At 33.7% G+C, this 144179-nt stretch overlaps 1 protein-coding gene across 1 annotated transcript; it reads right to left on the reverse strand.

The window, feature by feature from the left end:
- Positions 1-1535: 1535 nt before the first annotated feature.
- Positions 1536-56618, reverse strand: LOC126979118 (uncharacterized). The gene is made up of 9 exons (XM_050828330.1): positions 56517-56618; positions 54695-54819; positions 53993-54017; positions 49559-49738; positions 12287-12442; positions 10079-10222; positions 7234-7373; positions 5571-5817; positions 1536-5086 (listed from the first exon to the last, which is right to left on the reverse strand). The coding sequence occupies exons 1-9, from the start codon at positions 56616-56618 to the stop codon at positions 4943-4945; spliced, it is 1263 nt and encodes a 420-aa protein (XP_050684287.1). The 3' UTR covers positions 1536-4942.
- Positions 56619-144179: the final 87561 nt, after the last annotated feature.

The following is a 144179-nucleotide window of genomic DNA, read 5'->3' on the forward strand; positions in this document are numbered from 1 at the left end:
CAAATGTAACTCTAAATAAAGCTCATATTTTACTTATAGCTATTTTAGTGAATATACTGTAGGTACTTATATAGAAAATATATAAGTAAATTAATAATATTATTCAAATAAATATTACGATAACTACATTGCAATTCCTAAAATATATAGGTAATAACGAATATAAATTTACATTAAGATTAATATTATTTAAAATATAAAATGCTATTTTTTCTGTCGTAGTGACATTATTGACGACCTCTTGCCATAGACCACAGTCTATGGCAAGGGGCAAATTACTACATCGGTCAGTCTCCTTGCGTTCATAGTTCAAACGCGACTTTAGCGCCACCACGCGATGTATGAGTTCTCTGTCAATAATATCGTACCGAAATTTCGATGACAGTCATTTAAATATTAGTAACCCGAAGTGAACTTTACTCAATCCATGTTTTAATAATAATATAATAACATTATTTACGCAATGCCACAAAATGCTAACATATTCAAACATAAACATTAAATCCTACCAAAAATAACATAAGTAGGTAATTGACGATTCTTATAAATATAAATAATACAAAATAACTATATACGTTTTTTGTTTACAATGTTATAATTGACAAAATTAATCAAAATATGAACATTATAGTATATAACCTATCTCTTTAAACTCCCGCCTATTTTTGGAGTTTTTATTATAATTCTAAGGTAGTTGATCTGCAGACATACCTACATTCGACTACGAAAGGTGCAAATATTTCTAAAATATATAATATATTTATAAACCATACATTACTTATTTATTATGTGCCATAATATACAATGCACAATTAACACATCAATGTATCGTATTCACTTAAATATTAACATAACTGTCTGACAGTATCACTATACATCAAATTCTATGCATTTGCTAACTATATTCACTTTGGTGTTATTACGCAGTTCAAGCGCTAAGATAATTTTGAACACGTTAACTAAAATTATGTTTTAAACATGGACGAACAAGGTTTAAATTAAGGCGATTTTACGTACACTTTTGTGTAAAACACGATGATTTCTTAGGCCTACTTGAAGTGTAGTTATTTCACAGTGCTAATAATAATATTCTCAATAGAATTTTCAATAGTTTGTAAATCTTTTTTATTGAGTTCTGTCTTTACATCTCCTACCATCAGCCTTCGAAGTAGTCAACAATGTAGATAGGATAGGATATTAAAACCAAAATTACTCATACAAGAAATATTGACGAAGCAAAATAAAAAATAAATGTTAGCACTTTCATCTTTTCACCACCTTGCAATGGCATTCATAAGGCACATCCCATTTGCTACAAATACTCAATACCGGTTTTTAGGTTATGGAACAAACGAATTCTACATAAATAGTAACTGATAATTTAAATTATCGCATTAAGTATTCAACCAATCGACATATTTTTCCAAAATGGAACAGAAAAGGAATATTATAATATAGTACGTAATAATATGTAAACTAACAATATTATAAACAGGAACGTTTGTGTTTTTATTTGTATGTTTGTAATGTTTTTTTTTCCGATTAGAAAGCTGCATCTTCACTGAGTGACATAGGCTGTATCACAATAAAAAAAAAATAGGGATCGCTACTAAAAATGCAATAATATAACCCAAGGTGTGAATAAAAAAAATTGTCATAAAAATCTGTTATCGCGTGCGCTGCGGAAAGTATTGATGAGAGAACAAATAATGTCCTACTGTATAGAACGTATCAATATCTACAAAAAACACCGAGATACCATATGTGCAACCATTGTAGATATGCCACTATAACTTCTTTTTTACATTGTAAAAGTAATAATAAATAAATTAAATAAATAATTTCATTTTCAAACTTCATTACCGAGAAAACAATAAATACTCCTACCTGCCAACTCAGTAATGCTTACAGCAAGAACTAGTATTATATACATTTAATAATATTTAAAAGGGTATATTATATTCCGAAATTACTATCTTCCTGATGTAGCGCATTACCGTATAAATGTGCCTACCTCTTTCGAGATATATGAGTGAGTGAGTTGTTAAAAATAAAACTCACCATGACGTTATTACCAGAAAAACAAAAGGGTTCAGAAGAATACAACGAATAATAATAATCAGAAAGAAATCTTAAATTAAAAAAAACTCAATATATGTTCTATTATTAATAAAAAAAAATTAAAAAAAACTAACTAACACTCATTTCTTTTTCTTTTTATCTAGTATTTTTAAGACCTAAAAGGAGGAAGGAACCTTGCTGCTGTCGACAGGTCGATTTGGTTACCTACTGAAAATCAGAGTTGGAATTAGGGTTATCCTAATCTCAATCCCAAATTTGTTTTTTTAATGAGAATGCCTTAAGACACAAGCTAAAAGCCACATTAGAAAAGCTTATGTCATCATGAGATGGACTGTCTTATGCTCATGTGATTGGAAAGAATCTACAGCTTCAAACCGGGATAAGAGAGCACAGAAATGACTACTCAAAGGCTAACGATAGTAGTTTTTTGTGGCCGGTCGCGACTCCCGCGCTTGAAAATGTTTTAGTGGTGTGCCTTAAAACTATGAAATATTTTATCATAGCATATTAACTATATATATAATTTATAATAATTTATTTTAAATTAGGCGTTACTTAACGGAACTAAATAATTATTTAAAATGTTATGAATATATTTTATCTGAGTGCATCGTGTAGAGGCGAAACAGTAATTGTCAAGATAGTTTCAGCAGGGTTTCACAATGTTAAAGATTCTTCGATGCAGGTTACGTTTGACCTACTGTAAATGAAGAATTTTGACTTTGACTTACTCCATAGAGTATGCATGGCATACTATGACGACGGGCAGGTGGTCCTGGGCACATCCTGTATTATTAACACAAATTAGATTTTACTCTCAATATATTCATAACATTATAAATATACGTTATAAAATAAAATATTGTTAAAAAGAACCTCATCGCTTGAACATTGTATTACTTGGATAGTATAATTAAAATAAAATCAACTCACATACGACATAACACTTTACACATCAGTTAACAATCATTATTGTCTGTTTAAATCTATTTTATGAATTATATATTATTTAAATATAAATTCGCAACTAGTATAGGCAGATTTAACATATAGGTTTACATTATACATTCATTGCTATTTATTTAACAGTTATATTACAGTGCACTTTATAAAATAGCGGTTTCCACGAGTAGTTAATGGAATACTTTTTATAATGCAATATTCCACACGATATTTCTATAGTATTTATTAATCGTCGAACCGAGATTGGTATTTCAATTACTGATTCCATTTCAGTAACAGCTGATATAACTTATAAAAGATTAAAATTATAATACATTGTAGTTGTCGTGAGTTCCATAAAACATATCTTCCTTTCAATCTCACTGTATCTTGAAATTAACAGAATAAGCAAATATTATTTAACACTTGTTATTATATTATTAACTTTGTTGATATTAGCAGATCTTGATATTAGAGAGTGCATCTTAATAATAATAGAATTAGCAAATGCTATTTAACACTTGTTATTAATTATTATTACCTTTGTTAATATTAGCCGCTCTTGATATTAGAGAGTGTATCTTGATATAAACAGAATTAGCAAATATTATTTAACCTTTGTTATTAATTATTATCACCTTTGTTGAAATTACCAGATCTTTTTTGATGGTATCAATTACGAATGTTATAGATCAGCGATATCTGTACTATATGGGCATAGAATTATGGTTGCCATATTGAAATGCAAATAAAGGATCATCCTGAATTAAAAAAAAGAGGTATTATGTATATAATACTCGTATGTCGTGTTGTGATTACCCCCTGTTGCATGGGTCAGTCTAGCCATGACTATGTTGTGTATAGAAATAAACCTTATGTTTAAATAAATAAACCTTATTAATATCAAACGTGAATTAAATTGAAACATCATTACTTTTTGTTAATGTCTCATTAAGTAAAGGCTCATGGTTGTTATCAAATTGACAGTTTTGCTTTTCATTGAACTTACGTAAATTGAAAACATGTTTCCACAAGCGCTATCAATCGCAATGTCAAATGTCTCAAACTGATAGTCTGTTTGATTATGATGATTATGAAATTGCTTTATTTAATATAAAATACAAAATTCACAGCCTTATACGCAAATATTTGTAAAAGCACGATCGAAACGTCTACTGTGATAAGTCTTTTCTTTGGTCTTTTCGACTACTGAACGTTTTTAATTGGAAGCTAAAGGAAAATTGTAAGTTCTCATGGTTTTCATCAAAACTGTCAATTGATAATCGACTTGAAACGCGTTAAAAATAAATCGCAGATTAAATATGTAAGCTTCGTTATTGCTTCAGTGATAATAAGGATATAATAAAGATATAAGGCTGCATTTAGTGCTCGACCGACGGTGAGCGCTGACGTCGGTCGAGCTTAGCGTGTCCCCGTACACGATAACAGAAAAATTTATTGAGTGTGTACAATTGTGAAGAAAAATGAATCCAATTTAACCTCTTTAATATGTGCGTGCGGAAAAGACGGAGAAGACAATATCATGTTTACTCAATTATTATAGAGCGTCATAATGAAGGAGAAAATTATACAATATATTCAAACATGCTAGAACAAGAATTTTTGATTACGATGTTGCTAATGCACGTACGATCGGCTGCTCGGTCAGCGTCACACGGAACGTATAAATTTATCGCCATAGCGCGTCAGCTGCAGCGGACCGACGAGCTCGACCGAAGATTTCCGTATGTGCGACGTAGCTGTACGCGCGTAGCAATTCATCAGCTATGTTTTCATTGTTGTAGCTACGCTTGACCGACGTCAGCGCTGACCGTCCGTCGGTCGAGCACTAAATGCAGCCTAAGTGTGATAACTTGTGTTGTATTCTCCCGTCGATCGCGAGTAAGAAAGAGTTCGACTAGGATCGGAGTTGTGCTGGACTTAGAACTAGTTCACCGTCGGGATCGCCAGCAAAAGAGACGTTTCGGGGCGGCGGCCGTCTTGCAGAGTTTGCCGTGTGAAGAGCTGATGCAGACGGGTGAGGTCGACTTTGAGGATTAGCCTGAAAGTGGGAAAAAAATAATTGAATTCAACTGTTGTATTAAGAATATACAGATTATGTCTAATATGCCTAATTTCATGTTAGATATTACATTGTGTCAGAAGAACTATACATCTATATATAAATCTCTAGGGTCTCTATATTTTTTTTCTAACTTATTTTACTGTTTCTTAATTCTGTTTGTCCTTCTATACCTGAAGAACTTATTATTATAATTTCGGAAGTGATAGATTATATCATATTGGCAAATTTATACATTCAATGTAAATAAATCAAGTAGATATGGTCAGTCTTATTTAAGAGGGTGCAGCTTAGGCTAAACAAATTAATATTTTCGGTGAATAGCTATAATTAGTAACAGAGAGTCCAATGGGAGGCTAGACTTATGTGTTTAGAGCGTTGAAGTTACAGACGTATTTTAACAAAAGGATGATAATAATTGTCCCAGATCTAATATTTTTTTTATTTGCCTTAAAACACTTACTTGCTGTACAACAACAGTGTGCGGTTGCGGTTGTGGTTGTGGCGATGCCTGCGGCTGCGGTTTTATCGGTAGCGCGTTCGCAGTGCGGTACCTCCGCAGACGCTCGTCCTCTTCCCCACTTGAAAGGCTCGACACGTCGCAGGAAGACGCGTCGAGGCGTCGCGCGGGCGAGCACTGTGCGGGGCCAGACCGCCCCGCCCTGCACCCCGCTAACGGCATCTCTTCGCCTTCCACACCACCTGACAGTCTGGAACACCACACACATGCTGCACCAGCCTAAACACATGCACGGATTGGATACGACCGGACCATCGGACGGTCCGGTGGGCGTGTGTGGACGACCTGCACCAATCGGTCCACCGTCTTATTCAATACGGTCCGGACGGTAATAATAATAATTTTGAGCAATAGACAATGCGATATACCGTCGAATATGTTCCGCGTCCGATGGTTCAGTCGTACCAAATCCGATCATGAATTTATAGCTTAATATTTTGACGAGACCGTTAGCCATTACTTCAACTGACGTTAAAAAAGGAGCAGCTGAGAAGAGATCAAACGAACGTACGGGTCACTTGATGTTAAGTGATCACCACCGCCCACGTTCTCTAGAACCCCCGTAGGCACGTGGAATCGGTATTCAGGGCGAAATACTTCCCGTAATAATTGCTTGGCGTTTGATATCCACATCATATCATGGTATTAAATGAAAGGGTATAAAAACTCGCACCTCTCGGGAAACGCCCCAGCACTCTTAGCAACTAAGCCAACCATCCTAATGTCCCCACAACCAGAGAGTTGAACAAACCGTCATCCTGCAACGATCCCGGAACAATCCAGCATCGTTCATAAAATTTGGTACAAATGAGGTGAGACAGATCACTTTAAAATAACAAATTTATTTATACATCACCTACTAAAAGCCGAAAAGTATACAATCAAAACATAAAATGTTATGATTCTAAGATTATAGTACTTATAGGCAAAGAATATGTAATAGTACTAGTACGAAAGTCTCACTCCGCAAAATCATTTAAAGAAATAAGGACTCTTGCAGTCATACAATAAGGTGTAATTCAGATCGCAGAGCGCTGCCAAATTACATTTTTATTCACCTACTAGTTGCCTCTCTTTCTATCGCGTGACTCTTACCTCTTCTACGACATTAGGGTTATCTTCTTTACCTAAAACTGTACTTACCTACTTTTATACTACTACCTACATTAGTTGCAGATAGTAATGTACCTACGCGTTGGAAAACTACAATATAGTCAAAGCAAAATTTCATTACAATAATAATCACTTTAAATTAAATTAGTGTATGAGCGTGTTGAGGACGCTTAAAAATTTAAATTTGGATCGCAGTGACCTTTAATATGTTTTACTCTATATAAGTTTGTCCATTTTTAAAATATCTGTCGGATCTGTGAAATAAGATCGCTCGTGAGTCCCTACTGAATGGCGATACCTACACGGGGAGTGTGACAGGCCTGGTATATGTTAAATGACAATAACTATATTATTATGTTGCTTGACGTTATGTGGTTATATACCTGTTACTTAATATCTAATAAAAAACAATTATGTAATCCAATATATATCTTAAGGGTCTATCTTAATATTTGACTTGGCAATTGTGTCACCACGCTTTATATCAAGTTACCTTCTGTTCTCCTTGTGATTGGCTCGCCGTTTGCAGCATGGCTTGGCGCATACACAGAACATAATACGAAGCAAACAGCAGGCCAGACCAGCTATGATGAGCGACGGACCCACTAGCCTTAGAGCTGGAGTCTTGAAACCCTGAAACAATACAAATAGTTTGTTATATTTCTCTCGGGTTCTGTCCGAGCACTCGTAATAAACTTAGCTAATCGTGCGATTGACACATCAACTGTCAGTCTTGGTATGCTTTGTTCAACTCCCAGGTGGTGCTCCTTCTACAGGATCAAATTTACAGAATATAGCCTGCTCAATTCCAATAATTTCTTAGCAGATTAAAATAGCAGGTGGGTGAAAATAAATATTATTAATAGCTTCGCCAGCCCTCGACTTTGGCTGCGTAGAATTTACTCAATCCGCCATCGAATTCGATTTTTTTCCATAATAAGGACCATCCATAAATAACGTCACACTTTGAGGAAGGAGGAGGGGGGGGGGGGGGGAGGTTCTGAACCAAATTTGATATTGTGTGACAAGAGACAAGAGGATGAAAAGCTTTGTGAGATGCTAACAAGAATAATGACAATATTAGACAAGTCTCAATCTCGCCGACAGGTAGGCTTTCGTAATAACTGGTAATAAAATAAATGAACTGGTAATCAGATAAGTCATTGAAAATGTAATGAGTCCAATCAATCACACTATATAGGTTTCGTCTATAAAAGTAAAGCCTTTAACTCGATCAAACATAAATATATTTGTGATTCATTATATGAACAAGGGGTCCGCAGTAAATATATAAATTTGATAAATAAAATATACACCGGTAGCACGGCAAAAGTTAGGTTGGAAACAGTAGTTAGCGAATTTAAGATACAAAAAAGGGTGAGACTAGGTGGAAACTTACGAAGAAGAACCAAACGGGCAACAGGCACACATAAAAAGTGGTGAAGCAGCCGCCCATGGAATTCGCAACAGCAGGGATCACGAGATGCGTTGCCGGCCCTTAAGGTGGGAGTTCTAATTTTGAAGGTCCCTAAGTCGTATCGGTTCGGGAAAACTGCAGATGGTAATTCTTTTAACAAAGTGGCCGGGCGAGGCAAGAAATTTCTTGAATAATGCGTGGTTGTATTTATACTGTCTGATTTTTTGCCTACGCTACTTTCTGTAACGGTGAAAGCTGATATATTGTGACAATTAAGTGTATGCTTTATCTGGGGGCAAGGTAGTGCCGCAAAGTCTAGAAAAAAAAGCGGCAATTCAGGCTTCGTAATGGATAATAATGATGACGATGATGTCCTCCCAGACGTATCCGTCGACGGCGACACCCTTAGCTCGTTTTCGCCTGGGCTCTTGCATGAGCGCGAGCATGACTCGCAAAACCAAATTTTGTTTTGAAGGTCCTATTGCAAGAAGCGCAGTAAAGAGACCCACTTGAATAGCGAGTATAGTTGTAGGAGGGCTTGGGTCAAGCTTTTCGGATCAGGCGTTTGGCGTCAAGGTCTTCAAGACGGAAACGCTCAAAGTTTTCTGTACCTGTGTTGACAGCAGTTCGCCACTCCGACCTCTGCGTTGCAAGCTCCTCCCATGACTCACTAGACATGCCAATTGCAGTCAAGTGGCGGTTTAAGACATCCCTGTAACGCAGAAACTATCCTCCAGGTGTTCGTTTACCTGAGCTAAGCTCAGAGTAAAATACCTTTTTTGGTAATCTGGAAGACTCCATGCGTACAAGGTGTCCACAGCAGCGTAGTTGGCCTTTCATTAGCATACACTCTATTCTAGCGAGCTTAGCTCGACGTAGAACCTCCGAGTTTGGCACACCATCCTGCCATTTCACCCGAAGAATCGCCCGAAAACACTTCATGTGGAAGGTATCAAGACGTCTGATATCTCCCTTGTAAAGACACCAGGTCTCCGAGGCATAGAGCAACAATGGTAAGGTTATGGCCCTGTAGGCAGCGAGTTTTGTGTGGAGTTTCAGGTCATGTGATTTCTCGCTATGGCGATTCGCGCAGAGATCTCAGACTCGAGACGATTATCACTGCGCAATAAACACGGTATATTTTAAATTCTATTAAATTTGAACTAGTAGTTTGAAAATTATAACTCGTCAAAGTTTCTTAATTTTGTCACTCACTGACTGGCTGACCGATCGTCAGAACAACAGACATGGATCCAAATAGATGCCGCGAGTGTATGTACTTCGCGGGCCAAAAAGAGGAGCAATGCTCTTACGTTGACGCTTTTATTTTATTTTTTATTATGATTTATAATACATTGCCGATTTTAGTAATAAGCAATACCGACTATTGATGTACTGAAAATGTCAACTAACGATGAGTTGAGTGGCTAAACTTTAGGCCAGTGCATCGACTGGCATTTTTAACGACGTCACAGTAGGTACAAAAAAGGGCACGCTTGGTTTTCATACAGACGGAGGGATTTGCGTTATCTACTTGGATCTATGTCTGTGGTCAAAACTCTAAGACACTTCTTACAGACATAGAAGCTTCAAATTTAGAATAGAATTATTGTATAAATCAAGAAAAACCTAAAATATTTCGCAACTTCAGTTATGTATTCTAGATACACCAGCTGCAGAAATAACTGTAAGATGATATAAGGTAAGTTAATTACGTAATAACTTATAAGACAGAAGGATTCTTAAGTAGGGCCTAATAAATTGACAGACTTGGTAGAACATGGATCATACATCTTTTTACGGCAGAAGGAATGAGCTGCAAGACTTTTTTAGAAGATATGTTTTGATGGCATTAGAATTTATTGACAAATGCAATACTCTGACAAAGTCGTGGGTGCTGTATATTATAGTTAATGCTCACCTTGTCTCCTGTGCCAACAAAGTAGACCACGAGCCCCACAGCCAGGATGGCCAGTCCTGCGTAGAGGAGACGAGCCACTCCCCATTTGTCTCCGGGATTCTCGTCGCCATCTGACTCCGAGGACCCGTACGACGCATCGCGCACCTTTATTTTGAATATAACTACTATAACACAACGTGTAACTCAAGTCAAACATAAGCCGAGTTAATAGAGAAAATAATGTAAATTGGCCTCGTCTGAATCATTCTCAACTTGGTCAACTACTTTGTTCTACTGCAAAATATATACAGCTGTGTCTCGACGTCTAATCTCTATATATATAAGAGTGATGTTCATTTGAAAATGAGTTACACTACGTTACGTACGACAAACGAACATACGGAACACCTGGTGTTAATGGATCACCGCCGCCCACAATCTCTTCCAACACCAGAGGAATGACACGAGCGTTGTTGGTCTTTAAGGAAGGTGCACGCGCTATTTTTGAAGGAACCCATGTCGTATCGTTCCGAAAACACCGCTTAAGGAATATCATTCCACAACTTAGTTGTACTTTGAAGGAATTTCGTTGGAAACCGCACTGTGAACGAACGCCGCACATCAGATGGTGGGGATGATATCCCAATTGGTGGCGCGTAGTGCGAGAGTAGAATTAGGCGGCAGAAATCATGTCAAACAGGTCTTCGGAAGGTAAGTAATAAAGTTTTGTTGTGGCATGAGAAGACCAAATGCGTACAACTGATTTCATGTAAATAACATGACATAATACAGGCACCGATTTACATTTGAATGAATAGGTACGCTCGCTGACGCCGCGGGTAGGAGGGGGGCGTGGCCTTCTTTCATACGTACCAATTTTTTTTCTGTCCGATGGCCGAGTTAAGTCACTACTTGTAGAAATTTTACTTATTATGGCTACTGAACTTAAAATTAGTAATAATGTCACAAAATCTTTATGCCATACGAAGGGCAGAATACTAGTCGAAAGCCAGTATTTTTACTGCTGTAATTGCAAGTGCAAACCGGTTTTCTCTTTATTTTAGTTTATTTTTTCTATTGACGAGGCGTAGAAAGTGTCTTAGCATGACCGTTGACATGTTTAATCAAGATTATAATATTGGTTTTTATGGGACAAACGGCCGTTCCCAATATAGTATATACAGATAGAGATAGATAAATTACTATAAGACATTCTTATCGTGTTACATTGGGACGCGTGGATTGCAATTTCCATACAAAGTTCTATCGCTGGTAAGCTATACGTCGTCCCATTGGCAGACAACGTGTACGGATAAGTTGAGTTATTGTTGATAAGTTTATTGGGACAGAAAAGTCAACGATAGTCACGATTTTTATCTCAAGTAAGAGATGAATGAATATTGGGGACGGCCGTGAATGCATTCGTCACCATCATGTAACCTTTTTTGTATCTTCTTCTTCATATTTTTATTCTGTGCTTTAAACTTTCGTAACGGTCACACTATTACACGTTAAATGACTTTGATTTTTTTTTAATCTACGGCTACATTGAAAACAACTTCAGCAAACAGGTAATGCGTTTCTTATTAAGGTAAAGGATGTCTCTAACTACAAGCTACTACTGGCAAAGTACTTCAAGAATAGTAGCTTAAAAAGGTGGGATACAGAAACTTAATATATCTAGTGGATTGGTAGGTAAACATCGTTGATCAGAAAGTCAAAATTTTAATAAAGTTTTTTCAGCTTTTAAACTAAATTGAATTTAATAACTCCGAACTTTAATTGAAAATAAATGACTTTTATTATTTTTATCTACTCGCGTGTTTCTGTTCACCCCATTTTACCGCTATTTTATCACAGTGAAACCACAATACAAATCGCCAAACCCAAGCCAAGCGCTACAACTAGTGTAACATTCTTCATTGCTGTGAAAGAGAACACTCATTAAAAAAGTCATTTCACTTTAACTACTTTTTATCTACCCGCATGTTTCTGTTCCATTTTACCGCTTTTTTAGCTAATTGAAACCAGAATACAAATCGCCAAATAAAAACCAAACCCTATAACTAGTGTAACATAGCTGTGAAAGAAAACTTTCATTGATAAGAAATGACTTTTACTACTTTTTATCTAACTAAAACCATAATACAAATAGCTAAGCAAAAGCCATGCCCTATATAACTAGTGTAACATTCTACGTTGTTGTGAAAAAGAACTTTCATTGGGTACCCGGTTGGTTCTGTGCCACTTGGTTCTGGGGTCGCGCCGAGCTCCAGGGTGGTCTCCGAGGACGGAGCAGCGTCGTGCCGCCCCTCCAGCACCGGCGCCTCCGCCCCCTATGGAAAGCGCTGCGGCTTCTTGCCACGCTGCCCGACCGGCAGCGCACTGTGACATACAAATCGCTTTAAGACTTAACTTTAAACGCACACTAAATCTTAATATATATAAATTACGTAACACGTTGTTTGTCCGCGATGGACACCTAAACTAATGAACGGATTTTAATGTGGATTACTTCATGGAGTGCAGTTTGGTCCAACTTGAGAGATAGGATAATTTTTATTTCGATTTGGACCCATAATTATTTTTATTTTCAATATTTGTTTTGTATGGACATAATATTTTCTATGAGAGAATTTAGTGACGCATGGTTTGACAGTTCCGCTGTGAAACAATTTCACTATTACAACAGGGAGCATATTTTAAGAGATAATTCTTGATGTTTTCAAATATTATTGACAAATTCCTATACAACAGTATTTTTTTTTACTATCTACAGAACAAGGTCTGTCGAGTCAGCTAGTTAATAATAAAATAAAAGACTTACTAGTTTTATTTAAATTATGTAATGGTATCTGGTTTACACCAGATATATTACATCAAATTGATTTCAATATACCCCGCCCCGGTGCAAGGCCTACTTATCGTGAATTCTTTCATCTTGCTATTCCGAGAACTAATATTGGTCTTCATTCCCCACTGTAGCGCTCTATGAGATTATTTTATGAGCTCCTTAATAATAATTTTGATTCAATGGATGTGTTTGGGATGTCGGTGTTACAATTTAAAAGCCTTTGCAACAGTGTTATTTATAATAGTGTTTAATTATATATATATATGGTTTGTTTTAATCATATCGAACAAAAGAAATAATTTGTATTTTTAAAATTAATTAACCTTTAAAGTACTTTGCGTTTTTTGTACAACATTATTTTTAATAATACAACAGAGCTGTACATACCTGTAAGAAAGCTATTCTGTTCATAATATATTGTTCTTATTTTAGTTTAGTTTAGAATAGCTTGTTAGTGTGTCTATAATAAATAAAATTAAAATAATCCTGGCCTGTTTTCATCGGTTGTTTAGCAGCAAGAAGCTATCTATATCTAGACGTATAAATTACATAAGATTATATCTTTATTACTTTCATGGGGCAATGCAGCCAATATCAATACAATTATTGTGCAAATAGCAAGGTTAAGAACATCGAGCAATTAGTATACTAGATAATTTAACATCATATTATCTGTCACGGACGAGTAAAATAAGAAGGACTCCGTGTCACCTTACATAACAGTGAGGCACCAAAACAAGCTGGTAAACGTGTAAATACATAGCCCCACGCATACATTTACACTAATACAAGCCGATCGGCCGCCATTATGAGATTTGCCAACGTCTGTGACTGATCAGTTTGCGTAAATTAATAATATTTTAAAAATACCGTCGTGCGTTGTTTAAAAGTATAAAAACAATACTATAAAAGTATTTGTGGATATATGATTATTTAAGGGAGAAAAAATTATGTATCACACACACTAGCATAAAGGTGCTTCACTTGCTAATATCACGGCTCGGAGTCCTTCTTTTTTACTAGTCCGTGATTATCTGTATGATATGCTGGTACAGAGTGCAGCCAATATTAATACAATTTTTATTTTTTAGAAGAAACTGGTGTTGGGGCAATTCAACTGTTAATTAGGTATAATATTTTTATGCAACACAGCATATGCAATGCTTAACAGTTTGGGGTATCCATAAATGGTATACTTCTATGGGGCAATACTGCCAATATCACTGGCAATTAGTTGACGTACAAACGACTCGCTGCTATATATTCAGCTGTGAAATGCAGCCAATTACAATACAATTCTTGTACAACGGCTAAGAAAATAATGCAATCAGCTGACGTACGCAAGACTCACTTAGTGTACTTTAGTTGCTTTCACAGAAGTATATCCTTATGGTATACTGCTATGGGGCTATACAGCCAATACCAATACAGTCCTTGTGCAACGGTTAAGAAGATCGGTCAATTAGATGACTTACGGCCGGTCCCAATATACTATCTACAGTTCGAGATAAATTACTAACTTCTAGTGTCAGTAATTAGCTGTCAATAATCTGTAGCTGTGCCAATATACCCGATAAGTCATTCTTATCGCCTTATATTTACAGTTTCTTGAGATAAGGTGAGTTACCGTGGATAAGTTTATTGGGACAGAAAAGTCAACGATAGTTACGATTTTTTATGTTAAGTATGCCACAACCGGAGAGTGGCTGAATATTGGGAATGACCGTTAGTTTACCAGTTACTTTCACAGTATTTTATCTTATGACATAATGCCATGGAATGCAGCCAACATGTTTCAAAATTTCTACCAAAACTCGTCAAAACATCAGAGAATTAATTAGATATATCTAACGATGTAAAAATAAATCGCGGCTGAAATCCAACTGTAAATTCAGAGCGTTTAAAATAAAAAAGACAAATAGCATATTGTGTTATATTTATTAAAATAATATTATAACAGATAGAATTAGTGTTTATTATTAGTGTTTAGTGTTATAAGAACACTATAACAAGGTCATCTGTAAACAAAATTTTTCTGTGACCTCCCATTTAGTACTTCAGTGATTTTACCACTAATATTTTATTAATTTTTAAAAATAGCTGGAAACGACATTTAATTAATTTGTGTTTGTTTTTAAAGTAACGCAAAATGTTTACAAAAATCGTGTAGTGTTATGGGACACCGAATAGCAACGAAGTTCCTTATTATAAAAAGTTAAATTTTACTGATTTATTAAAAAAAATGGGCAGTCACCACTGGATTCCACTGTCTAAAATAAAAAAAAGTGTGTGTATACTGATGTATGCAGGCAAGAAGTTATACTTCTTTAGCGTAACAAAACAATTACTTAAAATTATTTATTCGTCGTGCTATTCTAAGTTTGTAGGAAGAACAATATTGTAAAAAAAGGTGAAATAAATTATTTTTTTATTTACGACTACGGCTGTATTGGCTTGAACCCTTTGCTTGTCCTAATAATGGATGAAGAAACCAAAAATGTTAATTAATATCGCAAACGTCAGAAAATCTCTGAAAACTTTTATTTTTAGATGTCGTTGTGCGCGCATAGTCCATTGGCATAGTCAAAGAAATTTATCTTCAATAACAATGACGTTCTATACATGAAAAAGGTATACATAATGTACATATTTTGCTTTTATGTCGATGTAATTTTGCAGTTATAAACATATTTAAATAATAAAAATAAACAATCAATGTAATTTATCAGAAACGTGTCAAATGTTAATGATTGTTACTTGTCAATTATTTATATATAAATTAAATGATACCCGCGACTTCGTCCACACACATGACAAAACTTAAGATTTATCGTTCATAAATTTTTTAAAATTATGTTTATATTTTACCTGCTGAGAAAGTTGGAAAGATATAAAAATTCTAATTAGTTATTCATTTTAAACTATTCTTTCTGATTTCTGAACGGCACATCAAAGGGCAAACAAAATTGTAATTTTACATTAATTCCGATCACTTTCATGTTTATTCACCTTTTAAACCTTCCCTGGACTTCCATAAATAGTTCAAGACCAAAATTAGCCAAATCGGCCCAGCCGTTCTCGACTTTTAGCGAGACTAACGAACAGCAATTCATTTTTATATACAAAGATATATATAGATGTATAGATAGATAATAATAATCTTACGTTCCGGACGGTACGGTTAGGGTACGTCGTTCCAAAATAAACGAATATTGTGCTTATTTTGCAATTGCAATATTTTTTCACATCTAATATCAAATAAATAATATTCTCCGATGAAATACAGTATTTTACTGTTCGCAATATGACATTGAGATCGACCTATGCTAATTTGAAATTCTTCGCATAGGTAATCATTATGTAGGCTTGATTTATTGTTAGAAGGCATCATTTAGCTTTATTCAACCGGGAGTGGCACACGCTATTAAAATAACATACTTGCTATGGGTAATATCATATAATATACAAATTAAAGGTTATTAAGGTCTTGGCTCCGAACATGATTTTGTCCCATTCGGTGTACAGTCCCTTGGTCCGTGGGGTCCTAGCACTATGAGGTTAAGGTTAGCCGACATCACAGGAGACTGAAGAGCTGGCAGCTACCTCGAACAAAGAATTAGTCTAGCTATTCAAAGGGGGAACGTTGCCAGTATCTTCGGAACCTTGCCTAAGGGAACCATTTAATAATATATTTTAGTTATCATATTATATTTTTTAAGGTTTTTAAGATTTAAATTCTGTTTAAATTTGTAATTATTAATATTATTTATTTATGTGCCGTGAAGCAGTAATGTGTAAACATTTACTGTGTTTCGGTCTGAAGGGCGCCGTAGCTAGTGAAATTACTGGGCAAATGAGACTTAACATCTTATGTCTCAAGGTGACGAGCGCAATTGTAGAGCCGCTCAGAATTTTTGAGTTTTTCAATAATCCTGAGCGGCACTGCATTGTAATGGTCAGGGCGTATCAAATTGCCATCAGATGAACGTCCTGCTCGTCTCGTCCCTTATTATCATAACAAAAAAATGTTAGTTATTCAATGAAATGTGCATCTAATTTAATGTAACACTAACAATAATACTATGTCATATTAAATGGTATTGCAGTATATAATAAATATGTACCCAAAATTAATGAACGATGCGGGATGCGAACCGGTGTTTTATAATTTTCCTTTACCTCATGTTAAACTTCTATGATTATTACTACTTTTTTGTGTTTTTTAGTCAATTTCCTAATATGCAAATATTGGGGTTGAGCAGGTTATCAACTGTAAAGTAGATCCTGTAGATGAAGCCGCAACCTGAGAGTTGAACAAAGCAAACAAAATTTTATAACGGTACGTCACTAGAACGGTTAGCTTGCGGCCGTTCCCAATATTCAGTCTATCTCTTACTTGAGATAAAAATCGTAACTATCGTGGACTTTTCTGAGATCTGATGCCTCCCACTGTTGGTAAAAGTTTAATATAGTTTTCTTTCATTTAAAATAACGTGTACATCTAGGGATGCCCGACAGATGTCATAACTTAAATTAATCTAAGTTAAGAGTTTTTTTTTATTAATAAAATCTTTAATTCATTATAAAATAATATTTATTGTTAGTTCCAATACTTGAATATTTGTGTATGTACCTACATTATTTGTATCATTATAATTATTGAGCCTGCTTACCGCTGCCGTATGTGTGAGAGAAAGAAAAACTAGACAGTCTGACGCCGTAACGCGTTACGTTACAAAGCGGCTTCAATAAGAAGTTGTCACTTCAAGAATGTAAACAAGAGTACTGGCAACGTTTTATTTGCCATTTTGTTCTCAATCAAAGGGCTTATTTTATCCGAAGCGGTGCCTTATTTTTATTGATATCATAATGTTTAATTAAGCCGGTTTAAACTCCCGGTTCACCGATTGGAGGTCCTTCGTTGTGAGTGTAGTGGGTTCGCGATAACGTATTCGTAGCATGAATACTGATGAACACTGAGTAAAGCCGATTTTAATGAATTAAGTTAATAATTTCTCACGAAAGTTTTAATAATTTAATTGCTAACTGACATCATAATAAAAAATCAAGGAATTCATTTCGAAAAAATATAAAACTACTAGTTGACGCGACAGTCGTTGTTCTGTATATATAATAAATAAAATAATGTTTTTATATGAATTTGTCAATAATATAATATCATAACACAAAAAATTACTTCGTAAAATATGCACCCTGCTGTCGTAATGAAATTGTTTCACAGCAGAACTGTAAAACCGTGCGTCAACAAATTCTTTCATAGAAATTATTTATGGACACATTAAAGGAAAAACAAATTCGTTGTTTAATTTAGCAGCATTTTCCTATTTATTCACCTTTTAAACTAAAATAATTCAAGACCAATATTAGCCAAATCCTGCCAGCCGTTCGCAACAGCAATTCATTTTTATATGTATAGATTTACCATTACAGTTCAAACTTGATACGACTCATTCTAAGTGTTAAAGCACAGTTATGTTATAGTACAAGCCGTACCATCTAGGTACAAGACACAGATTAAAGATAATAGGCAACGAGTACACAAGGGTTATATTTCCTGAATAATGTATTTACTTCCACTGCGGTAATCGAAAGTGACGAACGAATTAAAGCTATTTACAATTAAGCCGATTTTCCGAAAGCTGAATTACTTTAATTGCCATCACAAAAGACATAAAAAGGCATAAAAAGCATTTATTTTCTCAAAATTGATTCCTTTAGAATTCTTTTTGATGTCATTTCTAATAACTACTAGATACTACTACCGCTTCGGAAACAAATGGCGCTTCAATGGCTCTTTCCAACATAAGGAAAGGTAAGTCGAAATGTATAATAAACTACGTTTTAAAAAACTGACTTCTTTTATTTGTATGTGCCACTTATTGATAGATTTTAAGTCGATGCCAAGCCCTAAACAAAATAAAACTTAGAGCGCTTTTGCACTACGTCCGAGCCAAATCCGATGGAATGGGATGACGGAAGCCGGATCTAGTGCAAAAGCTACCTTAATAATAGTTCTACGACTACTCAGGCCCTTGTTTTCACGGGTACGGATCGGACTCTGATTGGACGTAGTGCAAAAGCGCTCTAAAGATTTTAAACACAATATTAGTTACTGTAATTATTAAAGATGTCTGCCCACTTAGGTTGTTTTGTTCTAGACGAAGCTACTCAAAGTTACGCGTGGAGAAAGTACGTAAGTAAATAAGGTACCTCTATTACATTTGGCTTGGCACCGACTTCAAACCTATCTATAGGTGGTAATAACAATAATATTTTATTAATATTAAGTCGCGTTGCTTAGGAGGTGTATTAAATTAAATCTTTCTTAAGTTATTTTATACTTTTTAGTTTTTGAAGTCAGTTTTTTTTAAATGTAGTTTTTTTATTTTTACTTTTTAGTTTCTCCAATCGGTTGCTCTGGAAACTTATAGTAACTAGTAATAGTATGTTTTTCTCGATTACATCAGGTATCGTCCTCAACTATAATATTTCGTTGTGTTATTTTGACATATATTAAATAGTATTTTTTTAAGTAGCAATGGGTAGGCCTACTACAGGTGCCGCGCGCCTTAAAAATATAGATCAGACTCGGAAAAAATGCTGTTGGGAACTCATTTAAACTCATTTTATTATTTCAAGATCTTGTGAGACAATGAAATATCACGAAGAACGTTTTTTTGTTATGTATGACAGGTAACCTAAGACCCACTTATCGGGACACGGGTTAGTAATAATAGATAATCAACCTAAACAAAAACTCCTAAAATAGTTATACACAAAATAAAATTACATCGTAAACGTAAACAATAACATCATCCACGTAAACATCAATGTTCATAAAAAATGATTTTATCATGAAAACTACTGGGCCAAACTATGTGAAATTTTTATGGGTCCAATGCCAACTATTTCGCATCAAATTATAAAAGAATCCCGTAAACTAAACTAAACTAAAAAATACCGATCGAATTGAGAAACTCCTCTTTTTTGAAGTCGGGTGAAAAGAAATAATATAACAGAAGAAATAAATAAAAGTGTGCAGAGTCTAACAATAAGGTGCAAATACTATTTTGAAATTTTTTTAGGCTTTTAAGACATAATATTTGAAATGTTAGGGTGACTAGCGAAGTAATGGTGCGTAAAATTACCTTTGGAGGAATTGTGTCGGTCTGTAAGGTATACTTTTGCTTACAGTACCCTCCTGGCAGATTTTTGTTATACTATACTATAATAATCAAGTAAATTAACCCATTCCTCCCCACTGTCCTATTTTTAAGACACCATATTCAACATTTTTTTACATGTTAGGTCGTTTAATTTTATTGTTAATGACACAATTCGTATTCCACCACTGTTTTTCCGATGAAATGTTTTTTATCTGCTGTAAAACATGTATTTAATGTATATTTTTTTTGGTGCCTCATAAAGAACCATAATATTATGCTGATTTTATATATCATTATATAAAAACCTGAAACAACTCCAATTTACATAAAACGTATTCATAGACCGTACAGGTCTCAAATATATAAAAAATGAAAATATAAACAAAACATAATTTAAAAACTTGTGGTAATCTTTCAAAATAAGCCGTACTTCAAATATCACACTGGGGATATGTCTATACAACTATATTGGTGTAGAGATGAAGATGCACACGTTCAATAAGTAATTATTGTTTTGATAAAATTAAATCCTTCTTACATTTCAATGACAACTCATGACAGCTTTCAAAATATTATATATATATATATCGCCTATTTAGCGATAAAGCTAATTAATCCTTCCAAAAGTTTCGAATATTTGAATCCAATTTAGCTGTTGATGAAATAATCGTCAAATACTTTGGTCACCATATTGGGATCAAACAACTTATAAAAGGTTCCAGTGAGGGGTGGCTACAAGTTTTTGGCACTGTGTGGAGTCAGTGCTATAACATTTTATATATAGGATTCAATATATAGCCATATTCGTTAATATGGAAATAACAACGTCATATTAAAATGTGCTTACATAAATGAGTCAATATTTTAAAATGTGCGAATGGTATTAATGAATTATAAATAGAATATAAAATAAAAATAATAATCAGTCAAATAAATATGCGGATTCCCAGGAACATTTTACTCTTTCATCAATAAATAAGTATAAAAGAGAAAATCAAGAACCTGATAATGACCACCTTATCTGTAAAAAGTTTAAATTTTTTTTTTCTGATGAATAATAATATCAAAATTTAACATTATATCATTCTTTGTAAAATATATAAAATCTCACTTGATTAAATAATATTATCTATTATAAAGGCATTCTTTTATTTTTAGGCAGAGAAAATGGAATTTTGCTCAAAAGATGGAGTTATACCGTTAGCGTTTTCGAGAAAAAAAATCGAACAAAGCGCCCCAGTAATACGTGAGTGCTTATTTGGTAACAAGGCTTTGTTTAATGTAATATATTAATGTTTCTGTTAATTAATATATTAGTATATAGATAATTCCTTTTGTTAATTATTTAAGTTTTTGTTAAGTTAATTATTATTAAGTTTAACTTCAATCGCGCGTAAAGATTACACGCATACATTTAAATAACACACTTTTAAAGGATTAAAACGCGTGTAATTGTAACGGTTTTACATTAGATGTTTGCGTAAAAGTTACATTTTTATTTTAGTTAAACCGACGTTTCAAGACCTTTCCAGATCTCGTTTTCAGGGGGACTGCAGATGAAGTGAGTCAAAGATAGTGTTTGTCATAGTTGTCATTATGAAGTTTAGCGCCATTTATTCCGTCGGAGGTGGTATTTGCTGTACACAGTCCCCCTGAAAACGAGATCTGGAAAGGTCTTGAAACGCGTTAATCAAAGAAAATACTATACACGCATACACTTTTTTTTTTCTTAGCGTTTCATGATTTGATAAAAAAAATCTAAAGTTTTCGACGCTTTGGAAGTACTGGTTCAATTAGCTGTAGCATGTTCTTTCAAGTGAATGCGAAGAAGCTTGTTGAAAGGAAGTAAAATAACCTCTCATTTCATAACAAATATGTACAAGTAAAATCTAGTCGAACAAGTTTCGAGTTAATGAGCAAATATTAAGTGACTATAAAAATTTAACATCAGTAAAAGCCAGTAGGGAATTTAAGCGTCCACTTACAGAGGAAACTTTCAAAAGCCAAGCAAACTTTGAACATTTTAATTGCGAGATATTTTACCGGCAATAGATCTACGTTCATTTGACTCGGTTGATCCGGGAATTTTCAGAACGTTGCAGAAATATACGGGTTCTTATCAATGATTTTATTTACTTGTTGCCTCACATGCTTTTCGTTTGTATAATTGTGAACAAGTACAATTATGTGGTCGGCAAAAACTGGAATATTTCAATTATTATGAAAGTAATTTATATAACTCGGCTAATTCTCAATTGTTATATTGAATCCCATTACATCAATCAAAGCTAATAGCAGAATAGGAATCACAATTTTGACAAAAGCCATATTAGGTAAGTTATTATTATAAAAAGTTACCCCTTTATTTTTAATGTATTACAGTGCTCACATATTATTCACTTTAATAGAATTGAAGATGATTCCAACCTCATTTTATCCGGAACCATCGATTATGTGTAGAAAATTTTACTGCTGAAACATAGCAAAACTAATTATTCAATTTACCTCGTTGAATAATTTATTTTTTAAGTAACGACACTGGTTATGATTGCAAATATAATTGGCTCCTATTAATGATCCACCTGAATATAGAAATAATTGACAAGAGTTTGCTACCTATAACTGAATGGGCTGTGAAAATTGCCACCTATTTCACATACATAGAATTATAATAATTGGTGTATCGGGTGTTTGTATTGACAGATATCAGAGTTTAAATAAATGCATAATACGAACGTTTAGAAGGTATTTGTAGAAGAAAATTAAGTTGCAGAATGTTTTTCTTCCTCTCTGTATGTTTTTTGTAGCTAACCAAAATGCCATGACACATTTTAACGAGATATTCAACGGCAAATACATAGTTCATGTACGAACATAGGATACATTTATTTTAGAAAATAAATTTGTGATCCTCGTGAAATTGGCAGGTCAGCTAGCTCATTTTGATTGAGAACATAACATAACCTCGAATTTCATCACCTGCATGGCAATACGATATAGCGAAGATCGTATGATCTTCGAGCCAGCGGTGGAGTTTGGTAAGAAATTAGTCAGAATAGAAGATCATAGAGCACCGTGAACGCTTTTAGGAGGCAATCCCGGTATTTATGAAGCTGTGGGTGAACGGTACTGAACAGGACCAATAGTCTTAAGAACCGTAATACAGAACCTATTAAGGGCAGAATAAGAACGAAGGTTTTCGTTCTTTTGCTAACAACCAATGGATTATGGCACCGTGACAATAGTATTAAAAATGTAAAGTGCGGAAATGTTTTTATCTCACTTTATGATTATTTTCAATACTTGACGTAATATAATAGACTTTAATAAGACGCTAATTCCTATTATTGTAAATATGCTCCTATTACTACCACTCGCGAAGAAAAGTAATTTAGCATTCTGATGAGCCGTCAAATTGTGGTCGAGTTTTTGTGTTAAAAAGTGTTCAATTTACATAACAAACAACATTTAACCTGACTTTCCCCTAACCGACTAAATTACCTCTACAGTTGAACTATTTGTTGATGTATCCAGTTGGTCGAGTTTATATTTTTATGTAAATGAGCGCTTGTGTACGATACAGCAATTTTCATGTTCAAAAATTGTATGTTATTAACCTACTTCATACAGGTATAGATTTGAATCAATATTTAGGGAGGTTAGAGGTTGTGCATTGCTGGCTCTATAGATTTTTATATTTCTTTTTTTGCAGATGATCCAATCGATACTAAGTATGATGCTTGTCTTCAGGTGTTTTGACAAACAAACCACAATCTTATTATGAAGAATGTGGTGTTGTTGACATTAGCAGTGATTTTCCCAATGATGATATCTAAAAATTTATTGCAGCACCGGGAACTGAGAATAGTTTTGGCGATAGAGGTTCTCCTTGGCTAACACCTTTTCCTAATCTGAATAGTTCGCGCTTCTTTTCTAGTTGAATCCTCGCAGTGCTGTGGCTGTTTACATTTCTTATTAGATAAATGGTTTTGTGGTAAATGCGTTGTTCCATAAGTGCATCCCATATTTTTTCATGAAACAAAGTATCAAATGCTTTGCACTGATACCTTTCTACTGGTAAAATTAGATCCGTATTAGTACGTTGAAATACATTCAGCTATTTATACGTGAATAGAAACTCATATTTCTAAAACTTAAATCTTTTGTTTCAATGTTCTAGATACCTAGGCTTTATAATGAATCAATTACGAAGGCTTTCGCGCTAAGGTTTTCATTAGCTCGCTTATTCCACGTTTCGTATCAGGGTAATTGTTTTCCTACCCTCATTACGTTAATAATAAAATAGCAGGTTTATGGGGAAAGAAAAATAAAGCCAGATACAAGTAAAATAAATAATATATTTATGTAATAGTGTAATTATGGAATTGATTTATTCAATTTGAACTCAAAATATATCTTTGTCATGACAATCAAAAAGAAAAAATTATACTTCCCATTGTCAAATTTATACATTTATCAACAGTTCATACAAAAGTTGTAAGAAGAAGTATGACGAAACGCATTGCCACAATTTAATGAATTAATATTTACAGCTTCATCAGTTTACATATATTTTAAATACGATATGCAAAAATACTTAACTTTTAACTTACGTTACTGAGAAAAACATTAAAACGATAAAAAAGAATCTCAAGAGTTATTGAGTACAGTACATGCATCAATTCACAAACAAATAGTTATTCAAGAGGATCGTTTGTGTCTAGAAAATTGCTCTAAGAAAGAAAAATGATGCGGTTTTAACAAACTATCCTCCGTTTAGTTTATTTACTACACGGCCTCTGGACCTAGGACCTAGTTGGAACGTAATGCACCCTCCCATTTCCCTTTCACCCCCTTACGCTCGTCCTGTTGCGTCAGTATAGTTTGCAGTTTCATTATCATTAGGTACAACATGTCGTGATATTTTCGTGCTATCACTGCTTTGTGTTTGAAGTAACTAACAATAAAATAGTTAAGTTTTGACAGTTCTGTAGTTTCTGTTGTTCTGTTTTGTCAGAAAAATAAATACTCTTTGTGCTTAACCTCGACGCTTTCATTGATTTGTCATCATTATATTAATATTAATCAACATCACCACACAAAACCTTTGCATCAATAAATAATACAGAAAAAATAAATCGTAGTTTACATGTAAAATATTATTAGGATATTATTTAATGATGCTTGTTTTGCAGACCGTACCAAAGCGACGATGTGACGTCATCGACGTCAGATCCATAGATAATGTAACCTGGTAGTACAAATACTAATTACGTATTAACGTTAATAATACTTTTTTCTTGTCACGTTTTTGTCCGCGATGAACTCCTAAACTACCGAACTGATTTTAATCAAATATTGCACACGGTGTGCAATATGATCGACCTTAAAAGATAGGTTTTATTTTGATTGGTGACCATTTTTTTTTTTTTAATTTCAAATTTTATTTCTCTATGAATAATTCTATGAGATGACGCACAGTTTGACAGTTCCAATGTGACAATATTTCATAATAAGAATCGAAATAGTTAATGTCTTGTAGTAAACGTCAAAAAAAATTGAGTTTGACATTTAACCTCTATTTTGAGTAATGCGTGCATACTAACACAAAGTGGCATACAAATCGCGAGTGTAAGACGTAGCTTGTCACGCACACTATAGTAATAAACCTGGCCTGTGTTCATCGGTTGTCTAGCAGCAAGAGGCTCTATCTAATGTTTAATAAACAAAAAATATTTTAAATTTTGATATCAAATTTTGTATAAATATGCATTTGTTTTGATGAAGCGAAGCTCACTGGTCACGGGTCAGCTATTATTAAGTATATTTTTACATATTTTATATTTAAAAACTATTTTTGCAGCTTTATAGCATCCACGACGATGGCAGACCACGTCGCGGTAAGTACATAAATAAATATTACTTAATAAAAAAACAAAAACTACCACTCATTCGACAAAGAACGCCTCAGAGAGCAATACTTTTGTTTCACAAAAAAATACGGTTACAATGTAATATCCTACAATAAAACTTATTATCAAATAGTCTGAGGGCGTTCGATTCATTCCCAATCTGTGGTATCAGTAAGAATGTCATTTATGTTGTTGAATTTCGTAATACATTTATTTTGAACATTTTCTGGGACCGTGTTGTAAAAGCATATACATCGCCCCACAAAAGACCAACTCGACTTAGCCGAGTAGTAGGCATTATAAGTTTATGTCTGTTTCTGGTGTTAACATTATGGTTATGACAGTTTCTAGCAAATTCACATATGTGCCTATGTAAATACATAACATTATCAGGAATATATTCAGAAACAACACTTAATATATTTATTTCTTTGAATTTAGCTCTCAATGATCCTTGAGCACCTAGGTTGTAAATAGGCTCAGTAAGGTGAGTAAAGCAGAGTTTGCCAGCTAGATTAATGGTACCACATCGGCGCCGATTTCTGCCGTGAAGCAGTAATGTGTAAGCATTACTGTGTTCGGTCTGAAGGGCGCCGTAGCTAGCGAAATTACTGGGCAAATGAGACTTAACATTTTATGTCTCAAGGTAACGAGCGCAGTTATAGTGCCATTCAGAATTTTTGGGGCTTTTCAAGAATCCTGAGTGGCACTGCAATGTAATGGGCAGGGCGTATCAATAACCATCAGCTGAACGTCCTGCTCGTCTTCTCCCTTATTTTCATAAAAAAAAGGCTACAAAAGTAAAAGCGAACACGACCCTTGTATTGTAACGCATGCAGTGGTTTATTCATCCAAGTGTATTGTGTTCAGCCACTGATAGCTTCGTAGTTCATTTCTGTTCGCAATACAAATGAAACGTATTATATCGACCGCACATAGAGCCTGCAAAGCGTAGAGCCTTGACACGCTATTCTTTTCCCTTGGGTGTGACTGGGGTTAATGTTAAACAACAAATTATTAGTTGCCAATTTTGTTGGCACTCATTATCAAACTTAATCTACTTTAATTTATTCAGAATGACCACGCCTCACTGTGGCTTCTTCCTCCAAAACTGACTTACTACCCATTTAGTCAAAGTAAAAAAATATATAAATCATTATTATAAATATTTGAGATATATTACTGAATAAAAGATATAGTAAGAATTAGACCTCGTGCGCAAAACATACAAGAAACTCAACGGCCACTCACTTCACGAGAGGCTCCTTTGCACAGGATGCCGGCTAGATTATGTGAATACCACAACGGCGCCTTCTTCTTCCGTGAAGCAGTAATGCGTAAGCATTATTGTGTTTTGGTCTGGAGGGCGCCGTGCCTAGTAATATTACTGGGCAAATGAGACTTAACATCTTATGTCTCAAGGTGACAAGCGCAATTGTAGAACCAATCAAAATTTTTGGGGTTTTTCAATAATCCTGAGCGCAAATGCTTTGTTATGGGCAGGACGTATCAATAACCATCAGCTGAACGACCTGCTCGTCTCGTCTCTTATTGTCATTAAAAAAAACTCTTGTAAAATCAATGAGTATTTTATAACAGCTGTAATATACATAACGAATTAGTTTGTATATCATGTTTAAAGGTAAACTCCTAAGGGTTGGATAAAATTAATTATAACGCCAATATATTTCAAATCAGAATCCGGATTATTATATATTTAATATAGATTTGTCCGAGACGCTGGAAACACAATCCTTTCTAATTATTGCCAGTTTTTAAATCGCAAACACCAGAGTACATTGTAAATATTTTGTCATAAAGTTAAAAATAAAACTCATAAAGAACAAGCATCTGTAGGCTTCGTTCACACAATTGAAACAATAACAAAGAGAAACGTAAGAAAAGAGAAGTATAAACAATTTAATTTAATTTAAGTGTACAATAACACCATCGACAATAATCGTTATCATGAATTGCTGTTCGTTAGTCTCGCTAAAACTCGAGAACGGCTAGACCGATTTGGCAAATTTAGGTCTTGAGTTATTTGTGGAAGTCCAGAGAAGGTTTAAAAGGTGAATAAATAGGAAAATGCTGCTAAATTAAATAAAAAGAACAAATTTGTTTTTCCTTTGATGAGTCCATACATAATTTCTATGAGAGAATTTATTGACGCACGGTTTGACAGTTCTGCTGTGAAACAATTTCATTACGACATCAGGGTGCATATTTTACGAAGTAATTTTTGATGTTATGATATATTATTGACAAATTCATATAAAAACATTATTTTATTTGTTATATACAGAACAACGTCTGTCGGGTCAGCTAGTTAATAATATTTAAGGCATTTTTTTATTGTCACTATGACGTGATCTGCGAATAGGTCTGATTTTAAAATAGTTTTTTAAAGGAAAAGCACGATTTAAATATTTTTCTAGATAAGTAAGATAAATAAGAGTGAAACAATCAGACCCTTTCATGAAACTAAGCGTTGAATTATTTCTAACGGATTTTTAACTTCTTAGATCACTTATACGTGACGACCTGTATAGCCAAGTGGTTAGCGGTCCTACCTACTAAGCTAGAGGTCCCGGGTTCGAATCCCGGGTAGGTGCAAGCATATGATGAATATGGATGTTTGTTTCCGAGTCATGGATGTTTATATGTATTTATGTATGTTTAAGTAATTATATTGTATCAAATATATTGTTGTCTTGTAACCCATAACACAGGCTATAAATGCTTAATTTGGGGCAAGATAATTTGTATAAAGGTGTGTCAATATATTATTATACGTCTACATAGACTGTGACAGCTGCGAAAACGTCAAAAAATAAATTGAGTCGGATCGTTAGCCTCTAATTTGAGCACGCACACTAACACAAAGTGACATAGAAATCGCGTGTGTAAACACACTAAAGTAATAAACATTTGCTGTGCTACACAAGATAGAGATCTAACTAACTATATCTCTACTATGTGGTGTTTTATAGAGGTATAGAACTTTGAAATCGCATAAAAAACATGTTTTTTTTTTAATTTACACTAAATTGACTTTATTCGAAAGATAATCTTTTTACATTATAATTTAAATATGAGTTTGGCATATCACCGCCACAGTTCGCTCGGACGTAGTTTAATCTGGAGGTCCAATTTTCGATGACTTTTTGCAACATTTGCTTCAACACATATATCGGCAATAATGCAGCGAATATTGTCCTCCAAATGGACAATAGTTTCGGGCTTATTGGCGGAGACTAGTGACTTCCCATATCCCCACAGAATATAGTCTAGCAGCGTTAAAGCGCACGATCTAGGAGGCCAATTCACCGGTCCGAAACGTGGAACTATGCGGTTACCAAACGTTTCCTTCAATAAATTAATTTTGGTACGAGCTGTGTGACATGTTGCGCCGTCTTGATGAAAACACAGCTCCTGTACATTATGGTTGTTCAATTAATGAACAAAAGTCAGTAATATTTTTTTATGAAAATAAGGGACGAGACGAGCAGTACGTTCAGCTGATGATAATTAATACGCTCTGCCCATTACAATGCAGTGCCGATCAGAATTCTTGAAAGACCAAAAATTCTAAGCGGCACTACAACTGCGCTCGTCACCTTGAGAAATAAGATGTTAGGTCTCATTTACCCAGTAATTTCACTAGCTACGTCGTCCTTCAGACCGAAACACAGTAATGCTTAGACATAATTGCTTCACGGCAGAAATAGGCGCTACACATAATCTAGCCGGCGTCCTGTGCAAAGGCGCCCACTGGTAGTAGTCATGGCTCAACTGACATGACTGTAACGTTTTGACCAACATTGATTCATCCATCCAGCTCGTTCGACTAAGGGAGGTCCTTCAGCCGAAGGTGTAGTTTCCTCCGGACATCCGAAAGGTCCACAACTAGTCGGTACCTATCGTATTAACCGTTGTAAAAAGATATAATTTATAATATCTCACGAAAGTTTTAATTAATTAGATGTTGATATCCTTGCTCGGAATGAATATTTTTCTGCTGGAGAGTTTTATATTTGTTACTTTAGCAAATGAAGTTTTCGTCGTTATAAAGGTGATACTTATGAAAAGAGTCAGTGGGCAGGTAGCTTAATATAGAGTTGACCTATTTTCATCGTTTTTCGTGACATTGCGAGACCACTTGTTTGTTTTAGCAAGACAAAAGTCGCTTCCATTTGCAAATTGACAAATTTAATTATTTTTTAGAAATCTTTGCTATTTGCATAAAATAATTATTGTGACTCTAAATATCATTGAGAGATTATTTTCATAGTAATTATAAATATTACTTAAAATATGAAAATATAAAATAAAAACACATTACTTAATTACTGTATATCGACAAGTTTAATAAACAGACCAATATTAATTACTGATCTAAGTGGAAAATTGACATTTATCAAAGTTACTAATTGTACCATTTACAATCCCTTTGCAAAACGAAAGCAATTATTCTAAATTACCTACTTAGCTTACTTTTTTGTAAAAGAAAAAAAATATGATAATTATTTTTATATACAGTTTTTTTTGACTAAATACGTTTTTCCTTGAGCCTCTTGCTACTAGACAACCGATGAAAACAGGTCAGGTTTATTACTTTAGTGTTCGTGACAAGCTACGTCTTATACTCGCAATGTCACTTTGTGTTACTGTGCGTGCATTGCTCAAATAGAGGTTAATTGTGCATATTAATTTTTTTCGACGTTTTCATAGCTATCACAGTCTATCTGTCTATCTAATGAACTAAGGTTTTTTCATTATATTTTGTTAATAATAATCACAAAACCAAAATATTAAAAATTCATTTAGAAGTCATTTTGAATCCAATGAGCTATTTATTTAATAATTATAATCTCATTTAAATAAAATACGTTTTCTGGGGTACTGGTTGTGCATTAAAAATCCATTATTTTTTTTTATTTAAATGTGCAACACTCATTTTAGTCAAAGAAAATACTATTGTTTTTTTTAAAGGAAAATAAGGGACGAGACAAGCAGGACGTTCAGCTAATGGTAATTGATACGCCCTGCCTATTACAATGTCGCTCAGGATGCTTGAAAAACCCCAAAAATTCCGAGCGGCACTACAGTTGCGCTTGTCACCTTGAGACATAAGATGTTAAGTCTCATTTGCCCAGTAATTTCACTAGCTACGGCACCCTTCAGACCGAATCACAATAATGCTTGCACATTACTGCTTCAAGGCAGAAATAGGCGCCGTTTTGGTACCGATAATCTAGCCGGCATGCTGTGCAAAGGAGCCTCCTACTGGTAAAAACTAACTTGTACTAAGTTTTATCTCTATTGTATGTTTTTAAACTTGTTGAACAGACATCAAATCAGTTGTAGCAGTTTAGTCGTTGTTAAAAAGGAGTGGGTAATGACTCTCATAAATTGACCTTGAAATTTGACTTGCGTGTTTCTGGTACACGTTATTAACATCCAAATGCTGTGGTTTCTGTAAACTTGTTACTAACCGATTTTAACATTCGATCGTTCATGTATACTATAATAAAAAGGTAGTTTGTTAGGTTATAGGGGCTAATATTTGGATCTATTGAGCCGATTTTATAAATTATGTTACTAATAGAAAGCCACATTATTTGAGAGTGACAAAGACTATATAGTAACCTCAAAAATTTGAAGGAAAACTGTCGAATGAATACGTTTCTTCCGAACGCTGCGCTAAAGATGAGAGCTTAGATAATTAATACGTCTAGATAGAGTCTTTTGCTGTTTGACAACCGATTAGAACAGGCCAGGAATGTTAGTTTTGTGTGATCGTAACAAGCTACGTTACACTCGCGATTTGTATGATACTTTGTGTTAGTGTTCGTAAATTGCTCAAAATAGATGTTAATTCTAAACTCAATTTTTATTTCTACGTTTTCACAGCTGTCGTAGTATATCGAGACGTAGACATGATCTAAGGATGAGAGATATATCATTGTTTGGTATATATGTGGCAGCATTACTACTAGCAGTGGTAACACACCTACTAATAGGTACTACTAGTAGTAGTAAATGTGGACGAAGATGCTGTTACTAGCCATTTTAAAGTAATTTTCAATTCAACTTTATATCATTCCTCAATTGTGCCTGAATTTGCATTCCAATATCACATTCTTAATTTAAAATTTATATAGTATCGAGAAATTAAATGTGGCGCTGCTTGTGGGGGTGACGTGGGACGGTCCCTGCCCTAAAATATGAATGAATCCTCGTGAATCGGGCGCTACTTGTGGTGGCAGGACGATCCTGTAGCCAGAAACTCTGCTTCACGTTAATTTAACCGTTCATAGATCCTTTATTGAAATGTCAAATAAAGGAAATGTGTCTTGGATAAATCTCTTGTACCACATAAATCACAAAACCATTGCCAACCTTATTTAAGTGATGAATAAACGTACATATAAATTTGAAAACTGAAAAAACATCGGTGCGTGGCGGGCGAGGATCGAACCGGGGGCTCCGTGGTGAGAGTCAACGGTTCAACCTATTGGGCCACCGAGCTACATTATTATTATGTGAGCTATTTCTCTCAGAGATCTGATATTGTAGATGTCTTTCAACGTGGATAGGTCGGTTAATCTTCTATTACCATGTAACATTCCTGCCTAATTTACCCATGTTATAAAAAAGTGTTTTTGAATTTATATTGAAGCTAAATATAAAAAAAAAATAACAAAAAGACATCAAAAAATATATGTATTCCAAAACAATATAATATGCATAAAAATATTTAAAATAATTGCATATTCTTCTACAATTTAATAATCAACATATTTTTTCGAGTTCTTAGTGAAACAAATATAAAATATTGCGACAATATAATGTGATTACAATTATTATTTTTGGAATCGATTTCTTCCCGCCGCGGCCCCGCTCTCGCCTCTCACCTGGTCACGTTGCGCGTACGACACAAGCACATCGCACCTTTAACTTTGTATTTAGTTACAAGCCTACCATGGCTGATCAAACTACCCTTAAAGTAAAGCCTTCCAATAAAAAAATAATACTAAGGTTTTCTCATGGATGTCATTATATCAGAATTAGGCCACATGGGAAGCATCAGCTTTGAAATAAAAAAATAATCGTCAAAATCGGTTCTCCCAGTCGAAAATTCTTAGGTAACAAACATAAATAACTTTCCGAATTTTCGAAAATTTTCAATTTTCTGAGCGGGAAGTTAAAAGTTGGATAAAGATGGAAATAACAATGCCAAAGTACTACTGTAGAGATATTGATAGTATAAGTTTTAGTAAGAAATTGAATTTTCAATACAGGCACTACTTGAAAGCCTACCTGACTTCTTGACTGATATCAATAAAGTTATCAAAAACCTCTTTCAAGCTAAATTTAGCTTTATTCAGTTGAGACAGAGTTTTGAATTGAATGATATATCGCTAAACGTTGCAATGTTCACATGAATTTGAACTTTAATGTGTTACATTATGGCTGAAATTCTATTGAAATGTGTTGATACGAGGTAAGGTTTCTTTTGGTAGCGAAGTGAGGTGAGGGCGGTAATAGCTTCCGTAGTTTTGGTGAATGGCCGCTGACAATGCTTTTTTCGTTAACCTTACGCATACCACTGAAACTTGAATATAACAGCACTAATGATCGATATTTCAGCAAAACGTGGACTTTCTAAGGCTTATACTTTTATAAAATACCTGCTATGTTAAGGTCATTTGATTTTGCTAATAATTTTCTTCAAGCTGTAACAATAACTATCAAGAACTTGAGGCACCGAGTCTTGTACTTTGAAGATTTGTATGATGAATGTGTCGCTTAAATGCCACTGCTTGCGGCGGCGACGTGGCACGGGTCGTTCGTAAAATATGGTCGAGGGAAGGCGATGGCTGGCCGTCATGCTCGTGAACGGGCGCTGCTTATGGTGGCAGGATGATCCTACTACTACAGACTCTATATCATGTTTTCAAAATTAAAGTTACTATAGTTTTTATAATCGTTAATAAAAACCTCGCAAAATACCTTTATTTATTTACGGTGTTTGTGGATTGATTTTCATTTACTTTTATTGACTAACTCGCTTTAATATTCATAAGTGTCATTTCCTCGACCTACATGAATAAAGTGATTTTGATTTGATTTTGTGTTTGTGATGGATGTTTATATTTGTAGGTTGAAGTATGTATATCGTATAAATTTAATGTTATCTGGCACCCATTATCAATTGTCTCGAATATCAATCTTAATTTATATAAATTACGTGACACGTTGTTTGTCCGCGATGGACTCCTAAACTAATGAATGGATTTCAATGGGGATTACTTCATGGAGTGCAGTTTAGTCCAACTTGAGAGATAGGATACTTTTTATTTCGATTTGGGACCCATAATTATTTTTATCTCCAAGAGAGAATTTATTGACGCACGGTTTGACAGTTCTGCTGTAAAACAATTTTAAACAACAACGAGCATACTATACGAAATAATTCTTGATGTTTTGAAATATTATTGGCAAATTCCTATGTCTGTCGGGTCAGCTACTATATTATAATAGCTGACCCGACAGACGTTGTTCTGTGAATAATTAAAAAACTCCTACGAGTGGAATTACGTAAAGTTCTTAGCTGACCTCTACTCGGCGAAAGGAATATTCCTACCAAATTTCAAGTCTCTATGGCTTATGGTTCCAGAGATATCGTGATGAGTATACGTATATATATACGTGGAAATCTCTTATATATATATAGATACATATGCAGTGAACGCATATAAATCATGGAAGCATTACTGGCCTTTTAAAATAGCGCAACTAAAACTATACCGTTAGTGGGCAAGGCTTACAAATTGTACCTGCACGCGGATTAGTTTTGTTAGGCGAGTGAGAGCGATTGAATCCCTATCAGCCGAGATTATAAAAACAGAAAAAACAAGGGGATTTAAAATACATTCATGTGTTATAACGTGGTGCAAAAATTATTGTGGATTATCGCGGTCTCAAGGGAAATTGAATCCCTTTTAGCGTGTAAATAGACCAATTACTTAAAAATACATTAAAATGTATTTTATTTGAGGGATGGCATTATGCATACTGGGGGTATTACCACATATTTACTAACTTTTTATTACAGGACTAAAATAATAAGCTTATATTGCCTACTACTCGGCTAAGTCGAGTTAACAAGTCTTTTGTGGGGCGATGTATATGCTTTTACAACAGGATCCCAGAAAATGTTCAAAACAAAAGTACGACGTTATTCAAAAGAATTGTAAAAAAACGTTTATGTGGTAAAGGTTACTATAACATAAAATACTTTCTTAATGATACCATAAATTGGGAAAGGAGCAACCGCCCTCAGGCTATTAAATAATTAGTTTAATTGTACAATGTTAAATTTGTAAACACATTTTTTGATGAAAAAAAAATGCCCACTAAGTTTGTTGCGCCCGTTCTTCTCAGGCCTAAGGCATTCATGGGTGGTAGTTTTTTGATTTTCAAAAAGTGATGTCACATCCTATTTTGAATAAAAATATTTGAATTTGAATTTGAAAAATATTTATTTGGTAAGTGTATTTTTTGTTTTTCGGTAATGAACCTTTTTTTTTCGACTCTTTCTACTCTTCCTATAGAAAACAAATTGTACAAGCCAGTGTCTTTCTTATTACACGTTATTTTTTATTTAGATTCCTATAAGACTGGAGTCGTAAAGATTATGGATAAAAACTTATCAATTAGAGACATGGAAATGATTACTAATATATAAGATATCTCAAATGTGATCACTCTAAATTAAAAATGAAGATTTCTTAATTTTTCTATGAGAAATTCACGATGTTTTCTAAAAACGCTGTACCAATTTGTATCAAGAGTATTTATTTGGCTCGATGGCAATGCAATTTTGTTCAATGACATCTTTAGAAAGACACACAGTATCAGTTTTCAACAGTTTGTATGCACTCATACAAAGCAAAAAGAAACTGCTTGATATACTCATCTCACCAAAAACTAATTTTACTTACGATTTTTCACGGAATATAAATTCTATGCTTGTAATAAAGTGAGTCATTTAAATATTTCAAATATCAAATTATATTTAGTGTTGTAACAATAAGTCTCTCTTCATTTTTCTTTTTAAACATATCAATTTAGTTTGTAAGTTTTGTATGCATTCATTTTGTGTTTTAAATATATTCTGGTGACAGTTAATTTATTATTAACAATTCATTTACTAATTAAATATAATACTTTATTTATTATTAATTATTACTCACAATGTGACTTAAGTATCATTTGTGCTTATATTCCTCTTAACCAGATACTTCCATCACGGATACAGAAACTCTGCGAGTTATTATCGAAATCATCTAATTCTCACCCTGATGATCATTTTATTCGGGCAGGTGAGTTTAATTTGCCATGTATTGATTGGAAACATCCTATTGTATTAAAAAAGGGAGCATCGATATCCAGAATACTGCCACGGAGTTATAAAACTTAACTGCATTTCTTGGGTTAAGTCAATATTATTTCTTTTTTAATACTCATAACAACCTACTTGACTTAATTTATTCCAATACATCTGTAATAATAAATAAATCAAAATCACCTTTAATAAAAGAGGATATTTTCCACCCTGCAATTGATATTTGTATTATTGATATCGTATTACCGTCAATAAAAAGTACTAATACGAAACGTTATTAATATAATAAGGTAGATTATAATGCTGTAAACTACTATTTTTCTAATTACGGTAGGACTTCGCTTGAATGCTTACCACTGCATGACGCGATCAATAAATTTTAATCTATATTGTATGATTCGATATCGCAATTTGTATCTCATAAAACTGTTTGGCACACTTACACATATCCTATACGGTACACTATGGCTCTCATAAACATAATAAAAGAGAAAGCAAAAGAACATCATCTATGGAAAAATACAATAATCTGAACGATTATGCTTCCTTTTCTAAATTACGTGTTAAAAAAATTGAAAAAAGTTGCTATTGAGAATATATTAGGAACTCTGAGGATAAAATAAAATCTACACCTAAATTAATCTGGACTTATGTTAAATCCAAATGGAATATATTATAAAATCTGCTTACCCTGGAGTGATGCTTTATAAAAATGAGACTCTATCATGTCAATATGATATTTGTAATGCTTTTAATGATTTCTTCTGCAAAAATTTTATTTCACCTGCATCGCAATATAAAGTTTTTTCAGAGGAACAGTCTATTTGTCATGATTCAATCAGCTTTATTCAACTACGATTGATACTACGATACTACGATTGATAAGGTAAAAAAATTTGCTAAAAACTCTTGATTCATCAAAAGGCCCGGTTTGTGATAAGATTCCACCAAGTTTTCTGGTCGCTTGTTCTGCATCACTATCAGCGCCAATAACCTTAATTTTTAATCGCTTCTTTCTTGAAGGATATTTCAAATCCTAATACGTTAGATAAATTAATGGAAAGGGTAGCACACAATTACCTGTACCCCATAATCATCCGTCACTTACCTCTAGAGCAGCATGGTTTCATACATGGTCGCTCCACTAATCTTGCTGTTTTTACTAATTACGTTCAGCGTGGAATGGATGATGGTTATCAAATTGACGTAATTAATACTGATTTTGAGAAGGCGTTTGATCGAGTCGACCATATTCTTATACTTTTACGCAAGTTGCAGGAACTAGGAATTCGTGTTGATCTTCTTCGTTGGATGGAGTCTTACCTGTACAATCGTTCTGACCTTGTGGAGTTTCGCAAAGGTCAATTTTGGGACCATTATTGTATTTATCCTACTTATATGATATTGGTGACTGTTTCCAGTTTGCTTAGTTTCTTATGTATGCTGACGACACTAAAATTTACGCTCACATTAAGACTGAAATAGATTCAATCAACCTTTAGAGCGATTTAATCGTTAATAAATGACAACCGTTTTGGAGTCAGTGTATCTAAATGTTTTAAAATCACCTTTACGTGAAAAAGAAATAAATTAGAATATCAATACAAATTACTTGATGTTCCTTTAACACGAGCAAATAGCATTAAGGAATTAGGAATATTGTTTGATACAAAAATTTCAATGTCAGATCACAATACTGCAATAACTGAAAAAGCTTACAGGAATCTAGGTTTCGTTATACGTGTAACTAAACCTTATTCAAGTTTAGAGTGTATAAAAGTTCTTTATTTCTCATATGTTCGCAGTGTCTTAGAATACTGCTGTAATATCTGGAACCCATATTATAGGATATATATCGATGAAATAGAGAATATACAATCAAAATTTGTAAAGGTATTAGAATATCGCCTTCAGCATTATGGTTCTAGTTATGAGGAATCCTGTAGCCACTATAAACTAATACAATTAAAAGACCGGCGAATTTTACTCGATATGTTATTTCTGTATGACGTGTGTAATAACAATATTGACTGCCCCGAACTTACATCTTTATTCATGCAATTTAGAGTCCCGAATAAGCGTACAAGGCATACCACCAATGACCCAATAACCCACTCTATTTATGCCCAGAATTCGGTGGTCTGCCGTACCCTTAGTTGCTACAATAAACATTTCTTACCAACAGATATATTCGTCCATACTAAAAACTCTTTCAAAAAGGAAATCATTTTAAGTATACTGTAATCGAGGAGTTGATAACGACTTAAGACATACGAACATACACTCATACACACAAAATCTTTATATTTAGATAAAAGTTAAATTTTTTATTTTGATTTAATCATAGTTTAATTAGAGCATTAAATGTTGTACCATAAATAGTGTGAACCTGTAATTGGCAGTCGGCCATCGCATAATATTCTTGTAATTAGTTTACATCTCGTCTCTTTGAGACGCAATTGAGTGAAATAATTGTAAAGCCGCTCAAAATTTTTGGATTTTTCTAGAATCCCGAGTGGCACTGCATTGTAATGGGCAGGCCGTATCAATTACCTTCAGCTGAACGTCCTACTCCTCTCGTCCCTTTTTGTCATAAAAAAATTTTGGAGTAAAATTATCCCCGTATAGTTATCCTCGTATAACATTGTATTTGTTTGTATCCGCCCTAAATCAGACAATATAAATATTTTAAATCGCGTGTTTTGTAAATATATTCGTCATGAATGTCGGGTAATCGCATCAGTTGCATTTTGCACGCTATTCTCCCATGAAAAATTATAAATGATAATTTACCTAATTTAAAAATGATATTGATAATTTATATACTCTGTTAAGATATATTCTGTTAAGCTTTTATAAAAAGTAGGTGCTTATATTATCGAAAAGAATAGATAAAAATAATCTTTTAAAATTTTAATGATTACTTGTTACTTTGAAGACCTGCTTTCGGTGTTGAATTAAAATTAAGAATGAAAGTGCTGAAGTTCCGGGAATTTTTAAAGGAAATTTCCTTTTCTTAAAGGATTGTCTCTCGAAGTTTCTTAAATATAAATAGTTTCTGAGTTATTAACTAAATACGAAATATCATTTTTTGTTATCCTAATTTGTTCTTAAAAATTTATTTTTTATGTGCAAATATCTGAGATATTTAATTATGCTTCTAGATAGAGCCTCTTGCTGCTAACAAACGATGAAAACAGGCCAGGCTTACTTCTTTAGTGTGCGTGACAAGGTACGTAAACGTATATATATACGTGTGCGTGAGTTGCTCAATATAGAGGTTAAATATCAAACACAATTTCACAGCTATCGCAGTCTTTTTAAATGTATTATTATTATGGTATAAATGATTTAAGGCATGATCTAAGGCTATATTCTACTTGCGATACCATTTTCTTGATGTCACTCCAAAACGTAAACCGGGACCTTTTTCAAGGCTTCACACGTTTTTGTTTGTTGATGAGCATACTTGCCAAAAGAATTATTAAGAATTAATGAATCAACAAATCCGACTACTCCACAGCTGAATATCTATGCGATCGTACAGCCTGGGACTAGATAATGATTCTTATTTAGCATGTTAGTGCTGACAATACAATATTGTATATTTTATTTAAAAGAGCGCAAAAAATAATGCTGGGAGAGTTGTTTGCGCCGTTTCTTCTCTCTCAGAGCGCCATTAGTTTCCAAACTGGTGTTGATGTTTGAATAACTGACATCAAAAAGAATTCTAAAGAAATTTTGAGGAAAATAAATGCCTTTTATGCCTTTTAACAAAACAGGGAATCTACCTACAATTTTAAAATATCGAGATATTGCAATTTTGTTTCTAATCTTTGTTTTTATGCGGCGTCCTACGAATATATTTTTTACAATTTAGAAATCCATTTTTTTATATAAGAGGGGGCAAACGGGCAAGATTCTCACGGGATGTTAAGTATAACTCACCTACACCTATCGGTTACCTAGAAGAGATTGCTGAATAGCGAAAAGGTTGCCTAATTGTTCTGCCATAACAATTATGTACTTACTACAAATTGTAACTTTATCTTCATGTATATAAATCCAGTGTCCTGAATATAACTACACTGTCCTAACCTAACTTGAGAGATAGGATAATAAACAAAATAATTGAAGATGTTATGAAATATTACAAATTCATTAAAAACAGTATTTTATTTATAATATGTACAGAACAACGTCCGTCGGGTCAGCTAGTTTTATATATTTCGTGCGAAAGAACTTTCATTCATTCATTCATGAATTAAGAATTAATTTCTCAAAGACTAACGTAGAACTCTAGTTGGTTGTGACAATGTCGTATATTCTCGTGTTAGCCTGCAATTTGCCTAAGATTTAATCAGCTGTTTCGCGCTGTAGAGTGGCAATTAGGTATTTATGTTTTAGCAGGAATGCGGCCGTTTTTGCAATTACGTTCATACTATGAAGGTATTCGTAATGTACTTGGATGCCCCGAGTAAATAGAACATCTTGCCTATTGGTTTTTATTTATTTAGTTATTGAAGATATACTTCTTTTGGCGCGTGAATTTTTACGATGCGCGCCTACACCGTCACGCAAATTCAACACCCTGACGTTTGTTGGTCAACTAGACCATTTGTATCATACTTCAGCTACCAAGCCTCTTGTAACTCAATTGTCTGATGAACTACAACCAATGGACGCGAATTAAATTAATTTCAAAATATAATTTGAATTTATAAAGGTTTAAAAATAAAAATAAACTTTCTCTGTAATTATTTTAAAATAATTTAATTTACAAAATCGGTTCTATAGACCCAAATATTATCCCCTACAACCTCACCAACTCTACCTTCTTATCATGGTCGATGTACATGAACGATGGAATGTTAAAATCGGTTAGTAACAAGTTTACAGAAACCACGGCATTTGAATGTTGACAAACTACGTCTTACACTCGCAATTTGTATGACACTTTATGTTAGTGTGCATTGAGAAATAGAGATTTGTTCTAAACTTAATCTTTGTCGACGTTTTCACAGCTGTCATCTAGACGTCAAATTGATCTATGGTCTATGTGTTAGTAGTATGGTGCAAATGCGCAATATGAAACCATAACGGAAGTCTATTCAAAATCGCCGTATTATAATATGTGCCAAGCCGGTACTCCAGTTAGAAAATGGGGTACATTTCATAGCTTTATGTCACAAATGCAGTACTCGCGAACAATGCGTGTTTGTGAATAGGACGCAGTTCTCTGATGAATTGCTTGTTGCTCAATAGAGGAAAAATTACAACATTAGTGCCACTTTAATGGAAATACTGGTTTGAATAACGTCGCTACTCAAACGCGGGGCTGTTTGACGAACAAATATTTCGTAATTTCGTGTTATGTTATATCTAGGTCTCTTATATGGATGAACAGTGAATTAAACTTCATAACGCACCCTTGACTTGAGTAGCAAGTTGGTGAATGCGCGACAAGAGAGAGAGAGAGAGAGAATCTAAGAGCGGAGTCTACAAACTCAAATTTAAATAGGATTTAAAATCACTTAGTGAACGTCTAAACACCTACCACCCATTCGAAATAGTACCTATGCCTCAGACCTGAGAAAACGGTTGCAAAAACTCAGTGGGCTTATTTTTTTCCTTAATTTAGTTTAGTTATTTATAATCTCAATACGTTAAGAAAGGGTAGAAAATGTGGTATAAGGAAGGTAAATTGAGAAGAGCATAGAAAAGGCTTACATCAAGCTATATTACCTTACTTTTCAATTTGACTGTGTTTGCATCATGTTGTTCTAAACTCAAAACGAAAATTTTGCTCGTAAATACACACTTCTATCTATAAATAGCAAAAATACTTAACTGACCATGCTCAAGTTATTATTCGTAGATTAATAAAGAGTTTCAAGCAACTTATCTCCAACAGATTTCAGCATCGGGTACCAAAGGGGATGAATTGGCAAAACAGCTAAAATAAATAATCAATGAATTAATAAATGCCAGAATAATTACAGTGGCTATGGTGTGTGATGAAGCTTATAATAGAAATGCAATTAGAATTCTTCTACATGAATCAAGGGCTTATTATTTGCCAGTAAGGTGAAGAAGTAATTGAAAATCACATTATTATTATCAACGAAGAATTTGTTCCATTGTATGATCCGCTTCTTTTGATAAAATGTATTATTTTATTTTAATAGGTACATACATAGGTAAACATGCATTACAAGAAATACATAACTTACAAGAAAACTATCAGCTAAATATAAGATAGGCCTCCAAGAGAGTGTGTACACAGCATGTTTAGCAGAATTAAATAACTATTAAACTCTATTAAAATACAATAATAATAGCGATCTTAAAACTAGCTTTTAGCCTTAGAAACAGAGAGAGAAGATATATATTTGGACAAATAAGGGCATATTAAGATAATTTTTATAATAATTTAAACTACTTAAGGAATTTAAACTAACTAGATTTCCATTTCCAAACAGATGAATTGTGAATGTCGGGTACTTCACGATTTTCGAGTAGCAGGGCATTGTATTGACGACATATTGTATAGATAGGGTTGTGGAAGGACACGTTATTATTACAGAACGGAATAGTAAAAGGCTGTTCATGTCTTGACGACCGATTGGGAACTTTTAGATGAATGTCCGACTAGAGTCGTTAGGACATGCAAGTTGTGACGACTCTCAAGGCTCAGTAACTTGTAGTAACATAGCTTTTCCTCATATGTAGTCAGCTTTTAAGAACAAAACTTATGATCAATACGCCTTGAAGACGTCTTAGAAACAATTAATTAAGTGTAAACACAATTCAAAATAAATAATGCTACTGGACTTGCAAAATGGGATCACTTGAAGGATAGCCTGGGATATCGAGCGATAAGAATAATTTCTAAATTAACTGAAGACCATATAAGTTTTTTTTACAAAATTCCAAAGATAAGGCTTAAAATATATGCCACACAAATAGCCAAATTGTTGGAAGGAAAATGGGATCTTGCAAGACCAGTGGGAGGCACCTTTGGACAGGATGCCGCCTATATGGTGGGCGCCATTTTCTGCCGTGCAGCAGTAATGTGTAAACATTATTGTCTTTCGGTCTGAAGGGCACCGTAGCTAATGAAATGACTGGGCAAATGAAACTTAATATTTCAAAGTGACGAGTGCAATTGTAGTTATGCTAAGAATTTTTAGGCTAGAAATTTTTGGGAATTGTAATGGACAGGGCGTATCAGTTACATTCAGCTGAACGTCCTGCTCGTCTCGTCCCTTAATGTCATAATAAAAGGATTTTTTTTCACTTGTAATAATCAAGTTTTGCATTATTTGTACGCTATTTAAGGAAATATTAGCTTAATGTTTTTACTATTTCAAACTTATGTCAAATCACTGCACGATTCATACTAATCAAAATTTCAGTCCGGCTGTCCCGTCTCTTATTACGGAGTATTTGCATCCTCTTTGGACAGAATAGCCAACGTCGTATCTCATTACTTAGTAATGCATTTATGCATTTTACATAGTAGCGATGGGCGTTTAATGAACGGACTAGTTCAATCAACCAGTCGACGATGCGTCGACGGTTCGTGTCTTTCAAATGGAGTAGTTCAATTCATAGACTATGATATTCTAATGACAGACGTAGCCAAGGAGCGCGTTTGTAATAATTGTACTCATTTTCACCATGAGATACTTACTAATTATGTACAAAAAAGTCTCAGTCATTTTATCTTTTAAGTCATGCCAAAATATAATTTCGTATTTTTGTAATAATGCTGTATTTAATTTAGCTAGTTGAATCCTCATTAATTTTACAATATTATAATAATAAAATTTGAATATAACTTATTTATTCAGTATAAATTGATATCAATAGCAAAGAGGATGTTAATAATTACTTTACGTAGTAAGAGGCAGGACTGCCTGAGTAAAAAGTGAAATTTAGTTTAGTATAAAACGTGCAGTGAATTGACATAAGTTTGAAATGGTAGGAATTACATATATGGTGATTGGCGCAGAAGTTGCAGCGAACCGTTGCTTACGTAGAGGATTTCGGCTATCTCCGTTTTTTACAATCAGTTAGAGCTATATTAATGACCACACGTTTCATACAATCAAGTTAATCGCTATTTGTGAAGTTATAACTTCTTTAGGCGCGTTATAGACAAATGATGAGAGTGAAATTTTAACATTTTATTTAATAATTAATTGCCATAGCCATCGTTGAAAGATTTTTACAATATTGTTCTTTTTACAAACGAAGAATAGCACGAGGAATATATCATTTTAAGGACTTTTTGCTTTGTTAGGCCAAAGAAGTATAACTAACGCTTACGTTAAGTACACACATACTTTTTTCTTAGAGAGTTTCGCTAGGCTGAACAATATTAAGAATCAACACAGTCTATTCTAAGCAAGGCGGTCGCGGAGAGCCCATATATTCGATTCGATCGTTCCATCTCGCAAGTCGCAACGAAAACTAGTAATGGACTTTCTTTAATCCTGTCTATCGTCTAAAGCCAACTACAGTCCACGTCCCACGATTTGATAAACCTATTACATCTCAACTCTACATTTAATACAAGAATATATACATAGAGCTTAGATTCTCTTAAAAATAATGAAGTAAATAAGATTCTACAATTGGTAAGTACAAATGAACATTTATATGAACGAATCGCTATTTATTACCGCTGGTTATTAATAACACATACTACACACAGCACACATACTTTTTATGGAGTACAAAAGAGCGTACGGGTCATTAGATGTTAAGTGATCACCGCCGCCCACAGTCTCTTGTAACATCAGAATCACAGGAATGTTGCTGGCCTTTCTGAAAGGCTTACGCGCTTTTAATGAAGGTTTATACGGGCTTATCGCCCTGGAAACACCGCACAAGGAAGCTCAATCCACAGCTTTGTAGTAGGTACATGGAAGAAAGTTACTTGATAATCACACTGTGGAGGATCGCCACACATCCAGATGGTGGGGATGATATCCTTATTTGTCGCGTGACGTGCTAAGGTGGAATTTGACGGCAGAAATCAGATGAAACAGCTCTTCAGAATACTCTCAGGACACACAATGAAGCGACGTCTCTACGCAACGCCAAGTGATCTAGCTGATCATAGAGAGCAATGTATCCCCAACATTTCGAGCTCTGCGTTCCACGGTCGCTGCCGCAGTGGAAATTAAAAGTAGAATTAAGTTAAATAATCCAACCTTTATGATGATTAGTTACTTCTCTTTGCGGTAAGTATATCTGGAATTTATATATTATATTAGGCTAAAGTTAATCTATAATTATTGAAGGAAAGTTTTTATTTTATTATGAAGACACTTCATTAGGCAATCATAAGCTCGTTTGTCCTTCTACAAGAGTAATTGAGTTTAGAACTAACCTCTATTTTGAGCAATTCACGCATACTAACACAATGTGTCATACGAATTGCGAGTGTAAGACGTAGCTTGTCACTTGTTACACTAAACTACTATTTCTGGCTTGCTTTTATCGGTTTTCTAACAGCAAGAGACTCTATCTAGACGTATAAATTATCTAAGTTTTCATAATAATGATTTTCGCTTTCATAAAAGTATCTCAAGATAAACTAGTCTTGCCAGATATTAAATAAAAAAAAGGAATTAATGATATTATGTTATGGTCTAAGGCATACTCTAAATTACTAGATTTTGTTTACGATTGCCTGGTTAAAAACTGGTCTGTTTTATGTGGTCGACCTTAATTCTATTTTATGTTTATGCACGCTGTTGCCCACGACGTCGTCCGCGCGATCATTATAAGCAGCAAAAATACTATGTCTACATCTAATGTGACTGTATGTACCCTATATGTTGTTCCGAGCTCTTGTTATATTTATGCAAAATTTAATTAAATTCATTCATTTATTTATATGAATACCTTTAATAAATACTTTTTTTGTTTTACCCGGACTAACAAAGAAAAACAGACCAAAATTCTATAAAGTACGTTTTCGGCGTCGATGTTGTATCAATTATTCCACATAGTGATGCAAGTAATCAATGATATTATTGTAGTTTGTGTTTTAATTAATAGGTAGAGCCATAATAATTAACCTACCATTTCACATGAAAATCTGATTTATCAAAGCAGGATCAACCTAGAAAACGCATTAGCTATGTACACGTAATATGAATGTACCTTTTTAAAATATATTAAACACACAAGAAAAAAGTTTCCAAACTCAAAACACAGGTGGAGCTTTACCGCGATTCTAATCATACGTAATTAAGTATCCACCCCTACTCTGCGCCAATAATGTGGATTGACTCAATATCAAGTATAACTAAATATACTCAGGGCCCTGTTTAATAAACGATACAAATTGTAAAATACAATTACAGGCTACGTTACTACAAGTTTCTGTTAAATAAAAAATATGCTTTACAAAATAGTCATGGTCGAAGATTTACAAATTTGTTAAATTTATCTACAATTTTGTAGGTTTCTGTTTAATAAACATTATCACTTGACATACATATTTGTAGGTAAAAGTGCTTTATTGAACATATAATTGTAATTATATGTTTACATATTTTGTTGAATATTGGATTGTACGGCAACGGCACCGCAGAACTTTTCGTCAAAGAGTAAATTTTACCTTTAATATGACGAGGACATAAAAGGACACCTACTCAGCATTTTAGAAGTGAAGATTACAATATACAAAGAATTGTACAAAACATCGTCACTGTCTCATCGCAGGGACTTTATTGATCCCTCTTTCCTGAAAAATATACTACATGGAGGAGTGATCGCCCAAATCTGTTGATTAGGGTTAGATTGGCGGTACCAAAGCGTAATGCCACATCACAAATTATGAACAAGCTGATGTTCAGGCCTAGATTGTGTAGAATAGTTGTCACCTACAACAATTTGGCTAAAAGAACTGACATAGATATTTGTCGACATTCTGCCGCATGTTTAAAAAAAGAAGTTAAAAATTGATTAAGGAACTGCGAGATGGTTAGTCATTGTTCATAGTTATTGCTTTTCTTTTCAACATTATCTTTAGCTTTATTATATCTATTTGCTGTACAACATTGTAAAAGATTTTTTAAAAGTGTCCATCGATTAAGATACTTGTATGCACATTGGCTTCCTAATTAATAAATAAATAAAAATGAAGTACCATGTCGACCTGTTGACACCAGACGTAGACAACACGGTTCGTTTTGTTATAAGTGACCTTATTAAAAATGGTAGAGAAAGAGACGAGAGAGAAGCAGAACTTCATTTTTGGTTTCGGTATTGTTTGTAAAATACACAGCAAATATTCTTTAAGAAAATATTTATTCGGAAGTCTTAAGTTTGCTACGGTTTTATTATATATGTAAATTAAGGCCAACGAAACGAAATAACGAATGTAAACAACCGTACCTTTACTGAGCTATATTGTTATAAATTCGCCTGATTCGGACTCTGCCGACGAATCATCTTTGTCTAGTACATACGACAACCATAAGAATAGGTAATCCATAATGTGTATATAGTTTATTCAAATAAAAATGTTTCGAACCCCTGAAACTTTGTTTACATTCTTTATCCCGTCTCGTTGACCTTACTTTAGTAAATATTATTTAAGTGTTAGTCTTGTTGTAGAATGCTTCATCTCATTTGTATTATTCCGCTCATGCAAGGGGACGCTAACATTTTTAAGTCTTGTTTAACACTTAAAACTGGAATTCACGCGTCATGCAATACATAATTATATACATACCCAAGAGGTCGGTGGATATCTTGGAAATGGTGCTATTGTCTTCGTAGCTATGTTGCTGGGTACTTCCTGCTTGATGCCTCGCTTGAGGCGTTGTTTTCGTCTCTCCCGGGATTTTGCTCGTATCATAAGTGCAGCTTGCATACTTGCCAGTTTGTGGCTTTGTTGAGCACAAAATAAGAACGATCCAACGCGAATGGTCGAACACGAACACGTAACTAATCCCTAAATCTCTTATTTACAGACACACTATCACTTATAAATCACAGTTATTAGAAAATCTAGAGATATATTTAGAATTGGATAGGCACAAGAAAAGGCGTTTAAATATGTTTTTATCGATATGTTTTTAATGAACGATTTTGGAAGCAAACGCAATTTGGCTGTTCAGTGTCTGTTTAACGTTCGTTCATTGTTTTTATGTTTCGTTTCGTATGTCCAGTCGGAGTCTTTGATTCTTGAACACCTTCCACCTGACTTTGTCCACGAGATGTCGCTGTTTCATGGCCGGCCTCGTATCATCTCAACAGCCTAACTTATGACCCATCACATTTCTTTCAGTTTCGCTAAGCTATATAACGGAATGTTTTAATTGATTAAAACACCAAACACTGATCTAATTTATTGCACTGTCTCATGCGAATCCTACACATAAACTTTAAGCACTAATTAACATTAAACCATATATGAACCAGTTATTACGCGTAACAGCTAGTTCATAAATATTATTTCTAATGACATACAAAGCCAACAAACATTAATATTAAGACATAAAAACGTTACATGGAGTAACTCCACACAATGTAGTTGGGTCAAGTACTATGAAAGTACTCGACGTCTTAGGCTAACTTAAGTTTAAAAATACACATTTAGCTGCGTTGATAACGTAAAGCAACATGGATTACTTATTTCATTTTCACTGTTTCATACTTACATTTTTGCGCGTCGACCACTAGAAATGACTGCAAAAGACTGAAAATTGTTAACACAACTATTCACCTCGACTTTACTTGATAACTTCGATCAAAATAGTTACACACAGATAATATATTTGAGACGACCAGACAATCCCGTGAAAATTTATTTATAGGAATATTATATGCTGTGATAATCACTGAAATACAAATGGATTGAACAATAGAATACAATATAATCCGTGATGGATCTAATATGCTTTGAATTAGTACAATATAGTACACAAATGGTTGTTTCAAGTTCAATATTATACAGAAAATGACGTGTTTCGGGGAGAATCCTTAGCAACGACACAGCCTTATCACATGCTACACCAAATCATGCCGGACCTATATCTGGGAAAGCAAAGCAATTAGCGACATCGAGCTAACACTTACATGCTTTATACATACGGGTACCTCGACGACGTCGCATGGCAACTGTGGCTCGTTGACGAGGGCGGGGGGGAACCGAGGTGGTGCGAGGAGACGGGACTCCCAGTGCTGGCAGGAGAATGCTCGGACGCCGGTTGGTGCTGGGTGGATGGGGCTGTGTGGGCGCGAGCCCAGCGGCGCGGGCAGGCGGCCGTGTTGGCGCGCCTAACAAACATATCTCTTGTTATCTCACTTTTAAATCTGATAATCTATATATCTTACTATTTTACTTTTAAATCTGATTATCTATATCTCTTATTATCTCACTTTTAAATCTGATAATCTATATCACTTTTAAATCTGTGAATCCAATCGAAGAGATATCTCTTAGAATCTACACATTTTACAATCTCAGTTTTAAATATGATAATATATCTCTTATTATCTCACTTTTAAATCTAATAATGTAACTCTAATCGATCATCACGGTGGGCTAGTGAAGCACGAAGACCAGACTAAGGCTGCCTATCCAATTGAATAATGGATTGAAAATTTTGTCAAATATAATTAATTGCACATAATTTTTACTCTGCTCCTAATTAATAGCTTCACAATATATGGTTTTAGAAAAAAATATTTGATTCACAAGGCATAACGACATAAAACTGGTGGTGGTGGTGGTAATACATAAAAATGGTGACTTCGAATGTATATGTAAGATAAAATAATTCTACTTTAATCAATGAATAACTCGTTATCAAAACTGAAATTAATTCGGGGGTCATTTATAAATGACTGATTCAGTAGTAGTAACTATGTCAGGGGTTGAAGAAATTAAGAATTAAAAATAACGTTTAATATTAATATTCCCTAATTTAATACCATTTAAAACTAAGTATTACTTCCATATGAAGAACCTTTCTATAAAAAATATAAAAGGATCGTTGGTTTGTGTATTTATGTGCTGACTGTACACGTACACACACACACACACACATACGGATGCAAAAACGTCTCTAGAGTCTCTAATTTACCTGTAATTGATTTTAAGTACTCAAATAGAGAGATATTGGCCTGTCACTTGTCATCTGAATTAAATAAATAAAGTATCAAACTGCCACATATTACAAACAAATCAATACAGTTTGTTATGTAGCCTTATAGTACTATCATACTAAAGACGCTTGCCGTTGCAAAAGCATATACATGCTTTACGATGACCGATTGAAAGTTTATAATAACAAATACTTAAATTTCTTCAAAAAATTTTCAATTAGGATTAAGTTTATGCGTAAGTAATAAAAACATAAGGTCATGACTTAATAATAGACGTTAAAGTACGAAATTGCCGTTTTATTGTAATATGTACTTCGAATTGACATAGAGCCTTCATGGTTTGAGATTTTTGAGTGAAACTTTTTTCACATGTTACCTATGTAGTTCTTTACCGCTAACGCGGAAAGAGCGGCAGAAACAGCTCGCAATATCAATGTTGCATTTGGAGAAGGGACTGCTAATGAACGCACTGTGCTATTTTGGTTTAAACGCTTTCGTGGTGGGTTACGACAGCGTTTAAACCAAAAGCAAAACTTTGATTTGAAAAACGAACGTGGAAGACCGCCCGCCCACAAAGGTGAATAAAAATGAATTGAAAGAGAGAAGGGAAGGTGGTAGCCGATCCGAGCAGTTATCGGCACGGTTTAGCGTTACCTTACCAACAAAATTGACTTATTTGCGTCAAATCAATAAAATAAAAAAAAATTGAAAAATGGGTGCCTCATGATTTGATTGATCTGCAGAAAGAAACGCGTGTTGAAACTTGTGTTCTTGATTGACCTTCACCATTCTTGCTCCATGATAACGCGAGACCTCATACAGCATGAGAAACCATTTTAACTCTATAGGAACTGGAATTAGAAACCATTCACCCTCCGTATTTGCCAGACCTTGCTCCAACGGACTCCTATTTTTTTTTGTGATTTGGACTACGTGCGTACGAGGAACTATTTCTTACGGGATAAAAAGTTATCTTCTCAGGAGGCAGTACAAAATGCTTTCACACAGTTTGTCGAATCTAGATCACCACAGTTCTATCGCAAAGGCATAAATGACCTACGTATTAGATGGCAACAACGTATAGATAACAATGCTAATTTTTCAGTACAAATCGGCAACTTCATAGTTTAATCCTTTTTCTTCTTCTTCCGGTTATCGTAAGGCATCATTAAGGTTTCTAAAATACTGTATATTATGTTAAATTACACAAATATTAGTATTACCGCTACGTGCATAGCAAATGAATGTACAATACTGTGTTTGTATTATATATACGAAAATTTGAGTCTAGATTGGTACTCTATTGTCGTTATTAGTTACTATTTCTTTTACCCCTACTAAGAACACTAGTGCAACAGTGAGTTTGATCCGAAAAGTTAGATGTTTCAAATCGAATATCAAAAGATTTAAGATGTTATAACAATGATATTCTTCTAGGATGTATAATACCTAAGTGACTTTACTATTCAGTGTGATATTCAAAGTGCTCCGAATAAATGATTAATTCTTACATTTAATAAGTTTCGTAACACAGTTTCTTAGTGCAGGAAAATTCTTGTTGAAATTGCACCCAAAGAATCTCTGAAATAGCTTACCGGTCATCGTTTTGTGTTTGGTTTTTCCGCAGTATGTTCCCATATATTTTGAGGATATAATTGTGGCCATCACTAATTATAAGTTATTAACACTTTACTTATCAATCCGAATAGATATACAATATTTGAATAAAAACCTTTCCGTGTAGGTTTTGTATTTAATATACAACATGACTGATATGACATTTACGAGACTCGAGATTATTTACACTTGACGAAAAAAAATAGCGGGGCGCGGAAGTAGGAAGCGGTAGGATGGAGTCACGGACCTGTCGGCGCTTACGCTCAACTGACATAAAGGTGCGGTTACATCACCGCATTATTTCACACATCTTTAATTAATATCGTTAGTGTCTCATTAGTCATACTGTACATTAATCTAATGAACTATTATGGAAACTCTCTTAAAATATTATTATTTTGTTATTGAAAGTTTTCGGATATTTAATTAAATTAGACTCAAACTGAAGCAATACAGGTCGTAAAACACAACTCTAGTTGCAGCGTGCATTGATGAAAAATACAAGAAAAATTTGTATAGTTTCTACAATTGATCAACTTTGGCAAAGTGGTTGAATAGCACATTTAATAAAGCTTCGTGAATTTGATATAATGATACCAAGAACAATCAAAAAAGTTCCTTATTCACGATGTATTACTGAAACTATAATATATCACAAAAAGCCACAACCGCATATATGTAGCTGTGAACAACTTTTTACTAGTCTTGGAATAATTTTTGTTCATTTATTATTATTTTTTAACAATATTTCTCTGTTGCATATCTAGAAGTATGTATAATTCACCTGCAGTCTACTTAGTGAGCTGCCTTTAGTTGAGCAATAAAATTTAACAACTAAAAATCTCAATTTTTTTAAGTTAGATAATAGAATAAGTTGTGACGTATTCTTAACTAATTAATATCATTTTTTGTATGAGCTATGTGGTTTTTAGACGCTAATTAAACCTAGTTTTGTGTATACTGTAATTGTTATGAATAAAACAAAATATTATACACTTAACTATATTATATAGGTACAACAGGCTAACGTAGCATAGCCTGTCGTAGTGTAGTAGTTGAAACTCAGCTACGAGTACTCAGTCACGTACTACAATTTAACATACCGTTCATTGCCTACGTAGCGTAGCGCTACGTCATATTATATTGATATCGCCATGTCATATACATACTTTATTAATATAATATTAGATATTAAATTTGTAAGTTATATTTGTTTGAATTCTCTATCTCAATATTTCAATTGTAGAAATATCTGTGGATAAAATGTACATATTCCAAAAACAATAAAAAAAGAATGCTGGGAGAGTTTACTGCGCCATTTTTTATGTCTCAGAGAGCCATTTGTTTCCGAATTGATAATCTTATTTGAAATGACACCAAAAAGAATTCTAAAGAAATCAATTTTGAGAAAACAAATGCTTTTTATGCCTTATAATACGTTTGGTATAACAAAAGGGTTGTAATATAATATAAGATCTGTTTTAACAAAGTAAATATTTTGTATTGAATTCTATTTAACTTCATGATTCATGACGCATTATATTGATGCAACGTCGTTCTATATATATAGGCCAATCACAACGTATAAAAACAAAGCCACCATAGGCTTCGATTATTATATCTTATACATTGCCGCATTTACTTCAGTTGCGTAAAATATCCTTGTTGAATAAGCAGCAAAAAAGTGTGCTTAAATTGTCTTTTAGCACACTTTTGCCGTTGTTCCGCTTTCAGACTGCGAATGATATATTCCTTAGATCACTTATACGTCTAGATAGATATCAGAGCTGTGAGTTTAGAACTAACCTCTATTTTGAGTAATTCAAGCACTCTAACACAATACAAATCGCGAGTATAAGACGTAGTTTGTCACGCACACTAAACTAATATTCCTGGCCTGTTTTTATCGGTTGTCTAACAGCAAGAGACTCTATCTAGACGTATTAATTATCTAAGTTATGTCTTTATATATGAATAGAGTGTCATTATACTGATGTATTGCTTCAATTTGAGTGACATAAGCATAAAAATTAGTATATTACGCACCTACGGAGTAAAGTAGGTCATTCTCACCCGCGGAATATTGACACCCGAGCAGAAGGCGAGTGACAATCGCGGGTGGCAATGTCCTACTTATCTCACGTGGTGCGTTTACAATTTTTTTCCCACCTGGATGAAAAGCTCGGTTTTAGTCCCTGGTAGGAGGGACTCGACTATAATCTTGTAATAAAAAAAGATCCACTACGTTTTATGCAACTGTTCGCTTGCAAACTTAGCCTTCGTGGCCAATAGCGATACTGTAATTACTTCAAACTTATGTCAAATGAGTGCACGTTTTATACTAAACTTAATTTCAAAAGCTAAAGCTCGGTTTTAGTCCCTGGCACGAGGGCCAAAAGTCGTCTTGCCGGGAGAGAATCGGTCACTTTTGTGCCTCGTAACAGGGGCTAAAAGACAGCTTTTCATCAAGGTGGGACAAAATAAGAGTTTTTTGAGTCTCGGGTGTACCTTTCGGCCCGCGAGAGAGGCGCCCCCTGCTGCCGCGTACATGCACCGCGGCCGACCTCGCCGAGCGCGCGGCCAACTAGCGCCGCGTCACCTCCGCAGCCCCGTTCACCATGTGCCCTACCCACCTACAACTAACACTCATTAAAGTCAAAGTCAAAGTCAAGATAACAAACATTAATGATTTAAATAGAAAATATTAAACACCTTTTTGCTATTAATAGTGATTTACATTATTATAACACTAGAAATAAGGGATTGCTTGTAAATAACTTTTATAATAAAGTCCCAGCCAATGTTCAGGCAATATCTATAAATAAATTTAAATATTTTATTAAAAAATGGCGCTGTTGTAAATCATATTACTCCACAGCTAAATATCTAAGTGATTGCACAGCATGGAACTAGTTTATGATTTTTTTATAGCAATAACAATGACAGTACAATATTATGTAGTATTATATTAAATAGAGCGCAAAAAAGAATGCTGGGAGAGTTTCTTGCGCCGCTTCTTCTCTCTCAGAGCGCAATTTGTTTCCGAAGCGGTGGTAGTATTAGAAATGACATCAAAAATAATTCTAGAGGTATCAACTTTGAGAAAATAAATGCCTTTGAGGAACTGATGACGAAGGCCACAACTGGCCACTGGAACAAGTCTCGGGCATTGGAACTCCTTAATAAGTCAGATTCAAATAAACTTTATTCAATTAGGCTTAAACTAAGCGCCTTTGAATCGTCACTATAAATATTTATTACTCAACCTGACAAATGTTCGGAAAAAGTAGAGCTCGTGAGAAGAACATACAAGAATATCAACGGGCACTCTTTTCAATCAATAGAGTATTTTATAATGGCTGTAATATACAAAAAAAAGTATGTTGTAAGGTGCTGCATCCAATATAAGAATCGTGTTCAAACTTAAAAGCGTTTTAAACATCAAATATTTCATAAAAAGTTATAAATAAAGAATAAATATAAATTATTGTATATTGGATGCATCGACCTTTAGAGCTTGAATTCATTGTTTGTGTAAGGATGCTTCGTGAACATGATGGTCGTGATTACTGTCACAATTAGTAATCGCATCCAACAAATATAATTATTACTATACAGAAAAACTCACATATGCAATACTTAAATATAAACCATCGCTTAATACTTAACGGCATCAAAATTAAATGCTTTATTAATCTTTTTCGCAACGCAATATAAAAGATTTGAGGCGTAGTGTACCGCGATACTAGCCCGATCAAATCGCACTGCGCCAATATCCAAACAATATTTTTAGCAAATATCATAAATAGCCAAAATATTAAAATAATTTATATATCTTTTGATTCTATCTGTATAATATAATTATAAATACTAAACATATTCATGTACCAGTCGGAAACTTGAAGGAAACCGACAAGTTTGTAGTACCTACCACAGTCCTACACTTGCCTCCAAGCAGAGCGTATCAGCAATTTTTGTCTTTCCATTTGTCGGGCGCCATAGCTAGTGAAATTACTGAGCAAATGAGACTTAACATCTTATATCTCAAGGTGACGAGTAAAAGCGATGCCGCTCAAAATTCTTAGTTTTATAAGAGTCCTGAGCGGCACTGCATTGAAGGCAGGATATATATATCACTATATATATCTTGCACGTCTAGTATAGATATTTATAACATCATTTTCAAATTCGATTCAAAGTTCAAAACAAACTTAAATTAGTTTATTATGAAAATATAATCATCACCATCATTATTTCAACCGGAATTGCTCGACAAAGGCCTCCCCCAAAGATCTCCTCGACTATCAGTCCTGCACTACCCTCATCCAACCTTTCCCGGCGATCTTGACCAGATCATCGATCCGTGGACTACTAACACTCCGTCTTCCAGTATGAGATCGCCATTCGAGGACTTTACGACCCTAGCGGCCATTTGTGCGTCGAGCTATGTGCCCTGTGCACTGCTACTTCAGTTTCGCAATCAATTGAGCTATATAGGTGTCTTTGGTTCTCCGAGTATAGCCCTATCCATTGCCCTCCTTAGTGGCCACGTCTGCGTTCCATATGTTATCACTGGCAACACACACTGGTTATAAACCTTCGTCCTCAGACACTGTGGTACACAAATAAATAATAACTTGCGCGATGCATTGATCACTTGAGACAGGTGAGGAAATCATAACTGTAATCCTTACTTGATGAATTGATTATTTTATAAAATTGCCCTTCAAATACAATTATATTATCGAAATTTATTAAAACTTAAGTTGGGTTAATCAATATAAACTTGTCGAAAAAGTTGCCATAAGAAAAAGTATATATTTTAAAGTTCTGATTCAAGAAAAAGTTCAAACTTGAGCCACGGTTTCTTTTTAAGTTTTTTCTTTAATACAGCTTGTAACGGCCTTCATAAGTGGAGTAATATATACATAGATCTTATGCAATTCTTATAATTTATATTATATTGTTATTGTTATTTATGTTATATTAGCTGACCCGACAGACGCTGTTCTGTAGCAATGATGTAGTAAAAGAAAAAAAATGTAAGTATTCAGGAATAATGTACTCTAAAGCTACCGGCAATATGTAATCAAAGTTAATAAGCTAAAACATGTTTCTGAAATGTAGTAATAAAATAATAAGGATAAAGAGCGCAAAAAAATGCTGGGAAAGTTTCTTGCGCCGTTTCTTCTCTCTCCTATTTGTTTCCGAAGCGGTGGTAGTGTTTGAAGTTACACCAAAATGTATTAATTATAAATGAATCAATTGTGAGAAAATAAATGCCTTTTATGCCTTTATGCCTCTTATGTATGGCAGACAAACTAAATAATGAAAATAACCATTTTGTTTAAAATTAGTGATATGGTCGACATAAGATTTTAGAATAAGAGGTCAATCAACGGAGTTGCTATGATTTTCTAACAATATGTACTTAAGTGCTTATTAAGAATCATTAATAGAGATTTTTTAAGAAATAAACATTTTGACTGTCGAATCTCAATATATTCTTGATAATGTTCTATATGTTCACAAGCACATTAAGGAATTTGCTAGAAACTGTGACAATCATAATGTTAACACGAGGAACAAACATAAACTTGATATGCCTACTACTCGGTAAAGTCAAGTTAGTGAGTCTTTTAATGGGCGATGTATATGCTTTTACAATATGATCCCAGAACATGTAAAACACAAATGTGTTACGAAATTTAAAAGAATTGTTAAATAACATTTGTGTGGGAAAGGTTATTATGACATAAATGATTTAACCACAGACTGAGAATGAAGCGGAGACCCTCAGGCTCTTTTTATTTTAAATGTTTATTGTACGATAACGATATTACATTGTAATCCACAATTTATCTACATCTATATCATCGAGACAACTATGATGGTGTTCCAATCATGCATTTATGCATATGCATGCACCTATTGCATTTGTGCGTGGGGAGGAGCTGGAAAAACGTTTATGCTTCAGTTAGAACGAGCGCACAGAACTCTACTAAAAACAAATTTCAATAAGCCGTTTAGGTACCCAACCAACCAATTACATGAAGAGAGTAAACTTCTTAGTGTCCGTCAGCAATATATTTATGGAATAATTTCAAGATTGCATGTAAAAAGTAATATAAATTCTAATGAAAATAACAGAATAAACACATTTCGTACCACAATCACTAAAACAGGCTTTGCTCAGTAACAATATGAATTTAATTCGGCATACGCTTACAACTACTTCAGTAAATATAATAAAAATATAAGTAAAATAAATAAATTCTCGTTAACAAAATCTTTAAAATCATGGCTAATAGTATTAAAATACGAAGATACAGAAAATGTTCTTAAAATTAAAACTTAATATTGAATTACTAACATTTATTTAATCTTGTGCACAGTTTGACATACTAACAAATACTTAAAAAAAAAACACACACACACACACTTACACACACACGCACACATACACATACACGCACACACACATACCTCTTTTTAGTGAGTTTGCTAATTATGTTTAATAATGTATAGCCTTTCGGAAGGACCTAGCCTCTGCAACTCAGGGTATCCTATCGCAGATGGTAGGGCACAAAAACATTTTGTACCTCATATTATTAGTTGAATAAAGGATTACTATATATATAAAAATGAATTGCTGTTCGTTAGTCTCGCCAAATCCAAATCCAAAGCCCGAGTAAAACTCGAGAACGGCTGGACCGATTTGGCTAAAATTGGTCTTGAATTATTTGTGGAAGTCCAGAGAAGGTTTAAAAGGTGAATAAATATGAAAATGCTCGGAATAAAATAAAAACAAAAATTAAGTTTTTCCTTTGATGTGTCCCCCGTCGTTCAGAAATCAATTTGAAATAATAGTTTCAAATGAATAACTAATTAGAAGTTTTATATCTTTCTAAGTGCCTCATTTGACTACCAACGGTATGTAGATTGATAAATCTTAAGTTACTAAATTCATAAAAAACAGTATTTTATTTATTATGTACAGAACAACGTCTGTCGGGTCAGCTAGTATTTTTATAAAAAAAGCCCGCTGAGTTACTTGTGAAAATCTGCGCGGTGCGAACGACGAAGCATCAAGCGACTAGATTAAATGTAAAAAACCAATTCATAAGCAAAAATACTACCCGGTCATATTATTATCTCTCGACCTGACTTCGATGACGTCATATCGTCGCTTTGTTACGGTGTGCATAACAAGCATCACTATGATATTATTATTAATAAAAAAACACCGATTTATTTTATCAGTATTATAGATTGATGTTAAGGTGTTGTGTTGTGATGCTATTATTATTATTAAAATGATGAAAAATTAATGAATCAATCGTGGTTAGGTAAAAAAGTATTTATTTTTCTGGCAGTACTATTCTGGCGACACAGATCAACAGAAACAGAATGAAAATTTCAAAAACAAAGCAGTGATAACTGCGTAAATATCTGTAATGCAAACCGTACTGACGCAACAGGGCAGCGCGAGGGGGTGAAAGAGGAACGGGCGGAGGCGTCACGTTCCAGGGAGGTCCAAAGATAATGTAGGTGTGTGTATTGTAAGCATTTCGCATATTTTTGGTTTATTCTCAGGTAAAACTTTATACCCAGTTTATTTCTAAGGCCGATGAAAATATAATAAGATTGCATGAAGTACTTAAAATTAAAGTAATTACTTAAAACAAATAAAAGCTCTTTATTTGTAACAGAAGTTATGGTTAGACTAAGTAAATTATTAGTAAGCACACTATTAAAGGATCAATATTTTTATTAAAATGAGTCGTGCCAAAAAGCACCGACAACACCACACGTTATGTAGCCATTAGATAAATTAATTTTGCTCTATTTTCAGTGGGAAATATTACTTTTAATTTATCTTTTCGTGTTTAGAATGCCTTTGTTATATTTGTTTTAACAAATTTTACTACAAGTGCTGATCCATCAAACATTCTTTAGTTATATAAATTAAATACCCCACGCCCGCTCATTGTATGAATTTTCATATGTAATGAAATGTCATTGATTGACATATTTGTATTGCGAATTGCTATATCAAAAAAATATTGGTTCCAGATAAATAATCAAAACGACAAGACGAAGATGATGTCTAATGTCTATGTTGCACCTACTCCTCGGACAAATGATCCAGTTGGGCAGGTCGAATTTCGGGAAAAAGGTCACTCGTCGAATCCAACTCGGATGGGCAGCGTTTGGTAAGCTCCGTAAAATCTCGTCTAAAATACCAGAGTGTCTGAATACGAAGGCTTTTAATACCGACATAGCGCAGATGGTTGCGAACCTGAAGTGGCGCAGGGCACATAACTCGACGGACAGATGGCAGTTGGGGCAGTAAACTTCTCGTATGGCGACCACGTACCAGAAAACGTAGATAGCTGTATTAGGTTGGATGAGGGCAGCACAGGACCGATCGTCATGACGATCTTTGGGGGAAGCCTTTGTCCAGCAGTGAACGTCTTCGGCTAAAATGGAGAGAAGACCAGATTCATCTGTCCACGTGCTGGTATCCCAATTTATTTTATTTTTATTCAATATTCTTACACGAAAAGTTATTTGAGATATGCTATGGACATTAGCTCCACATATATAAAAAATCGATGTTCGCGTATCCTACGATCAGTCACTAATCTTTGCCTTTTAGGGTAACAGAAATAGATATTGTAATACGTACATATATGAGTTAGGTACATTTTCATCCTGGATTTATTAAAAGCATACACAATACTATCTACAGATTCAAAGCCCAGCGGGTATGAATAAAACCTTTATCCGCTGTGCGAAACTCTATAAGTTTAATGGAATAAATAATGTTTTAGACCGAAACCACAGCCGAAGCCGAGCCCATCAATATAAATTAATGTCGTAAAAGCTAAACTCTGACTACACCTATGCAAATATCTTAACGGCATGATTATATTAACATACGAATTAAAACACCAAAGGATGTGTGTTTTCCGTACAAAACTTCTTTACCTTATTATATCAATTCATAAATACTTTTTAAGCTCTTATTCAAACTTTAAGTTTAGGCTTGTCAAAAATTATTACAAATTTGGATTCAAATATTTTAATTCAAAATAGGATTTCAAAATCACGTACGTCAATTTCTACAAGTTTTTCACAATTGTTGTGACGTATCTTAATTTAATTTTAATTTTTAAAAAGAGAAGCAATCATAACAAAATAAAATGAAATATTATACATATTTTTATTTATCTTACGTTTACCGGTAAATTATAGGATATACTCACATCACTTGGAAAAGGTAGGAATTTATAGTAGAGGGGCGGTTTTATGGGATTTTACCCCTTGAATATACTAATAAAATTTTGTACATGTTTGTCATGTTTTACTGTAAAGATTGACTTATGAGTGACAAAAAAGTAGATCTGAATTGTGCCATTACAACTTCATGCAATACTCCTATCGTGACCTAAAGGAGATCTAAGCCTTTGTCCAGCAGTGGATATCTTCCAGCTGATATAATGATGATGGAAACTGCGGGCAGCCTCTCGCTTTCAAGCAATTTCATAGACAAAAGGAAGTCAACAATTCGACAATTTATTTTGCATTTTATCACCTATATATCCGCCGTTTCCCCGAATTGGTCCTATTGTAAAAACAATTCTAAACTGATGAACAAATATAAACGAAATCAAATAAAGACTCCCCAACATAGCAGAAAAACACAAAGCATCTTTAGTTTTATCAACAATAAAACAAACATAATTTTTCGGTAAGTAAGGTTTTAGAAAACCTGTATCACCCATTCTAAAAAATATGCCTCAGACCTAAAAAAAGACTGGCGTAAGAAACTCAGCGCGTCTCTTTTCCTGTATAAATCTCACGGGCATCAAAAGAGAGAGAAAGAAAAACATTTAAACCACTTCAACCAGAATAATTTAACTAACAAGATTGCTTTAATCCTATTTACTTAAAGTCATTAGAAGAACTGAGAAATCTCGGAATGTTTCTGAAAATTCTTTGAAATGGCACTTAATCAAATATTTTTAAAAGTATTTATAATTATGAATTTCTTTCATCATAGCGAGCTCGTTCGTGACACAATTCGAGTTCACAGAATGCTCCGATTGACCGATAGCACTTGGGCTAACGAATACCGGTGGAATAAAAATATTCACGAGTACTCTTAACTATACTTCTTAAGCAAAATATCGTTATTTTTATGAAATAATATTTTTATTGATCTTTCACTAACCGGTAAATTATACGGCTTTTCCACATTAGTTGTCAGAAGTGGGACGATTACCTTAACGATATTTTCAAATAATACACATACAAATGCAGCGCTCTTCAAATACAGCTCATATCCCTTGTAGTAGTATAAATATTTCCATGTGAACTTTATTCTCCTATTTCATCCCCATATAGGTCAAAGTTTCAAAAATGTTCGAACAAATAAAAATTTTTAATACAAAGTTTCATGGTTTCATCTTCGATAGTAAAAGCGTAACAAGTAAACTTACATTCACATTTATAATATTAGTAGGGATGTACAATAATAATAATATTTTAAAACGTCGAATAAAAATAAATCTTTACTGTCTCAAGGGTTAGCGACCAGACAAAAGGTATAAGAACATCGCAAACCTGTGAGATAAAAGAATTTAAACCTGTATATAATAAAAAACTATAGCCTTATTTATGGATAGGCCTTCGCTCAAGAATCATCGTGGTAAGGTACAAAGGCCCTCTCGAAACCTCTCGAGTTCGCAAGCCGGGCATTTTCGAGATTCTCTTCAAGGTCATATTCATCACCTTCCAGTTCGACTTAAGACGCCTTTACCCGATCTGATAGTTCGATTGCGAAGCTCTAATCTTTTAGACTTTATCTTTGAATGTCAAAGTTGAATATCGCGTGGTTTATCTAGATTTGTATCGCAGGAATTGAAGTCTCTATATCATATGATAAAGTTGTTTTGCTGCCAAGTTTAATCAAGTTGTGGTCAAGTATATGTATCTACATCTTGAAAAATATGTATGTCGTAGGTATATTGACGAAGCCGTGATATTATAATTTCACTAGTAATATTCACGGACTAGAAATAAAAGAAGGACTCCACGCCGTGATATTAGCAAGTGAAGCACCTTTATGCTAATGTGTGTGCGGTTACGGGGTATATCAGTTACACAATTTTTTCTGCCTTAAATAATCAAATATTCACAAATACTTTTACAGTATTGTTTTAACACTTTAACACAACGCACGACAGCATTTTTAAAATATTTTATTGCGACGCATACTGACGATGGCAAATCTCATAATTGCGGCCGATCGGCTTGTATTAGTGTAAGTATGTGCGTAGGGTATTTACACGTTTACCGGCTTGTTTTGGTGCCTCACTCTTATGTAAGGTGACACGGAGTCCTTATTTTTTTACTCGTCCGTGGTGGTATTATAATTAAACGGTAGATTGTCAATCGACATCATTGCTTACAATTTAACAGCCTTGACATTATAATGTCACGGGTACATAATAGTGATATTGTAAAGCAAAGATATTTTGACAATTTTTATTTTTAGTATATGAAGTCGTCTCTGATTGGTCTGTTTCTTGTATTTATTACACAGTCATTATTTTTATCTTATGCATTAGTGTAATCAACTTATTATTGTTATATAAGCGAATCAGCTTTTGTTCACTAATAAGTACCAAAAACAAATATAGACTGTTGACCGCAACGTACGATCCAAGCGTAGCGTGCCGCGGCAGCGGTCGGCGAGTTACAAAATTTGTAAGATGCCACGCACACACGCATCTAATAGTTGCCGTAAGAAAAAACTATTGTTCTTAGGCAGTACGGTAGAGCGCAGCAGAGACCATTCCTTGATCTAAGCCTTGCTCATATTGCAGAGCCGCACAGTGTTCTTGAAAAATCCCAAAATTCAGCATTGTGTAATTGTCATGGATAAAAGTTTATTACACTTTATAGATTTGTAAATTAAGATTGAAAATTATTTTAATAAAATACTTTATTAAAATAATTAAACACGTATTATTTCAATGCCCCGAAAACATGATCCTGCAGTCCGGAAACGTCGTGTTAAATAAATAATAAAAAAAAAATGAACTTTTACGCAAAAAACGAATGTAAACACAGCTTTAATTCATGATACACTTAGTTATACTTTAAAAAGAATTTTATTAAAATAAATGTGTGACACTCGCTTTATTAAAAGAAAATACTATTATTGACATTTTGAAATGCATATTCAGCCTAGTAGAAAGTGTTAACACAATGACGTTCTTGCGTTAAAATTATAAGATATTCAGTATTGATTGACATATCAAGACATAGAATGTGGATTGTAAATAATCTTAAACCAGGTTAGATATTGACTTGGTAAATAAGTATCTTGTTTTTAAGTTTAAGTTAGAGGTATTACTGTATTATGGTGTAATAATGAAAAATAATAAGACTTCTATACAACAGAAAGTTTTACCGCTCGTTGAACAATTTAACCAACTTAATATTTCATTTCGAGTAAGAAAGTCGCGATCTCATTTTAATAGCTTTGCGTCTTTATAATCCTACCTTTTAGTTCCTGTTGGTTTCAAAGCAAAATATTTTTATTATAAGTAAATACATTTTATTACATTCTATAGTAAAGTCCCAGCCACTGTTCAGGCATTATCTATAAATAAATTTAAATGTTTTATTAATAATGGCTCTGTCGTAAATCCTATTATTCCACAGCCTGAATATCTAAGAGATCGGACAGCCTGGAACTAGGTTATGATTATTTTATAGCGATAGAAATGACTGTACAATATTGTATATTTTTATTGAAAAGAGCGCAAAAAAAGAATGTTGGGAGAGTTTCTTGCGCTGCTTCTCCTCTCTCAGAGCGCTATTTGTTTCCGAAGCGGTAGTAGTATCTAGTAGTTATTAGAAATGACATCAAAAAGAATTCTAAAGGAATCAATTTTGAGAAAATAAATGCCTTTTATGCCTTTATACGAGTACGTTGCAATCGTCAAAATAATGCAATGTGTATGTTACAACTGCTAAGATTCACAAAAAACATTTTATACGTTTTGTGAATACAATCAAATTTATTCTTAAATCTTTATAAACCAAATATTCCTTTGACTACATGCATGGGCATTTGAAGGCAAATTTGAACGGACAATGTACTATTTTCTCTTAGATCTCATCCCCTCAATTATTTTTTATTATGGCCCCGAAGTTGTAGGTATCTTTATTGGTTAAATAATATCTCTTTGAATACTTTTTATGCGTAAATATCAACAACTCCTGCGTAGTGAGAATTCAAATTTAAAATAACGAGCAATAAGAAAGGAACTAGCATTAAGGTACACGTTTCATATAAGAAGAGTTGAAAAGAGTAAAAAAAAGTGAATTATTAGAGCTTTTATTGATCTTATTTCTTGTGGTATAATTTTACATAGTTTTACTACGCAACCCCGGCATTTTAGTTTCAACTATCAACGAAGTTTTGTTTTTTTATATTAACTGGCTCCGCCAACTGAATGTCGACGATTGGGCCTACGTCAAGGTGGAGAGGTTTTTTATTTTAATTTAGCTGATTGAAGTATATAAAGAGCTGATTTAAAAGGAAATGATTGGTTGATTCAATAAAGTTTAACAGAACATGTGGCACGTCAACGTCACACATTGTTCGAAACTGGCTCGAGTAAGCCCAATTGGGCGTAGTATTAGTTGCCGCGACTATGTCTGCCATATCTAGTTGGAGCGCTGCGGAGACCAATCCTTAATCTAATAACTATCCATCCCATCTTACCAGTAGGCACATGATCTATCATACCAGTGAGAGGCTCCTTAGCACAGAATGCCAGCTATATTATGGGTACCACAACTGCGCCGACATAGCCCAAATGATTGCGAAACTGAAGTGGCAGTGGCCAGGGCACATAGTTCGACGGACAGATGCCCGTTGGGGCAGAAAAGTCCTCGAATGGCGACCTTGTACTGGAAGACGCAGTGCTGGTAGGCCCCCCACAATATGGACCGATGATGTGGTTAAGATCGCCGGAATACGTTGGTTGAGGGCAGCGTAGGACCGATCATCGTGGAAATCTTTTGGGGAGGCCTTTGTCCAGCAGTGGACGTCATCCGGCTAGTGATGAAGTTAAAGATGAAGAACTTGATAATATTTTATGCTACAGTATAACATATTATCAAGTTATATTGTTGTCTCAGTTCAGATATAAATTGCGCCGAGTTGCATAATACGATAAAACTTTGAAAGCAAAACTTGTTACTGATCGGCTATCATATTGTTTCTAAACTAAATCAGAACTATTCCAAAACTTGTTTACTTCCGGTAGAGCGAGGTTCGCACTACGACATAAGCTACGTTATCTATACATGTAAGATTAGGTTAAGGATTGGTCGCCACTGGGCCTCAACTAGATAGGCGTAGTCGCAAAGTGCGTCAAATAATACCACACCTAAGTGGGCGTACTCGAGTGGGTCTCGAATAATGTGACGTTTACTTGCTACAGGTTTTGTTAAACTTTGTTAATAATTGAAATCTAAATGCCGGGTTGCGTAATAAATGTTTGGAAAAATAGTACTACAAGAAACAAGAAAGACACTGGGATCACATATCACAATAAGTATTTTGTATTTTATTAATTTCAATGTAAAATAACACGAAGCGTATGTTACAAAATTTGAAAGATGCCATTGAGTTTCAAGATGCCACGCAAACAAGCATCTAATAGTTGCCGTAGTAAAAGAGCTTTTGTCCGTAGGTAGTGCGGTATCTAGTTGGAGCGCAGCGGAGACCAATCCTGAGCCTAATCATAATATAATAAAATAATAACACTAACCGTATATTGATTTTTCTTTTACAATTATAATTGCTGCGTATTCTACTAACAATACCGAAGGCAAAAGAGTAATTAGTAGAAAAACTACTGAATGGAACTAATTCATTTTTTGCAAGGATATGAACAAGAGCTCGGAACAACATATTAAAGGCAAAACAAAATATTATGTTAATTACAAGCATAGTATTTTGACTGTTTATAGAATACACGCAGACGATGTCGCGGCGAGTAGATCATGATCATCATCATCAGCTGGAAGACGTCCACTTCTGGAAAAAGGCCTGCCCAAAGATCGCCAAGAAGATCAGTCGTTATCAGTTAAAATTTTCTTTATATCTGTAATAGTTTACCAGTGGGAGGCTCCTTTACACAGGATGCCGGATAGATTAAAGCGACTGCTTAACAGCAGAAATATTAACATAAATCAATGTAATCAGAATGTGAAAACATTACTGTGTTTAAGGTCTGAAGGGCGCCGTAGCTAGTGAAATTACTTTGTAAATGAGACTTAACATCTTATGTCTCATGGTGACGAGCGCAATTGTAGTGTCACTCAGAATTTTCGGATCAGAATCTAGAGCGGCGCTGCATTGTTATGGACAGGGCGTATCAATTACTATCAGCTGAACATCCTGCTCATCTCGTCCCTTATTGTCATAAAAAAATTACAGAATAATCGCCTGGTCACACTAAACTATTACATCCTATACAGTCTGATTATTTTATACACCAAAGAATAACTTTCAAATTAAACATAAACTTATATAAACATAACTATATAACAACAGCAGAAGAAGTATCCCAAGAGGCCCTTTGAAATGAGGTATTTTAATTAAGGTTAAAAATTGTGTGCGGTATTAGTGAAAACATGCTAGAAGTAATTATGAAATTTTATACTCGCATGAGATTCTTGTGGCAAGACCGTATCAACTTTCCTGAAGGTTTAGCGCTAGTAATATTAGGAAGATTATTCAAATTAGCCTATTGAAATTAGTTAAGATAATTGGAAAAAGGATAAAAAAAAATACGGATTGCACTCCGGGAGGGCCGGCAGAAGTGAAAACTTGAACATTAACGTTGTGTATTTTTGAATGGTTAGGGAATCATTTCGCACGAATTGTTTTATTTATCAGTATAAAAGAGTTTTTATGTGATTAAATTCATAGTCGAGATTGTAAGTTTTTTTTTGGGGTCATGATTTTATTATTACAACATGATCCCAGAAATTTTTCCAAATAAATGTATAACGAAATTGAAAAGAATTCTTAAACGACGTTGATGTGGTAAAGTAACTAACATAAATTACTTTATTAGTGATAGCATATTGGGAATGGAGCCACCACTTCAGGCTTTTTTAAATTATTAATTGAATTGTATCGAAATTTTATTTTAATAATAAGAAGAAGCCCGCTGAGTTACTTGCACTCGTTCATCTCAGGTCTGAAGGATATATTTCCTAATAGGTGGTAGTTTTTGTCTTTACCTAGCCTTGTCTAACCTAGTTCAGGCACAGTGTTAACTAGCAAACGACTTGTCTTTTCAACTTTTTTCTTAGATATTTTTATAGACAATGAACTTCAATGGACGTTACATATAATAATAATATTATTACACAAATTATCTCGCCCCAAGTTAAGCATATATAGCCTCTGTTATGGGTTACAAGACACTGATATATTTAATACAATATACTTACTTAAACATATATAAATTCATATAAACATACATAAATACATTCAAACATCCATGACTCGGAAACAAACATCCATATTCATCATATAAATGCTTGCACCTACCGGGATTCGAACCCGGGAATAAAATAAGGTATGTGTTAAAGTTATTTAATTTGTTTATGCCCTGAGGCGTCTGCGAAAACTTATGGATTTCAGTACCATTCTGTCAACATACCACGCTCATTTTGCATCTATCTTACGATATGGTTTTATAACTTGGGTTGATGGCGTATATCTAAACAGCATTGATTGCACAAAAATGTATTCATGCGATTTGTGGGATAGGTCCGTACGAATCGTGCGAACCACATTTTATTAAACTCAAATTGTTAACCTTGCCGTGCCTATACAATTACGAAATAAGTATTCTTGTAATGAGGCATAAATATCTTTGCACTACTGTCAACGAATGTATGACCGCGACCACCGACATCCAAATTAAATCAAATTAAATTACTAAGTGTAATCAAAGGAAATACTATAATAATCGCGTGTATATAATGTAACAAGTAAACGAAAAAATCTTAAAAATAATTATTCTAACGACTCTAAAACTAAGATTTATTTTATGAACTTTCAATCGATTTCAACTACGTTTTAATCGGAACATGTAAGTGAAAAAACATTTTGGTCACCTTCCGATAATGCCCTTTTAATAGCTCTCAAACAATCAACATTAGGAAGGGTACTCGTGATTATCACTTTCGATAAAGTTTTATTTACTCTGAATATATTCGAATTACAATCACACTGAAGCAAACTTTCTACTAGGTATGAATGAGGAAGAAAAACACTTATAAGATGTGGCTTAGTAGTATTATGTTAGGAATATTATGACTGTATAATCAGATTCAAAAGTTAATAGACGTTTATGCTATAAAGGTTCATTATTATCAGCTGGAGGACGTCCACTGCTGGACAAAGGCCTCCAAAGATCTCCACGACGATCGGTCCTGCGCTGCCTTGATGAAGTGATAGTAGGCAGGGCACATAGTGCGACGGACTGATGGCCGAACCAGAAGAAACAGAATCTTTTCGGATAATATCTGCCTACAACTGATGACTATTCTACTATTCTACTAAAACCTATTTTTGCTACACATTCGTAGCTCACCGATACACGGGGAGTACTAGTATCCTTAACACAGGGTAACTTAGTAAGGAGTTAGAGCTCAGCCATGTACTCGTAGATTGTTATCATAATGTACACTACCTACCTACATTCCAACAAAATAGCTACATATTTAGTGGAATAAGGCACCAGCTTTTATGTCTGTTTCACATAAACCTACTGTCTGTATTTCAAGTTTAATAAAGGAGTCCTAGCTATATGTAGTAGTGTATGTAGACTTCATTTTATATTAACTGTACCTAGTGGTTGTGATGTTTGTTGTGTGATAGGTATCATAAGTACCTATGTAGTAAGATGTGATGAGATTAAAGCAAGATTCTCAGAAAAAGCGTCTAAAACTGATCAAAAAATACACTCTGTATTGGTTTACTACGATAACGCTGAGCCACACACATATTTTAGACACTCTTCAAAACTTAAGAGAGGCGCCGATCCGCTGTCCAACCCTGACCGTCACCGTTTTCTGAATCACCTTTTACCGAACCTTCAGATTTTTCTGTTTATATTTTACTGCGGAAACTCTTCCACAACGTCTAAATCATCATCATTTATGCCGGATAAAAGCCTTATGATTGCCATTATGATCGGTCCTACACTGCCCTCATGCAATCTATTCCGGCGATCTTGACCAGATCATCGGTCCATCTTGTGGGGGACTTACCAACACTACGTCTTCAGGTGCGAGGTCGCTATTCGAAGAATTTACTGCCCCAACTTCCATCAGTCAGTCTTGCAATCTCTAACGTACTTTCAGAATCTGTTTAAAGTGTTTGGATATCTGTAATAGTTGCGGAATAATTGCCTGGTTCCTCTAAACGAATACATCCTGTTTATACAGAGGTAAGCCGGCAAAAAGCTCATGTACATCCGCACCATCAGGAGTCAGGATCAACGTCAAGAGATTGGTTGCCATCGTTTGAGTTGGAGGTTTTATATATGTTTGAAGGTCCCTAGGTCGGATCGTTTCAGGATCGTTGCAGTTAAAACTAAAATATTATGTATATCAGTCAATTTTAAATACAATACATAACAGTAAAATATAGATAACAATATATATTAAAGGATTTGTACTGTTATAAACCTCTACAGCCTTACAAATAAACTTGGTATACATTTATACCTAAGAATAATCCAAGAATATGCAAAATGTTGACTATATCGATGACAACACTGTCAATACAATGATAATTCTGAAGTTTTCCGAATTTCAAAGAGCCTTGCAAATATACGCGAGAATCGTCTATTAGTAAACATTTTATATAATCTTTGTTTATGCTCAGGTATAACTTTATGCCAATTTATTTGCAGGCCGCTTGAGTCTAGACAAAAAACTAAAGGCATCTGAAATGATATATCATAATTTGAAAATAAAAAAGAATTGTCACAGAAAGTATATCTTGGAACTTTTATTTCCTTCAAAATACACAGGAATGCTATAATGTATCTACATTTTAGGAAAGAAGTTTCATTATGAGCTCGACGCTCACATTAAAACTGTTGGAATTGCTAATCGATCCTAATCCAATCTACAGAAGCTTGGGTTCGTTGGGTCTAACGACCTGATCACAAAAATTACTTGGCAAAATGACCTTGATAATGCCGACTGCTATTGTGAGAATCTATGTATGTTTGTAGCATGTATAATAAGTTTTTGTGTGAATTTTTGCTTAGCAAATATAATGATAATAAATAAATAATAAACATAAATTTATTATTTATATTTCACTGTAGTCTTATTTCGGGAAAGAGGTCACTCGTCGAATTCAACTCGGATGGGCAGCGTTCGGGAATCTCCGTAAAATCTTCTCGTACAAAATACTTCAGTGTCTGAAGACGAAGATTTTTAATGATGACATACGGAACGCAGATGTGGCCACTAAGGAGGGCAATGGATAAGACTATACTCGGAGAACCAAAGTCATCGACATAGCCCACTTGGTTGCGAAACTGAATTGACAGTGGGCAGGACACATAACTCGACGGACAGACGGCAGTAAAGTCCTCGAATGGCGACCGGAAGAAGTCGTGTTGGTAGGCCCCCACAAGATGGACCGACGATCTGGTCAAGATCGCTGGAATACGTTGGATGAGGGCAGCGCAGGACCGATCGTCATGGCGATCTTTGGGAGAGGCCTTTCTCCAGCAGTGGATGTCTTTCGATGAAAATGATGATGATGGTGATGATGATAGTATATTATGATACAGGAGAGCTAAGTTTAGTAGTAGTAGTAGTAGTTTACTAACTTATCATACACGTGGCTGTGTGTTGCAGCCCGCGCCGTAAGCGAGGGCGTATATCAGCCGAATATCAGCCTAGTATATCATAATCAGTATATCAGCCTAGTGAGCAAGTTGCTCACGAGTTTCATATGCACTTTTGCATATAAAACTTTTATTTATTTTGCACGCGCCAAATGTGCGATAATTGATCACATATAGCCTACTTCAAAATTATAATCTTCCCTTTCTTGGCATGTGTCCGTGCAGAATATGCCAACTAAATCGCTGACAGGCTTGCCCTTCAGTATGACAACTCAATGATAATTGAATTAGCAGACGCCTCTATTTATGACATGATTATTCTCATATTAAACATTTTATAATACTAGTTTAAGTGATAAAATCCATATACTTCATAACAAATTATTGTGAATTATAAGTAATTAGATAATTATAAATGTTTATTTGTCTTAATTAGGGACACATTTATTTATTCCAAAATTGTGATTGGATTCTCAGCGGCATAAAACCTCTTTGTCGTTAAAATAACTGTATTACCCGGTTAAATTGAATATGCTCTGTTTACTCTCATATATTTTGCAGTTATGTACTAACTTAAGTTTGTAGGGATAATTCAATTATGCAATAAGGCAGCAAGTATGTTTAATTTTTTTGTACGAGAAGAAAAGGCGAGTATATTCATGGCACCTAATGGTAACAGAAGAGCATTATCGACCTTAAACAACACCGAATAAACTTACAAACTAATTTGATAGCCGAAAACACAACGTTATACCTAAATAACATATAAAATAATGAATTAAATATAAAACGTTTTCATCCAAACAATAGCAACTAAAGTTAAATCTTTAGTAAAATGCGTATTAATTATGAGCACAATTAACATATAATAACTTCAACAATTTGAAAACTTTCATCACTCACTATAAATTAAAACAACGTTTTAAAAATTGCTGCATTTTTAATACGCGAAAGCGAAACCGAGAACAATAATAACGAAAGAGAAATATTAATGACTTTACGAATATTTTGTTTGAATTATTTTTACACACTACTGTATTAAGAGTAGTTTTAGTATCCGAAGGGATTCGGATGCTAGTTAAGTATTAATAAAAATGTTAGCTAGTTTCTTCTCAATATATTATATTGATACTGTTGATAATCAACGGTGATAATCATAATACTTTTCAGTCGGTGCCTCAACGGTGATATAGATATATGATTGTTTTTGTATATTTGCATGTGGCAGCACCAACCCTTAATAAGGATCCACTGGTAAATGTGGAAGAAGTGGTCAGTAACAGCTAGTATAATTATATATCTCCCTGTGCTTCCCCGGGGCATAAAAAGAATAGGGAAGTCCCAGGCCCAAGGGTGTCCTAAAAGGCGACTAAGAACATTCACCAGTGGGAGGCTCGTTTGCACATGATGCCGGCTCGATTATAGGTACCACAACGGCTCCTTTTTATGCTGTGAAGTAGTAATGTGTAAGCATTATTGTGTTTCAATAAGAAGGGTGCCGTAGCAAGCGAAATAACTAGGCAACTGAGAACTTAACACATCTTATGTCTTAAGGTGAAAAGCGCATTTATAGTGCCGCTCAGAATTTTTGGGTTTTTCAAGAATTCTGAGCGGCACTGCATTGTAATGGGCGTGTCAATCACCATCATCTGAACGTACTGCTCGTCTCGTCCCTTATTGTCATAAAAAACTTTACTTTCATCATTAGTATGTTTACAACTCCTACAAACCTAACAACAGGATAAGTCTATCACCTCATAGCTTATATTTAGAGCACCTAAGGCCAACAACGCCAAAACTAACAGAATTACGTCACAATTACTCGTGTAAAGGCAGTGATGCACCACAAACGCAATTAAATTGAATGTAAACTACCCTGAGAGCTTTATTAAATAACTGTTATTAGTTTTCCCGTCAAACAATTTCACAACAGTGATACGAGGTCTCGAAATGGAACAATTATATCATGCATTGTGTATTATTTTGTGCTACATAATATGTTCTCGTTACCATTAATTAATTATCTGTGTAAGCACAATAATTGTTTTACACTTTTTGAAGTGAATTTTCTTTAGCCGGGTAGGCCAGTTTTTGGTAGGGGAAAATCTTATGGGTTCGCGTCACTGACATGCTCATGATTACACGATAAATATATAATTAAAAAAATACATATAAATATATATATATTCAGACACTTTTGTTTAGTCCGCGTCACCGAAATGCTTAAAGCAGTATATCTGTAGCTATACAGCTGACATATTGTGAAACATTAGTGCTGTATATATCTCATGAAATTAAATGGATTTAGTGAAAAGTTCAATGAGTATATACTGTGCATTGTTGAAATTGTGTTTTTGTTTGATTAATATATTCCTGAAAATTAAGTGTTAAAAATAAATTGAAATTAATAATTCAATTTTTAGTAATTTAAGTTAAGTTACGTTAAGTTTAGTTAGTAAAAGTTCTAAGTTTTCACTTCCATCGGCAGTCTCTACGACTGCCAATTTTTTTTAAAACAAATATTTACTGTATAGGATTGGGATTGTATTAGGATTATAAAAATAGGATTTGATAATTAGATTTATAGTAAATTTATTCGGCATAAATTTAAACAACGGCTGGTTTCGACTTTCTAAAGCTAACTAAAGTGCATACATAAAAGAACTGTTTCCTTTTGAATTCTTTTTGGATGTCATTTCTAATATACTAGACACTACTACCGCTTCGGAAACAAATGGCGCCCTGAGAGAGAAGAAGCGGCGCAAGAAAATCTAGATAGATTTGTGACATAGACTTACAATATACTAGCGTATAGACAAACAGAGCGCGCAAGAGAGAATCACATCTCTAACGGACATACAGCAAGGTAGAAAAGGAAAGCGAAAAGGAAAGCGAAATCTATTGTTACTGTAACCGACTTTGATTGGCAAGTCGTCAACAGTCAGCCACGCCTGGAACTAGTTAACATACGCATTAACAAATCAAAGTCACGGATTATCGGTAAGTCAAGTCGTCTTTACAATAGTATATACCAATATAGAGTTATACTTTATGGATTTGTGTGACCTGTCATCGAAGTGAGAATTGAAGTCTATATTCAGATGATTAATTGTATAATTTAAAGCATAAACAAGGCTTCGTCCGTTAAATTGTTGTAGCAAACATTGTTAGGCTTTGTGAGCTCTGCCCGTGTTAATTTATTTACTATTGGCGCTTTTCGTTAGCAATCAACGAACCAACATTATCGATTCCTTAATTTGTTATGTTATTTTAACTTGCAAAATTCGATTCGCCTAATGTTATGACAATTTGTTTAATTTAATACTTTTTTTTAAGTACACAAGTTATGTAAAGTACAATTAATACCATTTTTGTTATTAATTATGTATTTATAGCCATTCCCAATATACTATCTACAGATAAAGATTACTACCTTCTACTGTCAGTATTTAGCTGTCAATAATCTGAAGCTGTCCCAAAAAATCCCGATAAGTCTTTCTTATTGCCAGTTCACTGTTGCATTTTCCACACAAAATTCTATCCCTGGTGGGCTCTACGTCGTCCCATTGACAGACAGCGTGTACGGATAAGGTGAATATCATCGATAAGTTTATTGGTACAGAAAAGTCAACGATAGTTACGATTTTTTATCTCAAGTAGGCCACAACCGGAGATAGACTGAACATTGGGAATGATCTCCTTGCACAAAGTTTACGAACCTTAATTTTTCCGCAAGAAAGTAATGTAAAAATACATATGACGATTCCTATAGCCTAGTGGTTAGTGACTCTGCCTACTGAGCTAGAGGTCCCGGGTACGAATCCCGGTGCAAAAATTTATATGATGAATATGAATGTTTGATTCCAAGTCATGGATGTTTATCTTATATCTTTAAACGAGCAATTCTTGTATATATATAATCTGAATCTCGGAAACGGCTCCAACGATTTTCATAAAATTAAGTATGCAGGGGATTTCGGGGGTGATAAATCGATCTAGCTAGGTTTCAATATAAAAAAAATGGTTTTATCCATGTTTGAATGAGAAACAGCTACAATAACATTAGAATACAAAGGTAAATTTCGCCACTATATACAAGACTATTATAGCTCTGATGGGACTATTATTGGGTGATCCGGAAAGCAGAAGACCCCGGTTCGAATCCAGATGTCCTATTAGTTTTTTTTTTGTTCAAGTTTTGTACATTCTTAAAAATCCGAGCAAGGCTCGGTCGTCCGGATATTAAGTATTTATGTATGTTTAAGTACTTATTTTATTAAATATATCGTTGTCTTGTACTCATAATACAGGCTATGCCTAGTTTGGGGCAAGATAATTTGTGTAAAATTGTGTCAACATTTATTTATTTTATTATTTATATACACTTTAAAACGTATTTTGTTTAAATAAATGTGTAACAAAAGGAAATACAATTTTCTTTATGTCTATGTTTTGTGCACAATTTATTCCTATTAAAGTAAATATTTTTTAATTTTTATGTACTATGAAAATAAGTAATTAAGTATTATTTTTCACTTATGTCATTAACTTCCATGTTTAATGTAATATTAAATTTTAAATGGGAATTTAGTTTCACTGTGGGCTATACTGAGCTATGGGTGTGAAGTCACCAACTTATACCCCAAATGATTGAGAAATTGAAGTGGCAGTGGGCAGGGCACAAAGCACGATGGACAGATGGCCAGTGGGGCAGAAAAGTCCTCAAATGGCGACCATGTACCGGAAGACGCAGTGTTGGTAGGCCCTCACAAGATGGACCGACGATCTGGCCAAAATCGCTGGAAAACGTTTGATGATGGAAGCACAGGACTTATAGTCGTGGAGATCTTTGGGGGAGATCTTTGTCCACCAGTGGACGTCTTCAAATATATAATGATTTTGATGAGGATAGCCCTCATCCCTGAGCTTAATATTTGTAATATACTAAAATTGAAAACTTATTGCAGTTTATATTATATGCAGCATACAAGTTCTGTGGTTATGCTATTTACAGCATATGCTTATGTAGTTATAAATTTATGATGATTTTTTTAAATAAGTTTTTATTAGTAGTGATTGAGGTGCATTTTCTTAAATAATTATTTGCAATAGTATCTTCGCTGCATGATAAATGTAAATTAAGTAATGTTATGCATACCTTTAAGTTAGTTATGTAAACATTAATAACTGTTATTGTAATCTTATTTCTGAAACATAAAATTATATATCTAGCCAAAATAAAAAATTCATATATAAATATTACAATATTGTACATAATATATTCGATGCGATCTAAATATAAATATACATTTATACTTATGTTATAGATTATTTTGTAAAAAAAAAATCCTTTTTATAAACGAAGCATTTGTTCTCAGATTTTTTTATTGTAGTAATAGCAGATTTTACAATAAAAAATTCATTTCTAGATTAAATGACTGGCATTAACAACAGTTTTGCATTTCAACTTTGTCGATCGTTTAAACACAAATCAATAAAGACTAGGCATTACTTACAAACGACAGTCTGTCCTTCACAATAATTTCTTAATGAATAATTATTAAATTAATTCGTGAGACAGTGCAATAAATTATAATATAATCGTCAACCTGTATCGGCATATTAAACGCGGATATGACGTCACCTTTTAATATAAAACGCACAAAAACTCAACCTGAAAGTTGACCTACGACACAAATCGCCAAACCCATATTTACTTTGCACTGCACTTTCAAATGCAAATGATATATTTTTTTTTGAAAGTTTATTTGAGATTTCGGATTCAGTTTCGCGGTTTATTGTTCAAAGGTCGGGCGAGCGCGGGCGCTATTTGCGCGTTGTTGCGCCGCGCCGCCTCAAACTCGACTGCCGGCATGGAAATTCGATTTTCCTGACTTTTCTTCCGCGCCTTAGTTCACGATCGAACTGAACGCCACATGAATATTGCCTTCAGTGATTTGGCTCGTCTACACGCGGTATACCATAGTATAGGAGTCAGGAGGCATTCATAAGATCTGAACACGCACTTCGATTGTTTCCCTATACGACCTTCATGCTCTTTACCTATATTCGATACTATCCTGTTTATTTTCGATTTTGACTATTACGTAGGCAAGTCAATAAGTCTAAAAAATTTGTTATTTATACAAATTATATTTTAATGGGTGGCCGGCGACCGGTTGGCTCAGTTGGTAAGAGCGCTCGGACTGAATAAGAAAGGCGCGGTTACAAATTTATTTTAACTATAAATCAACAAGTTCAACAATAAAAATAGGATTTTATATAATTTATTCAACTAAGTACCACATTTTCGAAATTTTTTGTCTCAGACCTGAGAAGAAACGGTGCAAGAAACTCAGCGGGCATATTTCATACATATTCCAATCTGTGGTACCATTAAGAATGTCATTTATCCTATAGTTACCTTTACCACATAAATACTTTTTTTCAATTCTTTTAAAAAACTTGATAAACGTCCAAGAATATAATTTCATCCCCTTTTTATCTGGCTAATATTTAATGTAACGTTATCATTTTTTTTTTCAAACTTTTTCTGGGTGCAGAAGTTCAGAGACGAGAGGAATACTTAATGTATGGCCATATAGAGCGGTACAATGTGGGCGGCTATGTACCCTAGTTTCTTCGTAGACAACTTAGCATTGCTTTACAGATGACCGTAGAATTGCAGGAATCGAATTTTGGCGAAGAGGCGACAACTAGAATTTTCTTAGTAAAATCAAAACAATACCGGGTTTTTAAGGTTTGTTTTATATCTGTATATCAAACTTGTGAAAACCCCAAACTTAATGTAAGTAATAAAAAAACGTAAAAAATAAATTTATCAAAACCTACCTATATGTTTTTTTTTTAATGAAAATGAGGGACGAGACGTGCAGGACGTTCAGCTGATGATAATTTATACACCCTACCCATTACAATGCATTGCTGCTCAGGTTTCTTGAAAAACCCCAAAAATTCCGAGCGGCACTACAACTGCGCTCGTCACATTGAAACATGAGATGTTATATCTCATTTGCCCAATAATTTCACTAGCTACGGCGCCCTCCACACCGAAACACAGTAATGCTATTACATATTACTGCTTCACGGCAGACATAGGCGCCGTTGTGGTTCCCATAATCAAGCCGGCTTCCTGTGCAAAGGAGGCCCCCACTGGTGCATTGTGTGTATAAATTAGCGCGTTTATTAAGTTCATTAAAAAAAAACAATACTCTTAAGCTTATTTGTATACTCGACAAGATTTATACAAATACTATTTATGAACTCTACAACCGAAAAGATATGTGTTCAGCTGTTATATTGTACTTTTAAGATGGAATATTTCGGCAAATATATTATACCTGCTTCAATCGTGTAACATAATAAAATTAACGTTTATAATATCATTTGATTAAATTAAAAAAATATATATAATTAACCATTTTTAGAATCCTTGTTTTAAAATATATTTGGTATTTTAAGAAGCAATGTTTATAATTATAATTAATAATGAATAAATAAATAAAAACTAAATGTATCGAGTTTTTGACGTCAGTTTCTCGGAAATAAATAAATAATAAAATTCTCGTGTCACAATGTTAGTTACCTTACTCCTCCGAAACGGCTTTACTAATTTTTACCAAATTTTATATACAAATTCAGTAGGTCTGAGAATCAGCTACTATCTATTTTTCATCCCACTAAATGGGGGGGAAAAATAATGTAGTCCACCCCCAAAAAATTATTTTTATTTTTTGTAAACATTTTTAATTTTTATTTAACTATGATTCAGCATAAAAAATACGTGCAAATTTCAATTTTCGTTTTTGTATCACGATTTTTATATTATTCTGTTCCATCCACCAAAACCGATATAGGGTTGCAAGTGGCAATCGAATACAATAATTGTAGTACGATATTTGGTAGGTTTGAGAATCGCTTGCATCAAAATTTTAAAGATTGATTTTTTTAATATGTTATATGTCAATATGACGTTTGCTGAGTCAGCTAGTAAATAAATATTATTTCACAGTTTTTAAGTTACGACGCAAATATAGGGACTTCAAAAACGATCGTTAATAACAGCCCAGTGAAACTCTCAACGGAAAAAGCTATTCGCTCGATTGTATGAAACGTGCACTCATTGATATCCACTACGTTTTCAGAAACTAATCGCTGTCATACTTACGGCAGTTCCCAATATAATATCTACAGATAGAGATAAATTACTACCTTCTATTGTCTTTAATTAGCAGAAAATAATCTGAAGCTGTCCCAATATACTCGATAAGTCATTCTTAACGTCTTATATTGTGACGCGTGAATTGCAATTTCCATACAAACTTTTATCGCTGGTAAGCTATACGTCGTCCCATTGACAGACAGCATGTACGGATAATGTGAGTTACCGTCGATAAGTTTATTGGGCACAGAAAAGTCAACGATAGTTACGATTTTTATCTCAAGTAAGAGATAGACTGAAAATTGGGAACAGCCGGCCGGCCGGATTATACTTCGTAGCTAATCGCCATACTACGTAATTCTTACATTTCAAACGTATGTCAAATCACTGCACGTTTCATACTTAACTAAGTTTCAATTTTTACTTAGACAGCCTCTTATTACGTAGTATTTACATCTTCTTTGGTTATTATATCTTTTGGTTATAAACTAACAGCTTAATTGTAACGCGAAAAAATAATAATAATATAATATTGACACACTTTTTACACAAATTATCATGCCCCAAATGAGGCATATATAGCCTGTGTTATGGGTTGTAAGACAACGATATATTTAATACAATATACTTACTTAAACATACATATATACATTTAAACATCCATGACTCGGAAGCAAACATCAATAATCATCATATAAATGCTTGCACCTCCCGGGATTCGAACCCGGAACCTCTAGCTTAGTAGGTAGGATCGCTAACCACTCGGCTATACAGGTTGTTAGTAATATCATTGTAATCAATATAAAAGAAGCACTGACATCATTTAACTAAATTCGTTTTATGCTATTTTATATTCCGACAATACTCAGTAGTACAGTTTAATTTATGAACGTGTAAAATAGATGTAATGTGATAAGAATCGCGAAATGCGGTATGACCCCGGTGAATTTCATTTTAAAAATTATATTATTTTCACTTTTAGTAATAAATTAACATCAAACGGATTTATGATACAAAGTAGCTGTTTCGCTATGTCCAAGTTTTTTTTATGAAAATATAGGACGAGATGAGCAGGACGTTCAGCAGATGGTAATTGATACGCCCTGCCCAATACAATGCAGTGCTGCACAGGATTTTTGAATAAAACCCAAAATTTCTGCGGCACAACAATAATTGCGCTCGTCACCTCGAGACATAAGATGTAAAGTCTCGTTTGCCCACTAATTTCTGACTGATACACAATAATCCTTACACATTACTGCTTCACGGCAGAAAAAGGTGCCGTTGTTGTTGGTACCCATAATCTAGCTAGCATTCTGTGCAAAGGAGCCTCCCACTAGTCTTAGAATTTATATTTTGGATATTTTTGGGATGTATTTATTAGGATGCGCTTTGTTAGTCTCATTGGCCCAGTAATTTCACTAGCTACAGCTTTACACCAAAAAAGTAAGGTAGCAGTTTGTTATAGGCTAGACACTGGCTACATAAAAGTACAAGATAAAACAGATTGCCTTTCACAATCACTTCACAGCTATATTTTATTAGTAGATGACTCATCTGGCAGATCGGTCTGGTAACTTCGCATTCAACAGTTCCGTTTAACGCAAATGTTTAAAAAAAAAACTGTTTTACTTTTACCACTATTTTCACAATAAATTAAATCATCACAATATTGTATTCCGCTTTAGTGTAACGAAATTTGAGAATATCAACTAATCAATTGTCATGAGCCTTACATAATTATTATTGTCAATAAGTTATAACATAAATAAACCATTATAGTAATAAAAATTGCACCTTGTGAAGTACTACCAGTATACCTGAGCCCTGTATAATGTAGAGTCGAAAGTCTAGCGCAGCCAATCAGATTAGTACAAAAATCGATCGTTGGAACAACTCGAGCGCGTCAGATTGGGATAAGGTAAGCTAATTATATGCAGTAAAGTGTGCTTTTCAATAATCTAATAATTTGATCGTTACTTAAGGAAATTGGAAAGTCACAAAGTTGCAAACCCAAAACCTGACGGTTTGAAATTTTGTTTGAATTCCTCCACATAATTGTCGGATTATGGTTTGATTTTCACGATGTCATAGCGTATCAATTACCATCAGCTGAACGTCCTGCTCGTCTCGACCCTTATTTTTATAAAAAAAAAAAACTATTCGCATAGATTCTATTAATTTTCCTAATTTGTATTGTTTGCCCGTACAAAAATTTTACTATTATGAAGTACTAGGACTCTCCTTTATGTATACCAATGGCAAAATAAGAAGAGTTATTTTGTACATATATCTACATGAATATAATGTATGCTAGAAAAAACATTACTGAATCCAAGAAAAATTGTAATTTCAATTTATTCAGTTCAAGAAGAAAGAATAAAGAGTGCCGAGTAATAACTTAGCTAGAGTTAAGGGCTCTTTCAAAGGTCTTGGTATTGAAATTTACAACAAAATACTACATCTTATACGAGGACCCACTGAGCATACATTTAAAAAATATATTAAAGCTTCTCTGACAAAGAAGGCTTACTATAGTATAGTAGATTAAATAGTAGGTAAGAATGCATGGTCTTTGTTTGATTCTGTGCAGGCCACCTAAAATTAGATAGTACTATTATTAAGTATGCTTACCAATATAGTTATTACAAGATTAAAAAAATGGCCTGGGAGCCCCTTTACGCTTACAATCTGTAATTGCAATATGTTATGTTATTGTCACTCCCTATGGTAAATAAATATAATTCTTTTTTATTATAAAGTTTATTTTTTTATAGTTAGTATTCTTAACTAATTATTAGCGTTAATTGCAACCTATGTGGTTTTAAGAAGGCTATGTAAACCTAGTTTTGTTTATCGTTTCATTTAATTACAATTCTTTAATATCGTTTAATTTAAATACTGGCCACGACAAACTGAGGCACTAGATATGTGTACATGTTTGTGTATCCAATGCCTCAATATTGGACAGTCAGGCTTATCAAAAACAACACTCAACATGGTGTTGGCGCTCCCCCGCACCCTGTGCATGACCGATGCGACTCGTTTCCGCATGACTGCATAAAAGTCGTCTGTATGTGCGTTCGCAAACATCGCTGATGCGCTACGTATGAATGCGTTATTGTATTGGATTCGAAGAGCGTTGTACGTCTTCTGCGCATATTTAACCCACAGGCTGCACGTGTATAGCGTTTGACAAAACGCTTTAAAAAGTGTGACTTTAACGTTTGATGTACATCGTGCGAACCTGCGAGCCAACATATTACATCGGACCGCAATGGCTCTCCTTTCCCTCCCTATGTCTAGGTCGTACTTCAAGTCCTCGGTAACAATATGGCCTAGGTATTTAAATTGCGACACTCTTTTAAGTTCCACTCCTTCCAGTGTCACTTGCGGAAAATGAGCTGGTTTTTGTTAGTTCACCCGAAACACTAGGAGTTCACTCTTCTTCACATTGTATAATAGGCCGTGCCTCTTTGCATAAGACTCACAAATTTCCAGAAGCCTTCGAAGTGCACTAATTGTTGGACTCAATAGCACCATGTCGTATACTGTAATTGTAATATGATAAATAAAAAAAAAACTAGGGTACCAATTCCTTTATCCTTGATACTTCAATTTATTTCATAGTCTATGTTTTATTATTAACTAGCTGACGCGACATACGTCATTCTGATTTTAATAAAATAAAACGTTTGCGGGTGGATTATTGTAAAATCCGTTTTTATCTAACTGAAAGAATAACTGGTTCCAGAGATATCATGAAAAGTCAATATAAGTGTGAATAAATGGAAATTTTAAGAATAAATTTGTAATATACCTTCAAGAACCAAAGTAACTGATATTTGTAAAGATAATTTAAAAGCTCAGATTCAATTCAGCATAAGAAAGCAGTAACCACGGCCGGAAACCCTAACTGTATTATGCAGACCATTCTCGAAGCAATTCCATTCCTATTGTTCGTAAACAGAACCATATTGTAGAGAATGAACAAATCTCTATAACATAATGATATTAAAAGTTGTTCTAGAAATTTAATCTCAACTGGGACGCGTTGTATTTTTATTACTAGCGGTGTCGTGGGAGTTTATTTATCATTCGCGATGACAATTGTTATAAAATTCTTCTATTTCTACCGTCTGTCCCCGAGATTGATTGTAAGAAAGTAGATCGGATGTAACAATGCAACATGCTATAGATATGAATTCAGATCTTATATTTGACAATGGAAGGGAGGCATTTCAATGTTTTTTAAATTTTTTAGCTTATATTATTAGAATGTTTGTTTGAGAAGTTTTTTAAAGGTACCTAGCCTGAGTTACTTCTGCCTTAAGATAAACATTTTGTTATTTTTAAATGATTTTGTTATTTTACTTCTGGAATGAAATATACATTTTAATTTTAATAAAAATCATGGACCATGCGGGACACAAAACCGCGCCTCTCGGATTCCGTCCGAGAACGAGAATTTGGTAAGTACCAACTGAGCCAACCTTCCGAGTGACGCATACGCCTTAATTTTCTGTAATTTTTTTATTGTGATAAGCTAGTGACCGGTGCGCTTTGTTTTGAAGAACCTCAATCACAATATTTAATTTTTTCCTATTCTGTGATTAAATAATGTAACAGCAGAACTGTCAAACTGTGCGTCAAAATTTATCTTAAAGGATTATTTTTACAGAAATAAAATATTATATAAAGGGTCACAAAATAAAAAATATACTATATATATCTCTCAAGTTGTGTCAAATTGCAGACAGTGTGCAAAATTTAATTAAAACCTGTTCAGTAGCTTAGGACTTCATCGCGGATAAACAACGTCACATGAAACTTAAGTATATATCGCAGGTAGGTATATTGTCAATATTACAATTTCACTAGTAATCTATATATATATATATATATATATATATAATGAAAATGGTCTTGGTTTGAGGCTCTTTCAAGCCTAATCCACTGATCGTATCGACATGAAACTACCACCATTCGATGCAAAATTTATCCTAGATGGTTTATGGCTATTATTTTTTTATTGTTTAATTAATTTCCTTTTAAAAAACGGCTAGTAGAAAATAATAATAGTAGATTATCAATCGACTTCATTTCTTACAATTAAACGGCCTGGTTTTAGTGACATTTTAATATCACTGGGACAGTATAGTGATATTCTAATAAAACTAGTTATATCATGAACGAAGTTGGCAGTGGGAGACGTCAAGCGGGAAAATGGCCGCATTATAATATCATACGCAGACAATATACCTGCGACATACTATAAATATAAGCTTTAATAATATATAAATGGTTGTTTAAAGTCTATTGGGTATTAAAAAATATCCAGTATCATCACTGTACTTCAGATACAAAAAAAATCAATTCAATTTAGAATACTTACAGACAGAATAAGATCTTGATGATATTGCAAAGCTACATGCGAAAAACGAAACCAAAATGACGCTGTAGGATGTACGTAATAGGTTTTTAAACATCGCTGAGCGAGAGCCAAATCGGTGTAAAATGTTGATAATGGACAGATATGAGGCTTGGCACCGCTCCCCACGCGCGATACACCATTTACGAGACTTACACTTTCATTCACTTCTGTTTACAGCCTTAATATTATATTTTATACAGATTTAATCATGTACTGTAAACGTTTGTTTGTTTTTTGATATGTGACATCTTTCCTCTCTTGCATGTGGAGTGAATTTGTGAAATGTGACGGAAATGGATTACCAGAAACCGGGGAAGCGCGCGCTATATTATTTGACCAATGAGCGCGCGCGGTGGCGGAGAGATGGCTATAAGATAGTGCAAACTCATATTGCGTGGGGTTGGTACCACGACGTATAATCGGCCAACATAGTGTATGTTTGGTGTGCTGAAAAGGAGAAAGGGAAATAGAGAAGGAGAACGCACCAGCTGCAGTTTACCGTGTGCATTCCTACTATTCCCAAAAATCGCTAATTATGAGATAGGTCACTTTTGTTCTTAGCGTGCAATTTAGACAAACAAACCATGAATAAATATTGTAGTTGATCTTATTTATACATAGTTAAAGTCTAAAGAGAAACAATTTTAATGTCTTGCATTAAAATTCTTATATAATGACACATAACGCAAGATGAAGTATATTGATAACGAAGTGAAAAACGCGTAACCTAAATTGCGGCTTTAGCTAAAGTTTGAATACAAATTTTAAATTGCCTAATGATGAAAGAAGTAGTGCTAGTTTTGCAGTTCGTTTTAAACTGAATCTCGGCTAAGCTATAACGCAGCTGTATGTCGTTGTGACTTTAGAAGTACTGAGCAATATATATATCTGTGTACTTGACATTCTTAAGGCCCGAGAAGTACAAGACAAAAGGGGTCCTGGTACAAAAGCTTATTTGCCGGACGAAAATGGGGCTTAAAAGTTTATTTACCAATCTTCCGTAGAAGATAAGAGATTGACTGCACATAGTATAGATCTTAATATAATATAATATTTACCAGCTCCTTTGCACAGGAAGCCGGCTAGATTATGGGTGCCACAACGGCGCCTATTTCTGCCGTGAAGCAGTACATTACTGTGTTTCGGTCTAAAAGGCGCCGTAGCTAGTGAAATTACCGGGCAAATGAGACTTAACATCTTATGTCTCAAGGTGACGAGCGCAATTGTAAGCCCGCTCAAAATTTTTGGGTATTTCAAGAATCAGGGGTATTTCATTTTAATGGGTAGGGCGTATCAATTACCATCAGCTGAACATCCTGCTCGTCTCGTCCCTTATTTTCATAAAAAAATACATACATCGAATGTAAATACAATGAAAATGGCCTAGGCCTTTACATTCTAGTGCCACATGTGTGATATAAACATCAGAGAGAAGGTAAAGAGTAAAAAGAATTAGACAGTTAGTACAAAAGAGTTGATGGGAGTAAAAGAAGAATTGAATAAGAATTTGTAATAATCTGTTATGAAAAGAGCAACCTTTGAGTTTCTTGCTCGTTCTTCGTCGGGGAAATATGCATCCGAAAGAGCTGTATTAAAATGAGATATTTCAAATGTAATTTGATTTACCTACGAAGTAAAATATTTTTAAGCTATTGCATAGCTTCTATCGCGGGCCATGAGCGTGGAGACCGAATCCAGAAATTCCGTAACGAAAGTAACCTAACACTTAGTGTATATAGATATTTCGCCACGGTCATTAGACTTGCCGTGGAACAGTGATTATCACGTATGCTTTTTGTGCAGAAGGTCCTAGGGTCGAGCCTGGGGTACGTATTGATTTTTTTAATTTCTTAATTTTATTTATCACGTTTTTTTTTAATTTTTATTATTATGACAAGCATTTTTCTTTAAGTTAAATTTTACTCAATTCCCGTTTGCTTTTTTTTTAAATTAATTTTATCAAAAAACATACTGCACATATAAAATAAATAAATAATTATAATTGCATAAGTTGATAAAACATGCTATGCAATAGCTTTACCGCGGCAGTCCCCGAGTACCACACGTCTTTTTTTATTGATTGATTGAAGATCATGTCAAATTCAGGTCCATAATATCTACCTACACCTCTGATACTTTTTTCGTGAATGATATTATAAATTAAAAATAAATATAAATAAATGAATCTATTATTCCTACTACACAAACTAGTGATATGTGTCAGGACTACAGGATTTGGAAACAGTTGTATAACACGCAATAGAAATTTTGATGCAAAGGTGGAAAGAAGCTTATTGCAAATCAGCTGCAATAAACAAACACGAGCCGAAAGCGAGGGCCTTAAAAGGGAAGAATAATATAATATAATGAAAATAAATAACAGAATTAAATAGATTTTTTCGACATACTTTCAGAAAATGGCGCGTTTTTGCAACTGCACTTTTTTTACAACAAAACGCGAGATAATTAAGTTATGATATGTCATCACTTAATTCATTAGTATATTAGCATTCCACTCTACTAGTTTGCCGCGGTGGTTCTAGGGTCCGCATAATCAGTAGTAATTTGCATCAAAAGCCCAGCTAACTAAATTCATATGAATTTAAATTTGATTCGTAAATTCTAAACATTTTAACTAAATGGGTATACTTGCCTGTCTTCACTTCGGATAAGGTTGTGCTTTAATGAAAAGAATTGGCATGAAACTTATTGCCACTTTCTTTAATCAACATTTACAACTTTATAGTTTGAAATATTATTTTATTTTTAAAATTACAATAGGTTTAAGTAAAGTGATGCTCATGTTATGTTACGTAAGTGAAACAAAAATACTCAAGCATCGATGATATATTACTTAACGATAACTTATTGAATAAGTTTCATGAGTTGTTAATCTATACTAAAACATAATATTATGAGAACTAAAGTCCTAAGGATATTAATAAATTTGAAAAAAAAATGCTTTAAAAGGTCAGTTTCATCTATCAAAATAAATATATAAATTATGAAAGTATGTTATTTATAGTGTTTTGCTATAAGAAAAACGAATTCAATACTAATTTATCATAAAAACATGAGAGTTATTTATATTTTCAAAATGAAAGTCATAGTTTATTATTTGTATGGCACGTGACTCAATACGCCGACCACCATTTTGTGACGTCACCATAGCAGAAACAATTTGATTTTAACAACAGATATACGATACGGACTATGAAAATACATTTTTATTAAGAGAAAAATCAATAAAGATTGCACTGCACATTAATTGACGTTTCTTTGTTTAATTTATTATGACGTCACGATTATGGCTGCCTTTTTGGCGCGACTATTTATCATTTAAATTTAGAACATTTTTTTTAGCATAATGTGCAATTATTTTGAAGAAATAAAAATACCAGTTGTTATTCGAATTTTTACGATTATTTTAGAATATAATTAAAAAAAAAATGAAGAATAGCCTATTGTAAGATCAACTAGATACAAGATTACTTGTCTAAGTAAGACTTAATATTATAAAGAACATCAATATGAGAATATATGATGAAAGGCATAAAAGGCATTTATTTTCTCAAAATTGATTCCTTTAGAATTCTTTTTGATGTCATTTCTTATAACTACTAGATACAACTACCGCTTCGGAAACAAATGGCGCTCTGAGAGAGATGAAGCGGCGCAAGAAACTCTCCCAGCATTCTTTTTTTGCGCTGTTTTTAATAAAAATATACAATATTGTACAGTCATTTCTATCGCTATAAAATAATCACAATCTAGTCCCAGGCTGTCCAATCATTTAGATATTCAGCAGTGGATTAATAGGATTTACGACAGAGCCATTTTTTTATAAAACATTTAAATTTATTTATAGATAATGCCTGTATTATAGAAGTGTATACATTTACCTTTAAAGCTATTATGAATAAGTGACTAAAGAAAAAAAGAAATTAAATATGAAGGAGGAAAAAAGGAGAATAGAAAATTATATAACGTAATAATTAGGGCTCCAAGGCCTGCCCCTGGCTGACAAGGTTGTGACTGCAGCTCGTTAGTAACGAATGAATTCATATTGTGTTCCTACAATTATACTTGCGAACATTAAAATATGTCTCCGCTCTGTGAGACTCACAACGATGACGTCAACGTCATTTAATTTCTACGTGAGTTTTGTGTGTGTGTGTATGAATGAACTGGATACAGTATGATCATATGATGCCTGCAGGGAAATAGAGGGAGTTGAATTTAGAAATCAGACATATTTGCCATTTTCAAACTGTTTAACATCGTTTTCTCTTTTTTTTTATTATTTTTATATCATAGTGTATCTAATAACCATGAATACAAATATATATATATAAGTATACATAGGTGCCAAATAAAAGCCTCCACAAATAGGTATTAAATACTTTTTTAACGTTTTTACAAATTATTTTCTGCTTTTAAACGAATTAAAAGTATTAATACGATGTAGTAGGTAGGTAAAGAGCTTACACATTTTTGCAATTTAAGTTGACCTTACTTAAGTTTTACACTTATATTGTCATTATTTTATTTTTCTGTGACCAGCAAATAATCTTGTATAATATGTTTTTACACTACGTAAACTGGAACAAAAAAGAACATAGGTTGTTATAATTAATCAAGGTACGTGGTACAAAGGAGAATGATCTATAGTTTGTGCGCATTAGTGGAATATGGAGGAGATTCTTTTTTACGGTACGGAATATTGAGGTTTAATTTAGATAACAAGGTTGGAAAGTCAACCTTACATTGAGCAATTTTAATAATAGTCGTAATATCGGCATTGTGTTGCATCTACAGAGTGTTAATGGTAGGAGATGAAGTCGAGTACACCGAATTTTGTAATCTGTTTTGAGAATTCAAAACTTATAATATAAAAATCAAGTACATTTTTTCTGTTTCTGTTCAATTATTTTGCTTTGTACCATATATACAGAATTGCAAATTTGACTAGCATACTCTAAGTGACTACAAATATGAGCGCAAAAAAGAATTTATAATGTTTTCATTTTCTCTCTGATTGAGATGCCTTTTTTGCAATATTATCGATGTTACATTCGTAAGTTAGCTAACATTGAAGTTGAACCTAAATCTCGGACTCATTTTACCCATAGCTTCTCACGGGAACAACTTATAATAAGACATTTAGGTTTATTAAACCAAAGCTTATTGTTACTGCAATATGTAGCTAGTCTATTGCGATCTTCCTAAAGGAAATCGACGTCATGGATATCGTTAATAGACCGAAATAGGCCGTTGGCGTAAAGTAAATAATTGGAATGATGGAAGTATTTATCGATGTCATTCATGAAACATATAATTAATAAAGGACCTATTATTGAACCCTGGCGAACTCCAGAAGGTATCGTGCAAAGAGGATGTAAATACTACGTGTATATCTAATGCATGCATTGACAAATCAGAATTCATCATCATCATATCAGCCGAATGACGTCCACTGCTGGACGAAGGCCTTCCCTAAAGATCGCCATGACGATCCGTCCGGGGCTGCCCTCATCCAACCTACTTCGGCGATCTTGACCAGATCGTCGGTCCGTCTTGTGGGGGGCCTACCAGCACTACGCCTTCCGGTACGTGGTCACCATTCGATGACTTTACTGCACCAACGGCCATCTGTCCGTCGAGCTATGGGCCCTGCCCACTGCCACTTCAGTTTCCCAATCATTTGGGTTATGTAGGTGACTATGGTTCTCCTAAAATTCAGAATTGGTCACGTATGATCGGGATGTCAGGTTGTCTAAAAAGGCCGGTATATTCTATGGGCCAAACTGTTTATAGCTGTAGTATTTTTACAAATTGAATTGTATTAGATCCGGTCCCAGTATTTATTAGGGTTCCTTACTGTGCGAATAAACAGTAGCGGAAACCGTTCGCTTTTATATCTTGTTGCCTTTATTATCTTTCAAATGGCTTTGGAGAATCACAGTTTCCGTGATGTTTATACGTTTTAAGAGTATTTGTGGAAATAATTTTGCGATCTACAATTTAAGGCCTGAATTGACTTTGTAGACTGAAAATTCACTCTAGTTTTAACTGTTTTTCTCTAACTGTTAGCAGTTCTAAAAAAATGTAATTGTTTATAACAGGTCGGATATTGAGGCCTACAAGTGTAGAAGGTGCACTCTCGAATGCACTCCGAAATATAAAAGACTTTTAGTTCTCCCAACAATTTTAACTGAATTTTTAACCGACTTCAAAAAAGGAGGAGGTTGTTATATGATCCAGATTATTGTAATTTTTGGAGTCGGTGTCATCCATGATAGGTTAGTAACTACAAACATAGTTATAGGCGAGATGTGCTTGAGTCGTGAGGAGGCGAGAGGTTGCGGCAGAAAGACACCGATTCCAAAAATAACTATCGTAACTAGAATTATATAAATTTATTTGATTGTATAATATTATTTTATACTTTTTGTGCATATTATATCTATTATTTTGGAATAGTGTTTTTGAAGTCAATTGTTTTTTGTTACAATTTTTTTATAGTATAAATTATTGTTTATTAATGAGTTAGTTGTCTTATTATTAATCGGAACTACTTTAAACTAATATTAATGTTAGTTTAGGTAGTTGAATAAGTTTATTTATTTTTTAATCAGTGTGAACCCCATGCCCATTTTGCTCGATTCTTTGCTACTGGGCAGCAGATTGAGTCTGTGGTATGTTTAATATCATATCCATCGAGACGGTGGTACTTTCCACGAGGTTGACGTCTTGTTTCATCTCTCCTCTGTAAGCTGGCTACAGGAGCTGCCCATTTCCACTTTTGTTTTAATACATAGCTCAGTGCATTGGTTAATGATTGCCAAACAATGTGAGGCTCGTTTGCACAGGATGCCGGCTAGAGTATGGGTACCACAACGGCGCCTATTTCTGCCGTGAAGCAGTAATGTGAAATCATTACTGTGTTTCGGTCTAAAGGACGCGTAGCAAGTAAAATTACTGGGCAAATGAGACTTAACATCTTACTTCTCAAAGTGACGAGCGCAGTTGCCTACAACTCAACCTGTGGTTGCCCTAGCCGCTCAGATTTTTTGGATCTTTCAAGAATCCTGATCGGCACTGCATTGTAATGGGCAGGGTGTATCAATTACCATTAGCTGAACGTCCTGCTCGTCTCATCCCTTACTTTCATAAGAAAAACCTCCGATAGGAGATGGCAATAGAAGAAGAAGAATTTTATGTATATATCAATGATAAAGTATTCTTAAATCACTTTGGCAGTATTAATTAAAATCAACGATGCAGCATCGGGGACGCTTTGCAAACGCATTTTGTCGGGCTGAAATTGAGTTTGCCATTTAAAAGTTTTTACTGAATCAATTAAAAATGTTTCCATTTTTAAAGGAGCTTTTAAAACTTTGTACCGATCAATTAAAGAAAATAAAATGCTGGGAACAGCAATTTTTCCAGCATTTTATTTCAACCGAAGCTCTATCGATGCCGTGTGTTTTTTTCTAATAACTGTAAGCTTATTTAAATTTATCTGTTTCATACTTCGACAGATCAGTATGCCACTGTACTCCTTAATGGCTCAGCTGATTTCGATGAATTTTATAACTTTTCTCATATCATCACTAAAAAATATTATAAAATAAAGTCCTCGGCCGCGTCTGTTTATTTGTCTGTTCGCGATAAACTCAAAATGGTCTACACGGATTTTCATACTGTTTTTACCAATTGATAACATAGTTTGAGAGGAAGGTTTTAGTGTATAATTTCGTAAGCTTTTGTATACATTAACGAAATTTGTTGGAGGTGAAGGAAAAAATAAGCGTCTAGGAGATTTCCACGAAAACGCTGGAAAACCCTTTGAGATATTAATGTATGGTGGAATTGTGTTACTTATATAGTCTACAGAAAAGTCCGCGATTGTTAACGTATATCTCTTAAGGATAATAGATACTCTATCAATTTAAATACTTAAAAAAAAGCGTGTGTGCAAGAAGATATACTTCTTTAGCCTAACGAAGCAAAAATCTTTAAAATGATTTATTCCTCGTGCTATTCTACGTTTTTATAAAGAACAATTTTGTAAGAATCTTGCAGAGATGGCTTTGACAATTAATTGTTAAATAATGAATATGGGCTTGAACCCATTGACTTTCCTAATAATGGACGAAGAAACCAAAAAAAAAACGAATGATATGAACGTCAGAAAATTTTAGGAACCAACTTCATCCTGTTACTTTTGTGTTACAGTGATGCGGTCGCATCTTAAAATTTCACTCTCATCATTATTTCATAAAGCGCCTAATGAAGTATGACTTAAAAAATTTGCAATTATAAATCGGTAATTTAGAAACTATTCACACAAACACGATATCAATCCTTATCATTTTATTACTACATAATATTATAAAATCATTCATAAAAACGTTGTTGTTTCAATCTTAACTCATTAAATTTTATCACACATTTCAATATTACTTAATTTTGTAGAAAATAGCCACAATGAAACGTAACCATAGAAACTAGTATTAAAACGAATGCTAGTTTCTATTCAAAAGCAAATTACATACTCAGTTAAGAAAGGAAGGGTTAATTCCTAATGCAGTTTTATGAATATCTGATATAAACTATAGTGAAATCCCTTTGAATTCCATGTAAACTTGCCCACAAGTCAATCAGCTGTCGAATTTATGTTTGACTTTGTATAAATGCTAAGCATTATTGTAAGTGATAGTTATATAGCCCCTATGCACACAGATTAAAGGTATAATTTTGAATGCAGAAAGAAACCCAAGGCTAGCTCTAGCCACATACATTTTTAATATGGCAAGAAATAAAATACACAAACCACAGAGTATGAATAATACGATACTTACGCATAAATTTTAACATAGAAGTCTTATTAATTATACTATAAAAACAGAATTTTGATCTCGAAGTCAAAAAAGTACTCATATCATCATCACGACGTCCACATTTGGATAGAGGCCTCCCTTAAAAATTTCCACTACGATAGCTCCTGCGCTGCTCTCATCAAACGTATTCCGGCGATCTTGACCAGATCCTCGGTCCATCTTGTGGGATCCTACCAACACTACGTCTTCCGGTACGTAGTCGCCATTCGAGGACTTTACTGCTGCATTGGCCATCTGATCGGCGAACTATGTGCCCTGCTTAATATAGTATAATACTAATATGTTGCCAATTAATGTATATATTAAAAAACTGTAAAAGGTTGCATTAAACGCATTTCTAGTAAATACATTTGAACAAATGCAATCGCAGCTGTTGAAGATCCGATTGATTCTATAATGATATAACCACTTTCCTATAACTAACTATAACTTTCCTTTGCCATACGTATATTTTTTATTTATTTATTAGTTTTTTTAATAATTCCACTTTGGATATTGTAATCAATTATATACTTGGCAATTTTACCAGTTTGTTGGCAAGTTATTGCGCTTAAAAACATTTAATAATGTGTATGTACATAACTATAAAAAAGAAACGATTTACCAAAGCTAACCTAACTTAGGAAGATAACTTAAATAACTTTTCTAGGAAGCATTTTATATTTAAATATAGGTTTTGAAGTAACATCTTTTTACCGAATGCACATTACCAGTGGGAGGCTCCTTTACACAGGATGCCGGCTAGATTATGGGTACCACAACGGTGCCTATCTCTGCCGTGAAGCAGTTATGTGTAAGCATTATTGTATTTCGGTCTGAAGAGCGCCGTAGCTGGTGAAATTAGTGGGCAAACGAGACTTCACATCTTATGTCTCAAGGAGACAAGCGCAATTGTGGTGCCGATCAGTATTTTTGAGATTTTCAAGAATCCTGAGTGGTACTACTGTGCTGGGCGTATCAATTACCTAGTCCCTTATTGTCAGAATTTTATTTAATATTCGCTAAAAAATCTCGTATGAAGTTGTTTTAAAATATTAACGTAGAATATTTTTAATATATGTGCTTCAGAAACGAACGGCAATGAAATGCAATTGTAAATAGAATAAGCAAATACGCAGGCACTCGTTCAGAGTTTGATTCAACATTTGATTTTCATGAACGTAGCAAAATGTAAACGAATCTTTAATACTTCAGTGTGTAAGATATATTTGTACGGATCAATGCTTCAATGTAAGTATCAGCATTAAAATTGCCGTAAGAGCGCATTCACACTACGTCCGATCAGATTCCGATCCGTATCAGTGAAAACACGGTCTGAAGTAGTCGTAGAACTATTTCTACCGGAAGCCGGATCTAGTGCGTAGGCTACACTGACCTCTACTATAATATACCACCGGACTGGCGACTGTCAAAGTGCTTTTGTGCCTGTTTGATATTCATCATTTTGGCGCTGTTGGCCATGTAGCGAGAGTCTGCGGTCATCACTAGATTTAGTAAAATCTAGTGATGACAACCTCAGCAAACATCGATAGATGATGGGAAACTATTTACAAAAAAAATGTGTACTATATTACGGTGATTCTTATAAATAACACGGAAAGTGAACTAAATTAATTCAAAACGCAAAAATACTTCAGAGTATTGTACGTTCCTTCGCAGACATTTGTATTATACGTCAATATTAGTTCTCTGGACGCTCGCGAGTGGCGCTCCAAATAAGCACATAAAATTTGCTGTCAAACATATGGAACAGCCTGTCCAGTGGTATTTAAACAGGTCAATGGTAAACTACCATAGAAATAGTTTTACGAAAACTCCGGGCCGTGTTCTTACGGATACGGATCTTACTCTTATCGGACGCAGTGCAAAAGCGCTCTAACAGTCATTTATTTGCTAAAATTGATGCTTTGAGAATCCTTTTTAATGTCAAATACATCGCTAAAATAACAAGTGGAGATGTGAAAGAATGAATAAATAACGTGAAAATAGTGTTTTGTTTATGAAATAATATTTGAACATTGTCATCAATGAAGTTATTAGCTCTATTATTAAATAACAGAAATATTATATGAACTATTTAAATTTTAAACATAGAACTATTTTATTATATATAGTAACTAGGTGACCCGACAGACGTTGTTCTGTTCATAATAAAAAAAACTCTTGCGGATGGAATTTTGGAAAATCCGGCCTCTATTCGGTGAAAAGAATATTCCTACCAAATTTCAAGTCTTTAGCTCTAATGGTTCCAGGGATATCGTGATGAGTGGCTATATGCGTGGAAATCTCTTATATATATATATATATATAGATTTAAAATGGCACATGTAAATAATCAAAATAATTTAAATCAATGAAGAATATTGTAAGAACTAAAATAGAAATAAAATCATAAAATAAATCAACATGCTCCGTAGATATTAAATGTGAAACATATTTTCCCAGCAGCATTTAGTTTTTCATTCCATTTTTCTCGGAAATTTTGAACACTGTATTACACACACAATAACGTATTTGACCTTTTTGCAGGAGGCTCTGATAAATTCAATTTATTAAAGATAGTTCCCCGAAGTATTATTCTGTATGCGCAGTTCGTTTGGAAATTTCCGATTTTATTTTGCTTTTTGTTTGAATATGAAAGGTTATCACAACAGGTTTTTGTTTATTTCCAGTTGCGGGATCAATCCCTTTGTCGTATTCTAATGAAGACATCAGTTATATTATATATGATTATATTTGATATATATTAACACTAGCTGACCCAGCAAACGTTGTATTGCCGATATTAAAATCGCGATACAATAGTAACTGTTGATCATAGATGGGTGAAAAGCTGTATGTATTTTTTTACGCTGACTAATAATCAAAAAAATATAAAAAGATATGTAAAAAATAATTAAAAAATAATCGTGTGGACCACCCTTAACATTAAGGGGGATGAAAAATATATGTTGTCCGATTCTCAGACCTACCCAATATGCAGTCAAAATTTCATGAGAATCGGTCAAGCCGTTTCGGAGGAGTTCAAAGTTTAACACCATGACACGTGAATTTTATATATTAGATGAAAAGAAATATGATATTCTTCATGACAATTTTCCGAAATTTTATTAAACCTATCAATTATAACTTAGCCGATAACATATATATATCTTTATATATAATTCTTCTGTACGTGTGTTGACAGTGAACTCCTCCTAAACGACTACACTGATTTGAACCATTTTTATTGTGTGTGTTCCAGTAAATTTGAGAATAGTTTAGATTCTCAAGTTAGTCCATATAATTCGTATCTTGAGCTGTACAACGCAAATTATTTTCTTTTTAATTTTTTTTTTATTTTTTTTCTTAAATTTTGTTTGATTATGAGTCAGCATCAAAAAATACATATTACTTCAAATTTTCACCCATCTACAATCAACAGTTACTTTTGTATCGCGATTTTAATATCGGCAATACAACGTTTGCTGGGTCAGCTAGTGCTAATATATAATTATAGAGTATATAATTTTATAATTAAAGTTCGTCTTTCTAGCAAAACTAAAAAAGCTTAAACAGAATGTTCCCTTAATAATATTGTATAAAACTTAACATAAAACGATAATGAAAACTAAAAAGAAGATAGCTTTATAAAGAGCGTTGCAAACAATTTCCGCACAAAGACAACACTCTACAGCAAATTACATATTTGCCAGGAAAGATGAAGTGAATGCAGAATTGATTGAGTGTCAGAGGCAAGCGGGAACACGCGCCAAAGCCACTCCATTGAACGCTCTTGATGCCACAAAGGCTTCGATAAAATATATTAATACGTAAAGCAAAAACTTTGTACCAATTTTTTAACGAATTGCGCGAACGGGTGTACGTGAATTTAACAAATTCAAATTCAAGTATTTTTATTTAAAATAGGATTTAAAATCACTTATTGAACGTCAAAATCTACCACCCATTCAAAAGAGACTGCCTCAGACCTGAGAAGAACGGGCGCAAGAAACTCAGCGGGCTTTTTTTTAATATAAAATATGGATTACAATGTAATATCGTACAATAAACATTTATAATTAAAGAGCCTGAGGGTGTTCGCTTCATTCCCAGTCCGTGGTGTCATTAAGAAAATCGTTTATGCTTTAATAACCTTTCCCACACAAACGTTTTTTAACAATTCTTTTAAATTTCGTAACACATTTGTTTTGTACATTTTCTGGGATCATATTGTAGAAGCATATACATCGCCCAACAGAAGACTTACTAACTCGACCCAACCGAGTAGTAGGCATAACAAGTTTATGTTTGTTCCTCGTGTTAACATTATGAATGTCACAGTTTCTAGAAAATTCCTCAATGTGCTTATGAACGTACAAAACATTATCAAAAATGTATTGAGAAGCAACAGTCAAAATGTTTAAAATAACAGTAACAGCAAAGTAACAGCCTTGCAACTAAGCCTCGTATAGATGACAAGATGATTTGAGATTATTATAATAAACATTTCAATTCGTTTATTCTTATCTGAGACAGTTTTCACCGTTTCGGCTTCATAAATATTCATCCAATTCAAACCCTATTCGTTCCCATTTAAATCATATTATTAAGTTGCTAGGATTACAAAATTTAAATCATTTTACCGTGAACGCGAGTTTTGACGGATTAATTTTTGAGTAAAATAAATGAAAAGCAATTTATTCATTAAGGCCAAAGAAATGACAATAATAAATATTAAAAGTAATTTTTTTTCTTTATCAATTTACCTCCACCTCGGAAAAGGTTGAGCTTTGATGAGAAGAAATGGTAATAAAGTGATGCAATAAAAATGATCTAATGTCAAATATGCAATGCATTACGCGAGTATTATTAGGTAGTATTTACATCCAATTTGACGATGAGTATGTAAAAAAATGGATGTAAATACTTCTTTATTATAATTGTTATTGTAAACTAAAAATTAAATACGGGTTGCACTCTGGGAGTGCCAGCAGAAGTGAAAACTTAAACATTAATTTTGTGCATTTTTTAATATTTTGGAATGGTTAGTTAATTTCGCACGAATTGCTTTATTTATGAGTACAAAAGTATTAGCATTTATATGGTTATATACAATATTCATATATTGCGCTATCGAACACAAAATCGACAATTTATACTAGGTTAGGTTTAACGTTTACATCTCAGAAAAATCAAATTTCATCCATAATTTCAACGAATGTCCTACGAATTATCGATCAGAGGGCCATCAACTTTTATTATGCGATGCGATTCCGATGCAGTCCGATTAAGGTACCTAAACTGAATCTCTAAAATTCGTACCATGAAGTGCCTTTTACTGAATGGCGTTTGGATCCCTTAAGAAGAATAAAAATAAATTTGACTGTGATGAGAAAGAGATGTTGCTCTACAGTCGTTGCATAAGTTTGTCTCTCTTATTTGACCGCGTGCAACGCAGAGCAACTCAGAGAACAACTCCAATTGTCGGGGACCCAGTGCTCTGTGAACGGCTGGATCACTTAGCGTTGCGTAGAGAGTTGCGTCGCTTCATTGAGTGTCTTCTACCGCATTTATCACGGGGAGTGTTCCGAAGAGCTATTTAACGTGATTCCTGCCGCCGAATTCCACCTTCGCACGACACGCCACAAGTTAGGTTATCATCCTCACCATCTGGATGTGTGGCGGTCCTCCACAGTGCGGTATTCAAGGAGCTTTCTTCCACGTATTGTAGTACGTGGAATGAACTTCCTTGTGCGGTGTTTCCGGGACGATATGACATGGATACCTTCAAAAAAAGCACGTACACCTTCCTTAAAAGCCGGCAACGCTCCTGTGATTCCTCTGGTATTGCAAGAGATTGTGGGCGGCGGTGATCACTTAACAACAGGTGACCCGTACGCTCGTTTGTCCTCCTATTTCATAAAAAAAAACCATATGCGTTGCGTTTCGAAACCTAAAATGATATGATTTTAGCGGTTGTTTTGCGTAGAAAATACAAAAAAAAACATTTTAAAATTGCCCTTTATAGCTTCAAATTATAAACAATTAAGCCTTTTTTGTACTTATTAAATAATATGAATATAAATAAATATTATAGTTCTTTGAATTACAAATTAAATGTTTGCTTAGGTGTTTTCGTATGTTTGATTTGACAAGACCACAGAGTACATTTTTTTTTAATTTGTTCTTGCGAACAGGCCGTTTTTTGTTCGTCCGGGCCCTTACTGCCTCGTCTGTAGTATTTTCACTTATGGTATTTATTTTCAGTATTTTGTTTTACAAAAAAGTTCGATAAAGTATTCTCGCCTTATCTTTCATCAATTAAGTTTTCCGTTTCTGTATGTTTCACTATTTTTAAAAGTTATTAACAACACAATTCCTCTAAGGAAGTAGGACCTTTTTTCGAATCGCTCACTTTGACACATAAGCTATCCAGTTTAGCTTGAAATATTACCTCATGGTACGAATGAATTAACGAACTAAATCAATTTGCGATTCAGTTGATATCATTTTTGACATTCAATTGACATCATTGCGATTTTATCAGTTGATTTGACGTCAACCTAAATTAGATAGCTCTAATCACGTCGTGGTACGAAATAGCAAAGCAGTTCATTTTAGGTTGTCAATTGAATCGCAATAAGAGTTCATGGTAGGCCCGCAGGTCACGTGCCCTTACGCGAGTTTAACATTTTATACACATTCCAAGAAAAGTGCTCAACGCCGCTAAGTCAAAAAACGAATGACAATTCCACGTAAAAGCTTTAAAACCATTTTGATTAATTTACGCGAGAATACTAGCGGCCTGCGCTCGCTTCAAATTAAAATCCTTTATGTAATATTATCAACATTATATTCGTACTCAGAAATTCAATTAACCGGGATTATTATAATTACGTTACGAGTGCTACTTCGCTTGAAACGCTCTGCTCGAAACTGGATTTAAGTGCCAATTAATTATCACATTCAATTAATAATATGTAAATATATTGAATTTGACAGGATGCTTACACACAACATTATATTATATAATAACAATCCAATGTGGTGGAGTGTTGATTAAAAGTGTAAAACGTTTACTTGTAAAAAGTTTGCTTGCTTTTTTTTTAAAGTACACAATCATGTCGTGTGGTTGTGTCACGTGCATGGATATAGTATAGACGATCCGGCAGCCCGTTGATGTGTGATCAATTTTGATTTGTCAATGTGTGCGTTAGAACAGTTTAATATAAAAAAAAGCAATTGTGTGGTTTTATGAAACCACGATGCAAGTGAAACTTTTTCGCAAAATAACATAGGTATTAATATCAGCATAGAAAAAAAACCTTTATCAAGTGTGTGGGGTTCGAACCTACTCTTCCACCCGAACGCAATTGCATCCAATATGCGAACTATAGGCGCCGCCCGACCGTCACGCGACATGCAACACACAGACGAAAAAGTTTGAGATGATGTAATAAAATTTTCACTTTAAATACTAAGTGAAACTAATACAAAGTAAAGTGATTTTGATATGATTTGATTTGTATTCACTTGAAATATGTATCTATAAAGTGAAACTATCAGCCGATTATCGCGCTAAGTTGCCAGGGGATAATCACTTGGAAACGCGGCATCGGTATATCGTAGAGTGATTGATAGTCGCACATCAACTGTTGAATCTTTTGACTTCTGAACTTCAATCCGGCAACGTCACATTAATCGCTTCAATTTTATTCACTTACTAGTTGACCCGACAGACGTTGTTCTGTATATATTAAATAAAATAATGTTTTTATATGAATTTGTCAATAATATATCATAACATCAAAAATTACTTCGTAAAATATGCACCCTGCTGTCGTAATGAAATCGTTTCACAGCAGAACTGTCAAACCGTGTGTCAATAAATTCTCTCATAGAAATTGATTTTTATGTAGATATTCAATTACCTGGAAATGTTTGTTCACATTTTCTGATTCATAAGATGGTATTTTTTTAGTGAGAATACGTGACGACACGAGCTAGACTTTCAGCTTATGTGGTTCAAATTCAAAGTGAAAAGACAAAAAAGTTTTTTTTAACACAAAATCAACAGATTGCTCGTCAACATCAATCACTAAAAATAGAATGCTGGTTTCACAAAAAAAAATATAAATATATTTTATTATTTTCATTTTTTATTATATTTTATTGTCAATATTGAAACAATTTTTAGTTTGTTTATTTTATGCCTAAGATTGGTTTATTTAAGTATAATTTATGTTTTTGTTAAATGTGCGTAAAAGCATTCTTATCCGTTGGAAGGAGCGGTCTTCCCTAACACAGGTTCTGCGAACTTAAAAGGAAAGTCCTTCAAATACTTTTGACTAAAATGCTAAATAAATAAATTTTTGACTTGATTTTTGATTTGAAACATAATGTAATCTAGCTCAATTATACAAAGTACCATACCAAATATAAAATACTAATTCCCTGTTATAATGTCGTTTACGTAATCATTAATATTGTAATAAGCCTTCGACATGAGTCTGCGTTTAATATATGATTTAAATTTATTTATTGATAATTCATTTATGCTTTTGGGTAATTTATTTTAAAATTGCAGAATTGAACTATCAGCTTGTAGTTATTTCTAGTGTTTAAATTATTATTATTATTTTTTTATTTATACTATTAATCATTTACAGAAAGAATCTTAAAAGCTAACATAGTCCCGTAAAACTGTTTGGACCGTTTGTCTGCAGGATCAAGTCTCTTGTAATACATTAATGAATATTAGAACATTGATTTTGTACAAGTGTAATTAACAAATATTGATAAAAATATAAAAAAAATCTAATTTTAATTTTAAGGCAGTGTTGGCAATAAATATTTCTTAAGTTTAGTTTTAAATTTTCTTTTAATAATAATGATTGTCGCTCATTTTACTATATAAATTAAAATGTTAATTTACGTGCAGGAGATTGCTATAAATATATTGGCAGGACATGGCCATAATTTGAATTACTTTGAATTTTTCCGTAGAGATTCTAAGTTGAAACTAAAATACTGAATGGCATCGCAATTGGCCTGTCAGCATGAGATAATATTAGATGTTATGTCTCTATATTACATACTATTTTAGCAAAGTAATTTGAGTTTTGACTAGCTACGGCGCCAAAATACAATAATATTTGCAATTTAGACACTTCCATTGACGTACAATAAATAACTAAACTAACTAAAACCAAAACTCTACCTACGCGTATGTTACGCAGAGTTTTCGTACAGTTGAGTTTTGACCGCGCTTTGAATACAATGCCACGCAATGATAAAGTGTTAAGTGAAAAACTATCTAACAGTAACAGTATCTCAAAACTTAATAACGATAATTGCCGTATTTTTTTATGAAAGTAAGGAACGAGATGAGCAAGACGCTCAGCTGATGGTAATTGATACCCTCTGCCCATTACAATGCAGTGCCACTCAGGATTCTTGAAAAACCCCAAAAATTCTGATCGGCACTACAACTGCGCTCGTCACCTTGAGACATAAGATTTTCATTGAGTCTCATTTTCCCAGTAATTTCACTAGCTATGCGCGCTTCAGACCGAAACACAGTAATGCTTACACAATACTGCTTCACAGCAGAAATAGGCGCCGCGCCATTGTGTTACCCATAATCTAGCCGGCATCCTGTGCAAAGGAGCCTCCCACTGGTTTAAAACATTTTGCTAAATAATTACATTCATTAATACATCCATATATTAAGATATTTAAATTAGTTCTATGTTAGATTAGGTTATATGTTCAGCAAATATGTTGTTAGTTGTTTACTATTATTTGTATAATCAATTGAGAGGACGTGCAAATTGTCGGTAATTTGATTATTCCGACGAGCTTACATCTGCAGCAGACTTTAATGAATTGGATTCAATATGAATGTTAATTAGATTGTAATTGTAATCTCATTAGCATTGCATTACTCATGGTAATAATAAACCGCTTTAACAACAAATAAATAAACGTTATAAATCGTAGTATTGTCTTTGTTTGACGTTTTCACGTACATTTGTGAGTCCCCCTGAGTACCTACTTACTCCAAACCTTATATAAGTCTGTTCATTACCGACGTTAAAGAAACGAAAAGTACAGTCGCAAAAAGTATGTAATATTATATATTGTACTATGCGACGGTACTCTTCGTTTCTTTAACAGTCAGTGATGAACAGACTTACCTAAAGTTACGAGTTAGTAGGTACTGAGGGGATTCACAAAGGTAGGCTAAAACGTCCAAAAAGTACTTCAGGGCGCTTAAATTGGTGAGCTTCGATTCGAACTTCATTAAAGTTGCGTACCTTAGTACTCTAAACGTAATGATTCAACTGCGTGTATATGAGTTTTTAATTACTTTCTCTTTTGACTGGTTAAAATTAGAAGCTTGATTATTTACAAAAGTTTTTAAAGTGATTTGACTTCTGGGATTAATTATATAACTTATATTTGTATCTGAAATTTATCTCTCGGGTTCAATCCGACATCCGACATGGTTCTAGGTGCTATCTTATGGAGAGTTTTATAATTGGATTTGGCTCCATACCTACATTGTGTAATGCAATCACAGCAATTCGGGTCTCCCACTCCATTTTAATATCGCAAGATATTGTACAATGTATTGGCGCCAAAATGAGTCTAACTCGATGAAAAATCATATAAAAAATGATAGATTCCAAATTCAAATGTATTTTTTTTTTTTTAATTGTTACAGTTTTTATGCCAAGACTAATTATATAATAGTACATCATCAATTATTCACATCGAATATAGCTTCTGTTTTCATTATTAATTAACCTAAGGACCTTAGCACTCAACCAAAGAAAACCTCAATTATAGATAGGTGAAAGATCAAAAGTCTAGCGTAAGAAAAGTGTGAATTATTATCAAATAGAACGACAACGACCTCAAGAATACCTACCCACTACCCTACCCTACCCTAACCACCGGGAGTACCAACCGTATAAAGAAAAATTGTGACAACATTTTATGAAATTGGCATCACTGTTTTTAAGCTAGATGTACATAAGAATTGAGCGGCGCGATAAGCATAGCGATTTAAAAAAAAATTACGAGTTAAGCATAAACAAAATAAAATTATTGATTCAGCTTTATTATAAATACATATCATACTAAAGATTTGTCCTTGGTACTGCCCTGACATAACTTATAAGCAAGGTTTTCAGCAGGCCCATTATAAATGTAAATTACTCTTGATTTTTCTCTACATTTGTAAACCGGTAATCTTATTTGACTAAATATGCTACTAAACTAAATCGCTTTTATAACTCGCTCGATTTAATATTTATATTTTGTTGCACTTTTTCTTTCTATTTTTTTGTATCTATTAATTTTTTAGCTTTGTAATATAATATAATATTTAACTTTAACAATTTTTGTAATTATCTGTGGTTAACGATACTGGTGACACATATAGTATTTTTTATTTATTTTTTTACTGTTCAAAATATACAAGATAGTAAGAACATTACAATTTAAGTCATTCTCATGAAACTTTAGCGTTTATGTGAGGAATAGCAAGTTCACTTGTTCTAAACTTAAAATAATTATGATTCTAAAGCTATCCAATTAAAGTCGAAAATAAAAATCACATATAATAACATGACTGAATTAAATAGCAAAGGAGACAAAGCAATAAAGAAACAATAGAAATAATGAGACACCCAGGCCATGCTCATGTAATAGGCATTTCCTAGAGATTGTGGCCATGATCAGCGGCACTCATTCCCAAGAAATATCTCTAACATCGCCCTAAAAACAATGATTTTGTATTACAGGTATCTCTAATAGAGTGTGGTAAGTAATTTACGTACGCAGTACCATCTTATAATATATTTTAGTGAGTAAAATCTAATGTAACACTGTAGTGTTCTAATTTATTTTCCATTTATGTAGATATATATACAAACATAGATTTTTATAGTATTGATTTATAGTACTAATATTAATTATTACAATAGTTATACTATTCTGTATGTATTATCCATAAGCTATTAATTTAGTTTATAATAATTTACAATTAGTTTACAATTATTATACTTTATAATAACATGATAATATTTTTGTTTTATTTGTAAAACTTGCAGTGTTACAATAATTAAACATTTATCCATATGTATATATATATATATTACTGCTTGCTTCTGAACAAACAGTTTCTTTAAGAAAATCCATCTTTATAAATAACTCAATTAAATGCTCTTTATAAATACTTTTTTTTCGTATCACTTCCATAGTATGTAATTATTAATTTAACGGCCGTCTTCAATAACTTATCTATCCTTAGTTCAACTAACAAGAGGTAGACAAATCTATCCTTTTACACTTACTTACATTTCAATAACGTATTGACAAATAGCATTGGACTAAAACTATATTGTACATAACTATGGATAGATAAGATCTTGTCATTAAACGGTGACAGCAATGTATCCGTAAGTTAAACTAAGGATAGATAAGTTATTGGAAACAGCCGTTATATAAGATGGGTAAAGTCTGGACAGTTAGTGATGATTAAATATGACATTTGAATTACTGATTTATAATCCGCTATAACAGCAGCTCCGCTCATGAATGGTGTTAGCCTGTTTCTAGAAACGGACATGCGCAATACCGCTCCTCCCCAATCCTCACACCTAGTAGATACAAAGTCGTTACAGAGAGTATACGCTTTCTATACCTATATTATGTACATTTAAAGGCGGACTTATTTTTATTATGATTCTTAAAAGCGTTAGGAAAGCGAATTCTGATAATAGATATCAAAACTGTGTCTCTATATTACTTCTTTTTAATTTTTCGAGGAATCATACCCGTATTAATTTTAGGGATTATTTATAACTGATAGGGAATCGTATTAGGTTATGGCAGTACAATTAGATTATGCTAATCAGGTATCTAATTGTGCTACCATATCTACCACATCTCTTCCAGGTAACTTAAAGGTGTACGAGATTTTAATTATATTAATTTACTTAGGCGATAAATTTACCATCACACATTTATATAAATATACTTATATTTATGTTATTAGATATACCATCGCATCATAGAGCAGAAAAATAGGATTTAACAACTACGAAAATAATAAAATATTAAAGTACTTTTATAAAATTAATACTATATAATGCTCATATTATACAATTTTATTAAACGAATTGTTTATAGAAATAGCTTTTATTAAATTTTTGAATAAATTGAGCGTCTGATATTTACATATTATATAAATCAAATCAAATCAAAGTGAAGTTATTCATGTTGGTCACGGAAATAACACTAGGAATGTCAAAAAAAATTTTTCTTATTGAATCTACTGCTGCTTCGTAAATGGTTGACCTAATGAGAAAAAGTAGAAAGAAACTCATTGCCACTCTTTTAAATCAAGATTGACGTTTCTATCGTTTTACAAATCATTTCAATTACAAAATAATATGTAAAGTGATGCAACAAACATACTCAAACGTCAAATAGTCAATGCCTTACACAAGTAAGTCAAAAAAGTAAATGTAAATTAGTACAAAACAAAAGTTATTGAGTACAGTAGCTGCATCATCCACACACACCGTAAATAAATAAAAGTATTCTGCGAGCATTTCATAAGCGATTATATATAAAAAAAATATTATCAGTCGAGCACTCCACAGTCTGATAGCTTCAACTACAAATTAATTTCAAAAAAGGTGGTAGTATGATGAGGAACACATAAGGTTCCGTTCAGAAAATAATACGTAGATATATACTGGGTGTCACCAGACAACCTTTTTTGTTTATAAAAATAAGGGATAAGGCGAGCAGGACGTTCAGCTGATGGTAATTGATACGCCCTGACCATTACAATGCAGTGCCGCTCAGGATTCTTGAAACCGAAAATTCCGAGTGGCATTACAACTACGCTCGTCGCCTTGAGACATAAGATGTTAAGGCGCGGTCATACCTCAATATCCAAAAAAAATGGTGTCTTAGAGAGTCGATTACAACATAACGCAATGAAAATATTACGACGCAAAAAATACATTACAAAAAGAAGGACTTAAGGAAATATTTGAACCGAATAAAAGATTTAGATATAATTTGGAATATTAAAAAAAATATTGGAATTTGCTTCCCAAAAATAACCTTTGGAGTTAAAAATCTCTGAATTTTCAGTGATAACAACATTCTTTTGTTAAAGAATTTAATAGAATTAGACTTTGTTTAAAACTTAAACCAAACAATTATTCAATTTAATATGTATATTTTGAATAAACAAAAGAAAACCCGTAAAATAAAAGCCGATTTGCAGCTGAGCCACATGATCAACACAAATTTTGTACTATTGTTGGTAGCGTTTACAATCATAGTCAGTCCGCGCCTTAAGTCTCATTTGCCCAGTAATTGCACTAGGACTATGGCGCCCTTCGGACCGAAACACAATAATGCTTACACATTACTGTTTCACGGTAGAAATAGGCGCCGTTGTGGTACCCATAATCTAGCCGGCATCCGGTGCATAGGAGCCTGCAATCTCCGAATACGGAAGCGTTCCGTAGAGCTGTTAACTGAATCATATCTTGGCATTTTAGCAAGAAATTCCTGTAGTTGCAAAAAAAAATCATAATTATAATAAGCTTTTTGCTTTACGTAATAAGGGTCAATAGCATTGCACAACGTTTTTAATACTATTGCGACGAAATACATCTCTATTGATATTGATTTTTTATAATATTAGGTACTATTATTGAAGTTAATTAGTTAGTTCTGATAAGTGATTGAAACAAAATATTCCACACAACTTTTTTTTAATTTGGGATATTTTCAGTCAATCATGGTCCAATTATTTTTGTGATAGAATTTTATTATAACAACAGGGAGCAGTATGTATAGAACAACGTCTGTCGGGTCAGCTAGTAATAATCTATATATATATATATATTATATAAAAATTAACAGCTGTTCGTTAGTCTCGCTAAAACTCGAGAACGGCTGGACCGATTTGGTCAAATTAGGTCTTGAATTATTTGTGGAAGTCCAGGGAAGGTTATAAAAGATGAATAAATGGTGAAAAATGCTAATAAATTAAATAAAAACAACAAATTTGTTTTTCCTTTGATGTGTCCATACATAATTTCTATGAGAGAATTTATTGACGCACGGTTTGACAGTTCTGCTGTGAAACAATATCATTACGACAGCAGGCTGCATATTTTATGAAGTAATTTTTGATGTTATGATATATTATTGACAAATTCATATAAAACATTATTTTATTTATTATATACAGAACATCGTCTGTCGGGTCAGCTAGTATAAAATAAATCCAGTGTCCTGATGTTAATTCCCAATGAACTCCTAAAGAAATGAACGGATTTTAATGGGGATTAACTTCATGGAGTGCAGCTTAGTCCAACTTGAGAGCTAGGATAGTTTTTATTTCTATTTGGGACCCATAATTATTTTTATTTACAATATTTGTTTTGTAAGGACATACTATTTTCTATGAGAGAATTCATTGACGCACGGTGTGACAGTTCTGCTGTGAAACAATTTCATTATAACAACATGGAGCATATTTAACGAAATAATTCTTGATGTTATGAAATATTATTGACAAATTCATAAAATACAGTATTTTATTTATACCTATATTTTATTGTATATTTTATGTTATATTAATAAGCTATGGAAGAGCGGGGTCTTCCAACACAGGCGCTATAGTGCTTAATAGGACGCTCAAAAAATGCTGGGAGAGAAGAAGAAATGCCTTTTTATGCCTTTTTTATGCTCCAATCATGAATATTGATATGTGTACATACTTAGTAAAGAAAATAAACATTTTGTATTTATTTGTAGTTGTAGTTTCATAATAAATGCAATGTTATGTGTAACCATAGAACAGATTAATTATTCTAAGTGTGTGAAAAATAATATCTAATAATTATTATGTTTTCAACGGCGAATAAAGCCTAATTAATTATTAGCATACATATATTTTATAGCTCAAACTGTGAAAATCTCTATATCCGTGTCTATGTTTACGAGAAGTATATTTATTAACATAAGAAAACCATGAGAAAACAAAGCTTATAACTATATTTACAATACTATAATTACATTAATTTGAAACGATCATTAATGGGGGTGTACCAAGAATCTGGGCAGCATCTCCGCGATGAATAGCTAGGCTAAACCGTTGACTGAAATAGCTGCCAGCGCTTGGGTTTCCAGGTAGTCCTATTGAGCCGCGAAGATAGTACTATGTACATTCTTCGTGCCTTTGAACCCCACAGGCCAATTAGTGTCTCGACACCAAACGGCACAAAGATGTAAGGCTCACTGAGACCGACATATTTACAATGTTTGCTGTTTTTTTTTTTATGGAATAGGAGGACAAACGAGCGTACGGGTCACCTGTTGTTAAGTGATCACCGCCGCCCATACTCTCTTGCAACACCAGAGGAATCACAGGAGAGTTGCCGGCCTTTAAGGAAGGTGTACGCGCTTTTTTTGAAGGTACCCATGTTTATTATATATATTTTTCTTATTTATAATCGCTTAATAAATGCTCACAGAATACCATTATTTATTTATGGTGTGTGTGGATGATGCAACTACTGTACTCAATAACTATTGTATTAATTTACATTTACTTTTTTGACTTACTCGTGTAAGGCATTGACTATTTGACGTTTGAGTATGTTTGTTGCATCATTTTACATATTATATTGTAATTGAAATAATTTGTAAGTTGATGGAAATGTAAATCTTGATATATAAGAGTGGCAATGAGTTTCTTGCTACTTCTTTTCATTAGCTCAACCCTTTACGAAGTACCGGTAGATTCAAAAAGAAAAATATTTTTTTGACATTCATAAGTGTCATTTCCGTGACCAACATGAATAAAGTGATTTTGATTTGGAGATGAGAAGAAGCCACAAGGACACACATAGCATAAGATATTTATATAAACTCTCTCTGATTTACGGATTTGAGAATATTCGAAGACTAATTCAAATACCAAAATGCAGCAATTATTGGTTAGGACAACCCAATCATTGGTTCTGTATTTGGGTCGTGAATCAATACTATTGTCTATCGCATTATGCCCGCTTCTGATAAAATATTGATTTTATTTAGGGCAAGTACCTTTAGTTACGAACCTAACTGCTTTTAAGGTTAAGTGAGTTGATATATTTACGGTGTGTTAACATCATTCTTTTATTGAAATGTCTTTTATAACACCCACTAGTTATTATACATAATAACTTATTTTTTTTATGGAAAAGGAGGACAAATGAGCGTACGGTTCACCTGATGTTGCCGCTCACAATCTCTTGCAACACCAGAGGAATCACAGAAGCCTCTCCGGCCTTTAAGAAAAGTGTACGCGCATTTTTTGAAGGTATCCATTACGTAAAAGTTCTGGAAATACCGCTGCTCATTCACTCATTCTAGCTCATTCCACAGCTTGGTTGTACGTGAAAAACTTTCTTTCACGAAAGCCGCACTGTGGAGGAACAACATATGCAGGTAATGGAGATGATATCATGATATCCTAATGACGTGTCAGGTCAACAGCTTTTTGGAACACTCCCCGTGATCATTGTGGTATAAACACACAAATTTATTTAATTTAGGTTTAAATTTATTAAATTATTTTTGCCAAGTACAAGTGTACTTAAATACCCAAGTGCTGAATAAATATCATTGTTCAATTGTTTACAATGAAATGACGTCTCTACGCAGGGCTCGCGCGATCGAGCCGTTCACAGAGCATTTGGTCCCCGACAAGTCGAGCACGCGGTCCAATTGTTCAAGCTGATGATACTGGAGTGCGCCAGACCAGATAAAACAGCAGTACTCCATATGTGGATGGACCTGCGCTTTGTATAGCGCTACAAATAGTGGCAGTAAAGCGACAGCTGTGTTTTGATTTTTTAAGAAAATAAGGGACAAGACGAGCAGGACATTCAGCTGATGGTAATTGATACGCCCCGCCCACTACAATTCAGTGCCACTCAGGATTCTTGTTAAACCCCATAAAAATTCTGAGTGGCACCACAACTGCGCTCGTCATCATGAGACATAAGATATTAAGTCTCATTTGCCCAGTAATTTCACTAGCTACGGCGCCGACATAGAAGCACAAAAAGTAAGAAAAAATATTTAGCCTACTCTAAACTATTGAGGGAATACATATGTAAGACTCAACGTAATTCAGCAGGTAATCTTCTCAAATCAAGTAAAAATATAGCCAGAACATCTAGGTCTATTATAAAAGAAGAAAGCACTGTTATTGATGTTTCCGTCTTGAAAACCTCAAATGTTGAGACTTATGGTCCATCTATGATGGTAACCGAATTTAATAACAATTATTGTAATTTACCAATCAAACCTAAATTCTACCAGTGGGAAGCTCCTTTGCACAGGATGCCGGCTAGATTATGGGTACCACAACGGCGCCTATATCTGCCGTGAAGCTGTAATGTGTAAGCATTACTGTGTTTCAGTCTGAAGGACGCCGTACCTAGTGAAATTACTGGGCAAATGAGACTTAGCATCTTGTCTCAAGGTGACGAGCTGAGTTGTAGTGCCGCTCAGAATTTTTGGGGGTTGCAAGAATCCTGAGCGGCACTGCATTGTAATGGGCAGGGCGTATCAATTACCATCACCTGAACGTCCTGCTTGTCTTATCCCTTATTTTCATAAAAAAAAAAATCCAAAAGTCCACCAGCTGATGCTGCTAGCTGTAGACTCAGTGTCTAACTCATTCTTTTTTATGCCATTCTTTGATCTAGAAATTGCTGAAGTAGTAAAGTCACTAAATAATACTAATGCTTGTGGTGTGGGCTAAATTAAATTTGTACAAAGATCTTAAAGAAGTCCGGAATTGCGATCCTAATAATCCTGCGTGTTTTGACTTATCCGGTGAATTTGTCCTGTGAAACAGGATAAACTTCCCCGGATATGTTAAAAGAGTACACACAATACTTTTTAAAAAGGGAGATAAATCACATATATCTAATTACCGTCCAATAACTCCTATCTCTATCTTTGCTAAAGTTTTCGATAAATGTAAGTACTTAAGACTAATAAAATACTGTTTAAAATTTAATATTATTTCACCAAATCAATATGAATTTCAAAAGGGTAAATCCACTTCTCTTGATATTTTTAACCTATTGAAGTCAGTAGCTGAGAATCCTGATTGCAAAAAACTATATCTGCAACTGTTCTATTTCTTGACATGTCCAAAGCTTTCGATTTCAAATGTGACGATTTTTAGCAGTTGAAGCATATTAAGGTGTAATTTGTAGGATAGTTCCACATTTTGGCTTTGTTTTATACAACGCAATTTGTCTATTTGTACAGAACGTCTTTGAAGGAATAAAAAAAAATATATCTATCTTTTTTTCGATATACAGGACATTCTCTAAATCAAAACCAAAAGCTATATATTCGGGTAAAAATTACAGAAATATCCTTTATATTAATGATAAAATTTTCACAATTGAGGATCAAAATGACTAAGTTTAGGCCTTAAGCTCCAAAGAAACTGCACAAGTAGTTGGAAAAATAAAATATCTATGAATTACAGAAATATTAATGAAAAATAAAAGATTTTAAAATGATTTCTATCGAGTTAAGTTGGTCTCGTTTGAAGAACTAACCAATTAGAGATTCACGCATAGGGTTGTCGCTATCAAAGCAGTTAAATTATTATTTAATAATAAGCAATGAATAAATGGTCGAATAAGATATGAACAAAATTTTATGTAAAAAATACAAAAATACTCATATTATTTGATTCAACGGTTTCAACCAAAATATTCAAAGCACATAAAATTCTCACAAGCACATAATATGGATTTGTAGAGATTTTCTGTACGCTTTTAAAACATAATGCATCTTAAATTAAGAAGCCGTAATTATATAACAAATATTGATTGTAAATACTAGTAAATATATAATAATAATAATTACATAGTAATTTTAAATTATCAAATTCTTAAGGTATACTTTTTGTGAATAATTGTATGGGCTATTAGGAGCTAGAAAACGTGCCCTGAAAAGGTCTAGAAACGTCGGGTTAGCTAAAATAAGAACAAAAATGTTACCAGTCCTCCTCCGACACAGGCTCCTTTGCACGGGATGCCGGATAGATTACGGGTATGAAAACAGCGCCTATTTCTGCCTTGAAGCAGTAATGTGTAAGCATGACTGTATTTCGGTCTGAAGTGTACCGTAGCTAGTGAAATCGCTGGGCAAACGAGGCTCAACATCTGTTGTCGCAAGGAGACAAGCACAATTGTAGTGCCGCTCAGAATTTTAGGGATTTTTCAAGAATCCTGAGCGGCACTGCATTGTTATGGGCAGGGCCATTGCCATCAGCTGAACATCCTGTTCGTCTCGTGCCTTATTGTCATAAAAAAATATTTTACACAAAAACTAATGTAAGGGCACAGTTACAATTACACGCGTATTAATCCCTTAAAAAGTATTTTATATTTAAAAAAAATCTCTAGAAGTGACAGCCCTATTGGTTTCAATAGGATCGCACCTGAACGAATGACGGACGCGGCGCAGTAGTGAAGAGGACTTAATTTTCCCTCGTTTTAATGGTAATGGAATGCGCTCGAGATATTGTTCATCAGCGTAATTGGTTTGAAAATATTCACTTATGCAGCTTAATTCAATATAGTCCGTGTTATTTTGCCTTATTGTGATGAATAATATATTATCATTTATCACTGTTATAAGCAGTGTTAGCATGTGGCAATAAAACCAATACCAATAATGTATACAATTCTGTGTCTTGTCTGTTATTTAAGTGTATGTAAATATATTTTTACAATATACTAGAGTATAGACTAACAAAGCTTTATTTTATGAAAATAAGGGACGAGACGAGAAGAACGTTCAGCTGATTGTAATTGATACGCCCTGCCCATTACAATTTAGTGCCGCTCAGGATTCTTGAAAAAACCAAACATTCTAAGCGGCACTACAATTGCGCTCGTCTTTCCCAGTAATTTCACTAGCTACGGCGCCCTTTAAACCGCAACACAATTATGATTACACATTACTGCTTCACGGCAGAAATAGGCGCCGTTGTGGTACCCATAATCTAGCCGGCATCCTGTGCAAAGGAGCCTCCCACTGGTAAAGCTTGCGAGAGAGCAGAAGATCACTATAGATAGAAAACGTAAGCCGATACGTTGTTACTGTAACCGATTTTTATTGACAAGTCGTAAAAAGTCAGCCACGCTTGGTATCAGCTCGTATATATTTTGAATACTAAGCCCAAAGTTCGTACATACTAGCGTATAGACGAACAGACCGCCCGATAATACATGACCAATTTTGATTTGCCACAATAAATTATTTCTTCTCTAATCTAATCTATCTTTAAAGATGTTCTTCTCTCTAGCACTCTCTGTTTGTCTACACGCTAATATAATGTAAATATACGATTTAACTCCACCCTTTTGCCCAATTTGCCTAAACTTCAAAATTGTTTCAATAAAAATAGTATTGAAAAAGTGTATATTGGTTTTTGAAAAAGTCAGAACAAGAATTTTATTCCAACACGATTTTTTCACGTTTCACATTTTTTCATTCGCTTATTGCTACGCCGTTGCCGAACTGACTATTTGAAAACGACATTTTAATCTCGCTTGCACGAGGTTTAGTAGATCCGTGCTTTGTTCCAATTAAAATCCTGTTCGAATTGCTTTTGCAGTCTTCACGTATCTATCTACGAAAAAAATCCATTTTATCACAATTTTTTGAAGTGTCCTTTAGCCGTGTTTGACAGGAGTTTTTCGTAGGGGAAAATCTTATTGGCTCGCGTTACATACGCACTTTATAAATAAACTAGCTGACCCAGCAAACGTTGTATTGCCGATATTAAAATCGCGATACAAAAGTAACTGTTGACCGTAGATGGGTGAAGTTGTATGTATTGTTAGTGCTGATTCATAAACAAACAAATTAAAAAAAAAAAAAAAAAAAAAAAAAAAATTCGTGTGGACCACCCTTAACATTTAGGGGGATGAAAAATAGATGTTGTCCTATTCTCAGACCTACCCAATATGCACTCAAAATTTCATGAGAATCGGTCAAGCCCTTTCGGAGGAGTTCAATGTTTAACACCATGACACGAGAATTTTATATATTAGAAGATAAATTGATTAATATAATTTTATAAAGTTGCACAATTTTTGGATGGCTGAAATCTCGTGAATTCGCGTTACCGGAATACTTATAGCAGTATATCTGTAGCTATACAGCTGACATATTGTGGAATATTAGTGCTGTGTATATCTTTTAAGTTGAATGGATTTAATGAACTGAATACTATGCATTGTTAAACTATTGATTTTGTTTGATTAATGTATTTTTAAAATAAAGTTTTAATAATAAATTGAAAATTTAATTGTTATATAACATTATGAAAGTTCAAAATTCACTAAAAGTTCTAAGTTTTCACTTATATCGGCAGTCTCTAAAATTGTAATTTTTTTATTTATCCTAGCTTCATTTAGCTACTTATTAATACGTTCAGATTCACCCACCTAACCTGTTTCTAAAATACTTAACATTTTTTATAGTAATATTACCATAAATATAGAATTATTACTGATTTATAGTGAGCTAGTGAAATTACTGGGCAAATGAGACTTAACATCTTACCTCCCAAGAACCTCCTGAACGACACTGCATTGTAATGGGCAGGGCGTATCAATTACCATCAGCTGACCGTCCTTCTCGTCTCGTCCCTAATTTTCATTAAAAAAAATGACATGTTAGCACAAATTTATGATATGCTTATGCTATGTGCATATTTTAAACTATATATATCATAAATTCTGGACATTCAAAAGCAGCCACGATCAGTCAAATCATTTTTTTTATTTATCCACTTTTATTTAACACCACATCATAAACAATATAATTTTCTTAATCTTATGTTACAATTAGTTGTTCTAAAGTATAGGACAATATTATGGTGAACATAAAAATTAAAAAATATACTCACTAATTACTTCTGAAAAATAGAATTAATACTATGGCTACAATAAAAACAAAATAAGATATGAAAGTATAAATTATAAAAGTAACTTATTAATTCAGAGAATGGAAACGAAAAAAGAAAAAGAAAAACTACTTATTTGACTAATGCAGATTGAGTACCAGCTCAGTGCTTAACAACACTTTCTTCGAATCTGACCAGCCCACTACCTTATATATCAATCTGAATTGGTATTGTCTAACTTATACTACTCGCGAAGAATTCGAACATCTTAATATAATATCAAACTAACAAGTTCTTGGAGAAAATTAAAAAAGAAACGCTGATTCACAGACGAGTAAAAAAAGAAGGACTCCGTGTCACCTTACATATCAGTGAGGCACCAAAACATGCCGGTAAACGTGTAAATACATAGCCCCACGCATACACTTACACTAATACAAGCCGATCGGCCGCCATTATGAGATTTGCGATCGTCTGTGACTGATCAGTTTGCGTCGCAATAAAATATTTTAAAAACAATACTATAAAAGTATTTGTGGATATATGATTATTTAAGGGAGAAAAAATTGTGTAACTGGTATACCCGGTTACCACACACACACACACTAGCATAATTGTGCTTCACTTGCTAATATCACGGCGCGGAGTCCTTCTTTTTTTACTAGTCCGTGCGCTAAATATAAGTACTATATTTAATTAATATGCACTCTTTCATTTTATCCCTGAAATAGACGATACCTTCGTTTTCCAGACAAAGACGTCATCCATGCTGTGTGACGATTGTGGTGCGAAGATGACGACAATGCTAGAAGGCCAGCAGACAAAGTCGCGGTTACAGCTAGTATAGTAAGATAATTGTAATAAATATTTAGAGAAATGCTGAAAAGTTAACAAGAACTTGTTCATTTATTTATAATTCACTTAAAATACAAAAAGTGATAAGCTCTTTACTTGAATCGAAATTGCTTTGAAAAATTTTAGATTTGAAATAACAAGATTGCAATATTGAACAACCTATTTTAAACCTTAAGTCGCCGTATCAAGAATGGATATATAATTATTTTAATAAGTCCTCTTATACTTTTAAGTGGCCTGCGGTAAGTTCTTGTCACAGATTCGCGTGGAGCCTTCAGTAAAGTTTCTTGAAAAGACATAAAGTACTTTACAGTACATTATAATATTATAAATGAGTTGCTTTACGAAAATATCATTATAATATTATAAGTAATAATAATACTCACACTTTTACACAAATTATCTTACCACCATTAAAAATTGTTTAGATTTGAAAGAGCGACATCTTATCTTATCAGATGTAATTCTTAAAAATACGAGCAAGGATCGGTCGTCCAGATATTGTATATTTAAATAAGAATATTGTCTGAGTTATATCGTTGTCTTGAACCCATAGTACAGGCTATGCCTAGTTTGGGGTAAGATAATTAGATCCTACAGAGTCACTAACCACTGGGCGAAACTTATATTTAAAAAAAAAGAAGCCCACTTTTATTTTCAGTAGATTTGCACGACAAACAATAAAAGGCATTTATTTTCTCAAAATTGATTCCTTTCGAATTATTTTTGATGTCATTTCTAATATACTAGATACTACTACCGCTTCGGAAACAACTGGCGCTCTGAGAGAGAAGAAACTCTCCCAGCATTCTTTTTTTTGCGCTCTTTTCAATAAAAATATACAATATTGTACGGTCATTTCTATCGCTATAAAACTATAATAATCTAGTCCCATCACTTAGATCGGCTGTCCGATCACTTAGATATTCAGCTGTGGAGTAGTAGGATTTACGACAGAGCCATTTTTAGTAACTTAAAATTTAAAATATAAAGGTAATAGAATAGCGTTCTCCATGAAAGTTATACCTACGTCGTAGAGGAGGACTAGGGTTGGTATATACAAAAAGATTGGCGTCACAGACACAGAAGACAGAAGACGCAGTAGCGTGACACGTCTTAATAGTTTTGTCTCCCCAAGATTGCTTAGCGACCGTGTAAATCTTGTGTATATGTGCATTTTTTATGACAGCAAGAGACGAGACAAGCAGGACATTCAGCTGACGGTAATTAATACGCCCTAACCATTACAATGCAGTGCCGCTCAGGATTCTTGAGAAACCCAAAAATTCTGAGCGGCACTACAATTGCGCTCGTCACCTTAACACACATGTTACATGTACACATGTTTAATCTCATTTGCTCAATAATTTCACTAGCTACGGCGCCCTTCAGACCGAAACACAGTAATGCTTACACATTTCTGTTTCACGGCAGAAATAGGCGTCCTTAAGGTACCCTTAATCTAGGCATCCTGTGCACAGGAGTCTCCCACTGATGCGTGCGTCGATTCGGGCGCACTAGCATGATGTTAAATTACTGTATTGTGCTTCAACCTTTAGATTAGATTATAGGCGCGTAGCGGACGGTTGGCTTAGTTGAAAGAGCACTGTGACGTTAGCCGAGAGACCAGGGTTCGAATCCCGCATCGTCTATTAATATTTATTTCACCTCTCCAGCACGAAAAGGGCGCTATTGCTACGTGAAAACTTGCAGCAAGAACGCTTTTTGCTGCGAGCGTGAGGCAAAGTGATTTAAATTTCGAACCCCACGTGACATCCGGGAATTACTCGTTCCAGAACTCATTTCAGCCTAGCGTATTATCTCATTGTCATAAAAATTTATTAACTTAATTGTTTTCTTACTATAACCTAGAACAATTTTCTCGCTATTCGAGTATATTAGAATCACTCGCTACCAATTCGTGATTTAAAGTCAGCACTCGCAGCAAAAAATAACTTTGCTCACTTGTTGAACAAATAACTATTCCCAGATGTGAGGAATACAGTAATATTGCTCACATCTGGTTTATTTTTTTAGTAAAAAAAATAAACTGTTAACATATTATAAATATTAAATTAAAGATTAGTGCAGCGAAAACATGCAGTTCTCTCACAATTCGTGCAATAACAATGCCAACAGATCGTGAATAATTCAAAATGCTAGCCCAAAGTTATAACAATGCAGTGGTTTTAGTTCCGGTCTTAGATAACTTTCAGTATTCATTCTAGGCAAAGCAACCATTGTGCTTTATAACTCAAGCTTCATAAATGGTATTATTTAATGCTCGGCTTCATTCTTTTAAAATCACAGACAGAGATTCTCCCGCTGTAAACAGAAGTAGAACTACCGTACAACATAATATTACTACATATTATAAAATTAAAGTAGTTTAAAAAAAACTAAATTAGAAAAATTATATAAATCAACAAAATCATATTTGGCAAATTGAAAAATGGAATATTTGTTTCAAATTATATGTATTGTCATGGATCCTTGACAAATCTACGAAGTTTGAACGAAATCTGGCCGTTTTCAACAACGTATCTCTAGTTACATTGCTGTCACCGTTTAATGACAAGATCTTATCTACCCAGTTATGTCCAATGTAGTTATAGTCCAATGTAGTTATAGTCCAATGCTTTATATCGATAGGTTATTGAAATGTAAGTAAGCGTAAAAGGATAGGTTTGTCTACCTCTAGTAAGTTAAACTAAGGATAGATACGTTATTGAAAACGGCCGGGAGAGGGTCAAAATTGCGCCCAAATAAGACGGTTACAAACAGGTGAAGCTAATAAAAAGCGTGTAGCAAAGTTCTTCGCCGCGTCTTTTTATTTGTCTGTTCGCGATAAACTCAAAAACGACTTCACTGATTTTCATGTTCTTTTCACCATTGGATAGATCTTGAGGAAGGTTTTAGTATATAATTTGTTAACTTTTTGTATACATTAACGACATTTCTTGGAAGTGACGGGAAAGAAAGCCGTCTTGGAGCTTTCAACGAAAATGCTGTCTAAGCCCTTTGCAATATAAAAAAAATGTATGGTGGAATTTTTTATCTTATATATGTCTACAGCAAAGTCAGCAAGCGCATATTATGTCCATCTCTTAAGGATAACATACTATATCTAATACTTTAAAAAGCGGTGATGTATGTTTACACAAATACGATAGTAATCCTAATCATTTTATATAGGTTAAAATTACGGATGCGAGAATAAAATTCATTCGCTTTGCTTGATGCGATGCGACCCTCCCCCGGACAGTTTTAGCCTACTATAAATAAGGAACGGAATAATACTTGTACCATAAGATGCAGCGTGTTTCGGAGAAGGTTTTAATATTATATGATAGGCACGATCCGGCTTCGCACGGGTATAAAATATATAGCCTATGTCATTCACTGAAAAAAAATAGGGAGAGCCGCGACCTCCGACGCGCTATTTATAGGCACGCTCCCGACGCGATGGCCGGCCGGAACCGCCGCAAACGCGCAATACGCCTTTTTCCCGCAATTTTTTAAATCTGTAATATCTTCTGTAAAATATTAAATTAAATCATATACTATAAAGGGCCATATATATCTATATTAAATCAACAATGTATTTACGGTATTTTATTAGATAAGGATTAATGCTGTATTGATTAAAATCGCTTCGAAAATTAGCCATTATTTGTCGTAAAAAGTAAATGACAAAAAAATGTTATTGTGGAATATCCATAAAAGATGGACATATACCATTGCAGAGTTTTCTGTAGACCTTTTCAATGTGTACAATACTTAGTACATTATTTTATTAATCTCGTAGGGTTCAGCCTGCGTTTGCAATGTAAGCGGAAAAAATGTAATTATTTACAACATCACATTAGAAACCTCAAGAATAACAGTATTTCTCTACTATATAATGGATTTTATTATACATATAAACCTTCCTCTTCAATCACTCTATCTATTAAAAGAAACCGCATCAAAATCCGTTGCGTACTTTTAAAGATTTAAGCATACATAGAGATATAGGGACAGAGAAAGCGACTTTGTTTTATACTATGTAGTGATGTTGGTGATTAATTATCCGGTAACTTTATTATTTTAACATACAAATATCTGTACATTCGTCATACAAATAATTCAATCAATGACATTTCATTACATATGAGCGGACGCGGGGTACTTCATTTATATGGAAAAACAACGTTTGCCGGCTAAGTACGCATTTATCACGGGGAGTGTTCCGAAGAGCTGTTTAACCTGATTCCTGCCGCCGAATCCCTTCTTCGCACGACACGCCACAAATTAGGATATCATCCCGACCATCTGGATGTGTGGCGGTCCTCCACAGTGCGGTTTGCAAGGAGCTTTCTTCCTCGTACTACTAAGCTGTGGAATAAGCTTCCTTGTGCGGTGTTTCCGGGACGATTCGACATGGGTACCTTCAAAAAAAGCGCGTACACCTTTCTTAAAGGCCGGCAACGCTCTTGTGATTCCTCTGGTGTTGCAAGAGAATGTGGGCGGCGGTGATCACTTAACAACAGGTGATTTTGTGAGCTTTGCAAATAAACTTGGTATACATATTCTATACCTAGGAATAAGCCAAGAATTTTCAAACTGTTAACTATATCGCTGATGACACTGTCAATACAATGATAATTCTGAAGTGTACCGGATGTCATACAGCCGTGCAAATAAACGCGGGAAACATTATACGTCCGAATAAACAAATCGAAAGCCAAATGTCTATTTGTAAACATTTTACATATTCATAGTTTATTGTTAGGTATAACATCAAAGCAAGTTTATTTGTAAGACCGCATTAGTCGTAAATTTACTATTTTTTGGGATATAATGGAAAAACGATCATGACCTGATGATGATGAAGGTATACACCATATCCATTAGAATGAGGATTCTTGATTACTTATCCCAAATTTCAGAGTGGCAAGTACCGTGACCTTAGCAGAGTACGTTTATGGTGGGACTGCCTTAATTATTTAATTGACTACTTAGTACACTTAACCGCAAGTTAAGTAATTAATAAGTCACCGCACAGACGCAGGCTTCGCTAACTTAGCAGATTTAATATTAAACTTTGGTTCAATACGATTTATAACCCTCCATTCAAAAGCATTTTATAAAATACCCCGAGTAAAAGAAAAACTAATATGGCAATACCGGGGAAATATTAAAAACTTAATTAATATATTAAAAACATGTATTTTTTATATTAGATTATAGAGCTTTATAAAAGCAGAGTTGATTCATTCTAAAATTGACAAAATATCTTTTTACTTTATAAGGGGATGGTGTGGGCTTTACTCAGATTTTTTTTATGAAAATAAGGGATGAGACGAGCAGGACGTTCAGCTGACTGATAACTCTGAACTCATAACTCCAAAAAGAAAATAAAGATTATTACATTACTTACTTACTTAAATAGATTAGATAGTAAAATGTAAAATTATGAAGTTGTGGATGTTGGTTTAAAAGAGTGGCAACGAGTTTCTTGCCACTTATTCTCATTAAAGCTCAACCTTTTCTGAAGTTGTGGTAAATGGTAAGATTAATATTCGACATTTATAAGTGTCATTTTTGGCCACAGTTAAAAACCAGCCAAGTGAACTCTCTAATAAACAAAAAAAAAACATACCGACGAATTGAGAACCTCCTCCTTTTTAGAAGTCAAAGTTAAATTAGTTAATGAAGTCACAAGGCGATTCACTAGATTTTATAAAACGTGCAGACATTGACCATTGTTAGACAGACAGACGGCGGCTATAATCTTATAAAAACAGATATAGCCGAAATACACTACGTTTTGAGCAACTGTTCGGTTTCAAACTTAGCCGGATTATACTTCGTCGCCAATCGCCATACTGTAATTAATACCATTGTAAACTTATGTCAAATTACCAGTGGGAGTGGCTCCTTTTCACAGGATGCCTGCTAGATTATGGGTACCTCAACGGCGCCAAATTCTCCCGTGAAGCAGTAATGTGTAAGCATTACTGTGTTTCGGTCTGAAGGGCGCCGTAGCTAGTGAAATTAATGACAAATGAGACTTAACATCTTATGTGACGAGCGCAGTTGTAGTGCCGCTCAGAATTTTTGGGGTTTTTCAAGAGACCTGACCGGCACTGCATTGTAATGGGCAAAGCGTATTACAATTACCATCAGCTGAACGAGCAGGAGCTCGTATCGTCCCTTATTTTCATAAAAAAATCACTGCAAATTTTTAATTTTACTCAGGCAGTCCCAGCTCTTATTACGTAGTATTTACATTCTCTATGTTAAAACAAATGACATAAAAACTAAAATGTAGGCCTAGGTACTCTCGGAGTATTCGATTTTCAAATACCGTATTTTATTTTAAACTAGCTGACCCAGAAAACGTTGTATTGCCATATAAGTTAATAAGAAAAAAATAGATAATTAAAATTTTGGGGTATAAAAATAGATGACGACCGATTCTCAGACACCAAATATATCGTACTACAATTATTTTATAAGATTGCCATTTTGCAACTCTATAGCGGATTTGTGAATGGTTGGATACCAAAATAGTTGTAGATCGTAGAAGGGCGAAAATTTGAAGTTGTACGTATTTTTCAATGCTCAATCATAGTGAAAGAAAATTGTTGTTTTTATTTTATTCCGAGCATTTTCATATATATTTGGATTTCCACAAATAATTCAAGACCAAAATTTGTTAAATCGATCCAGCCGTTCTCGAGTTTTAGCGAGACTAACGAACAGCAATTCAATTTTATATATATATAGATTATTATATTATCACAAACGACCAGTCCACGAACTCTCAGCACTGCGCACTTTTGAAATGCTAAATTAATAATTGCCTTAAGATTTCACGTGTTTCATTTTCATTCATAATTCACTGAAAATATAAAGTGTGATAATTTGATTTCTGGATGCGACTTTACTGCTGGAGATGTACAGTACAAATAACGAGATAGACTGCCTTGACAAGCAATTTGAAACCATAATGCTTCAGTAATAAGGGTGGTTAGATAATCATTTTAATAAACCCTCTCATAATTTTTGAGTGGCGTGATTCTTGTGGACTCTTCAACAGACTTCGTTGAAGAGACATAAAGTAGCAATTTTACGTAGAAACAAAAAGTTATTATGTTTTGATTTCAATTCCATATTCAATTTATTTTAAGCCTTCAAGCCAATGCAATTTTCAATTGTAATTTCGAGTTTCAATAAAAAAACTAAATTATTCATTTTAATTAATTTAATCTATCTATCTTCTATATTTTATCTTAATATATATATTTTTTTTTGTGCGTCTTTTGTAACTGAACTCCTTCTAAACGGCTGGACCGATTATAATGAAACTTTCTGTGTCTTCAGGTGGATTCGAGAATGGTTTAGATTCACAATTGAACTACCGGCTGAACCGATTTTGATGATTTTTTTGTGTGTTCCAGTGAATTTGAGATTGGTTTAGATTCTCAATTAGGTCCATATAATATTATTCTCCTGCTCATATGTATGTTAGTGAACTCCTCCTAACGGCTGGACTGGATTTTTCAAATTTAAGACGTGTGTACAGGACAACGTCCGTCGGGTCCACTAGTATATATTATATAAGAGAATTTATGTTTGTATGTTACCTAATAACACCTAAACTATTCGACCGATCTCAATGAAATCTTTTGTAATAGATTCGTTGAAGCTCAAGGAAGGTTTACATATATAATTTATATGGAAAAACAACGTTTGCCAGGTCAGCCAGTTATTTAATGTATGGATTCATTAGTAACATAGCTTTTTTAAGATAATTAATGTTCTAACCATATATGGACCAATATTTTATACCGTTGCGTCTCTCTCCAAGTGAGTGCCCTTTAGGCCTTCACCAAAGGCGACCTATGGTGAAGGTCTAAAGGGCACTTGCCTAAAGCCAACCTCAAGTGGTGTTTAGTGGGTAGGCTTTTAGGTTTTTACGTGAGTCCCACATAACCAACGCAGACATAGGCTGCGTTGGTATGCATGAGCGTTCACCACCTCCCGTCGTTATCCCTGAGGGTAGCAAATTATCTTTGTCTGGACGCAAAAAAAAAGGATAAATATTTAGTCTGATATAATTTATTTTATATTATATATTTTTACTACTATTTATTTTGGTACAATATTTTTTTAATATTTAAACTAAATAATTAATTTTAGAGTGTTCTAAACTAAGCTAAAGGAATTTTTTAAGGTTTTACGACCTTAAAGTAAATAAAATAATAACAAATAAAATCAAATATTACTAAGCTCAAAAATTACGATAATGTCGTAGTTAAAGATACATTTTACAGTTTGTGAGTACACCAATTCTGAATATTTGAGCTTTAAGAAGATGAAGTGGCAAGAAACTTAACTTATCGTACATATAAGAATTTTTTTAGAAAACTAACGCCACACATTCATATAGTAAGTATTTCATTTAATATTTTCTTTGAATTAACGCAAATGTTACACATTTAAATAAAATACTATACAAAAAATTTAAACGCTTGTTAATAAAACTATATTTTTACATTACGATTTTGCGTCAAAATTTAATTTTTTTTATTATTTTATTTCACCCGACCATTGCAGATCATGTTTTCAGTGGGACGGCTTTAATTATTTAAGTAAACTTTACCGAAAGTTAAGTAATAAATATATATATAATAAGTCACCGCCTAGTAAATATTAAAATTTATAAATTTTTCGAAGGGAAGTTGTGATAGTTAATAAAAAGTAAGACCACAGTAGACATAAAATATATATAAATCTACTGTATAAAATGGAGGTTTATATTACAAAAGATATGCCTATAAACTTAAAGGGGCTTCTTCTCATCGAGTATATTGAAATAGAATTTAATGCAACAGTTGCAATAATGGGCGGTAAATGAATTGTTTGGGTATACATACTTATCTCTGGTGAGTTGTTTTATTTATACTTCAAGGAATGGCAAAGATACATACATACAGCCAAAGCACCAGCATCTTGGCAAATTATATTAAAAAGGTTTTTTTTCTTAAGTTGACAGTTTGGTCAAATGATTTAAAGATGTAAATATTATGAATGTAATGTAACGGCGCCTATTTCTACCGTGAAGCAGTAATGTGTAAACATTACTGTGTTTCGGTCTGAAGGGCGCCGTAGCTAGTGAAATTACTGGGCAAATGAGACTTAACATCTTATGTCTCAAGGTGACGAGCGCAATAATTGTGCCCAAAAATTCTGAGCGGCATTGCATTGTAATGGGTAGGGCGTACCAATTACCATCAGCTGAACGTCCTGCTCATCTCGTCCCTTATTTTCATAAAAAAAAAAAAAGTATGTACTACGTGTTACCTAATATTTCTACGAACCTCCCATACCTAATCTCTGGCTCCAAAATATCTTTGTTGGCCGGCTTTGAAGTATGACAAACAATGGTTTTTTAAGCCAGAAGGTATAAGAATTATTGAAAAACTCATTAAAGTATGTGTGTATACAAAGAGGAGTAAGGGTGTAGAAAATAAATAATGAAATTTAGAATACCTTAATCTTAATATATATAAATTTCGTGACACGTTGTTTGTCCGCGATGGACTCCTAATCCAATAAACGGATTTTAATGAGGATTACTTCATGGAGTGCAGTTTGGTCCAACTTGAGAGATAGGATAGTTTTTATTTCGATTTGAGACCCATAATTATTTTTAATTCCAATATTTGTTTTGTATGGACATATTTTCTATGAGAGAATTTATTGACGCACGGTTTGACAGTTCTGCTGCGAAACAATTCCATTATAACAATCGGAAGCATATTTTACGAAATAATTCTTGATGTTATGAAATATTTTTGACAACTTCATAACAAATCTGTATTTTATTTATTATATTCTACAGAACAACGTCTGTCAGCTCAGCTAGTTTATATATAAATCAATAAAAAAATTAAGTTTTAACAGCTTAATTCAGTCATAAAATTACTAGGGCGCCAGAAGTTGCTAGCGCACCGCTTTTATTTTTATAATATGTTGTCATGCTTTTTGCTCTTAATGGTGATTTTCATTATTATAACACTAGAAATAAGGGATTGCTTGTAACTACTTCTAGTAGGCTTCATAAGATACTTAATAGCTTTAAGGGTAAATGTATACACTTTTATAATAAAGTTCCAGCCACTGTTCAGGCATTATCTATAAATAAATTTAAATGCTTAATAAAAAAATGGCTCCGTCGTAAATCCTTTTACTCCACAGCTGAATATCTCAGTGATCGGACAGCCTGGAACTAGGTTATGATTATTTTATAGCGATAGAAATGACTGTACAATATTGTATATTTTTATCGAAAAGAGTGCAAAAAATAATGCTGGGAGTGATACTTGCGCCGCTTATTCTCTCTCAGAGCGCCATTTGTTACCGAAGCGGTAGTAGTATCTAGTATATTAAAAATTTACAGCAAAAAGAATTATTCTAAAGGAATCATATTGAGAAAATAAATGCCTTTTATGCCTTTTCGTTTCACACCATAAACATATGTTTAACTGGTATTAATGCAGCCGGTAATTACATACATTCTCTAATAAGTGAAACTTTGTAACCAATACATTAAGGTTGTTCATGGAACCACTTAGCATATTGGTCGTTAGCACGACAGTGTTACTGTAAAAAGACATATGGGTACAGGTTCGTATTACGGAAAGTTTTCATTACTTGGCCTGATGATGTTTGAGGAATAATTCGTAAGAATTATTCCACATAAAATGCCGTATATAATAAAATAATTATAATAACCCTATGACAATAACAAATCAACCATTATATTGACGACCTGTATAGCCGAGTGGTTAGCGATCCTACCTACTAAGCTAGAGGACCCGGGTTAGAATCCCGGTAGGTGCAAGCATTTATATGATGAATATGGATGTTTGTTTCCGAGTCATGGATGTTTAAATGTATATATGTATGTTTAAGTAAGTATATTGCATTAAATATATCATTGTAACCCATAATGCAGGCTATATTATATGCTTAACTTGGGGCAAGATAATTGGTGTAAAAAGTGTGTTAATATTATATTATATATTATTATATTATACAGTTTCTTAATCTATACAATTCAACTAAACACAATATTACTATTATTCAAAGTTAACTTTAATTATTGTAACTAAGTGACTGTCATTAAACTGATTCACTTTATCCTTTCGTACTAGTAAATAATGTATCGAAAAGGATAGTAGTGTTCCTCGTCCTTAGATCAGCGATACTTTAGGTGAATTTATTTTTTTATGACAATAAGAGACGAGACGAGCAGGACGTTTAGCTGATGGTGATTGAAACGCCCTGCCCATTACAACGCAGTGCTGCTCTGGATTCTTGAAATACCCAAAAATTCTAATCAGTACTACAATTCCGCTCGTCACCTTGAGACAAAAGATGTCTCATTTTCCCAGTAATTTCACTAGCTACCGCACCCTTCAGACCGAAATGCAATAATGTTGACACATTACTGCTTCACGGCAGAAATAGGCGCCGTTGTGGTACCCATAATATAGCCGGCATCCCGTGCAAAGGAGCCTCCCACTGCAATTAATTAATTTAACAAATTCATACTAATACTGAAAATACTATTAACTTGGGAACAATGTCTGCCTCTGCCAGTGGTCTATAAACTTGTAAATGAATTTTTGTTGGAGAATATCTATCATCGTTTACGTTCCGCACCGTATAGGCATATCAGCGATTCAAACATCACATAAATAAAATATACATTGCTTTAATAATGGTCCGTTAATAATAAAATAATTTTGTTTTAATCTGTACCTACGACAAATGTCAAATTTGTTTTAAAGCGACATTGTTTTCTACATAACAATGTAGGCAGGTAGGTGATAGATGTTAAGTCATCGAATATTCATTTAAAGAGTATTTAAAGCCACAGAACTTTATAAGATATAAGCGAAACTACGAATAAAAAATATCGACCGAAGATTTGTTAGAAAATGCGATGTTAACATTCGTACACACGTCTCGCGGTAATACTGTCTGAATATATATCTATCTATATCTGCTTACACATTACAGCTTCACGGCACAAAAAGGCGCCTCTTACGACACCCTTGGGTCTGAAGCTTCCCTATTCTTTCTATACCCCGGGGAAGCACAGGGCATTCCATTGAGTTATTATTTTTGTTGTCATGTCGAGAGAATGAATGACGAACGATTGACGAAGAAAGTGTATAAGGCCATTGTGAATGAAAGTGTTGGAAGGGGTAGACCTAGGCGGACATTTCGAGATCAAATCAGGGACGTCTTGAAAAAAGGTTAGGTCAAGAGTACCCTAAACCGAAGAGCATGTGTAAAAGGAATAATGAAAGTGGACGAAGCTAAACAAGTATGTAAGGACCGTAGCAAGTGGAAAGAAGTGGTCTCTGCCTACCCCTACGGGAAAGAGGTGTTATTGTATGTATGCATGTATTTTGGTTGTCTACAGTATACGTGACGTCAGCACTACACGTCTACTGTGTATTATTTAAAAACGCAACAAAATACTTTCCGTAAACCAGCCATCTCCATACTGTGAATTATCTCGACGATCATGAGTCACGACGTTTGTATTCCGTTTGTGAATTTCTGCTTTGCATTAATTAGGGAAGCGTGCCAAGATTTTTTGAGCGTAAAATATATGATAAAATCTAAGGAACAGTTGATATATTTAAAGTATATGAACTAATAATGATAATGCAGTGTATTTTATTTTATTAGAATATTAGTATATGTGAATAAAATCTAGTCATTAGCACGTATCGAGAAACTAGCAACATGAAGTGGCTAACATCAAATAAATACCTATTTTTAGTTTTGTCGTGATCAAATCAAATGCCGGACTATTGATAACGAGTCAAGGTTGTATTATCAAGTTTAAGGATATTACGGTAGTCGCACACAAGCAAAAGGTGAGTTATTTGCAAATCAAGGCCAATCCTCAGACCGTACCTCATCTCCGATCAATCATCTGATAAACATATCGATACCTATACCGCCTAGTAGTAACTCTAATAATTCACTTTAAATCCTATTAATATTATAAATGTGAAAGTTTGTATTTCTGGATGTATTTTGCACTTCTTTAACGCAAAAACTACTCAATGGATTTTGATGAAACTTTACAATAATATAGCTTACACACCAGAATAACACATAGGCTATTATTTATAAGACTATCGCGTGAATTATACTTTATATGTCAAAACAACATTTGCCGGGTCAGCTAGTCTATAATAAAATTAGTATTTTCATGCTGTTACTATATTACGAGTATATTTAATTCCTGCCGCCGAATTCCACCTTCGCACGACACGCCACAAGTTAGGATACCATTCCCACCATCTGGATGTGTGGCGGTTCTCCACAGAGCGGTATTCAAGTAGCTTTCGTCCACGTACTGTTTCCACTGTTTCCGGGACGATACCACATTCGACGACTTTCCTTAAAGGCCGGCAACGCTCCTGTGAACCAGGTGACCGTACCTTAACACCGTACGCTCGTTTGTCCTACTTTTACAAAATAAGCTTAATCCTTGGTGTCGAGACACTTGTCCCGTGGAGCCCAGAGGTGCGGAGAATGTACAAAGTACTATCTACGCGCCTCAATAGGGCAAGGCTTCTGGAAACACAAGCGCTGGCAGCAAATTCGGTCAACGGATCAGCCTAGATATCCTCAGCAGAAATACTGTCAGTATTCTTGGTACACTTCCCCGTGAAGATAGTTCTTATTAATTTTATGTAATCATAGTATTCTATCGAAAGGCAAGACATAATTACCAATGTAAATAGTAATTACTTACGACTGAAAATAAAAATAAGTATAAAAAGATTTTAAATACAGGTAGATTAGACTAATTAGGTAAGGAAACATTGTATGTAATTAAGAATTTGAAATAAAGGCTTTTATTATTATTATAATCATAGTATTGTCAATAAGTATTGTTTTGTTTGAATAAATTATCTCATCATTAATCTTAGCTAAAATATTAATTTTAAAACATACATACATTATATATTTTAACACACTAATAGTTAACTAACTATTTAGTTTTCTTTGTATTTATTTAGAGCTTTTGTAACAAGACCATCAGCTCAAATCAAAAAACAATAAAAGAGGAATATTTAAATCATTTTTTAATGAACGAGAACAAGATAAGGTAAGGTATAATAGTTATGACCCGTTTGGTTTATGGCCATAAAATGTACTGATGTAGGGTTAGACCTCCATTTTCACTCTTTTTACTGCTAAGATTTTCTTCAATCTATTTTAAAAGTTAATAAAAAGATTTTCTCTGTTATATTTTTAATTTGGTGTTAATAACTGTCTAAGACCAACATAGTTATCTTATATAGCCCTACTGAAAAGTGTGATATGGCATATGTCTATCTCTTAAGAATAACGTACTGTATCCAAAGCGTTGTATTCGCAACTAAAGGTTTTATCTCAATAAAATGTTTAATATGAGAATAATCATGTCATAAACAGAGGCGTCTGCTAATTCATTTATCTTTGAGTTGTCATACTGTAACATGCAAGGCAAGCCTGTTAGCCATTAAGTTGGCATAGCGACATCCCATTCTGCACGGACGCACGCCAAGAAAGGGAAGACATTAGTAGGATATTATAAAATCATTGATATGTACGTTTTTGTTTCATTTTTAACTCATTAACTTTGATTAGGTACACATTCCGATGGCCTTAGACTACATTTTTTTTTCCATTGACAAAACAGCGTCTGTCTGCTAGTTGTTGTTGATATAACATTAATATGGATGCTAGAGACAAGGAGAATAATTTCATATGGGAGAAAAGTTGAAAGAGTGTAATAAGTGTATAAATAATAGTTCATAAAGCTACCACAATGGCGCTGGTGTAGGCACAGGGTATAGAATGAAGTATGGTGAAATGTAGCAATTGTTAATGAATTGAAGTTTGCCGAGAAAAAATTTTAATATTATTATCGACTTAAGTATTTAATTATTGAAAAATTCAACAATTTACGTTGTTCAAAATAACGTAGTAAATATAACCTTAAAGAATTATTTATAGGGAAACGTGCACCTAGAGTGATTAGTATCTATCTATATATATATATAAGAGATTTTCACGTATATAGTCATTCATCACGATATGTCTGGAACCATTAGAGCTAAAGACTTGAAATTTGGTAGGAATATTCTTTTCACCGAGTAGAGGTCAGCTCAGAAATCGGATTTTCCATAATTCCATCTGCAAGAGTTTTTTTTTATTATGAACAGAACAACGTCTGTCGAGGCAGCTAGTATATATATAAGAGATTTCCACGTATATAGTCACTCATCACGATATCTCTGGAACCATAAGGCGTAGAGACTTGAAATTTGGTAGGAATACTCCTTTCGTCGAGTAGAGGTCAGCTAAGAACGGATTTTACGACAATCCACCCATAAGTTTTTTTTTTTATTATGAACATAACAACGTCTGTCGGGTCAGCTAGTTATTTTATATTTGGCGTTTCTTTTAAGATCTACCGTGATGCTAATGCAGCGCCACACTAATTTAACGCATTATGACGGACACTTTTTCATATACACAGATAATTCTTCTTACTTCTACCCTCCATAAACATTAGGTAAGTATATAACCATCGATTGTGATATGATTGACTCGGCTTTTTATTTATCTTGTGTAAAAGAAATTTGAATTCATTATTGTTTCGTAAAATAACTATTGAAAAAGTATTTTGCAATTTTCTGTGAGTTCTAATAACGGCCAGTAACAGTTACAGAGTTTATTTAGAAAACAGCAACGCAAATAAAAAGAGTAGTTTCAAATGTAGACCTGAATTTCAATTTTGGATCCAGCCTGTGTGTGATTTACGTGAATAAATCTCTGAATTGAAATCAGAAAACGTTCGGCGCAGATGTAGAGCGAACCCGAAGTAAATGTTTTATTGAACATTTCTAATACGCTACACATTCCGAATAAAGTTTATCAACGTATTTCACAAATATTTTCCCTACATAGTTTCTAATGTAGAAATAGATTTAGGATTTGTGAACATTAGAATTTAGACTTAATTTAAGTTAAAGGTAATGACGGCAATGCCAATGTACAACTACACTCACAATCACCTATTAAAAGGTCGTCAAAAAATGTCCAGGTGATGTTGTATATACGTAAACATTAAGTTATACAGATAACATTAAAACAGTCATTCAAATTAACACATTAATTCATGGTAGTAATGTTCAGAGTCTATTGTATACGCTTCTTAGAATTACTAACACTAAGACACGCGCGAGACGGACGCGAACACGAGTCAAGAACATTTTGTTTTAGCAATTGATATGTAATTATTTAGAAAAATGATAAAAAATGTCAAGTTACTTACACAATTATGTTAATTAAAAGGGGAATTTACCTGAAATACGATTCTCCATCCTTTTTATGTTTTGATCTCATGTTATTTGGAAAGTTATTCATTTAAAACTTTGTCAATGAATGGTGTTGTATTCAAAGCGCGGTCGTAACGCAACTGAACGAAAACTCTGCCTAATTGGCGCGTAGGCAGATTTTTGTTTCAGACAATTTTTGTGCGTGATTGTAAGTATAGTTGTTTATTTTATGTTAATGAATCACAGACTATTTTTCGCATTGAGACATATAGTATGCCCTCTATTTTGCGCGGTGAGGAGCGCGGCTAATTTTAATAGTTTCTCGCGTTAATGGAAAAAAATTAAACATTGTTTTTTCATAATAAACATTCAAAATAATAATTCATAATAATATCGATAAGTTTTAAGTCATGCAGAAGCGTTCATTTAAAATATATTGATGCAGAAATTTTAATTTGTTCCAAAATTTATAGACAATTCGGGATCTAATCCAACAAGTGGTTGATACCTCAAAAACAAATAACAAACAGCTTAGATAGAGCTTGAAAAGGCGACATCTTAAGTCAATTTCCTAATATGCAATTATTGGGGCTGAGCAGTGTAATAGTAGATCCTGTAGATGAAACCACAACTTGAGAGTTGAACAGAAACATACTAAGATTTACGAATTATGCGGCATGCGGACGGTAGGTAGAGGCGCGGGTTTGAGTCCCGCATCCTTCATAAATTTTGATACATATTGTATATTCAATCCAAGAAGTGAGGATTATCACTTAAAAAAAATTACAAACTTTTTTTACTACTAATATCAGAACAAGCAAAAGGACTGACATAATTTTATATTATAACTAGCTGACCCGACAGAGGTTGTTCTGTAGATAGTAAAAAAATAAACCTTTTTTTAGGAATTTGCCAATAATATTTCAAAACATCAAGAATTATGTCGTAAATAATGCTCCCTGCTGTTATAATGAAATTGTTTCACAGCGGAACTGTCAAACCGTGCGTCACTAAATTCTCTCAAAGAAAATATGTCCATACAAAAAAAATATTGAAAATAAAAATAATTATGGTCCCAAATCGAAATAAAAACTATCCTATCTCTCAAGTTGGACCAAACTGCACTCCATGAAGGAATACCCATTAAAATCCGTTCATTGGTTTAGGAGTCCATCGCGGACAAACAACGTGTCACGTAATTTATATATATTAAGATTAGACAAATTTTGACACAAAATAAACTAATTAAACAATAATTAATGTGCAATTTGTAGGATTATTTTTAAGATTAACACACAAATAACAATTGTTGAATATAATCGTATAAATTATAACTAAACCACGATTTCTCGCGTAAATTAAAACAAACCGTTGAACACATTAATTTATTATTATAAAATATCATATCACACATTAATATTATAGAATATCGAATGTAAGTTTGTTTGTTACGCTTTTACGCCGGAGGATTTTGATGCAATTTGGTACAGCGATAGGTTAGAGCTTGGGAAAGGACAAAGGCCACATTTTATACCGGAAAAATCCATAGATCCCGTGGGATTTCTACAAAATTGAAATTCACGTAGATGACCCATAACTATACCAATAGTAGTTAAGTGTAGTAGGTTTAGTATGCCATACCTATCTTCCTCGAAATAAGATTCATATAATATGTTGGGAACGGGAGCGAAATTGGAAACATTTATATATTATGTAGAAAGAATTTTTGATATTTTTCTTTGTTATATTAAAAATGAACAAAATTTTATGACCAGTTAGTTGTACAAAGTAAATCTAGCGTTTGCAGTTAGGGTAGAAAATGTCACAAATGCCTTTAATAAGCAATGGGCCGTTCGAAGTTTTATGAGCGCGATGAAACATAGAAATGCTTGTTTAGCTTGATACGGTACAGTCACATGAAAATGTGCATAGAAAAATAAATTAATATTATATAAGGACGAATATATTTATAATTATCAAAGTGTTTCTCGTTCCTCGGATTCCTCTGGTGTCGCAAATGAATGTGGGCGGTGACTGTGTTAGTAATGTTATTTTATATAATTATCACTAAGATTAGAAATAGCTATAATAGCATACAATATTCAGATCTTTAGGTGACTTGATTCTCGTAAGTTAGTGGGCACTATTTCTGCCGTGAAGCAGTAATGTGTAATCATTACTGTTTTTCGGTCTGAAGGGCACTGTAGCTAGTGAAATTACTGGGCAAATGAGACGTATCATCTTACGTCTCAAGGTGACGAGCGCAGTTGTGGTGCCGCTCAGAATATTTGGTTTTTTTAATAATTCTTAGCGGCACTGCATTGTAATGGGCAGGGCGTATCAATTACCATCAGCTGAACGTCCTGCTCGTCTCGTCCATTATTTATATAAAAAAAACTACAGCAGTGCCAACTAACAGTTGGTAGCATCATCACGGTAGACGGTCGTTCCCCTATTATGCTAGAGCGCTAAGTTCGAGTATTTATTACTGTATTTAATTCTAAGGGGAAAATTCTGCCCAAATTGTGATTGAGTCAGTAATTACTGTAATTATTAATAGAAACTGTAAAATACAGATATTTCAATTTTATTATGTGTGTTTAAATTACCAACCCCTTCTACATTTATGACTGTGACTGTACACACATAAAATAATATCCCTCGACTGATGCAATGTGCTTCCGCTGAAGTTGAAATGTTGACTATAATTTGTTTCGACGAGCGAATTCAGTTTTTTTGCCTAGTTTTGATGTTTTTAAAAGCAAAGCCAATGAAATTGTTTTTATACTCTGTTATAGTTTTGAAGCAAGTCCTAAAAGTTACTTTTGATTTCAAATCTTCTCAAGTCTGGGAATTCATTTCATTGTAGTTTCTGTTTTTTTATGGAAGATGGTATGAAATTGAGCATATATCTTTGGAGTTGTTGTTAGTGACGAGGTACTTAGTCGAGTGGTTCTGTACTGTGTTGATTGTGGGTTAGATTCCCGTTAGGGACTATGCATGTTATTTTAAAATATCTTATAGCTGTGAAGTGTAAGCTGTTCATAGATGGTTAGATCCACAGTTTAGTAAGTTCATTGGAATTTTGTCCATTGATGACTGTGATAAAAAAAAGAGTTACGGTATAATGTTCAGTAAGGTTCAGTAATTTCACTATATACGGCGCCCTACAGACCAAAACACGTATGTCTCAAGGTGACGAGCGCAATTGTAGTGCCGCTCACAATTTTTCGGTTTTTCAATCATCCTGAGTGGTACTGCATTGTAATGGGCAGGGCATAACAATTACTATCAGTTGAACGTCCTGCTCGTCTCGTCCCTTATTTTCATAAAAAAAGTAGACTGGAGAATATACATCAGAAGCCGGACATACAAATAGTCAATAAAAACCATTGAGTCGTATCTACGCAACGACAAAAACCTGAGGATGAGATTTGTAACATCGACTATGTTACAAACGGGTTTGAGCAAAAGCTAGGGGAAGTGTATAGCGAAAAACTTTACTGGAGATCTTTGCTGAATGGCTAACTAAATAATAAAAAAAGGCATATAAAATGTATAGTATAATGTCACATACATTTTAGGTCGATATTGTATTTAAATTAAATTATATTAGAGTGAAGAGCTAAACTGGAAAACATACGGAAAAACTAATGTGACACAAAACTGACCTGAAGTTGATGTGGGCTGGTCATATGATAATGTCAGGGTAAATAGAATTGGTCTGGACCAAGAGTCAAAACAGATAGACGATAACCCTTAAGACATTGGATATACCAAATAAAAATAAAATTTGGCTGTCGTAGAGATACCGAGATATCAAACAGTTAATTTAAAATTATTTTAAAAACGTATTTTCAATAATATATTAATCAAACAAAAACACTATATCAACAACGCATAGTATATACATTCAACTTTTCACTAAATCCCAATAAAATTCTATATACTTAGCGTCATTCAATGACGTTCTATAAATATAGACAATGCACCTCATACAAAATCAAAGCCGAAATATGGCACACGCCACAAATGACACCATAATAATCTTCGACTGCTATGTCTATACATTTCTGCGTTTACTCCAGTTTTTTAAAATTTTATTGGTCAATAGGCAGCAATGTGAACACTATTTCAGTTTCAGCTCCGTATTTTTATTTTAAAACTCGATGTGGACAGTGACATCAGTGGAGTTGCAGTTAGGTATTTTTTTAAACCCAGACGAAATAGAGGGTTGCTATTAGTTTGACGTTCGTCAGTCTGTCCCTATTTTCCGATCAAGATCTGTTCAGTTGGAGGTTTTATACGTTTTTAATCAAAAAGCACACTCATATTATAAGGGGGAAAGTTTGTATGTTTATTTATATGCTTGTGTTTATATTTGACTTCTTATTTACGTTCTAAAAGGATTTGGATTAACGTTGAATGATTCTCTAATTAATCTCTCCTAATACACAAATATAATATTTTTAATTACATAAAACAATTAGTTAAACTGGTTATTGTAATTTAAGTTCCTGGAATTATGAATTAAATTTGTCTTTTAGACTAGGATATCTTATCCAGAGTATCTTTATCGTATATGAAGTGTAAGCGGACATCAACATAATATATTTGTATAACAGCTTTTGCCAAATTTCAAATGTGGTTAAAACCAAAAACTTAAATCAAAATATGTGAAATATGCTTGGTTTGTAAATTTCTTCACATCTCTCTCTTGCTACGAACTGGCACCAATTCTCTTTCATTATCTCGTGTACGGGAAAGCTGCAAAATATTAGCTTTTACATATTTGCGATGTAAATAAGAATCAATTATAACTAGGTAACGATACTACCTTGATAACGTGGAAATAGCTTAAGTATATAATTGTTCACGTATTGTAAGCCTTTCACATTACACAAAGTACAATATTGTAAATCATTATTCACTAGGCTAGATGATAAGTCACACCATCTTTTTTTTTGAGCCGATAATTAGGCTTGTTGATTGACACACAGTTGACACACGACTAAGGAGAAAAGTGTGCTTACATTGTCTTTAAGAACACTTTTGCCGTTCCACTGTCAGATTACGAATGATAGGTCCATATGTATAGAACGTCATTGGCGTCATTGCTAAATCCATTCAATTTCACTTGTTAGATAAACACAGCCTCTTCCATTTACCACTGGACTGGCGGCTGTCAAAGTTGTTTTGTGCCTGCAAAAATACTTCAGAGTATTGTACGCTTCTGTCGCAGCCATTTGTATTACACGTCAAAATTTATTCTCTTGACGCTCGCGAGTGGCGCTTCAAATAGGCACAAAATTATAGACAGAACAGTTTTCTTATAAGAGCATGCAAACTTTATAATGAACTTAATAGTGAATACGACCTTGACTTTTCAAGACGACACCATTTCAATTTTATACTTTTAATGTATATAAAGTAAAAGTAGGTTTTATAATATTATATTAAATGTAGGTAAACGACTATACATAATAAATAGTTATTATTTGTGAAAACTTGTAAATAGTTTTCTGTTCTATAATAGATTAATTTTTAATATGTACCTAGCTGTAAGTTTTCTAAAGTTGTAAAATAAAATAAATAAAACAAATTTAAAAAAACTCACGAGATTTCACCCATCCAAAAAGTGTCTAACTATAATTACGTATTTATCTGTCTTGGTCGAGACTTTACATTTTTATGGAAGAAGATAAAAACGAACGTACGCACGTCACCTGACCAAAAAGCAGAAAAACCTTAAACAGGGCTTTGTTGCATAAAATTTTAAGGACAAATAAAAAATTATTGTTTCTGGCAGGCACTTTATTTTAACCTTGATGGAAGCTTATAGTATTATAGTATACAGAATGTATTGCAATTAAATTGGGTAAATTCATTGTTCTCGGTTGGAGGAACGCTAAATTATTTATGATGAATGTACTAACTTCGTTTGAAGATACCATCAATTGGATTAGATTTTGTTATGTAATAATTCTTGTGACTCAGCGCCCGTAAGATGAAAACGGAACTCTTATACCAATATCTACGGTAAACGGACACGAAATAAATATTATTGATGTGTGTTCCATAAACGATCAACGCGAATACTACTAATGAATATATATACCCTTGTTCTAATAAATATGTATGGTATGTTTATCAAATATATGTTTGATACTGTTATAAGATTAAATTGAGTAAATTATTCATTTATACAATATATTTCTATATAGTTAATGAACTGAAAATACTGGAGTGTATATTTTTAAAGTTGATTTGATAACCTCTGCTTTTAAAACAACTGTTGGTACACAGATTTCATATTAAATTGATTTGCCGCAATATTTATTAAATATCAAGTCAGGTGCTGATTGTAAACTGAAGCAGTGTATGTGTTTTTAAAAAATTATCCCAGAAATTCAAAATAATTGATAAAAAACGTTTATGTGGCTATAAGTTACAATAAGGTAAATTACTTTATTAATTATACCACCGATTAGGAATGGAGCGACCGCGCATGATATTTAATAATAAATTTTATAACGATAAACTTTTATAAAAAAAAAGGTCTCAGGTCTGAGCCATAAATTTTCGTCTGGTTGGTAGTTTTTAGCGAATTTTAAATCCAATTTTGAATGAAAATATTTAAATTTCAATTAGAGGTTTGATAAATGACCATGACAAGTTAAGATGGCAAAATTCACCAACAAGTCGAGTTGCAGAGGAAAGTAACTAATACTATAATAGGCTTTATTCTTAGGTACAACTTTATACCAAGTTTATTTGTAAGGCTGCTAGTGTTCCTGACCTTGACTCGAATATTTCTTAAAGCTCTTTATAAATCAGCTTCCTTTCAACACATTGCGGCATTTATTGTACATAATGAACGTAAGCTTCATTGTGAGGCTCTAAGCCATCTCCTCGTTGTATCGTCTCATGCAAAGCTTTTGTTACTTCAGCTTTATGTTCAGGGTATTCAATGAGACGGGGAGCCGCTTTCACCGGCACAAGTTTCAACATCGGTTAATTTTATATGTTACTTACGTGGGTTCTGTATCATACTCTGCTAAAACGTGTTCGATTATTAGTTCATTATAGATTGAACGATTCATTTTGAGACTTCCTAATTGGAATATTATGTATACATTATTCAAACAAAAAAATCTTATAACTATATTTACGATACTATGACTACATAAAATTAAAACTATCATTACGTGGAAGCGTACCAAGAATACTGGCAACATTATCGCGTTGGATAGCAAGGCTGATCCGTTGACCGAAATATGTATATTTTTTAAAATTTTACAAAAACAAAATACGTTTATAATCTGAGATATGTTATAAAACTGAGATATTTTACTAATTTATATGTGATTTTGGGTAATTCTGCTATTTATGATTTGCATATCATTATTGCTTTATTCTCAGGTATAACTATATACGAAGTTTATTTGTAAGGCCGATAGAGTTTAATAGGTAATTACAGTTTTGAAGAACGCATAACTCAGCTGTCGGCATTATATTAATTATCGTAGAAAAACAAAAATAATACACGAATTTCAAATATAATTATAACAATACGATAGACATTACGCTGTGCAACAAAATTTAAAACGATCAAGAATGTTACAGTGCAGTAAAGTGGCCACTTTCAGTGCACTTTATCAAAACAATGGGAACTCATTCCAAGGATTTTTTGCCAGTTGTTTGCATAAAAGCCGCACTTTGAACACAGAGGCGAACTATTATGCGAACGGTGTTTTAAGCTAATCTACCCCTAAGAGATGAATCACGCTTTGATACTTTGGTGGAAATGGCCATTGTTTGGAAAAGGTTTTGTTGTTCGAAACAGATTCTGTGGAATATTTATTACATATAGATAGCGTTTTCAATGTAGTAGTGTTAAAAGGCATAAAAGGATTTTTTTTTCTCATAATGATTTCTTTAAAATCCTTTTGGATGTCACTTCTAACACTACCACCACTTCGGAAACAAATGGCGCTCTGAGAGAGAAAAAGCAGCGCAATAAAATCTCCCAGCATTGATTTTTATTGCACTCTTTTAATGAAATATACAATATTGTACTGTCATTGTTATTGCTATAAAATAATTATAATCTAGTCCCAAGCTGTCTGATCACATAGATATTTAGCTGTAGAGTAGTAGGATTAACGCGAGCCAAATTAGAGCCATTTTAAATAATGCCTGAAAAGTAGCTGGGACTTTATTATAAAAGTGTACACATATTTTACCCCTAAAGCTATTATGTATCTTATGAAGCCTGCTTGGAATTAGTTACAAGTAATCACTTATTTCTGGTATTAAAATAATGAAAATCAATCAATGTAGAGCAAGAAGGTGACGATTTATGTAACTTTTTATCAAATTTTGATAAATTCTGACCATAAACAGTCATAATGTTTTTATTTTTTTAAATTTTTCTTTGATTGACTGTCTATAACCAAGCTGATATATCTAGTCTTGCCATAAATACTGAAACAAAGAAAAAATTACTTTTACTAGTTAGTTTAATAAATATAAAACAATTTAAAATATAAAAAGCTTATTCGAAGTGGTCTCCACTTGCTGCAATACAGCAACATTAATTAAAACATACGGTACATAGCCGTAACTAAAAAATAAATTCAAAAATAAAAATAAATAATTCACCTAAATAAATAGATTTTCCATAACATAATTTCGGAACATCCTGTAAGTAATCTTGTAGCCGCGTGCTAGCGTAGTCACAGACACCTACTTCTTTCACGCCGCGCCGTAGCCGTCAGAACTCGTAGATGAAAAGAGTCTACGTCAGAGTGATCAAAAATATGTTTTCTAATGGCCGATTTTTCAATCCTCAGTTAAACAATTAGATAAGCGAAGTTAAACGGACAGCGCAATTTCGGATTTTTCAACAGGCAGATAGAAGATATCGATCGAATAAAGACTATATCGGGTGATTATTTTTCTAAACCGGTTAAGAGATAGCTGCGATAATTATGACGTGTTTAAGTTCTTAGGCTATATTTGTAGCTAACTCATAGCTAATAACTATCTTCTTCTGACGACTACATCCGTTATTTATGTTATTATTAGATAGTAGAAATTTTAAATTATAATATAATGGATATTTTTGAGACAATTGTACACTTGCAATTGAAGAAAAAGTACAGATACT

This window comes from Leptidea sinapis, chromosome Z, assembly GCF_905404315.1.
Source record: "Leptidea sinapis chromosome Z, ilLepSina1.1, whole genome shotgun sequence".
NCBI lineage: Eukaryota > Metazoa > Arthropoda > Insecta > Lepidoptera > Pieridae > Leptidea > Leptidea sinapis.

Bases quoted from the DNA above. Each gene is read 5' to 3' on its own strand.
- LOC126979118 (XM_050828330.1), bottom strand. From the start codon at position 56,618: ATGGCCGCTAGGGTCGTAAAGTCCTCGAATGGCGATCTCATACTGGAA. The intron at 12,443-49,558 runs GTACCCGTATGT...TGTATGTCACAG, and splicing joins TGCCATGCGACGTCGTCGAG to TGCGCTGCCGGTCGGGCAGC. The intron at 5,087-5,570 runs GTAAGTGTTTTA...TCCCACTTTCAG, and splicing joins ACACTGTTGTTGTACAGCAA to GCTAATCCTCAAAGTCGACC.